Genomic DNA, 144179 nt, shown 5'->3' with positions numbered 1-144179 from the left:
GTTAAAAAGTAGTCATCTCCCCAGACTCCCTTGCAGCTATGGGCAAACCACCCATACAACAGAACCCAGTTCTGGCCAATAAGATGTAAACAAAAGTTCACTGAATAAGGATTTAAGGGAAACTATTGTTTTCCTGATAGAAAGGGTCAGATGGTTGGCAGATGTCTTTTCTTTCACTTCTCTTGGATCCCCCCATCTCTGGCCTGAAATCCAGGTGAAGTGGCTAGATGAGGTGTAGATACCTTGGACCATGAAGCTACTACACATGGGAGAGGAGGAAGAAAGAAAGAGGCTGTTTCATTGAGCTCCTGTCCTTGTCTTCAACTTTCTGTCATCTCTTTATTAAATGAAAAACAATCCCCTGTTGGGTTAAGCCACTGCAGTTGGGTTTCTTTTATATCCAGGCAAATCCAATTCTGTACTTTATATTTAAAATTTTCAACTTGATCAAAAACTAATGATGTAATGTATGGTGATTAACATAACATAATAAAATAAAATCTAAAAACAAATTTCCAACTTGAAAATATAAGTATCAGTGATCCATGATCACGGAAAAAATGTAAGTATGAGACCCAAGTGATGACATCTAAGTGTGATGATGGCACAAGTATGAGACCTGAGTGATGATTTTACTAGCCGATGAGCTCCTTGAGGACAGGGACCATGTCTAATTGTTGTTACACCTTTTCATGAGCCCAGCGCTGGAACACAGTGTATGTCTAATTTATATTTGCTGGATGGAATCTCCCTACAACCCTGAGCAAGGAGCCACATTTCAAGAGTACCCATCTCCCAGGTCCCCAAATTTGTTTTCTCTGTAGGAACCTGACCTGGTAGAGACAGACCTTATATTTAAGAATTTCCTTCAACCAAACATGAATTCTTCCTGAGATTATTCTATTCACTCTTTTCCCCCGGGTTTACTGAGATATAATTGACTTATAATACTGTATTAGTATTGGTCCAAGGCATACAATATAATGATTTGATAAATTTTTAATAATCTATATAATGCAAAATGATCATCTCCAGAAGTCTAGTTAACATCCCTCACCTTACATAGTCAAAATTTTTGTCTTATGATGAGAACCCTTAAGATCTATTCTGTCAGCAAGTTTCAATATGCAATACAGTATTGTTAACTGTAGTCACTATGTTGTACATTGCATCCGCAGGATTTATTTATCTTATAACTAGAAGTTTTTACCTTTTGACCACATTCCCTCTTGATCTTCCCTTATTCAAGGCAGAGATACTTCCATTTAGAAAATTACAAACTCTAACCCAGTGCAGATTCTGAAAACAGGTTATTTCCCTGATGGTACCACTGAGCTCACTGTAATGTTCTGGCCTTCCTGTATGAGAACCGCCCCCCCCCCCCCCCCCCCCGCCCCCGAGAGTGTGCATTTCCCATGCCTTTTTTTTTTTTTTGTGGTGGGGGCAAAATTTGAGCTTCTGTAGTGGTGTATTGGAGTTGCTTTGCAGTGGTAAGAGCTGATCTGTCCATCTTCCCCCAACTCTTGGTTCAGTGACTTCATGTTGTAGCTTGAACTCTGCCATCAGGGGAGTATTTATACCGTGGAAATAGGTAAATGCTATAAATCAGTACCCAATCTTTGTCCCAAGAGCTGGTTATTAAATTTTTACCAGCACACCACACCATGGTTCCTGTCTCAAGTAATCACTCTAATGCTGAGAATGACAGGGCCTTATATAGGTATCCCCACACTTTGCAAAAGTTTGCATTCAGCCACTTTGCCTATATTAGTCCTTGTTTTTGTTAACTGAAAGAAATCCGAAGAGGATTTTTGCATTTACTAAAAAAGGAGAAATGCAAAAATAGCATTCAGCATTTGTTTTTGCAGCAAGCTGTTAGGAAGACAGCACACCTGAGCAGGGAGAGGAGCCCAGGCCAAGCTCTTCCCCAGGAACTACACTCAGCATCCCAGCATCCAGCTGACACAACTTCGAACTGTGTCTGGGAGCATCTGTGCTTGATCTCCATTTATCTTGTCCATGCATTAGCAAGATGTGTCCTAAAGTATCAGAAAGACCTAAGAGAGAGTATCCGTGGGGTTCTGGGAACTCTCGAAAAATTTTGCATATAAATTAATGGTGATTGCTTCTTCCCTTTAGGCCACTTCATATTATGAAAGAATTCATAGGAAAAGTTCCAGTTATGGGTAGTGGGGAAACCTGTATTTGGATGGTGGGTTACAATATTTAAAGTGGCATCACATAAATGATTTCATTTGACTCTCACAGCAACCCTAAGAAGTAGACAAGGAAAGCATCACTTGCTCCTTATATTAGTTTCCCACTGCTACCATCACAGACAGAGCAGCTTAAAACACAATTTTATATACATATATATACAGTATCTGTACTGTATCTGCAGGTCAGAAGTCTGAAATGGGTCCTAAGGTACTAAAATCAAGGTGTCGGCAGGGCTGTGCATCTTCTGGAGGCTCGGAGGTGAGAACAGTTCCTTGTCTTTTCCAGTTTGCCTCCCTAGGCTGCCTGCATTCCCAGGCTAGTGGTCCCCTTCCGGCTTCAAAGCCAGCAACCCTATCACTCCAACCTCAGCTTCTGTGGTCGCATCTCTTCTAGTGCTGACTCCTCTGCCCCTCTTTCAGTTATAAGGACCCTTGTGATCACGTTGGGTTCACCTAGATAACATAGGATAATCTACCCATCTCAAGACCCTTAATCACATCTGAAAATCTCCTTTTGCCATTTGAGGTAGCATATTCACAGGTTCCAGGGATTATGATGTGGACGTTTGGGGGAGGTCATTGCTCTATTTACGACACACCCTTTTATCAACCAGGAAGCCAGCTCTGAAAGATAACAGTCCTGTTCAAGTTCATGAACGTGTCAGTGGCAAGAAGGGACTTGGGCCAAGGCCAGTGCTCTGTCCACTGCAGTGTGCTGCCTCTCTTTGTAAATATTTATCCAACAGCTGGCCCAGGACAGGGCACACTCTGGGACAATGGGTACAGCACAGCTAAGGATAGATGGAGCCTCCGGGGGGACCGATTTTAGGATTTATGAGCCCTCCTAGGCCCAATCTTCCACTAACCAAACATTCTTAATTTTCCTTCCCAGCATCCCGGGGAGACTTAGAGGTCAAAGTACAGTGACCTAAAGTCCCGAAGAGTTGGATTTTCTAAGTGTTGGTTGAGATATAACTGAGGACTTGCCAAGACACACGAAGATGTTTCCTTCCACCCACTCTAGCCATTCTCCAATTTGATTAACCCTTTCCTTTCTGGAGCTTTGCCTCCAGCCTCAGGATGCATCCATCACCCCCTACTCTCTCCTACATAGCAACCACCACCTCCCTGAGTCAGATGAAATAGTGGTTAAGTGGGGGAAACCATTAGAATATTAGAACAGCGTAAGGGCATCTGTGCCACTCACATGGATTAGAAGGTGACCGCCTTGGGAATCCAAATTGGAAGAGAGAGTAGAGGCCTTGCCTGCTCCTGGTGCTCTATGTCAAAAGAAGGTAGCCTACAAGTTGCTGGATTAGGAAGCCTGTGTCCTCATTCATGTTTGTCCTTCAATTCATTGCATGACTTTGAGCGAGGCACTTCTTGTCTTTATCTGGACTGATGCAAGGAGCTGTTCACTCTGGGAGGTCCTATGCCATCATGTGGACAATGGTGCCAGATCTAGCATCAGACCCCCTGAGTTCCTAACCCTGCTTCCACCACTGAGTGAAGTTGGACAAAAGACAACTTCTCTGTGTCTCATTTTTCTTACAAATAAAATGGAGATCCTAATAACATCACCATCCTTAGACTTATTGTAAGGATTAACTGCCATAATGTAATTAATGCACTTAGCACAGTGGCCTGGCACATAATAAGCCCTTGGTAAATGTTACTGTTGTAGCAGATTAGTGATTCTCAAAGTGTGGTCCCTGAACCAGCAACATCAGCCTCATCTGGGAACTTGTTAGAAACACACATTTTCAGTCCCATCCCAAACCTTGTGAACCAGAAACTCTGGGGGGCTGGGGCACAGCAATCGGTGTTTTAACAAACCCTCCAGAGGGTTCTAAAGCTCCATGTTAAAGCTTGAGAACCACTGATGCAGATGGCTCGAAGATGCCTTCCAATTCTGGAATTCTATTTTTTCCTGCAAATGTATACATTTACCCAAGGCCTAAGGAAATCATTAGTATTTACCCACATCATTCCACAAACATTTATTAAAACTTCTCTTCATACTGGAATCTAGGGATAAAAAGCAAAACAAGAAATCGCTTATGGGCTCAAGAAGGTGACAGTTCATCCCATTACCCTTAATTTATAGCTTCAAAAATATGATTTGGTAAATGTTTCTGCTTTTGTTCATGATACCTGAGTTTCACTATATGAAAATGGTATCTTTTTTTAAAAAAGTATTTTCTTCAGGTTACAATTAGAGCAAGATACTAGCTAAGTGACCTTGAGTCTCCGTGTCTTTATTTCTAGAACAAGATTAATAATACCTATCTCACTAGTTTGTCGTGAAGATTAATATGATTAAATGTGATGACATGTATGAAATGACAGTTTGTTATCGATGTCCAGTAATGCTTAGTTAGATCTTAGTTTAAATCCAGTTCATAATTAAGTATTGTTGATTAGTATCAAATTGGCTTTATGGTGTATAGTACTGATATACAGAATTTTTTAAAAAACAAATAAATCCATTATATGTTGAAATCCAAGTCCTGAGTGCTATAAGATGTGTTCATCACTTTCACTTTCTTTTTTCTGACATTCAGGCCGTGAAGACCCTGAAGTACAAACAGGCTCTTTGTATTGCAGAGGTAAGTCAGAGAAGTGGCTGGTGTTTATCCAAAGGCAGCCCTGAAGGCCAGGAGTCAAAGCAAAGTTCAGACTCAGTTAGTTACAGGCTCCTCAGCTGCTTCTAGTAAAAGCTTTGAAATCCCCTTGGAAACTTCCCTTTTAATTCTGTCTCAGAAGATTTTATCTGATCAACCAGGCAGTCCTCAGATTCCGGAAGAGTTTCATCCCTCTTTGTGTTAAAGCCAGTATCTGCCTTGAGCTTGACCTGGAAATGGGGCTCTTCGTGGTTCCCCAAATTTAATTCGACAAAGATTGAATTGCTGAAAGACCACAGGGGACTGCTTTCGAAGTCTGTGGCTTCTTCAAGCAAGAAGGCTTGTTCGGGGCTCAAAAACATTCTGCGCATGCGGAGAAGGTACCCTGCAGTGACCGGCACGTAGTGAGTGCTCAGCAATTTTCTCGGGATGAAAAAGAGTGAAAGTAGTACATGACAAGGGTGTTAAAGAGAAAACCACGGGCCCAAAATGGCTTCACTTAGGCCAAGTAACCATACTGGGGCTGAATATCTAACCTAATATCAGTTTCAACCTCCCCAAGGAATGTAATCTTAACTGGTCAGTCAGGAATTTTCTGATCAGCACCAATAGTCATCTGTCATATGGACCCTTCCAAAGAAAGAAAGATGAGGTAATCCACCTAATCAGGTTCCCTGCTTTTCCCCTTAAAAGAAGGTGACCTTGCCTAGAACATCCTTATTTTATTTTTTATTTTATTTTATTTTATTTTATTTTATTTTATTTTGGTAATAGCTTTTTGCCCTACCCTCCTACCTATAAAAACCTTCCATTTTGTACAACTCCTAGGTGTTCCCTCTACTTGCTGCCCAATTCATGAATCACTTAATAAAGCCAATTAGATCTTCAAGTTTACTCCATTGAATTTTTGTTCTTTAATAAATTATTATTAATTTAACAAATTATTAACAAATTAAGTTGTACAGAAAACAAGATAGAAGGAGCTACTAAAAAGTTTGAGAGGAGAAGATCATAGTGGGCTGGAGAACCCAGCATTCTCACGTTATGTAAGAGAAAACTGAGGCACAGAAAGGTTAAGTGAGGCACCCAAGGTCCACAGCTAGTAAGTAGTGGAGATAAGATTGGACGCAAGTTGTCGGGGGCCAGATCCCATGCTCTACCTGTATAAACAGTTTGTATTTTAAGTTATGTATTTCATTTGTAGTGTATAAAAATGTAAGTATGAACCAGTGATTTCATGGATATTATTGTTTAGAATGAGAATAAGAAAACAATGAGTCCATTTAAAGAAAATAATAGGAGGATGGTTCTCCAGAAAAATGAGAATCAGGAAGGTGGAATGCTGATGACTAAATATTATGTTTATGAAACATGTAATTAACTATGATAAAAGTTAACAGACCCATTATTACATACCTGGGCAGATAGCCAATGAGATGCACTATGATGTCAGGTTGACTTGACCCAATGGAAATTTATTGACTGGTTAAAACCTTGCTACTATAACCTTAGGAACTCTCATTCCATTGTCAATAAATTCCTTTACACTTTGGACCTTTGCCCTGAACACTTTCATCTTTTCCTCCTTCTTCCACTTCCTTCCATTACTGAAAACCTAACTCTCTCTTTAACCTGGCTTTTCACCCTCTTGAGTAGAGTTTACTTTTTTCCTCATTTCTCCTTTACCTCAAAGTCCTGAAGGGTGCACATTCTCATTGCCTTCTACCCGCCTCTGGCCTCCGGATCGTCTTTGCATTGCTTCTCATATTCTAAGCTCAACTATCTCCCTTCTTTTAAAACCCATATCAGATTATCACCTTCTCTCCATCATTGCTCTGCTATCTACCAACTTTCAAGTTATTTTTCCACATTCTGAAGATTCTGATCTCAACAATATTTGAATGTGACTACCTTCTCCTTTTTGAAAAACTCTTCCTTTGTTCTTTGCTGTCTTTGTGTCCCTCCACCAAAAAGGTGGGATTTCTTCAAGGTCCCACGTGCAACCCTTAACTCTTTTCCTTTTGTCTTCTCTCTCTGGTGAACTTCACAGCTTCAACCATTACCTCTTTTTAAATGTCTCTCCAATCCACATCTCTTGTCCAAAACTTCTCTGGACTATAGGCTGGAATTTCCAAATGTCTCTGCATTAGTCCCATGATATCCTACCAGGTCTGACAAACTATATCAACAATGAACTCACTCATCCTTCTTCTGGCTCTCCCTCTGCACCCCTGCTCTCAGTGAAGGGTAGTGATGTAGAAGAGAATGCTCGGAGTTACTTCCAATGCCTTTCTCTCTTTCATCATCCCAATATACCTTTGGTCACCATGCCTTGTCAATAAATCATTACCCTTCTGTTTTTACAGTTGCTCAACCAGACTCTCCTGTATGCTTCACCTCATGGGTTATACTACACCAGCTATCAAAACAGACTACTAGGCTAACGCTAGGTCATGTCATTTTCAGGCTCAGGGCTCTTCCAAGTATTTTGCCTATAAAATGGAGTTAAAACATTTTAGTTTAAAGTCCAAGATTCTCTCCCAACCTATGTTTCCCCTCATCTGTTCCTGTATACACCCTATTTTAACCAGCCCAAATTTCTGGATTGCCCCTGAATAAACCATTTATTCATTCAAGAAATATTTATTAAGCACTTGGTATTAGCCCAACACTGTCCTAAGTGTTGGAACTTTAATGGAGGACATGACTCTTGTGTTAAGATTTAGATGATACAATCAGTGAAAAGAATGTGTGGTAAGTACTAATCTAGGAGGACAGCTGGGTACTATGAGCAATCACCTGGTTGCTCCTAACTGCACAGGGACAAGATTTGGGGAATAGGGAGGTAGGGAAGGTTTCCTAAGGGAAGTAATAACTGAGCTGAGAACTGAAGCTAAATAAGAATTATTCAGATATAATATGGGGGGAAGGTTGTTATTAATACAGAAGGAAATGTATGCAAAAAGACTTGGAGCAAGAAAGGATGGCCAGAGAAAAGGGACACGAGAATAGAGATCAGAGGAAAAGGAGGAAAAACAAGGTGTTGCAGAAGCCACGGGATGAGTGAAAAGGCAAGAGCAGACCACGTTGTTGCCAAGAAGTCAAATTAGACGAGGACTAGAGTGTCCTTTGGATTTAGAGTGGAAAAGTCACTAATAACCTGTCCAGGAGCCATTTGAGCAAGTGATGTAGGCAAGGCCATATCACAGTGGAGAGAGAAATGTATGGAAGGTAAGGCATTGAAGACTCAAATTCTAGACAAATCTTTATGGAAATTTGAAACTCACTACATCTTTATGCCATTTGCTCATTCTGTACCAGTTTCCTCCTGTCATGCCTCTTTCCCTACTTTGTCTACGCTGTTATTCCCAATTCTCTTCCCATTGAAATGCTGGCTATCTTTCAAGACCAAATCAAATACTCTGATATCTTGAGCTTCCCTGCACTCCTGGCAGTTCGAATGGATTACTCGGTACTTGCCACATAAATCGTTGCTGCATTAGCAAAGTGTGTTCACTGATCACATGGAATTTCCCTTGTACATCTGTTATAACACTTGCTTCTTACTAACTTGTGGTCTATTTAGTTGCACACACCTGTTTTCCTGACTATATAACTTGATGGCGAGAGAGCTGTGTGTTGGTCATCTTTGAACTTCTCATAGTTTCCAACTAAGTGCACTGGGCACTGTTGTCATCTATATTGAACTCAACTGACTGTTCTCTCTCTTGCATTGATGTAAGAACATGCCATGTACGACATGGTCTTTGTCCTTGGAGACAGTGAGTTCTAATAGTATCTATAATGAGAATGGAAAATTGTAGGATTTGCTAGGGTTATCTTTAATCTCTCAAAGTATGTCCATTATTATTCACATGTTTTGCATATTCCAAATGCTATAAATCATTATCAGCTTGGTTCTCTGTATGAATGAATACTCTAACTTTCTGATTCAAGTGAAACAACCCACTCAACTTTTCAGCTCAGAGTACTCAAGTAGCCATTCATTAATGAGGTTGAGTTAATGTTCACACATCTCTCTCTTTTCAAAGAACAACCTAGGAAATTGTTAAACCAAGCCAAAATAGAAAAGTGACATTGAACTTTTGGGTTTCTAAGGACTGAAACCAAAAGAATAAGTCATATTCTTAAATTCTAAGTGCCTGATGATCATTCGGATACGCTAATTTGTGGAAGGCAAGGACAATAGTTAGAATGATAGGTGAATTTGTTATCTTATAGACAGAAAGACTTGACTTGCAAAATCTTTCAAAAATGTTAGTGTTTAGGGAAATTAAGATCCACTTACACTCTGTTTGATGAATACAATTGATAAACTCCATTAAAAATATTTTAGAATTTCTATTAAGCATATTTTATAATTCTTCTGCAACAGAATCTGGAACTTTAGTCACCTCCCTTCCTCTCAAAGCCCAACCTTTCACTGCATTTAGCAGCACAGAGATAACCAACTCATTCCTAAGTCACATCATAGAATTGGGATTAAGTACAAAGCTCCATTTCTTCGAAAAACAAAGTTCTGAAGCCACTATGGAAAAATATTAATATCTAACAAAACTAGATAGTTGATATCCAGGTTATTGCAATGTTACTCTCTATTCTTTTCTCTTGGTGTGAAATGATTCATGCCTTTAGAATGAGAGAAAAAATATCCATGTGGTCCAAAATGACTGGAGAACTCAATAACTGAAAGAATTTCTTATACCAATTTGTAACTATCCCATTTCTCTACTGCTCCATGAATACTTAGGTCAGAGCTATATCTTTCAATTTCTAGAGGAAGAAACAAATTTAGTTAAGAGAAATCAAGTGATTCTGGAGCATGAGCAGGTCCAAGCTCAAGTCAGAGTTAACAGTCCTGAGGTATCAAAGGACAGGAGGCTGCCTCCAAATACTGAGTGGCACCATAGACATTCAGTTAGTACTTACGTGATTGATTGGTTGCTTGTTTAATAGAAACAAGAGCTCAGCTCTTGGGAAAGATGGCACATGTCACCTTCCATTCATCACTGACCATGGCTGTGTTGGCCCAAACTCAGGAGACCCTTGTGTGACTTCAGTAGTGGCGACAGTTGAATGTGGAGCCAATCACACTCTCAGGGGTTCCTGCATTGAGAAAGTGGCTGGCCCAGGGTTATGGGTACTGGCAATAGCCTTGGTGTGAAGCAAAGTTCATTAATCCAAGACTAGGAAGAACCACAGAACCTAAGACAAGAAAGAGCAAAACTATCTCCAAAGACATTGGCTTCCAAGCTGCTCCCTCCTGTTGCCAGCATTTCTGTTGCGATGGGCATGACTGCATGGTGCTCACTTGGTTGGTGGAAGAGTCCACCAAACAAGAAAAGGAATATGGGGGTCCCAGGTCTTTAATTCTGCTGTATTCCTGAGTTCAACATAGCAGCATTTATTAAGCACTGACATTTACCGACCATCAGCAGTAAGACACTACACTGTCTTTTCTTTCCTCCCTTCTCAACCTCAATGTGTTATCTATCAGTCTCTCTCTGTCTCACACACACACACCGCACGTGCACGCGCACCTGATATTGCTAACAATTTGTCCTGCCCACAGGAAACCCATGTTCAGAGTCTGTGAGGCATCACTTTAAGCAATTGTAGTGACTGGAAGGGACAAAGGAAAGCCAACCTCATTCCAAGGCAAGAGAGTGGCTGAAAAAACAAACTGACCTCTTGTCAATGCTCATTTCCTCAAAGCTGTCTTAGGATTTCTTAGCAGTGCTAACTCATAACCAAGTCTCTGCAATTGACTGTCCCAATGAGAACCTCAGTAGCAACACACACACCTTTCCAGAGGCAGGCTGCTCAGCTCATCCCCAGTGTCCTTGACAGATGCCTCCTCTCTCTCCAGCATCATCTCCCACTACCCATGAAACTGCCCCAAACCGACAAGTCCAGGCTTGTCACGGACCTCCTCTTTCTGACATGCGCACTGGCTCCTGTTCTTCTGGAGCCCTGTGAATACTCCACTTAACAAATCTTCCCAGTGTAATTCACATTCATCCTTCCCAGAGAGAGGAATCAGAATCACAGGGAGCAAAGCTTGTGCGTGTGTCGGTCAGTGTGAACATGTATATGACTATTGCTAGTAGGAGTGGTTACTACATGGTAGTCACTTTCATGTACCCACACTGGGCAGCCACAGCCCCAGGTGGAGCCAGGGTTCTACCCAGCCAACATACTGAGAATGGGAAGGTGCTCAGGGAATCCTGAAGGCGGGGGATCCTGAAGCCCCCCTATAGCACCAATGAAGAACTGCACCGAGCTGGTGCAGACCTTGGATCAGGCTAGGGCTGAGCAAGAGCTGTAACTCAGACCCACTCCCGACCTGCCTTGGGGTGGGGCACAAATGCCTGCCAGGAGCCTTCTTTGTCACCCATAAACTACTGCCAGTGAGGGAGAGTGGGAGTGATGAGACTCACCTCTCATTAAGTCCCCATCCTAGGCTTGGCAGAACATCGTGTCTTTCTAAACCTTGCCGCTGGGGCTGGAAGCACAATTTCTCCTCAGAGCCTCCAGAGGGTTAGAGAAGGTGGAATAAGTGCAATGAATGAACAGGTGGGAGAAAGGGCCACACAAGAGGAGATGGGGATATGAGGTGAGCCAAAGAGAAGGCCAGGTCAGCTGTGGCCACGTGACGGCAAAGGCCCTGGGTCCAGCTGAGCAATGCGTTTTCTCCTCTCTGCAAGGGAGGAAGCCAGAGCAGGCAAGTTCAGGGAGTTGCCTCTGAAAACCCCAGCCTCTGAGTCCTCTGGTCTGCATCAGCTAGAAATGTCGGGTGAGGGATAGCTGGTGGGAGAATGAACGAGACCCAGAGACACACAGGGAGGTCCCTTAGATCATTCCAGCCTTCTTATGAAGACTGCCATCACCACAACTGGGAGACCAAAGCTGGGCTGAACCTCAGAATAGGGCAGTTCCTTTGTGACTTCTTGTCAACCCTTGGACTGAACCTGCCCAAGACCAAGTCATCTTGTGCCTCAGCCAGCCTAATCCTCCTGAAAATGCTTTCATCTCACCCCTCCCTGGATCAGAGCACTCCCCTGGCTCCATACTGCATTCTGCTTCAAGTCTAAACTGCTCTACCCCCAGTCCGGCCCTCCCTCCCTGCCCATCCTTGGCACCCCCATCACCTGCATGCCCACTTCGGTCAGAACCGCCCTATACTCCTCCCCAGGCTCTCTGTGTGCATTTCTCTCTTGCCTCTTTCCCTCCTCTCTTACCTAGGGAAATCCTGTCTTCTCCCCCTGTCTAGAAATGATCTGCCTATCCATCAACGTGTTGCTTAGGCTTACTTCCTCCAGGAATGCTTCTTCTTTACCAGTCAGCATTGATCTCTCCCTTCTCAAAATGTCCTTGCAAAATCCAGTGTACCCCAGACAATGTCAAATCTCTGTAGAAAGTTCAGGCTTATTCCTGGGGGGGATCAAGACTCGAAGCTCCGAATGCCAAGTCGGCTGGGCCCGGGTTCACACAGGGCTTCCACTAATCTGCACGGCACCTGTGTGCCCATCAGAAAGACCTGCACAAAGGTACCCATCAGCCACGGTGCAAACCCCTCCTCTGCTGCCCACTAGCTGCGTGACCTGAGGCAAGTGCTTAACTTCTATCAGCCTCAGCCCCTCGCTTGTAAAATGGAGAGCATTGTGCCTACCCCACTGGGTTGTTCTAAGAGCTATAAATGCTGTAAAGGGCGGGGCATTAGAATCTGTTGAGTGGTCACTAAATGTTGGCTGTTATTAGCCTCCTCTACCTCCTCAAGGAGCTCTCTCTTGAAAGAAGAAGGGGCATCGTAAGGTAGCAGCTGACACCTCATTCCTTCTCTTTGTCCTTTGCCGTCATAGCACCACATCTTGTAACGCAATTTCAAAGACCCTAGAACCAAAAATAATTTAGCTGTAGGGAAAAATTTTATCTGAGGGCTAGAGTAGTCATATTTAGCCTAAGGCAATCCAGGCATCAGGTATATGACAGAGAGAGAGAGAGAGAGAGAGAGAATTATCTCCTAAAGCAGGGGAAAGGGAGTGAGAAAGTTTTCCCTAAAGCTGGTATTTGAGAGTGGGAAGGTATGAGACCAAATTAAGTAGATATGGAAATCAGCACATGTAAGGATGGAAGGCTGACTTGGGCATTTCTTAGTGATTGGATGAATTGACTTTGGGGGTCCAACACCTTAAAGTTCAATTCGTCTATCTGCCCCTTACTTTCAGTGTGACATTGGACAAGTTACTTAACCTCTCTGTGTCTTAACTTCCTTATCTAAGAATAGTAGATGAATGAAACCACATAAGAGATATAGCATGGCAGTGGTAAGCGTCCCCATATTTTGTGGATATTTACTACGTCAGAGGCCCTCAGTGGCACCCAATGACAGGAGAAAACTATGCCCATTTCTCACCTATGAGGCCATTGATAAGCCTTACCATCTCCTCCAAAATCATCCCTGAACGGAGAGTCCGGGAAAGCCAGGATTCAGCTTGAGGAGGAAGCAGAAAACATAGGGACATTTGCATTTATCACAGTAAGTATCTTATACCTCATCACATATCTGACACATTTCACATGTGCTTGAGATTTTGTTGAAGTCATGCATAAACATCCAATTAGTATTTAATGTAGCCTGCTGAATTATTTAACTAGAGTAGAACTCATGGTTCCTGATGAGGATTTATTTTGAATTTTTTATTATGAATAATTTACACAAAACTAGAAAAGCTTAATAAGCCCCAGTGTACCTGTCACCCAGCTTCGAGAATAATCAACTCATAGTCAGGCATGTTCCATGTATGTCCCACTCTCTCCCTGCCCAAACCCAAATTATTTTGAAAGAAATCCCAAATACCATATCATTTCATGAGAATATTTTTAAGAGAGACGAAAGGGAGAAGGGACACATACTTTTTTTAAAAAAAGATTTTATTTATTTATTTGCCAGAGAGAGAGAGAGAGGGAGAGAGAGCACAAACAGGGGGAGTGGCAAACAGAAGCAGACTCCCCACTGAGCAGAGAGCCTGACAAGGGACTCGATCCCAGGGTCATGACCTGAGCTGAAGGCAGACACTTAACCGACTGAGCCACCCAGGCACCTGGGACACATACTTTTACAGTGAATTTTACTTTTCCTGAAACAAGGGATGGGGCATGGCAAAGAGGAAAGCAAGACACCCAGTTGCCAGGATGGGCAGAAAGTGACTAATTCCGCGCCATTTTAATTTTTTCCATTTATTCTTTATCATTGTTGTTATATAGGCTGCCCTGTAATTTGTAGCTTAAATAGTCTCACTTGGGTTTGCCTCGCCAACTGCAATTGAATTGGAAACACCTGCTAGCAAGAGCTACATTTTCTTCTCACTGAATTTAACGTTGTAGGCTCTGGTGGTCCATATGACATCTGGCCTACCTACCTCCTTTTCTTCTTAACATTCGGTCTTCCTCCTAACCTCCTAATGACTCCTAAACTTCCTCTTATTAATTCCATCAAATGGAATTTACTGGGCACAGCTCTTGCCATACAGCCGACAAAAATAAGGTGGGAACAGCTAGCAGACCACTGGAGGCTGAGAGGTAGCAGGACGAATTATTTAACTAGAATTATTTAAATTTAAATTATTTAAATTATTATTTAAATTATTTAACTTGCTGGGGAAGGATAAATTAGCCAACAAAGGGGGAGGTCGGAGGCAGTTGAGGGTGCAGGGAGGGCATTCTAGGCAGAGGAAGCAGCCCTGACAAGGGTCTATGAAGGAAATTTGGGGCCAATGTGGGGAACTGCAAAATATATCATTGGGCTGGACCAATAAATTTGAGTGGATAAAGAAGGGAGAAGAATGGGGGTTGAAAATGTAAAATTATGCACAGTCCAGTCTTTGGAGGACAGTACTGATTGGATCGGGATGGGAGCTGGTTGGAGTTGGGCTGGTGGGAGAGAGGAGTCCTAACAGGATGGAGACACAGGCACGACGCACTCTTTAAGCTCCTGGATTCACCATGGCACTTTTCACCTTCTGCAACATGTCCTGTGAGAACATGGCCTCCTGGGACTAGCATATCTCTTGGATAGTTTACTAAACACTGATGCCTCCCCCGAAGATGCTTCCTTGATATAGAACCTACGTGCCAGACTAGGCACGTTATTCAAGCATGCACATTTATTTAGTTTGCAAACATTTGTTTTCTCTGAAAGTGTTTTCAAAACAGAAAGCCAGACCAGACCTTATTATTTTCATATGTTTGTTTCACTTGGTGCAACAAAACAACTGCTAATTGGAATGAAAGTGTGGTAATGTAGATAAATTGTTTTTACTGCGCTTGTTATTAGGTTCACTGTATCTGCAATTGCACCTGTGAAAATATATTTGGAAATATTCACTTCACAGCACGAGCTATTTTCTCACGTAGCTGAGACTTTGAGCAAGATTCGTAGATCTCAAAATGAAATCCAGAGTTGCCATTTGGCAGCTGAATTGTAGCGTGTAGATAATCATTGCCATGGAATTATCTATTCTGGCTATCATCACTGCCCCAGTTTGCTCGGCAGTTGAAAATCCCACACTTTGCACTTGAGCGGTTGCACTTGACTGGTTTCAGAGCTCAAGGGCTTGGAGGGATGTTTGTAAGTTTCAGGGGTCATGAATCTGAATTGCAGTGAAGTATGCGATAGAGAGTTCTGGAGTGAGAAGTGTGATTAAGTGACCTCTAATGCTCCTTCCATTTACATAACCCCCTGTCCTTGGGCCGCAGATATCTGAGGCTACTACATTTATAATCATTTTCTTCTAAAATAAAGTTAACCAAACTTCAGGCAGATGAGTCAGTGACCATTTGGAATGATGGAGGGGAGAGTTGGACCATGTTGAGATCTAGTTTCATACTTTATGAGATTTAAGAACCTTGTTCCAGGGCAATGCCAGGTCCCCTGCATCCAGACATGACTTCACTTCCACTCACTTGTCCCCCATTTGAGTCAGGGGCTCACTTGCCTATTTTCCTCATTTGTGGCCCATGGTTTTCAATGCCCTGGCTGTGTTGTCTTGCTGGGCTTCTGTTCACCCATCTCTCACCCTCATCTTTAAGCTCAATTGTATCCCCCAGGGATAGATCTAGTCTTAGAGAAGAAGGGCTATGTGGGGGTACTTGGAGACTAAAAGCCTCTTTAATCCCCCACTCTCAGACCATCACTAGTGCGGATTTCATCCCTATTTCCCATCTTTGAGGGACTGCCAACCTGACACATGCTGCTCGCCTTCTAAATACTAATGCCCTGCTCTCTGGGCCTTGGCTGATCTCCCACCCTCCTCCTGCTCAAAGCCACCACTGGATTTTAAACCGTAAAGCCTTGAAAATTGTCCTTGTGACCTCTGAATTCTAGATGCCTGGGACACATCCTATCTAGAACCATGCCGCCATGTATCTCCCAGATGGGCTCCCATGTGGACCTTCAGGCCTGACTTGACATCTCAGCTTGGGCTCAGAACCCCACAGATCCCAAGTCTGTCTCAGCCACTCCAGGCCAGAGGTCCCACTTAGGATCCTGGACTTGGCTTCTGACCAAAGTGAAGGCAAAATCTCTGGTTCTGTCAAAGCCTTGTCTCAGTTATCAGCATCACATTATCGCTTTCTAGTTGGCTTTGCCTGGTATCGATTATTTTGCTTGCATGCCCGAATGCTGGTCTTTGACCCAGAGCTTGACCTGACCATGGTAACAGTGACCGTTTTTATGCCTCTTGCTTCCCTGGAACTCTTGGGGCCTCTTTAGCCACCAGGTTATTGCCTTACTCTGACAGCTGGCTCACGTGGGCTCAGACCTTCCCCGCCTTAACCAACACAACAGTGGGCCCAGATCTTCTGACCCTAAATCACTGTTCTTTCTATATGCCACAATGTTACGATCTATCGCAGCATCCTCTAGACTCTGCTCTGTAGAAAATTACTATTCTATGAGCCAATAGGCATTTGTAGAACAAGCAAATGAATTCACTAAAAAGCATTTATATGTGTGTGTATTTCATGGTCATGTGAATTTGGAAAATGCTGTGTTAAACAATGTTAAACAGGTTACTTCATTACAAGACTTTTAGGCCCCCTAAATGCTACTAATGGGCATTGTAATATTCAAGGGGTGGGAGGAGAGAAGCAGAGTATATAGCTTTTTCCAAATTTATTGGCCTATAGTTTTTTTTCTGTGGAACACTCTAAACATGTGACCAGACTTAAGCTCCATTCTTTGACACTGACCTGGGGTCACCTGAACAAATTTCTCTCAGAAGTAACGTAAATGGAGCAGGGGAGTCAAGACTTCCCTAAAAATTAGAATAAAACTGGACCCTTATGTTACACCATTCACAAAACCCAATTCAAAATGGAGTAAGACGTAAGCATATGACTTGAAACTGTAGAACTCCTAGAAGAAAACACAGGGGAAAACTTGACATTGGTCTTGGCAATGATTTCATGGGTAGGACACGAAAAGCACAAATAACAAAAGCAAAAATAGGCAAGTAGGGGCTCCCGGGTGGCTCAGCTGGTTAAGCGACTGACTCTTGATTTTGGTTTGGGTCATGATCTCAGGGTCGTGAAATTGAGCCCCGTTTAGGGCTCTTCATTGGGCGTGGAGCCTGCTTAGGATTCTCTCTCTTCCTCTCCCTCTGCCCTTCCCTCTGCTCATGCTTGCTCTCTCTCTTAAAAAGAAAAAATGGCATCAAACTAAAAAGTTTCTGCACAACAAAGCAAACAGTCAACAGTGCAAAGGAAGCAAATGGGATGGGAGGAAATATTTGCAAACCATTTATCTAATTAGGAGTTAACTTCCAAAATATATAAAGAACTCCTACAACTTGGTAGTAAAAAATAACCCTAAAATGGGCTAAAGACATGAATAGACATTTCTCCGAAGAAGACAATACAAATGGCCAAGAGGTATATAAAAAGATGCTCAATGTCACCCATCATCAGAGAAATGCAAATCAAAACCACAGTGAGATGCTCCCTCAAACCTGTTAGGATGGGTATTATCAAAAAGTCAAAAGAGATAAATATTAACTAGACTTATTGTGGTGATCAGTTTGCAATATATACAAATATCAAATCATTATGTCGTACACGAACTAACACAATGTTGTATGTCAATTATACCTCAATTTTAAAAAAAGGCAAAAGGTAACGTGTTGGTGAGGATGTGGAGAAAAGGGAATTTTTGTATAGTATTACTAAGAATGTAAATTGGTTATAGCCCTTATGGAAAACAGTATGGATAGTCCTCAAAAAATAAAAAATAGAATGACTAATATGATCCAGCAATCCCACCTCTGGGAATTTATCCAAAATAATTGAAATCAGGATCTCAAAGAGATACTAGCACCTTTGTACTCATTGCAGCCCTATTCACAATAGCCAAGATATGGAAACAGACTAAATTCCATCAAGAGATGAATGGATCAGGAAAATCTGGTATATACATACAATGGAATATTATTTAGACTTTAAGAAAGGAGGAAATTCTGTAATGTGTGACAACATGGATGAAACTTGAGTTCCTGCCTAAGTGAAATAAGCCAGTCACAGAAAGACATTGTATGATTTCATTTATGTGAAGCATCAAAAATACCCAAATTCATAGAATCAGAGAGCGGAATAGTGGTTGCCCCGGACTGGGAGTAGGGAGAAAATTGGGAGTTACTAATCAAGAGGCATAACTTTTAATTAAGCAAAATGAATAAGTTCTAGAGATCTACTGTATACTTTGTACCTGTGGTAAATGACACTGTACTGTACACTTAAAATTTTGTCATGAGGGTCGATCTCATGTTTAAGTATCCAATAAATGAAATTTTAAAAAGAATGAAATTATGGCAATTAAATAGAAGTGAGCATCTGAAAGGTAGCACTTTTTCATTTTAAATTCTTACTCATTTGCATATTTCCATAACTATAAATTGAGGTTTGTACTACTACACACATACTAGAATGACTACAATAAAAATACCGAAAATACTGAGGACTCACAAGGATGCAGAGCTATTGGATCTCTTATGTATCGTTCTGGGAATACACAATGGTCCCACCACTGTGAAAACAGTTGGTCGGTTTACTAATAAAGTTAAAAATACACTTAGCATTTTATCTAACAATCCTACACCTGAGTATTTATCCTAAGGAAATGAAATTTGTTTCCACATAAAGCCTGTATACCAATGGTGTTAGCAGCTTTACTGGTAATAGCCAAAAAATGGAAACAGTCCAAATGTTTTCCAATGCATGAATGGTTATATGCACTGTGGTACATCCCTACCATGGAATACTACTCAGCAATGAAAAGGAACAGAGTGTTCATATATTTAACAATTTGGTTAGATGGCAAGGGAATTACGCTGTGAAAATGAGCAGATCTCAGATTACATCCTGCATGATTCCATTTATATAACACTTCCTAAATGACAAACTCATGATGGAATACAGTGGTCAGGGCTTAGGGTAGAGGGGAAGGTATCGTTACAAAGAGGCAGCAGGAGGGATTTTCTTTGTTGTGATAAAGCAGTTCCTGGGGCACCTGGGGGCTCAGTTGGTTGAGATTCCGACTCTTGGTTTTGGCTCAGGTCATGATCTCGGTATTGTGAGATCCAGCCCTGGGACAGGTTTTACACTTGGCAGGGAGTCTGCTTGAGATTCTCTCTCTCCCTCAGCCCCTCACCTTCTCACACGTGCACTCTCTCTCTCTCTTTCTCAAATAAATAAATAAAATCTTAAAAAAAAAAGCAGTTCTGTATTCTGATTATGGTAGTGGTTTCATGAATCCACATATGTGATAAAATTGCATAGTACTATATACACAACAAAAAACAAAAACAAAAACAAAACAAAAAACAAAGTGCATGTAACACTGGTGTGAACCAAGTAAGATCTATAACTTAGTTAATAAAATTGTTTGAATGCCAGTTTCCTGGTTTGGGTAATACTATGGCTATTAAAGATGTTATCCTGGGGAAGGTAGGCAAAGGGTAGATAGGAACTCCCTATATTACTTCAGAACTTCTTGTGTATTTTAAATTATTTCAAAGTAAAAAAAAAAAAAAGCAATTCGACTTTGGTTGAGTGCAGATGAGAGGCTCTAGAAGGACAGGCATCCAGTCTACCTTCTTTGTCAGTTAGGACCATGCCTGGCTCACGCAGTTCTACAATAGCCTTCCTGTTTCCACCACTTACTAGCTGTGTGACGTGGGGGTAGTCACAATCTATCTGTTCATCAGTTTGCCCATCAGCAGAAGAGAAGTTCTAACAGGTCCCACATCATAAGATCCAGGTTAAGATTAGAGTGAATTATACTAAGTGCTTTGGATACTTTATAGGAGGAGTCCCATGAAGGGACACATAAGTTCTGTCCTCTGAATGAATAGGTGATACGTGCAAAGCAGTCACAAGACTAGCCTCATGTCTCATGATCAATGTAGAATGTAGAAATGTAGAAACAATATGAACTCTTTGTTTGCATAATAATGTCTGCAACACCTATGTTTTCCTTCTGGATTTTTTCCCCTTTTCAAACTATCTCATTCCCCAAAGCTTTGAAATATATGAAACTGCAACTGTCAGCCCTTTGTTTTTGGCACAGTTTGCTTTGAAATTAATAAGAAGGAAGACTGCTGGAGCGCCTGGGTGGCTCAGTCGGTTAAGCGGCTGCCTTCTGCTTAGGTCATGATCCCAGGGTCCTGCGACTGAGCCCCGCAACAGGCTCCCTGCTGAGCAGGGAGCCTGCTTCTCCCTCTCCCACTGCTGCTTCTCCCTCTCCCTCTGCTGTCCCCCCTGCTTGTGCTCTCTCTGTCAAAATCTTAAAAAAAAAAAAAAGAAGACTTCCCCTAAAAAACTTTGTGATCTTTTCCCTTAATTCATATTCATATTCGGTTTCTAACTCTCCTAATACCCTCTTTGCATTTCTATCATTTCATTTAGATACATTGGATTATAATGTCCATATGTCTGTTTCTCTTCTCAGATGTGAACTTGAGCTCCGGGCCTGCATGCTTTCATTTATTCAACATAGAGTAACAGAGCACCTACCATGTTCCAGGCACTGTTCTAGATGCCAAGGATACAGCAGTGAACAGACAAATGCCCTGGTATCGATGGCAGCTACTGTCTTGGATGGAATTCTTCTTTGTATTCTTAGCTTCTGGCATAGCGCCTGACCCACGGTGGGTGCTCAAATGTTTCGTGGATGGATAAGTGATAAAATGAACATTTCTGTTGGTGGGTACCCTATATTTGAACAAAATGAGCCAAACTCTAGTGTGAAATCAACCGTCTAATTTCTAAAGAGAATGAGAAACAATTGTCATAGGACTATTGGAAATGAGCTACGTTTTGCCTCGTCCATCTCCCTCATGAGATTTCCAGTTTGGCGTCCTGCTGTGGATACAGCAATTGGTGAGTGAAAACAAGACGAAGCCAGTGCAGAAGTACCTCCTCTGGAGAGATGAAGAACCATCCAAAGACTCTTAAGAAATATTTGACCTTGGACGCCTGGGTGGCTCAGTCAGTTAAGTGTCTGCCTTCGGCTCAGGTCATGAGCCCAGCGTCCTGGGATCGAGTCCCGCATCGGGCTCCCTGCTCCTCCCTCTGCCTCTGCCTCTCTCTCTCTCTCTGTCTCTCGTGAATAAATAAATAAAGTCTTTAAAAAAAAAAAAAAGAAATATTTGACCTTTGTCCTCTTAAAGCTATTAATTACAAGTGATTCTTATATTGAGAAATATAAGAAGATTGGCCAGAAAATTGCTACGATGTTCCACGTCTCTAAATTTCTAAGTCTGAAGTCTCTCCATTTCAATTTTGCATTAATTAGGTCTGTTTGGGAGCCAAGTCCAGGAAAAGAATCTAAAATCGCAGAGGTTGGGGTTGGTGGTGAGCAGAGCAGGATGCCATCTCCCTTTGCAGATTTTACCAAAATGCCCCTTACAAAACTATTGCTGACATTTTAAGTCTGGTTCATGTGACTCTTACCTTGGTCTTCATGAGCATACATTCCCTGGATGCCTCAGAAGTATTCTAAAAATAACTTTTATTTATAATTTTTTAAATTCCACAACATATGCACATGGTGCAAACCTCAAAAGGCTGCAAAGAGGGGCACCTGGGTGGCTCAGTTGTTAAGCGTCTGCCTTCAGCTCAGGTCATGGTCCCAGGGTCCTGGGATCGAGCCCCGCATCGGGCTCCCTGCTCAGCTTCTCCCTCTCCCACTCCCCCTGCCTGTGTTCCCTCTCTCGCTGTGTCTCTCTCTGTCAAATAAATAAAATCTTAAAAAAAAAAAAAAAGGCTGCAAAGAACAAATCATGAAAAGAACATGTCCTTCCTTTCCTCTTCCTGTCTCCTGGACGGCTGGTTCCTCTCCCTGGAGGTATCCACTGCCATGTTTTTAATATATCCTTGTAAGGTATTTTATGAATATCTGTATTTTGGAAATGATAAAGATGGTGGTATCCAACATGCTTCACATATTCAGCTACTTGAAGTCAACTAGAGTAAAAACCGTTTTGGATTTCTAATGCAAATAATTCTTGTTCAAATCATTAACTTCATGTTCTACTTCCTTTCAAGAAACGAAGCAAAATAAGCATCTTGGAATAGTGAAAGAGTGCTGGCAGGGACTAGGGTAACTGGACTCTACCATAACATAGCAGAAATGAGCCTAACTTCCCACCTGAAAACCACACGACTTCTACACAATGTCCAAGTTTCCTTACAAAGGTAAGGGCCACAATTTGCTAACCAAGAGATGGATCACATCTCCATTGCTCAAATCGAAGTTTAAGAGAGGTGCCTGATGCATCTACAGGACTGTACAATGAGATCTATGGTCCCAGAGCCCAGGGGCTACAACAGTCTGAGATTCTATGACATAGTCAGTGCAGTTTATGACTCATCAGATCTTACTTTATTTTTGAAAATTGGCAAACCTTCAATCCAATATATATAGAAACACAAATCAGAGTAACATCACATCCCAAACGTTCTTGGTTAATCATACCTTATACATAATGCTCAAAGCCATGAAGAATTGATCAGTTGCATCAATTAATTATTCATCAGTGCAATGAAGCTTTAAGATGTTGCCCCATCCATGCTTGGTAGTGTATCAATTCTTAACAGTTATATAGAATTTTACAGTAGGGTTATGGGTCCTAAAGCAAGTCTGCAGAGTTGAGTGGGACTATGTATAGCAAAATCACAATTGCAGATTTCCAGGTTAACTCCCTGTTAAGATTTATCCATCAGATCTGGGGTGAGGATTGAGAAGCACTCTCTTCACAAACTCTCAAATCAGTGGCTGTCCAAGCTGACTACACATTGGCATCTCCTGGGGAGCTTTAAAAAAATGCTCATACCTGGGTCCCAGGCGCTTACATTCTGGCATAAGTGGTATGGAGTTTAGCCTGGGCATTGGATTTCCCAAAGCTCCCCTGCTGATTTCAATGTGCAACCAGGATCAAGAACCACTGCTGTAGATCTTGACCAGTCCAGGACTGCCTGAGTCTGGAAATCTCCTCGGATTGTCAGAAATTGTTTACTTCTCTCATTGGGAATTGGTGTAGTCTTTTCCCATGTTGGCACTACTCTGCATGAAACCGAGGCACAGTCGTGGGCTCCTCAGTGTGATCTAGAGACCAGTAGCATCCACGTCACCTAAGTACCCACCCCCTAACAACTGAAACAGAATCTGCATTTTAACAAGATCCCCCAGTGTTTCATTTGCTCATTAAAGTTTAAGGAGCATAGCAAAGTGGCCTCAAATTATGCATTAACAAGCTCCCAAGTGCTGTGGCAGTCCACAGTGGCAAGGATCTCAAGCACTTAGCCCAACATGAATTTCCAGAAAAAATGGTGTGAGATGCTGGTTCTCTGCTTCACCACAAACCTTCTGAATCGAACTCTCTGGGAACCTGCCTTTATAGGACTGCTCATTCCCAGGTGATTATTTACATGCAAGGTTGAGAACCACTGAAGCATGTCCAACTTTTCCCCAGAGTAGGAGTCATTTTCTCCTTTGAAAAGCAGCCTGATCTAATTGTTTAAAAGCTCCTCTACATTTAACCTCAATTGGCCTATAGAGGAAACAGTATTACTCTCTAAAAAAAAAAAGGAATTGTCTCTGCCTTAGCCCTGCAAATAACTGAAGATAGTCTTTCTCCCACCCAAATGATCTTTGTCATCAGGTTTAGATTTCTCAACAATTGCTCCTGATTCTGTTTCTTACTCTTCTGGTTATCCCTCCAACCCCCACATTGGAAACCTTCTAGTTCAGCACAGCCCTCAAAGTCAGGCAGCTCAAACCAGAGAAAACCTCCAAAGTGAGCCACAAAATACATAAATCAGACTGTCATAAACTCTGACCCAAACATTATATATATATTTTTTTAATAATGCATTTTGGGGTTGCTTTTTTGGAGGGGGTAAGCTCTATATTATGTTAATTCTATATGAAACTTCTGTTTAACCACAACTTCTATGTCCCTTTCCCTTGGATCATCAAAAGATGCTACCCCATTCCTATAAGTTCATAATTATTTATTGAATTTAATTTATCAGGCTTTCCTTATAAGCCAAATAAATTTCATCACTGTGATCTCTGGGTCCACTGGTTCAGCCTGACAAAGTAGTTCTCGTCATCAGTCCTGAGTAAAGAGCCTTGGATTCAGATTCAAGTCTGATCTCTACAACTCTGTTGTAGAGCCTTAAGCAAGCACCTTAGCCTTTATAAGCCTATTTTTCATCTACAGAATGGGTACAATAATAGTACCTGTAAGATAGTTATGAAGTTTCAACAAGACAATGTAAAAAACACTTTGTAAAGTATAAAGCTGCATAAATGGTTAAGAAAATCATAATCCCCAAGCTATGAATAACTTACAAACGTAATAACCACAACACTGATTTGTTTTCAACCCCCAAAAAAGAAGTGACAGTCATGAAATCCTCTGAAAAACACACTCTGTCTCCTCCCCTACTATCTCTGACCCATTCTAGTTTGCTTTTCGTTTGTGAAGAGTTTCTGTCTTCTGTTGACAAAAGAGGAAGGGAAACCTGGCCTGAGAACCATAACCCAAATGCCAGAATGGTTCTCTAGAAACCAGCCACGTGGAAGTGGATGAAAGCAGAAAACCCCTTTAATGTCACTGACATAGGAGTCCAAGTGTTCAGACAGGCCATCTACTTCTACTTTCCCACTGAAAGAGGAACTTAAAATTGCTGAGGTCCTGGCCATTGGAATTCTATAGAGCCAGGGTTCCCAGGCTAAGGCGGTTATGTGACCAAATACAAGATACAATATAATATAAAACAATACATAGAATGTGATGTAATATATCCCATCCACATAAGACTTTACCTTGCCCTATTGCCAAGAAAGCCCCCCAAAGTTAGTCAGGGAGAAAGAAGTTTCACACAGAAGCCTGTGAACTGGTATAGACCCCCCACGAGTGGCAAACTTCCTCGATGGACACGAGTAAGAATATACTCCAGGGCCTGGTCATCATTTTCACCTCTCCACCTCCAAATCCTCCTTTCTAAAAATAGGGATGAACTCCAAAACAGGAGCCTTAGATTTACCCTCAAAAGACCAGGAAATGCTTGGTCGTCTTTAACGCTTGGCCATCCTTCTCTACATATCTCCAGATACTCTTCCAGACACAAAGCTTTGTTAATTTGCATGATTTACAGATCAGAAATGCTGAAATTTTTAGAATACACACATTCTTTTCCAAGAGACTCATCAAAGAGTTATAACTTCAGCACATGTATAAGGCAAGTAGTAAATACACTCAAACTACTCAAGTAACAAACACCTAATATTTATTAATAAATTAGTACACTTGAAGGCATTTTTCTGATATCAGTCCCTCACCACGACCCACAAACCCCGCCCACACAAAGGCAGTCCACGCCACCTTTGCATTCGAGTCTGCCAACTGAGCATTAGAGAGAGCGCAGGTTTATAAATGGGAGCAGAGTTGCAAATATGTCAGACGAGAGTTCTTATAGCTGCAGCCATTTTTAATTAAAGTGATTGAAGGACGAAGGAGACCCACCAAGACCAAGGCCTTGAGGCAGACTGGACCTACCGACTCTGTGTGTATAAAAAAACAAGACATCTTTTAAAGCAAAGCTGGGCAAATTCCCTATGGAAAAAGGTGCCCCTGGCACTCAGTTGTGACTTTCCAAAGTGCAGTAGTATGTTCCAGAACAGCTCAATTCCTAAAAGATGAAGTTCAAGTTCTTTGGTGGCCCAGTTGTCAAGCCACTTAAATAGCAAGTTCTGATGGCTTGAGGATTTCCTGTCTCCAGCCCAGAGCATATTAGCATAAGAGAAGCACAAGTAATGAAGCATTCTACACGGTGCTCAAGTGAAAAACCATACAATCAGCAACAGTGTGGTCAAGTTTCAGCCATGAATATGAACTCTACACCAAGGCATATTAAAAAGAGAACTCAAAATCTAATTGTATTACAGTAACTCAACGGGGTATTACATTTCTTCAACCCTTAGGAAAATTTGTAAATTACAAATAATAATAAAAATAGTAATCATTTAAAAAAAAAGCAGATGTGGATGTTGAGACATGAAAGACTGCTTAGAGAATTCACAAGATGCCATTATACTTTTAAGAAGAGCCTCACAATCCAGTGTGCAGGGAAAGTCACACTGCGTTTGTGGTACATTAAGTGAATTTAAAGTGCACAGAACAATTCTGAAAATACGTAAGAAGTCAAAACGGAGAAAATATGGAACCTAAAAAACTTTAGTGGTGGGTATTTTTCAACAGTTACACCTTGAGAAGGCTTATAAACTAACTTCCTAGAAGGGTTAAAAAAAGAAAGAAAGAACTCAAAACACTGGCCATATACTCTGTTAAACACACACACACACACACACACACACACACACATACGCCCCCAAAAAACTAGAAAAACAAAAACAAAACCAACGAAAAACCACCCTGCCACTACACTGAGTCATTTCCAGAGTGCAGTATCCCTCGGGTTCTACAATAGGTCGGGAAGATGGCTATACACAGAGTCCAAGAGGGTCTGACTGGCTTCCTGGCTCTTGACTCCGATAATCTCAAACAGTCGGTCCAGCTTGTCCTCAGCCTGAGGAATCTCTTCAATCACCCGCAGCTCCTCAGGATTCAGAATGTGGAGCATGTCGTCAAAAATAGGCTGCAAGTCACAGGGGTCCAGGCGTACCTGCCGCAACACTGTGTCCTTCTTTTCTGCAGGGAGGAGAGGGGAGGGGAGGCGGCAGAGGTAAGGGACTGTACTGGGGAAACAGGAGAGGAAGAGAGCTAGGAGGGACAGCTCCCCTCCCCACAGGCTGTTCCCACCCCCACCCTCAAGGTGAGCGTCCCCCCCCCACCCTTGCACTTAAGATAACAAACAAGATTTGACTCATGGAGGTCAGACAAGGAACTGCTTGAATGGGTTGCTGATTGTCATTAGCATGACTTTGCCTAGACTTACAAGACTTCTAGATTCTTCTAAAACTCAGGAGGATGCTGAAATACTTACAGAAACTTAAATAAAACAAAACAAACAAACAACAACAAAAAAAACCACTCTCCCCATCTGTAATGTGTTTACTAAACAAAGACATCAGTTCACCTTTGCCCCTCAAAAATTCCAAGTCAATGTAATCTGCTCATCTGACTTTCTAATTACACCGCCAAATTTTAAAAAACTAAACTGCTAAGAGCAAAAGCACATAAATAAGAAAATACTGCTTCTTGGGTCATACCTTACACAATGAGGTGAAGGAGTGTAACTTTTACTACTATTATAAAAAGCTTTCTCTAAAATATAACACGGAACATAAAATACAAACTAAAATATAAATCTTTCATTTAAATATAAAATAGATCATCTAAATAGATAAGGTATAGAAAATAGAACGTATCTTATAAACATAAACTATAACATAACATAAAATATAACCCTTTCACGAAAATATAATTGGAATTACCCAAACTGGGAAATTTCGAACAAAACTGTCATCAATACAGCGTGCATACCAATCCCTATCCTGCTATGAAAAACTGCAAGTGGCAAATTATTTACCAAATGTACTAATCCACAATGTTTAAAACATTGCTATTTTAATTCGTTTGCGTCACTGAAACCTACACTCTCACTCTCAAGATAGGTTACACTTTAAATCCTTGGATTCTACAAACCTGGTAAATAATTTTCAAAAAAACCTGCCAGACTACATTTTATCAGACCTTCCCGAAACACCTTCGATAGCATCATGAGGATAAAGGGCGACCAATGTGGACTCTCGGCCAGATAATCAGCGCTGGAAAGACCTTCTGGGTGGGTCCTGGCTGGCTAGTGACGTGGTTTCTCTGAGGCCAGCCTCATCCTGGGGTCTAGGATAGGTCTTCCCGAACAGGTCTCCCAAATGACTCAACTACCACTGGATTGTGTAACTGGCCAGGGAGAAACCCCAGAGGCTTCTCTGGGGGAGGCTTACAGAATGAATGGGCCTTGTAGCCATCCTGCCAATGTCCGTACCTTTGGTAATAAAGGAGCCCGTCCTGCTCAGCGCGGAGGAGCCGCTGGATGTGGAGTCACAACGAAGAAGGGGCTCCGACTCATCCACGAAGAAGCCCTTGTTCTTATCCAGCGGGGAAGGCTCCACCGTCAGCAGAGTGGAATTCTCAAGTTTTGTGTTGGGGCTGGGGATGGGGCTCGGGCTAAGGGGGCCGGGGCTCATGGGGAGAGCCAGCTTGTCAGTTTCCAGCTGGGGGAGGAAACAAACAAAAATGTTTTTTTATTATATAGTTCAAAAATTAAAGAGAAAAAAATGAAACTGAAACCCCCTCAGGTGTTCTTTTTGTCCCATTTAATGTTTTATAGATAAATTCTGCTGTTCTGACGGTCCATAACTTACATTATTGCTAAATACATACACACACACTTTTTTAAACCCTTCAAAAATATACGTGGAGCTATGTGTAAACATTAAAAATTAGGAAGCAGGGGCACCTGGGTGGCTTAGTCGGTTAAGCGTCTGCCTTCGGCTCAGGTCATGATCCCAGGGTCCTGGGATCGAGCCCCGCATCGGCTCCCTGCTCAGTGGGGAGCCTGCTTTTCTCTCTGGTCTTCCCCCCACTCGTGCTTGCTTTCTCTCTCTCAAATAAATAAAATTTTTTTTTTTTTTAAATTTTATTTATTTATTTGACAGAGAGAGACACAGTGAGAGAGGGAGCACAAGCAGGGGGAGTGGGAGAGGGAGAAGCGGGCTTCCCGCTGAGCAGGGAGCCCGATGCGGGGCTCGATCCCAGGACCCTGGGATCATGACCTGAGCCGAAGGCAGACGCCTAACGACTGAGCCACCCAGGTGCCCCTCAAAGAAATAAAATCTTACAAAAAAATTAGGAAGTTTATGCATGAAACTGTTACCTCACAGGAGTGGAGCAGGACAAGGGAGTGAAGAGGAAGACCTCCAACTTAAAATATAATTTCATAGAGCTGAAAAGGTCTTAGATAATATCTAGAACATTCCCCTCTGTATGGGTTGAATTATATATCCCCAAATTCATATGTTTAAGTCGAAACTTCCTGAGCCTCAGAATATGACTATACATGGAGACAGGGCCAACTAAATAACTTCAAAAAGAGGTGATTAAGGGATAGTTGGGTCCTACTCCAATATGACTGGTGTCCTTATAAGAAGCCATTAGGACACAGACACACACAGTGGGAAGACCATGTGAAGACAGAGGGTGAAGGCTACCATCTTCTACAAGCCAAGGAGAGAAGCCTGAGGACCCCTTTATCTCAAACTTCTAGCCTCCAGAATTGTGACAAAATAAGCTTCTGCTGCGAGGGTCAGAAAGACAGTAACAAGTAAGCAAACAAACAAGAAGGTTTCAGATGGAGATGGTGAGCTTCATGACCATTGGCTGGTACATGGAGAATGGATCTTAGGGGGGCAAGAAATAAGATAGACCAGTTAGGATGCTGCTACAGTGGCTGGGGAAGGTAAAAACCACGGCTTGCACCCGGCCGTGCAGTGGGGAAATGATAGGTGATATCACCCCATTTTACGTGAAATGACTAAGGCCCAGAGAGGGCACATAGCCATTGGGAGAAGGCCAGTGCTCAACTCAGGTCTGCTTGATACCTCTACTTGGCTTGTCATTTGCCACTAGTCTTTAGAACTCTGGCAGGCACTTGTGGCATCTTCCAAATCCATTGACCTTAATCTTTTTATTGGTTCTTCTGGCACAGATGCAAATCTGGGAGTCAGGTGGCCAGATCCCATGGGGCAGGGTTCAGGGAGTGTTCATCACCACTCATTAGAACCCTATTGACTTCACTTACACATGACAAGCAAAACATTTTCAAGTTCCTCAATCGAGAAGACATTGACCCTCATTTCAAAGTATTAGGTTGAAGAGTTGTAAAAAGCACAAAGCAAACACAGCTGCCTCTTGTACAACCTATAAGGCCTGAGAAATTCTTGCAACTGACTGCAGACTCCAAGACCATCGATTATTGCACGTGTCTACCGTTCCAACAGCATTTGTCCTCTGCACAACCACCCATACCCTGAGTTTAAGACTTGGGTAATGCATTCCCAGCTGCCCCCTTCCGATCCACAAAGTTTTATGTGTATGCTTTTAAATTTTTTAATTCAATAGGGCCCCAGCATGTGCCCCTCCGCCCTGAAAATGCACATGGCCATTCATGCCAATACACATTTTTTATTCACTCAATTAGACAAAGAGCACTTGTCTACACTTTGGTTCTCAGGGACAACATTACATTGGACAACACGGCCAGTCAATATAGTGCCCTGTTCTTGCTTAAAAAAAGAAATTCCTGCCCCCAAATCACATGCCAACAGACTAAGGAGTCCACCCACCCATTTCCTGAACTTAGTTCAAAACTTTAAATATTTAATTTTTTCTCCACTTTTGCCAAAGGATCCTATCCGTGGAAATTAAATGCATGATTTCCAACATCATTCAGAAAGACAGAATGCTGCAGAATGCTCTCTTATAATTAACAATGAGTCAAGAGAATATGAAAATGCCCCTAAAAATGGTTTTAGCATCGCCACAGTGGGGCTAACAACCATAGCCAAAGCCCAAGATCACGTGACAACCATCTTCCTAGAAAATCTATTCAGCTACTAAGTGTAGGTATCCCTTGCTTTATGCAGGATACACAGCAGCCAGTTGCATTCCAGATTTCTCTAAAGTTATTTGCATTTTTTTCCTATAAGAAAAGAAAACCTTGCTCATAGAAACTTAACTTCCTTCCTCCCTTGACCTTACTCTTTATAATACCCATCAAAATTGCATTGCAACACAGCAACTCAAGCATTGTATGACCTATGATAGCTCTAACTGGAAATGAAGTCATCAGGATATGTGGAATAAATTAATTCTTTATTGATTCAGAAAGTTCACTGTTGAGTTCACAGCAAATAAAGAATACCTCTAAAAAGACTTAGATACTAAAAGACAAATACTCTATTTTTTTTAAAGTTCTTTTTTTTTTTTAAAGATTGTATTTATTTATTTGAGAGAGAGAGAGCACAAGAGGGGGTAGGGTCAGAGGGAGAAGCAGACTCCCTGCCAAGCAGGGAGCCCGACGCAGGACTCGATCCCGGGAATCTGGGATCATGACCTGAGCCGAAGGCAGTCACTTAACCAACTGATCCACCCAGGTGCCCCAAAAGACAAATACTCTAAACAAGAAAGTCAGAAAAGGGTCTCATCCTCTTGCAAAAGCTGTAAACATAAACTTATCCAAATTTCACAAAATAGATTACGAGTGACTTAATTTATTCCTTATGCATCTTAGAGCCTTCCAAGTTCTCTACAGGGGCATATTAATATTAACTTTTATAATTATAAAAACAATACATGTTATCTTTTAAAAGCAGTTACCACTGATAAGTATGTTTTCCTTTTGCTAACTTGAAAATGTTATGGCTGCTGTGGATCCTATTTATATCGGTAGCCAAGGAACAGGAGAGTTGGAAGATCACCTACTTGTCCGAGCACCTCTCTAGACTTTTGTTAAGCGTTCCCAGGCCCAAAAGGGCAACACTGCCCCCCCCCCCCAACTTATTGCAGTGAGGTACATATTAAGCCTTAAGAGAAAGGCCTCTCGGGAAACTTGGCCAGTGAAGGCAATCTATCCACCAGATAATCGAAGTCCCTTTGCAGAAACTTAAAAAATACAATTCCTTTTGCCTCCCAGCCATGAGCTCATCATGCTCACTTGGAAGACTCACTGGGGAAATGAGGTAGAGACGGTAAGACACACAGAAAGGGGAGGAGGCAGGGATGATGAGGGGAGAGCTCCCCAAACAGTCAAAACCAGACCGGTGGTTCTATTGTGTGAACTTCAAGAGCATGCAATTTATTTTGGCCAAATGAGCCCCCAAATGTCCTCCTGATTAGTCTCCATGCAAGTACACTTAGTCCTTCCAGATACTGTATTTATTAGTCCCAAGTGATAGAGGAAGAGAGAGAAACGGTTCACCTCCAAGTCCACGGCTGAGTCACACCTAACTAAAGCTGCTCTGCTGACCTGTTTTCCTTTTGATTACCAGAACCACTGAGTCCAAGGAACCAGCCAAATGGATGAGGTAAACAAGGTATTGATTGAAATTTGGGGGCTTGAACACCCCCCGGGCTATAGAAGTTTGTAGCAGCGTTAGTGAGAACGGGGACTGAACCTGTATTTGGGCTACGCTGGAATGAGCCATTTCCAGCTGTGTCCGGACAACCCTCTGCTCCTACAGGTTCCAAAGTGAAGTGCCCACTCCGGGTGCTCAGCTGAATTACAACCTGAAACTGAAGCTCAAAAATAAGTCTTCTCTTTTAGTATCAAACCAAAAAGCACTTTCCCCGTCGACTGGCCCTTCTTAAGAGGATGGATACACTGTGGAGGCTGAAGAGTCTTCTAGTCCTTGGGGATGGTCCAGTAATGGGTGGTAAAGGAACATCCTTGCAAGTCTTGGTCATGGCAAAAGTGAAATGAAACAAGGTTCTAAGACTACCTTTCTTCCCTCCTATGATCTAGCAGCTTTCCTAAGTATACTCTCTGCCTCAGAAGCAGTCTTTCCAGCGTGCATTGTAATGTTCCTCATAGTCAACTCCTAAACATCAAAGTCATTAATATCCTGGGATTTCACTGCAAGGGGAGAGAGGAAACAGACCTCTAACTGGCTGTGTGGTCTTAGAAAAATCCCTTCCCTCCTTAGACCTGTTTCCTCATGTCTGAACAAAAATGATAGACCAGGTCATCTCTGTTCAACTTATGTTTTATTTATTGTCTGCCCTACTCTTGCTATGCCATTCTCCCCGCCCCCAACCCACCCGCCCCGACTCCCTTTCTCCTTTCAAGTTACCCCCCAACTGATTCACCCAACTAAGGTTTACCACTGCGTTATTTTCAATTACTACCCAATTACAATCTTCCTGTGGTTGCACAATCTGTTTTCATAAAACTAATTAACAACTTTGATGCATCAATGACCCCCTGAAATGAAGCATTAATTACCCAGCCTAGATGCTCCTTGCCAATCTGCTAAAGGGGTTCAACTTAACCCCTTGGCTCCAGGCACTACCTAGTTGGATTCCACATGGCCCCTTTTCCCCCATTCTATAGCCAGATATGCCTGATAGGTTCAAGAAGAAGCTTCCTTACAGTCAAAGGTTACCCTTTCCACTGAACTTTCCCTCCAGACCTCATTCAACACTTAGAAAGCGGGGAAAATCCTATGCACATTTGTGAAATTTTCCATCACTTCAATAATGGTTTTTAAAAGCCCATTTGCTAAATTCAATGAAAACTAATTGCTATTCCATCTGAGCTGACCAGCTTGTTGCTCAGATCCAGTAAACAACAGGGACTTTAAGAAATAAACCAATACCAGTACTGTGCAAAATGATTCAGCATGAAATATAAGTAATCCATTCGCTGTGAAGGTAGCTCTTATGAGCTTCATCTGACAGATGAGAAAACTGAGCCTCTAAGAGGTTTGCATAACTTGCCCAAGGTCACAAAGCAAGGATTCAAGATCAGGTCCGTCTAGTTTCTAAGTGATCCTCCTTGCTGAGCTATGTCACTTCTCTGTCTGGACCCACTAGACATTTACAGGAAATGTCAAACCCCCATACACGCAATACAAGCAATTACATGACCACAAGATGCTGCTCTGGCTTCTGAGCCAGAGGGAAGGGGCAAAAGGCAGGGTCCACAAGGATCTGTAACTCAATGGCAAGCTCACACTCTTGCTCTGAGATAAAGATGAGAGATTCTGTAAATATCAGACACTTCAACTGTGGCCCAATAACTTGGCTTTGTATTTGAAAATATTCCAGATCCCAACAGACCAGTGACTGTTTAAAAAAAACAAACACATTCAACTGCCACTAAAATTTCATCTCAAAGGAATTACAGTCACAAATAAATACATAACTAAAATTATTTAAGGATGATGATAGTATGTCAAGCTTGTTACCCCTGCTCTCCCAAGAGCTCATGTAATCGAAATCAAATTAGATTTCATGACCTCCTATAGGTCTAGTAAGTACATAAGAATGGGCTCTGATAGAAGCAAGGGCTATCTCCCTTGACATATGAGTATCTAGATACTGAGTCTATGTAGTTCCTGTGTTTAGAGAACAGGAATGCAGATAATAAGGAGAGCTTTGTTATCTAAATCTATGTAGTTCCAGGATTTCAGATATAAATGAGGGTTCAGATAATGACAGTTACCAACTGTCTCTCCAAAAATTGTCTGAATCTATTCAATTCCTAAGTTCAGATAGTGAATAATACCTGAGAAATACAATGATTTCTCCTTAAAAAAAAATGAAACAAATACAGCAGTGGTCCCCAACTTAATAAAAAGGAAAAATGAGTAGGAGACAATGACTTTATTCCTCTAGTGTGAATTCTTATTAAATTCAACTCAGAGTAAGAGGTCTTGGCAAGCATGATCCAAATTTACCCAGTAAAATTTTTTTTGCAAACAAAAAGAAAAAAAGGACATGGGAAGGTGCTGATTCCTTAGCCCTCAGAAGTAGTATCAGTTTTAAAGAAATTTGGAGGGAAGTCTTGGAAATGGAAATGTGAACTAGAAATATACATGCATGTATATAGACAAAGCAAAGATGTTAAAATGTGAATTAACTGTTAAATCTAGTTGGTAAGTTTATGGGTGTTTGCTGTACTGTATTTTCAACTTTTTTTTGTTTCGTAAGCCTTATTTTTTAGTTCAGAAAATAATTATACAAGAGGGCCAACAGCCAAATAACTATAAGACAAAAATTCCCCAAACTTTTCCTAGGCTTCTGACTCTTTAGTCTGTTGTTGTCTTTCCGTCTTTCTTCTCTTGCCCAGTCCCTGCCACAGGAAAGGGAGATAAGGAGGCGCTTCCATTGCATAAGCAGGGAACGGGGCTAACACTTAAATCAAAATCATCAGTTGCCAAGCAGACATTGCTGCTCTTATGTGGTCTAGATGCCCCCAAGGCCACTGGAGATCATGGGATGGAAGCTGCAACAGGAGTGCAACGCCAAGAAGCCCTGCTTAGCTTCCCTGGGAAGCCCTTTGTCAGACCACCACCGTAGCAGAGCTGAGTGGACACTGGGCCTCCGAGAGCTGGGAGCCCCAGCAGAGCCCGCAGAATGAAGGAACTCACCCTTGGGAGGCTCAGAGGATTACCTTGGCCAAAAAATGACAAAGCCACTGGGAAATTGTTTTAAAAGACACCTCACACCCACCCTAGATCTATCCAAGCAGAGCATAATGAAAGTATTTTGTATCAATTGCAACCTTCCTTAAGGTTATATTTAAACTTTATCCCAGGTTAGCTGGCCAGAGTGTGTTTCTCCTTGAACTACCCCAAGCCCAAGTCAAGGTAGTTGCCAGTCTTGCGTGTATATGTCATCCATCAATTCTGTTTATTTCTAAGAGTTAACTTCAAAACTGAATCCCAAAGCCTACGAATCCACCCACATTTAAGTCAAGGTGGCCAATCCTTGCCCTAAATAAGGGATCTGTTCCTCTCCTGGATGCAGAGGGGAAGAGCCAGAGGAAGCCCCAAGGAGTGCTGTAGGAAGCTGCTAGAGCTGGTAAGAACCAGCTGGCTCGGGAGGGTGAGCCCCGCCCAGCTGCGGGCGCATGTGTCTGCAAGCTGTCCCGGCGGCGGACATCAACAGTAACACTGCAGCCCTGAGCTGACTCACGGACTAGAAAGGAAGTGATTAGATAGAGTAAGTGGGCTCTCTTGGTTCAGAGCTGGAGCTCACTCACATTCAGACATACTGCTGAGCCTTACAAAAGCTCAGCCCCATGGACACATGAGGAGATCATGCTGCTGGAAATGACGTGGACTTCCTTAAATTTCACTCACTGAGAACCCATTAGGAAGCCTTTCCCACAAAACAGCCTTTGAACAATTCTAACCATGAAAAGAAGTTGCATGAATCTTACAAGCTTGCCTTAAGGCGCTGTGGAAGATAGAAAGGAACTTCATAGGAAACTCATGACCTTGAGATAAGAAGGCTCAAGCTCATCTCAGTGACTCAAAGTGTTTTGAACCTGCTCAATTTGATTAAATTAGTATTATTTAATAAAATTATTAGTTGGATGCATTCTTAGAATTAGAACTATACCTGGTACCTAATTCCAAAAGTATGAAACCATGAACAATACTTCTCCCTCAGCTACTCAGTTCCCCTGCTGGTGGTGACTCTTACCAGTTCCTCATGTCCTCTTCCACACAGTCGATATACCAATAAATAGGTAATATATAGTCTCCACCTGATCCCAGCTCTTCTGTATTTATTACATTTTTTTACTTTTACTTTTTTTTAACACAATATGGTGGCCGAGCGCACCCCCTGTTCTGCACTTTGCCTTTTTTCCATTTAAAAACAGTTCTTGAGGTTAGCACATAAACGGCTGACTAACTCCTTTCGACAAGTGCAGACTGTTCCACTGTGTGGATGTTCCACAACTTACACGACCAATTCTCTGTTGAAGGGCATTTATGCAGAGGAATACTTGGACTTGCAATTTCTACACACGTGGCGGAGGTAGGTGCGACTACATGTGGGACATATTCCTGGGAGTGCAAGGTCAGTAGTCAACTGCCATACACTTTGGTAGATAATACAGATGGTTCTCCATAAGGGTTGGGCTAATGTACACACACATTAGCAATGGATACTGTGCTTCTTTCCCTACACCCTCACAACACAAAAAAAATGGCGTCATACTTTTCCCTCCTTACCATCTAAGAGCTTAAAATTGTATCTCAGTGTAGGTTTCCATTTTAATTCTTCTTATTCTGAACAAGGCTAAAAAACCTATACCTTTAAGAATCTTCAGTATTTCCTTTTCTGTGAACTCTCTTGTTCACAGACTGCCCATTTTTCTTTTGGGTCATTGGTCTCTTAATTAATTTGTAAAAGCTCTTCATTTTTTTTTTTTTAAGGCTATTAACCCTATGTTGCAAACAACTTCTCCCAGTCATTATTCTGTCTTTTGATTTTGCCTATGATGCTTTCTGGCTTGTACATTTATTGTTAAGGAGTTGATTCTTTCCTGTATGACTTCAGTGTTTTCTATCATTGTCAGAAGAGACTTACCTACTGTTATGAGATTAAAAACAAAGAATTTCCCCGTGTTTTTTTCTAGTTCTTTTTTTGGTGACAAGTCATTTTAATGGTTGGTCATTCCATGTCCCCTGACAAAGCCCAACTGTGGATAAATCAAAGTTTCTCTGTGAAAAAAAAAATGTAATGGGAAAATCAGGAGTGACAGCTGACACTCCCAAAGAATATGAGGAATAAGTGTTTAAAATGTTGAAATCAACTGGTGTATCATAAAACCTACTGTTGACCATGATGCAATTTCTCATTAGCAAGTGCATCTGCTATTGGCACATGAGTTATAACAGATCAAGAGACAGTCTCGTAAACATAGGATGGAGAAGCTAGGCCCAAACTGGAAGCTATGAAGCTTTATCCAGATATGAGTTTTGGCTCCAAAAATAAGTAAAAATATGATATCCAGCACTGGTAGTTGATGGAGAAAATAAGCTTGTTTTCACAATATTGATTCTGATGTCCTCTCAGTGGATTCTTTGAGAAAGCCAGTAAGGGTGTGTATTAAGGGGTGGAAAGTGTCATCAACTAATAAATTCAGCCTTTTCTGAACATGGAGACACTGTGTCTCAAGAGAAAATTAAAAGGCCACTTCAAATCCACAGAATATCCTCTAAATTGTGGCTCATACCTATCCCTCCTATAAAACTGTCAGCATCTTCAGGGAGGATTCCCTGTTTTTGTGTTTTGTTTTGTATGCATGAGTTTTCATCTAGTATCTCCAGTGTCTGGCACAGGGCTCGAAACATAATGGGTCTTCCATTTGTGTTTACTAAATAAGTTGCTTATGTTAATCGATCTTATCCTTAAAGGCAATTTTAAAAAGGAAAAAAAAAAGCATGTGTGAATACATAAGAGAGAGAGTGTATCAATCTCAAGACCCCAAGAATCTGCTTCTAGACTTCTCCTTATAAACTGTACACTCAAGCTCAACTATCATATTTTATTAATTCTATGGTGTATATTTTTTCACATTTTAACATCTCTCAAATAGGGATATATCTTACAACTATAAATGGTAATGTTTTAATAGCTTCCTTAGTCGTGTGTATAATGGTGCATCATACACTGAACATGGCCTTCAACAAAATACAGAAATATGTCTGAATTCTAATACCAACCTATACCTCTCAGGACCATGAAAGCTTGCTAGGTAAGCTAGACAGATGTCAAGCACCCAGTGTTTGGGAAACAGTAGATACTCAGCAAATGTTGGTTCCCTTTCTCCTTAATGTGCAGAGTGGTATCATTTGCTCCTGAGTCAGAAAAGGAGAAAGCAGAATTCAAATTTCAACATGGAAGATAGCAGCAAACATGTATTGAGCCCCTACTCAATGAGCCCCTGCACTCAAAGTGCAGAACTGGGCATTTATCTTTATGATCTCTGGTATCTACACTTTCTCTAATCCTCCCCAGATCCTTACAGGCAGCTATGAACTTAAGAAGTCAAAAGTCAAATTGTTGGATGCAACGGTCCCTTCTATTAGTTCTTAGAGATTCAAAGTTCGAACTCCAGCCCTGCCATGAAGTGAGACATCGTACCTTTATTCCCGTACTTTTCACACTGCACAACAGTGAAAGCTTTCTGAAAAGCTTGCAACCGAGCAAAACACAACAAGATTCTCAGTAAAACAAGTGTTCTTTGCAGAGTCAAAGGCTTAAGAAGCCCTTGGTGTGATCAAGTAGGTAGGGCTCCGTAGGCAGAAACCAGATGGAAAATCTCAGGGATGAGGACCAAAATCCAGTCTTGAAAGAAACTACAGTCTGTTTTTTTTTTCTTTAAAAATGACTTTCAAATGGACAAATATATGTCTGCTATTGTTTTCTATGTGTTTTTTGGTGGGTCAGTACCCCTGCCTTCCTCTACAACCTTATAATTTCCTGTGTACCCTTCTGCTCTAACATCTGCTGATCACACTGAATTGTCATTATTTGCACAAGAGTCTCCATCTCGGTGACTGAGCAACAGAAAGGCCCGGAGACCACCTTCCTTTACATAGTACCAGAAACACAGCTGGTGCTCGACAAAAGGTTGTTGACTAACTAAATGAAGCCTTGGAATATAATAATAAGTAGAACGGCCTGAAACGACACTGAACACCTAATAGCTTATTCACAGATCTCGCTTCTTTGTACACGATGACCACCCTCCCCACAAGCACGGCTAAAAGGACCTGGGCCTCCTGTGTGGCAGCAATCCCTTTATAAAGTCCCCTTCTCACCACACAAGGGGTTCCCCAGAGCCCGCAGTCACACGCTGCAAAGAAAGTAACTTGACCTCAAATGCCCCTCAGCGCTGTGGTCACACGGCAGAGGGCAGGCGCAAGATCCAGGCGAGTTCAGCTAACAACTTAGGGCCTGGGGGTAGTAATCCTTATTTTCTCAGAGATGACCAACTAGCACATTAAAGAGAAAAACAAATTTGAACAGCCAAAAAGCCAGCAGTTAAACCTACAGCTGGTATTTGCCTCAACGCGCCCTCACTGTGTTAAATTTCTGAAAATAGCTGGTCTCAGTCAGACCATAGATAAGGACAGTTGCATCCTGCAGCTGGTAAACAAAAAAAATAAATCAGCAACTGTAATTCCCTCTGTGCAGAAGCAGTGGTGCTCTCCTTGCCAAAACAGAAAGCCCAGTGCTCCCGGCGCTGTTGAGATTCAAAGCCATCCAGTCTCCAAATGCTGTCTACTCTAGTTGGGGGGGGGGGGGGGGGGGGGGGGGGGGGGGGGGAAGGGTCTCTGGGACATAGGTCTCCTGCATGGTTTCTGGAAGGGATCAAGAATCTCATTCTACTACACAGCAGCCCACAACAACAAGGTTGGCTTCAGGTCCACTAGTGTAGTTTTACTCTATCTAATCTAATGGAAGGAGGGAAGGAATGATAAGATACTCCCCTGCCTGATGAGCCCCAATTCTTTTTTATTTTAAAGATTTTATTTATTTATTTATTTACTTATTTATTTATTTATTTATGGAGGGGAGGGTAGAGGGAGAGGGAGAGAGGATCTCAGGCAAACTCTGCACCGAGCACAGAGAGCTCAACGTGGGGCTGATCTCACAACCCTGAAATCATGACCTGAGCCCAAACCAAGAGTCCAACGCTTAACCAACTGAGCCACCCAGGTGCCGCCCCAGCACCAATTTTTTACATTTGTGAATCTCTGGTCAAAGCAGACAGCTGAAGTAACACTTCATATTATTTTAAATTCTTGTGGTTGTTTTTAAGATTAGCATTTTTTAATGTACATAAAATTCCTTTTTCCATCCCTTATCAAAATAAGACAAAAAAGGGATACTGAAATTCAAATCACAATTACTGCGGAACCTAGCCAGTAAGCATCGCTTTACTACCTCACTTTCTTTTATCCCACAGTTTAACAAAACAGCACTTCATTTAATTCTGATAACCACTTGATTTCCCATCTTAAATAGAAAAATCTGAGTCCGAGAAATCATTTACCCAAGGTTTCTTATAGAGAAAAAAAACAAGTCCACCCCCTCCAAGCAGCGGAAAAAAAGAAAAAGAGTGCACTGGTTAAGCTTATTTGAATACACCAAGTCCAGGAAAGAAAAGAAAAGAGCAAAAGAGGTGAGGGGAGCGGGGAGGGGGAAGGGGAGGGGGGAGGAGGGGGGAGGCGGGGAGAGGAAGGGGAAAGCAGAGGGGAGGGGAGGGGAGGGGAGGGGAGGCGAGAGTAAACCTAGAAATTCAGTTGCTCAATTTTGTTTCCCTTTTTCTGACAGCCAGTGAGAAAGCAGACCGTTATCTTCACACATACCATCACCTTTGTTTCTTCACTAGAGAAAACATCCCCAGCCTAGGAACATTTGCTCAGGCAGTAAGGAATAAATATTTACCATTAGCTGGAATTTCCAGTTCTTGGGCACTGAACCCAGATGGCAACCCTGATACTCAACCGTCCACTTTAAGCAGTGTTGGACCTGGAGGTGCCTCCCCACCCGACAGTCAGTAACGAACCCCTCAGTGTTCAGGATTTAAAGGATCCATTCTGTGAATGAGTTGGTGCTACTTAGGAGCCTTCTTCCATCTCGCTTGCCTCTAGAATCGGGAAATAATTGCAACTATGAATAGTAAACATTCACCAGGTACTTACTGTGGGACACACTCAACTAATCCTCACAACAGCTCACAGGACAGGCACTAACGGGGTTCCCATTTCCTCAAGAACAAACTGAGGCAGAGAGCCAGGTAACTTACCAGAATGTTCCCAAAGTGATATGCTGCCAGGGCAGGAATTTAACCTGGCACACATCTCCACACTCCTGTTCCCATTTGGGGCCGTAATGGCCGACTGATTAGCTATACATCCCGCAACTTCCCTCTTCCCACTCTTGTGGATTTATTCCCTTAAACCGTGTTAAGTATATATGTTTCTTCCATTCAACCGTAAGCTTCCTTGACAGCACTGACCCCGTTTTATACTCATCTTTGCGTTGCCCAAAGTGTCTGGTAAAATACTGTACACCTAATTTGTTATGTAATATAGATAGGAACATAAAATCACGACATCCCCTTTGCTCTTTAGCAGGGGAAACTTAAATCCAGATATGAAAGCATCAGGAGGAAATAACAGTCAAACTAAATTCTCTTTTCCAGCTATCCTTCAAAAACAAAGGGCACGGGTGCCCGGGTGGCTCAGTCAGAAGCATCTGCCTTCGGCTCACATCATGATCTCAGGGTCCTGGGATCGAGTCCCAAGTTGGGCTCCCTGCTCAGCAGGGAGCCTGCTTCTCTCCCTCTCCCTCTGCCTCTCCCCTTGCTTGTGCTCTCTCTCTTTCAGAGCTCTCTTTCTGTCAAGTAAATAAATAAAATCTTTTAAAAAGGAGGGGCAAATAATGCAATTTTTTTATTTAGTTGGCATTTTCCAGACACAGAAAAACAGAATTTATTGCTAGAAACCTGCACTAAGTATTCTTGAGGCCAAAGAAAAATGACTCACGTAGAAGTTGAAGCTGCAGAAAGGAATGAAGAACAACAGAAAAGATCAATATGCAGGTAAATCCGTGTGAATCCTGACTGTGTTAAACCATACTAATTATGCCTTTTGGGGGCTAAGAAATGTGTGGTGTTAAAATTCACGACAATAAAAAACATAATGCAAGAGAAGGATAAATAGAATTAAAGTCTCCTAAGGCTGTCGTGCTGTTTGGAAACAGTAAGAAGTACACACTTAGGAAACGTCCCCCATGATTTAAGTGTGCAAGTTGTAATCTCTATGAGAACCATTAAAAGTAAAGTAAAACATTTATAACAAGCCGCAAGAGGAGGAAAAGTGGAATAATAAAAAAAATACTTGATTAATCCAAAGAAGGCAAGAAAGAAGAGAGAAAAAAAAAAGAGAGAGAGAGGACAAATACAAAAAAAAAAAAAAATCAGATGGTAGATTTAAACCCAAATATATGAGGAATTACATGAGAAATGTAACCACACTGAAATTCTCTAATTCAATGACAAACACTGTCGGACTAGATTTTTTTTGAAACCTTAAATATATGCTGCTTACAAAAGACTTTCTTTAAATAAAGCCTCAGGAAAAAAACCAAAAAACAAAGTAAAAGGATGGAAAAAAAGAGATAGCATACATTTTGGAATGCTGTATTAGGGTTTTTAAATAGCTTTGGCAAAGTCCCAATAACTTCCAACTATTGTCCCACTGCTTTGCCGCGTCTACCAAATGCTGATGCCCTGGACGAGAGGAACACACAGGATTCTGGAAGGCTGCAGACGTTGAACTCGAAAAATACAACACATACCTCCGATAAAGAAAGAGTCAGGAAGGTGAATGGACAAATAAACTGGTACAATCAGACAATGGAATATTATTCGGAGCTAAAAAATGAGCCATCAAGTCATGCAAAGACGTGATGGAGCCTTAACTGCACGTTACTAAGTGAAAGAAGCCCATCTGAAAAGGCTGCACGATTCCCACCATATGACATTCTGGAAAAGGCAAAATCATGGAGACAGTAAAAAGATTAGTGGTTGTCAGGGGTGGGGTAGGAGGGAGAGCAGTCTCAATATTCTGTATGATAGTATAATGATGAATATATGTCATTATACATCTGTCCATACCTAAAGAATATACAACTTAGTGAGCTCTAAGGTATCGGCTTAGGGTGATTATTATATGTCAGTGTAGGTTCATCCTTGGTAAAAAATGTACCATTCCGGTAAGTGATATTGACAGTGGGGAAGGCTATGCAAATGTTGGAGCAGAAGGTATATGGGAAATCCCTGTACCTCCCTCTCAATTCTGTTTTAAACCTAAAACTGCTCTTAAAAACTTAATTTTTTTTAAAAAAAAAAAAGGACTCGGGGCACCTCAGTTGGTTAAGCAGCTGCCTTTGGCTCAGGTCATGATCTCAGGGTCCTGGGATGGAGCCCCGCATCGGGCTCCTTGCTCAGGGGGTAGCCTGCTTCTCCCTCTGCCTGCCGTTCCCCCTGCTTGTGTTTTCTCTCTCTCTTTCTCTCTCTCTCTCTCGTTCTCTCTGTGTCAAATAAATGAATTAAAAAAAATAAAAATTAAATAAATAAATAAAGGACTCAACAGTACACCAAAAAGTGAATATTATTATATAATATTTTTAGTACACAAAGAAATTTTTTAAAACAAGAAAAAGTCAGACTGGGATGCATTTAATTAAAAAATGGCTAATAGGCCACCATGGTTAATAATGGACCAGCTGTTCCTGACAGAGGTAACTAAAAGGCACACCAGGCTAATCCTTTGAGTAGAACATAAGGTGGGTGCTCTCAGGTTCATGAATAGGAAAAAACATTAACCATTTTCAAATAATACACACACAGTCATTTTTACACACGAAGCTTCCATTAACTCCTAGGGCCAAGTCTCAAGTCCCCAGCAGGACCACAATACACAAAGAATACAAATCCATCATCAAGTGGGAAGAATAAGTCTCGATTATGCCCCCTGCATTCTGTCTTGTTTGACTCAACTAATCTCAGAGATAACCTGCAGACAATTACATACTGTGTGATTAGTAAGAGCTGACCGGCAGAAATCCATGCTCCTTGGCTATTAAAATTAGAGTCAAGAGCTGGGTCCACAATGTGGCTAGACAATGATGGGCATTATGAAAACATGGACCGAGAAGCTTAATATTGGCTTCTTAGCCTCCGTCATCACACACAGAGAACACACACACTAGAACCACAGAGAAAGCTATAGGATGCACTGATGCCCCTCTCCCTTAAAAAATAAGTAACAAAATAGATATTAGAATCTTGGATATAGACGAGATAAGAGGAAAGAACTAAAGGGTACAAGAGTTTGGCACTTGGGGACTATGTATTTTGTTTTGTTTTCTTATTCACTGACACTGTGATTTTTGTTATGAATCACTCTCCTTGATATGCAGTCTTCTCCACAGAGACTTTGGGCCCACCTTTCCCAGCACCTATGACAGTGCCTGGAATAAAGCAGGTGCTCAGTAGGCATTCATGGACCTCAACAGAATCATCAGAGAAACATACAAGTAATTTGTTACAGTGAATACTCCACCACCATCACTAACCCCTCCAAAAGAGAAGTAACTCCAAACACTAGGACCAAATTCTAAATGCTGAGTGTACAACAGAAAAATGAGACAGACTTGCAGAATCCAAAAGCGAAGTAAGTTTTAACAATTTTTTTTGGCAAATCTGACCCAACGTTACAAACCTCAGTCAATGCTAACAAGGAAGAATGGGTTGTCACACAAACCACTGTCTGCTCTCCTGAAACCGAAATGAGGAGGACCTCCCTCTCAATTTAGCACAAACAAAGCCCTACCTATCCTTTCTCGGGTGCCCCTTCAGCTTAGTCATTTGATGAAATACTTTAAATCACAAAAGTAACGTGTTTTCACTGCAGAAAAAAAAAAAAATCACTTCTAATCGTACCACCTGGAATTAGTAATGTAACATTAACATTTGTGCTTTTTCATTTCCCCATGTTTATGTTTTCCCGTGGTTATATTTCTAATGAGAAACTTCCTTTTCCCTTAAAAATTCATCCTAATCATCTTCCCACTTTATCAAATATTCCGTTTAACCAAATCCTAACATTGCATCAACCACATTTTACCTTTCTTGTAAGTATCATCAAAAAGATCTAATGACTTATTCACCAGTATCTGGATCCTTCTTCAGGTCTGCTGCTCATCTTACCAGCTCCTAAAGTCAACATTCCAAGGAAGCCCATTCATGTTGGAGCCACACTTCTGATATCGTTCTCAGGAAGTGACAAGACATTGGTGTGTGCCTTTGAATGTTTACCATCCCTTCTATTCATAAATATTTTTTTCTGAAATTCCACATCTCGAAGAAGTTAAAAATATGCCAGGAGTTTAAAGACCACTTTCGGCATCAATTAGCACTATAAACTTTATCCAGTCACATAAATAAAAGATCCACCTGATAAATGTTTACTTTCATAGTGAAGAAATACTACACTGTTCATATAAAAAAGAATAAAAGCACTTGGACCTCTTAAATATATAAAACTGAGTCCCTTGATATACAAAACTTGGTACAGAATGGTCGTGAATTACAGTTGATGGGGGAAAGTCTCTCTCCAGCTCTTCAGATAATGAGTTTAGAGCACTGGAAAATAACAGCAACAGAATGGCCTTTTAAATTTTAAGTGGGTTTTATCAGGTCTCGGTGGCAACATTTCCTTTACTTTGGGAATACATTCGGAAACTTTAATTGAAGTCTGTGAGACATATAAGTCAATACCCAAATTTGTACTTAATTCATGGCCTTTCAGGGATGCATACTATGAGTAAGGAAAGGCTAAGTAAAATCAGTTACATTATGATCATAACTACCATTTGTAAAACACCTTCAATGCATCAGGCATCCCATGTACTTTACCTCTAATCTTAATTAGCCCATTAAGGCTGGCTTACACATGAGAAAACAGAAACAGAGAAAGCTGAAGTAACTTGTCCTTGGTCACCCAGCCTCATAAGTGTCAGAGCCAGGATTCAAATCCAAATGCCTGGCTCCAAAGTCAAAGCTCAGTGACCAGTGACTATTAGTAAATCACACTCCTGGGTCCCCTCAGTTCCCATCTGATGTGCAGACTGAACAAGCCCAAGAAGAAGGATTGATCAATCCTGTTACCCACTGCTATCAGCATGACCTGCATCCTCAGAAGGTAAGATCGAGCCTCCCTAAACTACATCACAAAAAAATATCCTGGGGGCAATGGGTGGGTAGAGAGAGAATAGGAAAAAAAAAAAATCTTCCTTCTTGGATTTGTTCCAAGTGTGTTATGCAAAATGAGACTTTACATGGGATAACAAGAAGCAGATCTAGCTGTATAGTCTGATGCTAGAACATACCCCAAATAGGATGATTCTCAACTTTGTACATTAGCATTATTTAGGGAACTTTTTAAAATACTGATTTGTGGTCCTCCCCCTAGAGATTCTGATCTCACTGGTCTACAGTGGGGTCCAACTATCAGAATTCTTTTAAAGTTTCTAGATGGGGGCGCCTGGGTGACTCAGTCAGTTAAGCATCTGCCTTCTGCTCGGGTCATGATCCCAGGGAACTGGGATCGAGCCCCACATCAGGAAAATCTGCTTCTCCCTCTCTCTCTCTGCCCCTCCCACCGCCTGTGCACCCTCTCTCTCTCTCTCTCTCAAATAAATAAGTAAAATCTTTAAACTAATACAAGTTAAAAAAAAAAATAAAGTTTCTAGATGATTGTAATGGACAACCACTGAGAACCACGGCCCTAGAAGGGGAATGTGTGTTAACCAAAACACCTAACATCTGTATTTTTCCTTATTATATATCCCTGGTTCAGGGAGCAAAAGGTTAGTTTTAAAGACCAACAACCCAGGTACATTACCTGGGCCGTATCTTCCATCAGTCCCCGAATCTTCTCCACGACATCATTGCGTCGGTGCTGACGCAGGGCGCTGATTAACTGGGCGAGGCTGGCCTCGGGCCCCCGGATGGTCCAGTGCTGCAGAGCGGCGTAGGCCCGCTCATGGTCGGCCGTGTACCCGTTGGAGAAAGCAGCCACTTCTCTCTCACTGGCATTGCACAGAAACTGGTAGATGTCCTTCCACTGGCTTCCAACTTGGGCTGCGACGAGTTTCAGGATGTCAATCCCTAAACCATAGGGAAAATAAAATTAAAGACAAATCCATGGGATTGGCATGGGAGGGAAGGTCTTTCTATATGGCTACTCTATTCTAATGAATTAAAAAAAGAATCACGCTCTCCCATTGTTACCTGTCAAAGGAATGGACTGCCTTCTCTAAGCACTCAGCATCTGCAGCCCCTCCTGGGGACGAATTAGGTGCCCTCCTGCAAATTTCACTTCCTGAATGTGGAGCGAGAAGAAGGAGCGAATCCTAGAAGGACAATAACTACCCCTCAAAAAGCTGTTTTGAAACGAGTGTAAACAAATAGAGGCCCCCCCAGACCAAAAAAAGTGGTGACTTCATGAAATTAAGAAAAAAGTAAACTACGGATTAAAACTGCCATGGAGATGATCCAACACTGTCTGGATAAAGGGTCTTCAGATTCTAGCAATAGTGTCCTTTATGTCAGCCGACAGTGTGCCCAGCCATTCCAGCCCCAGGGAGGCACTCCTGAAGGACTTCTGGTTCCTGGTGCTCGAATCCTATGCTCAACAAGCAATTTTCTGATCTATTATTCAGTCTTGTAAGTTGACCTGTACAGTTATGATGGAGACAACAACCAAAATGACAGTATAATAATAATCACTATAGTCTCCCGGGGTTTTATGTTAAGGTGTTGGCTCTTGGAACATCTTTATAAAGCATTAACATTCCAATTGCACAGATAAGGCAATAACACCTAGGAAAATTGTGATTTGCCCAATATCACAAAGGTAGCTGGGTGGGAACTGAACCCAACTCACTGGACAGTGTATTCTATTGTCATTCTGGCTTCTCAGTCACTTGTAAACTGGGTCGGTGTGGGTCTGCAGTATGCAGATCTGAGGGGAGCAGGGTGAAATGCCAAGTCAAATCTCAAAGCTGCAAGCTCAGGATGAGCCCTTGGCACCAACCCTCTGTGAGGTGTGGCTTTCCCTGAGCAGCACGCTCTGGCGTCTTCCTCTTCAAAGCACCTTCTCTCTGTATTTATACACTGGCTTTGTCCAAACTGCTACATGGGGTCATAGAGAACCTCACGGTATGGGATCCGGCAGTTTACCACACAGGGGGGTGAGTCCTCTCAGCCAATACCATGTCTTTGAATGAAGCCATACCCACATGACCAGATACCAGAGTTATAATAGTTAACAATGTCTTTAAAACACTAACAACTAAAAAAAAAAAAAAAGGAGTCAAGTTTCCAAGTGAAGTAGGAAAAAAAAGGGAAAGAGAATAAAGAAAAGCTTCCTATTACAGAGAATTGAATTTTTCAATTAACTAGAGGTTAACCAGGGGAAAACAATCTTTTTTTTGCTCCCATCAGTTGTTGGGGAAAATATCTATAAAATTAGCTCTCGATTTTTGCCTAAGAAAAGCACAATACTAATTCCAGAAGTTTCTTTGAAAATGGAGGACTTGGTGTTTCCTCGACATAAATCCTTACCCTGCCATGCCAGCCTGTAGAGGCAGCTGATCTGCAAGAGTGCATATGCATCCCGAATCAACCACCCACAAATGGCTTTTGAAAAGTAAGTTCCTAGTAGAAGGCTGCTTTCTTGTCGACTCTAAGAGTAGAATGCCACAGAATGAGGCATGACTGCACTTTTCACATGATTTTCCCTGGCAATGTGAAATACACTTGAACCAGCTGCTTTGCAATTTTCAGGGCAATGTTTTAGCCAGATACAGAGCTTTTGATTTCAAGCAACAGACGCAAAAAAAAAAAAAAAAAAATATTCCATGTCCTATTTAAAACCCTGCAGGTAACGTTAAGGAGCAAACCAGCTCTTTGTGATTGATGTGGTAGGTTCCTCCAAATACCAAAAGGCACGTTAGTCCCTGAATCTTAATTTAGGTTAATTTGACGAAGGCCCACAGTGTGCCTTACATGAAAACATGACTGCATTTTCTTGTACATGGGACCTTTGCTTAAATCTTCATAATGCCGATGACAGTGTGGCTTTGGGCAAACCACTAACTGTCATGTCCATTTCCTCATTTGTACAATAGACATACTCACTATGGTCCCTGGGGATGAGCTGATTAACATTTTCTATAGAGTTGATTTATTTTTGGAAGTACCCCATCATTATAAATGTTCCATATACTGAACACTAAAACTTAAGACTAAATGCATTTCTGATGCAAATACACGCCTTTATAGAGTAATTACAGAGTTTAAAAGGCTCAAACATAACAACAGTTCCCTCTTCCAAAACCCAGTATTTATACTTTCTTTTCAGCCACAAAATAAAGAAAAATGAGGAAAAAAAAAGAAAAACACGAAGAATGGACACAATGAGATTTTCCTTCAACCAACATTGACTGGAAGCTAAATTTAAGGCCCACAAATCAGGTCTCATCTCACTTTTTTTCCTAGGAAAACGTGGAGTCAGCGGGAGCTGCCCTGGGTCAGCAGTGTTCTTGGGCACAGCCCCCTCTCATGGCCCAGGTGATAAATCTAAAGATGCCAGAGAGAATGGCTGGTGACAGCAGCCTTCCAACATGGCGCGGGGTCCCGACCCCGCAGCAGGGGAGGGGCCCCTAAGCGCACTGCACCTTGTCCCCACCCCACCAAAGGGGAAAGAAAAGCTTGCAGGGTATTTCAAGAGTATTTGCTGAGCAGTCACTGCGGGTTCCTGGGTTTGCTGGACTGAGAACCCTTACAAAATTTTAATGCAGAAAGAATTTATCCCCAAGAAAATCAAGTAATGCCAATGAAACATAAAATTTGATGGACTTTGAAAGTGTTCTTTGTTCAGAAAAAAGTTTTAGGCAAAACAAAAGAATACAACTACAGAGCAAAGCAGGAAGATAATTAAACCAGATTAAGAGAGTTACCTGGGGGCTGGGGCCCGGAGGTGGAGGTTCCTGGGTAAAGAAACAGAAGGGACTTCCAAGGTAGTCACAAGGTTCTATTTGCTAAACTGGATGCTGGGGAAATGGGTCTTCCTTTTATCTTATTACTTTATTATTGGTTCAAGGTCAGCTAGCTAGTTAATGGTACCTCTGTTGCGGTTCATAGGGAGGGAACGTGGTATAGTAAGGAGCTTTATTATACGCTGGAATTATGAATGCACTCGAGGTTGGATATGATGTGTATGCTTTCTTCCTGACCTGTTATTACTGACCAAGCAGATGCTGGTAAAGTTTTCTCCGGGGCAAAAAAGTTTATTTCTTTTCTTTAAAATTTCTTTAAAATTATGGTATGGTACCCTTGGGGGTCGGGGGAGAGAGAGGGGTCAACAAACTTTTTCTGTAAAGGCCAACAGTAAACATACTAGGTTTTGAGTACAGGGAGGTCTCTTGCAATTCCTCCTGCAACATGAGATGGCCCATGGCTATAGAGTTCACCAACCCTTGAAACTGTTGCAATTTTAAGGGATCATACCTAAATTACCAAACGGAATAAAGATTTAGAAAAACATTTTGTTAAACACCCCTCCACACACACACATACACACAAGACGATGCAAATTCCCACCCCAATTATGAATGTGACATAAGGGTTAGGGAAATGGAGACCAACTCTCTGGCTGACAGAGTGCCCCAGTCCCCTGTCCCATCAGAGTTCCAAGTTTTCATCGAGACTGGAGACAGATGTGTTGAATTGATCTGACCCCTTTAGCTGAAAGTGATGCCAAGTCTCTTTTTTCCTAGGTTGAAAACAACACATCCCTCAACCCACCAAAGTTCTGACAGGGGTATGGAGCTTAACTTTGCTTTTCCTGTAATGTCAGGTCCTAGAGCTCCGAGAATGAAGCTTCTAAAGAAATCGTCACAGGAGTCAAGCAAGCCCTTATCCACCAGACGCTGTTCTCGCCAGGAGCTGTGTGCGAGAAGGTGGCCCTGGCCCCAGGACAGAGCTTTTGAATTGTAAGGGGCAGGTAGTGGAAAGATCATGAACTTGGCCATCACGAGCTATGGATTCAAATGCCATGACTTGTCAGTTGTGTGACTTTGAAAAACGAGCACCTCTACGATTTCAGTGTCCACATCAATAAAAGGACAACACCACCTCTCCTCTCATAGGGTAGGCGATTTATGGCATCACGTAGTAAAACCAGCAAGCCAAGAGTCTGAGCGCACATCAGTTTCGCTTCCTCCATCCCCACCATCTCTGCACCGACAAGTCATCAGGGCAATGGACCTAAAAGGTGGCGGGAGTTTTGCAGAGACATGGGTTTTAGCGCCAGGAGACTGTAGGTACTGAATGATGAAGGCAAGCGCCACAATCCTGGCTTCCTGTGCTTTCCTGCACCTTACTAGTACATGTCAAAAGGGGCACCACCACCCTGAAGATCTTATCGGGGTGACAACATTAATTTGAGGCTCAATTTTTTAAGCTCCATATCAGCTCCAGTATGCAAAAAAGAGTTCCACCTCTTTTCATAAAAACCTGAATTGACCTTTATCATCAGAGAAGGTATTAGAGCTCTTTCCTTTTAGAGATAAACACCTGAAATGAGTGCCATCCTTAAGAACCCACATTAAAGCCTCGCTGGATGAGGGATGAAGGACAGTGATGACGGAGCCCCAGTAAACAAAAGCCATTTGTAACGCACAACACAGCACCCCGTTTCACGCTCTGCACCCGGCTTCGCACAGAATGGGTTCATGGGAGACATGAGCAGGTTATAGACTTTGGTACCAAACTTATGGTACCACCATATGATGGTACCAAATTCTCATCATTTAAAAGATTCAAGTATTCCCACAGCATCTCCCAATGCTTGTGAAATGTAATGTCAGTTCTCATTATTCTTCTAGAAAGAGAGACAGAGGGACAAATAATGAGAAAATTCCCATCGAGGTAATGAATACACAACCTCCTCCCAGGACAGATGACTCCACAGTTATCCCCATACTGGTTTCTCTACACAAAGCAGTCTCCTGTGAGGCACACAAAAAACAGGAGACAATGAGCTCAAGGTTCTCTCCCTTCTACCATCACCCTAATTCCTGCCCCCCAGACATTGCTCTTTATTAGTACATGCGGTGACCTCAGGCTTCTAAACGGCAGGTACAGGGGCAGCACATCCAATGTATGTACAGAGCAATGTATGTCAAGTTCGAAATCTGAATACAATTGTGGCTTTAGCCTTCCTAGAATTGATGTTCTTCCCTATACAATGGTCATGTCCTCACTGATGCCTTTTCTGACCACCTTCTGCCCAAGCCCCATGTCAACTTTGACTGTCATTATCTCCATCACCTCCCAGAGCCTAGCACATACTAGGAATACAATGAATATCTTGAATGGATGAATGAACGAATGAATGAATGAATGAGAGCCTTTTTTGTCAGCTTCCCCTCTTGCCCCTACACACACCTTTTATCATCTCATTAATCTCTATGGCTGCAGCCATTGAGAACCTGGGGGGCCACATGCCAACACACCCTTTTCGTGAAGCCATGCCAGATCAATCTCATGTGGTCCCCGATGGGTGGAAGCTGGGCTTCCTGGCACAGGAACCCCATTCTTGTGCAGGAGCCTCTCCGTCTGGCGGTGCCCTCCTCCCCATCAGGGTGGTCCACCATGCCCATGTCAGGCACCAGAAGAAAAGTCTCCTGGGTTCTGCCCCTGCAGAGAGCAGCTGTCTAGACCAAGGTCTGTCTGGCCTGATTACACAGTAAGTGCTTCTAAAAGCAACAAACCCGAAACATGCGCATGTGTTTTGTAGTAACTAGTATATCATAGGATGATTTAAAAATGGGCTATCAACAGGGATCACTCCCAATCCATCCCACAGGAAACTGCTTTATCAGCGCTTGGGAGCTCAGAATGCCCCAAGTTAAAAATACCCCTTCCCTAGTTGAAGTACAAACGTTAGAGGAACTGCTTAGACTTCATTTTAACCCAAAAAATGACTTCTAAAGCAGAATTAATCACTATCTTATTGAAGGTTCAATGGACAATCATCGTAAGTTCAGATGAATTCCCTAAGCTACTGACAAACCTGTGCAAAGGTCTGTCTCATCAAGCTAATGATGGACTGTTTACCAATGACAAGTTCTATCAAAACAGACAATTTTCCAGATGGAAAAACCAGATGCCACTGATGCGATAAGGAAAACCAATAACCTTTTATTTCATTCCATGGAGAAAAACAAAAAGCACAAAGCCAAAAATCCCTCCTTCCTCCTGGTCTTAGTCTGTGTCTGAAGTTGTTCATTTATTTATCCAACAAAAATGTATGGAGCAGGGACTCCATCCCCTGGCACCATCCTAGGCTCTGGGGGCATGGTGGGACATAGAGCAAAACCAAAGCCTTTCCTCGTGAAGTCTGCATTCTCCTGGGGGACACGGGAAGTAATAAAATATTTAGTGATAGATAGTGAGGCCTGCTGAAGAGAAAAATAAAGCAGGGACCAGGGATGAGAGGGCAGGACTGCCATTTTAGATATGGGGCCTTCTTCCTCAAAGCTAAAAGGCGGCCTCACTGAGGTAACATTTGAATCAAGACCTAAAGGAGGTAAGATAGCAAGTCATGCAGGTATGTGAGGGAATGGACTCCTAGGCAGAAGGAACAGCACGTCTGGGGGATAGAAGGGCGCTAGCATGCACAAGGAGGAGCAGGGGGGCTGGTGTGGCGGAAGCCAGCAGGCAAAGGGGGAGGGTGATGGGGGTCACAGGCTGAGAGACAAATGGGGAGTACGGATTGCACTGGGTCTCGAGGCTGCTACTCTGCATGCAACAAAAAGTCCCTGGAGACTATTAAAAAAGTCTCAGTGTCTCAATCTTGAATGGCACTATGTGACTTCCATTTGGGGGGGATCATTCTGGCTGCTGTGTCAGGAATACATGGAAAGGTCACAGGCAGAGGAGGAGCCACCGGTCAGACCCACAGCCATCATCCAAGGGAGGGGACTGACTTCATTTGGGCCAGAGGAGCCAGAGTGGAAATGATAGGAAATGGTCAACTTCTGTATATATTCTGAAGGAAGAGCTGATGGGATTTGCTACCAGGTTTGCTAACTACGGGGTGCAAGAGAAGGGAAGGAGGCACTCTCGAATGTTCTGGCCTAAGCAACTGGAAGGCTGGAGGGGGCTCTTTCTGCAATGGGTGACTGACGTGGGGGTGTGCTTTGGGATTTGGTTTAGACATCTTAGGTGTCAAGCATCTAGACATCTGGGTCGTTCACGCAAAGGGAGAGGGTATTTGCATGTTGCATTCAGGTGCAAGAACCAGGCTGGATCTACGCACTTGGGAATCACCAGCAGATAGATGGTCTTTAAAGGTCTGGGTCACCACAGGAGGGAGCACGTGCAGGGAGAAAAGCCCTGGGGCTGTCCACTGTTCACAGGTCAAGTGAAAGAGGAGTAACCAGCCAAGGAGATGAAGAAGGAATAGCCAGAGAGGTGGGAGGAGGACCAGCAGAGAACAGTGTCCTGGAGGCCAAGGTAAGGAAGTGTTTCGCGGAGAAGGAAATCAAGAGTGTTCAATGCTGCCAAGAGGTCGAGCAGAGGAAACTAAACTGAACAGTGCAGTTAGAATCATGTGGTCAGACCCTATGGAAAAGACGCAAGATTGGCTAAGATACTGCCATAGTTCACGGATTCTAAGACATCTGAACCTGTATTTGAATCAACGCCTTTTCACAGATTGGTGACGGTGGGTTTTGTTCCTTAGTGGCATATAAGAAAACGATATATCACCATCAGTGGTGTCTTAGATTTGGTAAGACATAGTAAGAGTCACTATTTTTTAAACACGTAAACTTGAACCCACCTATTTTTTAAAAGTCGACATACCATCAACACACAATGTGTCAAATGCTGTGCATACCCTGCAATGTTAACAGCCAGTTACTCCTGAAGAACGATCAACAGAAATCTAGAAATTCCTCCTCCTCGGCAAAATCTGCTTACATAACACCTGACCAGGTTGATTCAAGGGCACTCATTTTTAAGGATTTTGTTTGTTTGTTTGTTTCCTTTTGTATTTTAGTCCTACGTGGGGGGAGAATGCTGATTTGTCGTTCAATATCCCAAATAGCTTAAATTCAAAAGCTGTTAGTTAGGTAAATTACAAAATAAAATACGCATTTAAAAATAAATACCTTTTATACCCTAAAGCCTAGAGGAAGACGTCATCAGTGGGCGAGCCTGGGGTGGGGGGACAGCCACCTGTGACACCCCAGGGCCAAAGCCCCTCTCTGGCCTCTTTGGGCATGAGATAATGCTATTTAGGCTACAGTGAGAACAGGCTTTTCTCCTGCAACAGTTCTGCCCGCTGTATAATCCCCAGACATCCTCAGCGGTTAAACGGAAAGGTGCGGTCTGCTGGAAGTGGCCTCACTGGATGCAAAGGTGAAGGCAGTAGGGTGAGGGGTTCTGGGGCAGGGGGAAGCCTCTTGCAGCCGCTGGAAAATCACTGCAGTAGGGCAGCCCCGGGGACGGGGCAAAGGACACAGCAACCTCTTCAGTGAAACAATCCGCTCCCTTCAGCCCAGCTTCCCGGTGGTTACACTTCCAGTCTACTTCCCATAGGAAATTTGGGCCGTCTGGAATTTTTAGTCAAGGAGGCTTCAGGCAAAGAAGGAATGTTTCTCTGCTCGCAGCTGTCCGCTGTCTGGGGCTGAGAAAACCCAAGTTCAACAGACGTGACTTCCGATTAGCAAAGCACCTCTGACTTACTGGTCACAGCCTTTATTTTTTCCAAGAACCCTCGGAGCCTTGAGCCCATTGGGTATCTGGCTTTCGAATTTTCCCCTTTCAAGCAATCGAAGAAAAAAAGCAAAAAGGAGGAAACCAGTGTGACTTCTACAAAGGACAACTCCTTACTGATGATAATTTTGTAGTTGTTTTACTTCAGAACAAGCTGAGCTTTGCTAAGGGAAATAACATTTTCTTAATGGAGCATGACTAAAAAAAAACAAATCAACCATAGAAACCTAGACATTTCCAGCCTCAGGTGATTCATGGGAAATCCAGACTGTAAGAATCACGGGGCAGTATAGAGTCAGACTGATGCCCAAGTTTAAAACCTGGCTTTGCCACTTCCTAGCTGTGTGACCTGGAGTGAGTTACTCCCTCGGCCTCAGTGTCCCCATCTGCAAAGTGGTGATGATAGTGGCCTACGTCCCAGGGTTATGGAAATTAGGTTAGTATTTAGAAAATACTTAGAGCAGGATATGGCGCTCGGTCAGCATAAGTCTTTGTTGGAGAAAAGTAAACAAGACTTAATGGCAGCAGAGACCTCTCTTATAAGGTTAGAAAAACAGATTTCATAATCACAGTGTAACAGGTCTTCTTTGCATCCCAGAATCACGTCGTGATCTTGCCTATGTCAATACTAAGAAACACCCCACAGTGTCACTTTAGGGAAAAAAAAAAAGAGTGGAGAAGTACTTATTATCAAATTCCTAACACACATTTGTTCTTCTTTGAATGCTGCATAGAGTAGTTTTCATAATTCAGTTGAAATGTTTTAAGTCATTCCTGAAACCTGATGGAAGAGAATACTGATACTGTTCAAATACATATGGGGCACAGCTTCCAGTTACTCAGCTTCTGTCCCCTAACCAGTCACTGCAACCTTGAGGAAAGATTAATGCCAGAAATACCATCCCACCTGGACTGCATCCCTGGAAAGAGGAGGAAGGTTGCAGAGCTGGGAATCCAAGAGAAGAGTTTCCTTCACAACCCCCACAAAGACCAATTCTCCCACACCTGACCCATCCTAAAGGAGGAACCACAATTTGGGAAGAAAGGAAACACATTTCCTAAGCCTATCGTTGGGATTCATAAGGACCCAGAACCAAGAATGCTGTTCCTGACTAAGACCTAAAGACAAGGCAGATGAGAAGGGAAAGGTTTTGCGTGTTTGCTAGGTAACGTGAGATGATGTCATGTATTGCCTCGCTTGAGCAGTGGGTTCTGGATAGGGGACAGGACGGAAGAAACAAAAAATATATTACCAGAAACTCTCCACACCTAAAATGCAGCTTGGTTCAAGGACTGGGTCTGAATTTTTTAAATAAGAACACAAGCAAATTATGTCCCAGTTCTGAAGCAGCACTGTTTCCCCAAAGAAAAGTTTTTACATACAGATTGGGATATCAGTCTTATACAAATAAAGTTATGCAATCAAGTTAATGCAAATAAGAGGTTTAACCACCAAGCCAGCTGGTCTGCACTTGAACTTCATCTTGGGGTTTCAAGCCTGAGATACAGAAGCGGTTTGGTTGTGGATTGTGTTTAACCTCACCATTCAGTTTCTGCAACACTGAAGGATAGGATTTTAGAATGGAAGACGTTAGAGATCTTGAATCCAAGACCTTCATCATCTTCATCATACCCGTGAGCACCATTCAGGCCCCACAAGCTCCGTCCCTTTGCACAGCTTCCCTCACAGCCAACGCTGCCCCACTGCACCTGCCCCTGGGCATGGCGTGCTCCCCCCTCCCATGGCCCCAGGCCACACTATCGCCTCAGAAGTGCTCCTCACACCACGGGAGCAGGCTGAGTGAGCAGAAGTCCTTTGTCTCACCCTCGAGAATGCTGAGAACCAGAGCCATATGCCACACCATCAGTTCCTTTTAAGCTGTTTTTGTACTGCTCAATCAGGCCTTGAGGCATGTTATGGCCAATGTTCTCGTATAGATGTTTTCTCTGCAGCCATTTCTCCTGGCGCCTATGACTCATTAAGTCTCACCCTTAATGGAGTTCTACTTGTGTAGATCGGATACAACTGTCCCTCCGCCCTGACCTCAGCTCTCCATGAATGCTGAGTACAGCTCAACTTCCTGACCTTCCCGTGAGGAAAGAGAGAAAGAAAAAGAAGCAGAGCTCACAGCCTGATCAATATTACATATGATCTCATTCGATCCTCAGAAACAACCCCATGAGACGGGAGTTATGTCCACATTCCAGATAGAAAAACTGAGGAGAGGTTCAGTAGCTTGGCACAGTTGCCTAGTAAGGGCTGACAGTCAAAACCCAGGCCAGTCCGACCCGTCGGCGCCTCATCCCTCACAGCACCATGCCGCCTCCTGGGACTAAGCACAGTGTTACCAACCCCATCTTTCCTGAGTCTTGCTTGCTTCTTTGAACGTAAATCTTCTGAATATGTCTTCCGCCAACCCTTACCCCCCTTCACGGTGTCATAGAAAAGGAGACAAATGGAAATAAAGGAGAAATCTGTTACAACGATATATATGCGATAATCTAGGTTTCAGCTGTCTGCCCACATTCCACCCTTCCTCCAAACAATGGAGAGACACGAGTGAGCAGCGGTGTTGCACACTAGTTCCCAGCTCAGAATCCAAGGCCGACTGCCTGAATGCTAGTCCTGGCTCACCACGGGCTTGAGGTGTGACCTTTGTTGGGTCACGTAACCCTTCTGCGCCTCTCTGTTCTTAATGTGTAAAATGGGCATGATCCTGACATTAGAAGGTTGTTCTAGGAATTAAATAAGAACGTACCTATAAATCCCATAGAAAAATGCCTGGCACACACTAATCATTCAATAACCATGAAGTATTATTTCTCTCTCTCCCCCCAAACCAGCGTGTCAATAGCAAGGCCTTACACAGGTTACCTTGGAGCAATTTGCTTACAGAATAATCCTGGACAAGGGCATCTTCAAGTAAAACTGAGTTCAAGTCAGAGAATGTCCAGATCAACCAGAAAGGTGATCAAGTGCCTGAGAGACAGGCTAAGAGGGTGTAAAGAAAGGATAAATGAAGAGGGGATGATTTTGCCTCTTCAAGGTCGAGGTCGGAAGGTTCCGTGTAGATGGTGAGAGTTTTAAGCATTTCTTTACTTTCACCTGCAGCCAAGATCTAATTCATCTCCAGCCATCAGCTCCTTCACCTCCCCCAGTCTGAAATCATCCAATGAAGATGCTTGGCCACCTCCGCTCCCCCCACACTGAATGACCACCTATGGACCATCACCACTCCCATGAAGCCAATCCAGGGAGAAACAAACCAGAGGATGTTCCCCTCCGAAACACGCCTTCATCTCTTTCTCCCTCATCCACTCCTGAATCCCTGAGGCCAAAGGGCTAAGTTCTTTTGCACCCCCAGCCGCAGCCTTCAGTAGCCTCACAGGTGAACAGCCTCTCCATTTTGTCATTCAAGAAACTGGAGTAATAGCTTCCAAACCACGACAGCCTCTGGTTCTGAGCAGTACCCTGTAGTCCCCTGAGTGGAGAGGCAATGTGAAATATAAACAGCACTGTGCCAGGAGTCAGGAGACTCAGCCCTAGTCTCTTCTCTCACCCTACTGGCCACATAACCTTGGGCAAGGCACTGTTCTTCCCTGGGACTCAGTTTCAGCTTCTGTAAAATGATGGATTAGACACAAACACACACAAAACACACACACACACACACAATTCTCCATGATCTCCAACTTGCTCTCCAACTTGAAGCTCTCTCCAAAGAAACCTAAAACAAATACCCTTTATGTCACTAAAGCCTAGTCCTAGGACAGTACCTTGAATTTCGTGTTCACATACATATAATTAAATGAAAAATAACAAGTTAAGCAGTTTAATAATAATAATAATAATAATTTTTTTTTTTTTTTTTGCCTTGGGATTCCTTAAAGGTGAACCTGGCTACAAACAGGAAAAGTTTACTTCAGATCTTATAGTCCCCTACTTCAGCCAAAGAATCAGGCAGATTGACCACTGAGTTTCTCTTTAGGAAAATAATTCAACATCTGGACAACAACTCTCAAACAGGAGATAATACAGCAAAAGACCAAAAAGAGAGGGAGAAACGTGTAACTAAAAGGGAGAATAGCTCCTCTCCAACCTGATATCCCTCATAGCATTTTTCCCTGAAGAAATTCATGGCTGTCCTGGCTAAAGACAAATCCTGTGGACAGTGAAATAAATTCTTTCTGTAACCCCAGCCTTCCGCTCTTAGGAAACATTTTTCCCCCACCTTCAAGGATTACTGTTAGATTATCTTATAAAAATTCAAGCACAAAGTCCCAACGAATTACAAAGATACATGATCTGTGGTAAATGTGTAATTTAAGAACTTCTTTTTAAAAAAAAAAATTATTTATTTGACACAGAGAGAGAGAGAGCACAAGCAGAGGGAGCAGCAGGCAGAGGGAGAGGGAGAAGCAGGCTCCCCGCTGAGCAGGGAGCCTGATGCGGGACTCGATCCCAGGACCCCAGGATCATGACCTGAGCCAATGGCAGACGCTTAACCAACTGAGCCACCCAGGTGCCCCTAAGAACTTCTTTATAGGGGACAGTAACGCTCACACTAATGAGGTAATAAGAACTAATAAGAATACATGAAAGTTAAAGAGGGTTTCAGTATAGCAAAAGTCTGAACTTCTTTACTGATAGTTAGACTGAGAGGAAGGTACGGCCTAAACACATGTATCCTAGGAGCTGCCCACCCTTGACAGGTGGATATGAGCTGCTGGCCTCCTGCCAGCCCGTACGAGTGGAGTAACTTGTCCAAAGCAGGAAAGCATTTACCAAGTGCAAAGCTGTTCTCAGGAACTCTGTTGTGGCTGGGGTTCCCTGGCCCATAGGAGGAGACCAAGGTCTCCCTCAGCATAAAAATTCAGAAATGCATGAGCGCCTTGGACACGGCTTCTCCACTGCAATCGAGGTGACACACTTGAAGGGACTGAAAGACCTAAAAGCAGTTCTCTAATAGCTGCTCAGTCGCTACCATGCCACCGAAATGTCTCACACTCTCCCTAAAAGCACGCGCAGTTACTGCACGTTCTCCTGGGCCTCCCCCCACCCCACCCCCCGGTGTCCTCACTTAAGTGGAAATTCTCACTGCCCTGACCTTACTCTACTGGAAGCACGAGGGAAAACTCTGCCGTGTGGCAGCGAGCACACAGTCCTTCCTCGGCATCTGTGTGGGGTGAAGCCTGGCCTCTTATCTCTGCCCGGCAGCCCCCGTACTCCACCCGCCAGCACCCCGCAGGATCAATCAGGACAATGTTTCCCGGGACAGGCATCAGCAGGGTGGCAATATGCTCGGTTACAGCAAAATGGTCACATAGATCGAAATCGGGTGTCCCTGTGGTGAGGGGTTCAAGTTTCCTCATTTTACAAACAAAGTTGAGATTCAAAGAGAGCTAGATTCAAAGAGAGGTAAAAACTAGTATTTTTCAGGAAGAGACGGAGCAGCCTTTTAGGAGAAGAACCAGATCCGGACTTCAGGTCTCATAAGCCAAAGTCATTTCTGCCACCACGGCTCCGCCTGTGGGCTGCAACCCAGACTCTGAAGAATAAACCCATGACTCGGCTCAACCAGCTCATACTTGTTAAAAGGACTGCATTTGGGATATCCTTACCCTGTGTAGCAGTCCAGCGTGCCTCCTTCCAACTCTCCTCCACAGCACTATTTGGGCACTGAATTAAGAAGGTATTCACAACCATTCACTCTCTGGGGTTCTCTCTGAGGACAGCTGGGGTGCGCTGGAGTCTACAGCTGGTGGCGTCTGTCTACTGTCCCTCTTGGCCCCTCTCTCCACTCAAAGTATATCGGTTCCCCGAGCAAACAGATGAAAGGTAGGCGAGCACATTGCACCCCAAGCTACTCTGTCTCCCTCTATGGCTCTGGTTCGCCTGACAGACAAATTGTAGCAAGTGAATGGCTGAGGTCTTGAGGTAAAAACTAGTATTTTTCAGGAGGAGACGGAGGAAGGATGGAGCAATTTGTAAGCAAATTCCAGGGTAACTGCCACCTTTTCCTCACTTCCACATGTATCTGACGGTCCTGTTTTATAACTCATCCCTTCAGCAGTCCACAGACTGGGCAACAGTTACTGCTAAATATAAGGCGGAACACTAGTGGCTGGAACTCAAGAAGCTCTCCAGGAAGAACCAGACTGCTTCCTTAAGTGCAGCTGCATGCATTATAAAGGAGACTACTTTGGCCTTTTTCAGGGTCATTCTTTCTGTGAGTGAATCAGGAAACTGAGAGATTACCAGAGAGGACGGAGGTGATGATGAGTCATCTCCACCATCATCACCACCCTCATCACTACTAGCACTTTGCAGACCACTGGCTGGGTGGCCAGCAACATACCACACCGAGTGGTTAACCAATTGGACCTTGATCACATAGCTAGTAAGTGGAACCAGATTCCAGAGTCTTTGCTCTTAAGCACATATGATAACACCTTTTTTCTAACCTTATAAACAGAGGCTCAGAGAAGTAAAAGGTCTTCACTGAAATGGACAGGGAATGGAAAATCTAGAATTTGAGAACCCAGCTTTATGGATGTCATTTCTAGTTTGTGATACTGCTTTCCTCCCAAAGCCTCCTTGTCTTCACCACCTCTGCTGCTCTCGCCTCTGCCCCAACCACAGGACTCCCATAGGCTTCTCTGCTTAAGGCCCCCCACCAGACTAAGCCATTTCCGTTCTGCTTAAACACAAGCATTGAAGCGTTCACAAGTTAGCGGTTTTCTCTCTCTTCACATCACCCAGCTCCCCAGTGTCCGTGGGCCAAAGCGTTCCATTCTGAAGAAGCAAATCAGATGGAGGAATATCAGCAGTTTTTTGTAGCTGTTTTTTGCATATTTTAAAGCACTGCTGTCATGGAAGCGTCCTTTAGCTCTGAATAAGAATTCTTGGTATCTATGGCAATGTCGTGTCAAGAACCCACCTTAATCCCTAACACCAAATATTATTATAAGTCAAAAGGAAAAAAAAATCCAATATTTAGTGGGTTGAAAACAATCCAACCTCGAAAAGGATTAAGTAGATGAATTAGTTCATGGTTGCTCTCGACTAGTGTTATCTAGAACTTTCTATGATGGAAATGTTTTCTATCCGTCCTGTCCAATATGGCAATTAGTAGCCACGTGTGGCTGTCGGGCCTTTGAACTGTGGCTGGTACAACTGAGGTACTGAATTTTTTATTTTAGCTCATTTTACCTTTAAATTACATAGCGCGGGTGGCTACCGTACGGGCCAGCCAGGCTCCAGACCACCCCTCCCAGGACCCCGTGCTATTGACCAGGCATGGGGTCACACAAATAAAAGCCAGAGTCTGCTCTCGAAGGACTTATAAGCAATGTGGGGAGATAAACCACATACACACAAGCAATTAGTGACAGACAATAAGAGCTACAGGAATTAAGAAAGAGCATCTTAGAACCTAGTTCTACAGAATGAGTCCTTTACCCTTTTGCTACTGGGGTTACAAAACAGTCTGCTTGAGAAAGAGTATGCCACCTGCCTGCATTATCGCTTCTGCGGTCCATTGAAAGGAGATGCCATTGTCCTTATACGTCATGTGCTTGAAGTAGCTACCCCCGAAGGGATTGCTGCCCCTGTCAAGTGCTTACTATCTCCCCAAGACATGGGACTAAGAATGTGCTAATCAGGAACTAAGCTCAGTGTAAACAAGATAAATCCAATTCCTGTTTCTCTCATTTTATCATCAGAGCCTGAAGTCAGAGAAAAAGGAAAAATGACCAGGGAGAAATACTGTCCATTTCTTGCTCCTTTTATCACCTTGCAGGGCCCTCCTCTCAGGAATTTCCTCTCATCTGTACAAGCATTTTCCAGGGGATTTCTACTCCTCGACCTGCTTTTCAAAACTTCCCCTCCAGAGCCCTAGGCCAACAGGTTGGCCGGGAAGCCAACTTCACACCTTTTGCAAATAGTTGAAGAGAAGGGGGAATAAAGGAAGGAAAAGAGAGACAAGTAGGGAAGGGAGAGAGAAGAGGGAGGAGGGAAGGGAAGGTAAATAGAAATGGCCCATAAAGGAACAGTGAAGAGAGAGCAGCAGCTGATGGCCGTCCTCAGCATCCCTGTTCTCAAGGGGGACTGGACCACAGTTCTCGACCTTCCATGGTTACCAGGAAGTGAATGGCACGACTATTTTGAGATCATATGAGCCTCTCGCCTTGCAACGTAGGGCCAGTTAGGTACAGACCAAGTTTCACTATCTTTACTTTTGTGCCTTTTGTGACAAAACAAACAAAACAAAAACTACTGTTTCCCGTGTAAGCTCCCAAGGAATGTGAACCCACACTCTTCTTAACTTTAAATGGACCATTTTGGACCTACCACTTGCCTCACTGTGTTGGGGTTATACTACGGAAAGAACTAAAGGTTTTCAAAAGTGACAAAAACATGGCAAATGGAGCATTAACAATAGACTTACATCTTGATGACACTCAGACCTGGTAATAAACTCTCACACAGACTTTTGTGTCTAAAAATTCTGAAGGGACTTCTAATTCTGTTGCTGCAGGAGACATATTACAGGGAACCACAGTACAGTCCCGACCTACCAGACGTAACATTGCTATGACTTCAGAAACGAAGGAAGAATACAAGGGACCACAGCACCTCCGCTCTTCGATCCTCCTGGCCACATAATGTCTCATCTGGTGTTTCCAACTCTAGCATTCCGTGAAAGTGGGATTGCAGTTTTGTAGAGTTCAACTTTAAAAACCCTAAGTCCATGGTAGGTAGAGAGGGGTGAGTGGGACCTAATAGAGAAGAGGCTCTTGTTGGTGACAAAGATGGGAACCAATAGCCCAGCTTCAGAGCACTGACAGTCTATAAGGCAATCAAGGTCATGGCCAGGTCTGCTAAAGGTAGGCAGGGGTAAGGGAGGTCCTGCACGACCTCTTATACAGCACGCCCCAGAGCTAGGTGATTGTATCCTCACTCTCATCCTCATGAACAATTCAGTGGGAAATGGATGAGGACCACAGAAAGATCTTATTATACAGGATCATCTGCTGCCCAGAACTCACTGCGATCAGATCAAACAGGTAGTGTTTCTAGGGGCTTCTCTGAGCCCCTGGGACAGTTTTTATGAAACAGAACCTCTCTTTGTAATGGGATCTTACCTGGTTGTACCTTTGAGAATAGCAATTTGGAAAGAAGAGACCTTCCTTAGTGGGGGGGGGGGGGGGGGGGGAGAAAAAACACCTTCAATATAAACATAGCAACGCAAAAACCTGGGGGAAAGGTTAAACTATGGGAAAAGGTGGTTACACCTGAAGGAGACTACCGTGATTTAGCTGGAAAAGCATATTGCCCAGCTACTGCTATCGCAGGAGGCATGGCCAGGCTCTGTTCGATTCGGCACTTCTTTTTATGAAACAGGATATTGTTTCAAGGACACAGGCACAGAAGTTTACAAGGTGACAGTGGCCATAAGAATGTCTCAGGTCACTCACTGCATTAGGCTGCTTTCTGCTGCTGGACCCAGTTTTACTTCTACAACTCCCAGTGTTCTCAAGAATTCTGACAACTAGGCTGCAAAAGAGCGTTTAGAAATACAGCTGTCCGAGATCTAATCCATAAGTGCAACCACTAGAGGAATGGAGTCACTTCTTTAATAAAGTGGGAGGACAGTTCCAGATATTTACAAATCCAGCAGGATGTTCTCTGCTAATTTTCTCCTAATTAGACAGATCAGAATGAGTGTTCTGACTGGCCACTTAAAGGGCAATTCAATGAAATATCTGATCCTAGGCTGATCCTAGACCAGGGGACGAAGGGATGTTATCAATCAAGGGCTTTACTGGGTCAATTGGCAACACTGGAATATGGACAGTGAATTAAAATATCGTATCCATGTTAAACTGATTGAGGTTGAAAATTACCTTTTTTTTTTTTTTAAAAGAGACTGTCCTTATTGTTAGGAAATACATACTGAAGTATCTAGGCATAAAGTGCCATGAGATGATTTAGAAAAATTACTGTACCTATGTACAATAGTGACTTATGATGGGTAACACCCTGATAAACCCAGTGCAGGCTGAAAATATCATTTAATAGAGTAAGTCGTAAATGCATGTAATACATCTAACCCATTATTCTCAATTAAAAAAAAAATACACCTCATCTACCAAACATCACACCTTAGCCTAGCCTACCTTAACCATGCTCAGAACACTCCTATTAGCCTACATCAGGCAAAATCATCTAACACAAAGCGTATTTTAAAATAAAGGGTTGGATATCTCATGCAATTTATTGAATGCTCTACTGAAAGTGAAAAACAGAACGGTTATTCGGGTACATAATGGTTATAAGTGTACTGGTTGTTCACCCTTGTGATCACGTGGCTGATTGGGAGCTGCTGTTGCCCAGCATCATGAAAGAGGCTCATACTGCATATCACGAGCCCAGGAAAAGATCAAAATTCATAATTTGAAGTATGATTTCTACTGAATGCATATCATTTTGGCATCATTGTAATGTTAACAAATCTTACGTTGAACTATCATTAAGTCAGGGACAGTCTGTATATATAAACTATATATTGTATATTACAAAACATTAGGGGCACCCGGGTAGCTCAGTCAGTTAAGCGTCTGACTTCGGCTCAGGTCATGATCCCTGGGTCCTGGGATCGAGCCCCGCATCGGGCTCCCTGCTCAGTGGGGAGTCTGCCTCTCCCTCTCCCTCTGCCCCTCCCTTCGCTCATGCTCTCTCTCAAATAAATAAATAAAATCTTTAAAAAAAAACATTATATTATACATACCATATAACATTATATGTAACAAACTAGTCTATATTATACATATGTCATAATATCAAGTCTGCATGTATTTTTATGTAAAAAGAGCAAATAATAAAGCAAAAGGGCAAAAGTCAACAATAGTTCAACCTGGGCACGGGTACATTGGTATTCTTTGTACTATTGCAAATTTTTCTGAAGTCTGAAATGACGTCCAATTAAAAATATGTTTTATTAAAAAGGAAGGGAGAAAGCCTTCCTTCCCCAGCTGGGTTGCCAGCAAAGAGATGTCTTATTCAAGTCTATACAGGCTCTATCCCAGGTAGGATGTTGGCTTCAGTCTGATTTTCACTTGGTTTGGTCGTTCATACAGACTAGCAAAAGGAAGCAAAATGAGGTGTTTTGGTTTTTTTTGTTTTGTTTTGTTTTTACTTTCTCTAAATATCTGATTATAAAAATTGCGTGTGCTTACTATAGAAAATTTGGGGAAAAGAACAGAAAATTAATAAAGAAGAAAAAGAAACATACATAAATTCCACCACATCCCGCCAAACTGGAAGAAACATTATTTTTATTTTGGCATACTTCTCTTCAGTCTTTTCCCAAAGTTTTGAGAATTGGGATTATATTGTATAAAGTGTGTAGCCTGGTTTGGTTTTGTTGTTTTTCCTTTAACCTAGTATTAATATTTTCCTATGTCATGGGTAAAAAGGAAAAAAAAAAACTCCATTAAATCTTCAATGTCAACACAGTATTCCACTATATGGATATGCCATAATTTACTTTTTCATTTCCCTAAAACTAGACCTTTAATTATTTCCAATTCTTATTTATTACACATAATGCTGAGTTAAAAGTTTAAGACCTTTGTGCTTAAATCTTTTTTAAAAAAAGTATTCCTGGTTTATACCTTTATGACAGATTCGCAAAAATTAAGTTATTGGGGCAAAGGGTATAAACATTTTTAAGACTCAATGCAAAAAAAGGTCAAATGACTTTTTTAGAAAATTAGGCTTATGCCTTTATCTTTAAAAAGGAGACACCTGAAGGAGATTATCAAAACTTTGGGCTGATATCTCATTGAGGATTTAAAGAAAGGGAAGTTACTGCCACAAGCTAAAAACTACAGTCTTCAGACCAAATTTCACTGCGGGGACAAGTTCTGTAAGCTATTGTTTGTCTTCAGAAAAGGAAAAACTGAAATATTCTAACCTGTATCAACACACACTGGCTGCTAGGTAGAAGATACAGGGTCCAGTCTCAGATGATAACCGGTATATTAAGCTTTGGGTGCCTAAAATCTAAAAGACCTTCCTATCCTCCTGATAGAAATGGGATCCTAAAAATACAAGGAGCCGAAAAGCACATGGGAGAAAGTGATAGGAATCTATAAGCAAGGTTCAGATTCAAAAAGGCAGACTTAATTAAGACAAGTTGGTTTTTTTGCCCTCTAATTTTTCAGTAGTCAATGGTCAGAGGAGACATAGAGTCAGTCCCGTCTGTCCTGCACAAACAACCAGCCCGGGTCAAGGACACAGCCAAACCTCCCCGAATGCTACCTCCTTGCTTGTTAAATGACATGGGTGAACAAGTCCCTAAAGGTCATTCTCAGGTCTCTGGTGTGTCAACATTCTCCTTTAAATGTGCCAGGGGAGAAAAGGGCAGAGTGGTGATTCTCTCTGAACGTACTAGATCCAATGCTGACCACCTCATTTTTCATAACACAACTAGACCAAATGGCACTTGGTAGACACAAGCTTCTAGAAGCTTTACATTTTCCCCTCTTTCAGGCAGTGAGGACTGAGAAAGGAAAGGCAGGGGGATATGTGAGCAAGGAGAAAAGAAGGCTCACCATGGCCATTGCAGTAGTAGATCCACTTCTCCCGGTTCTGGGTTGGGGTTATGGATTTCTTCAGCCCTGCCTTTTCCACAATGGCGCTGGGATCCTGCCGGGGCCCCTTTTTCAGAGTCCTTGAGCTTTTCCGGATACTGCATACCACTATCACCACAAGCACCAGCAGCAGGAAAAGCACAATCATCCAGGGCAAATGTTCATTGATGTCAAAATGCTTGTGTAAGTTCTGTCGGGGGTGACCCCTCTTGAGGCCTTTGATGGGCGTGCTGGATTTCTCACCCCCAGTGGCCTCCATGGATGGCAGCAGCTTCAGGATGTGTCTGTGGTGGGGGCCTTGCTGGTGGTTGACTACCTGGAGGCTTGGGAGGGTCTTGTTCATGCCTTCCTCACCCCTCGCTGAGCTTGTGTTGTCAGGGACTGTCCCTTCCTGGATGCCACTCGGTACCTTTGGTCTAACAGAGGCAGAAGAGTTGGATTCTGTTGAGTTCATGCCTAGAAAAAAGGAGGGGGGAGAGCTTTTCTATATTTGGGGATCTGCATATTCCTCCTCTTCCTGCTCATCTCCAAGCCAGGCCAGATAATAAAAGAAGAGATGGACTTTGGAGCTTAAGAATAAATTACACTGCACACTTTTGTAAAGACTCTTAACAGCACCTTTATGTGGAAAGTAAAAACTAAACTTCACAGCTAAACTCACTTCCTCATGGCAAAACCAACAGCATCCTCACGGATCCAACATCTGAGCTTCACAGCAGGTTCCCCCATGCTTCACATACACAACACACTCAAGTACGTTCAGGGTTCTAGTCAACTCTTAAAATTGTGTCGATTGTTCACAAAACTAGTTCAAATTTAATCCCTTTATCCCTCCTCTCCCACCTTTTGGCCATTTCAAGATACAATGGTAAAATTGAGAATACGACTAAGATAGGGAGAAGAGCTCAAACTCAAATCCAAATCTGACCAGTGAAAGCTTTGGTGAGACGAATCAGTGAATAAAACAAGGCAGGACTTTCTCAGGATCTATTATTAAGAGATAAGTTTTGGGCTGGCGGCTTAGTGGACTTCCTTCAAAGAAGCTTCCACAGCAGTCTTCACTAAGGAGTGTGAGAGCCAGGGATTTCAAGTCCCAAGAGACAGGACCTGGATTGCATCAGTTCCTGAGAAAACCTGGACAGGCCATTGGAGCTCTCTGAGCCTGTTTCTTCATTTCAAAATGGTGGTCATAAGGCCCTCCTTATAGAGTTATCATGAAGGTCCAGTGTAATCACACATGAAGAGTATATTAGAAAGCACAACTCAAGTTGGCTATCACCTCAAGAAAATTAATCAAAAAGGATCTGAAAATAAAGAATAAATTTTGTATTCTGCCTGAGGCCCCAAATCCTGAGGACAACTAGGATACTTGATGAAGGGAATAAAATTAAAATCGTTTGAAAAAGTTAAACTTACTATTTTCCAGATGGGAATGCCAGTTATCCTCAACAGGCTACAAACTTGTCCATTTCCCAAAGGTTCTAACTTTCTTTCCCCTTTTTTGCCCCACCTTGGTTCCAATATTTATCCCTCCCTTCTAGGCGATCATGGTATTTTCTCCTCTTTTCCTTCCTTCTTTCCTTCTGGCTGTGTCTATCCAGGATTGATTCCGTGTTGGAAAGCTTTGAATATGGAAGGAACTTTGAACATCTAAATCACTCATGTATTTGACAAATTTGAAACCAAGGCCTGAAGAAGTGACTTATATAAGGCCATGCACGTCCTTATTTCTCTCAGTCTTTCTTTTTAAGCTTGATGCGACCTAGTTTTTTAGATGTTTGATCCCCCCAATGGAAAATCTGAGTCTAAATGTTTCTAATATATCCAGAGAAGATAGATTAAACTAGCCACAAAAATGGAGGCCCCTTCTTCAAGGGGTGACTTTGGAATATACAAAATGGAGAAAACATCCTTGGTTCAAGCCCATTTTTGGTAGTTCCACTGGGCTCAAAGACTTTTTCAAATAAATAACACATGAGGTTAAGTTACCTTTGGGAACATAAGTGGAGGAAGGGACTTCATGGGACTCCATGTGCTCCGGGTGTGAAAAGATGGCTGTGCCAGGGGCAGGTGAGGTCGTGCTGGAGGACGGAAGTGTGCCACAGACATTGTCTGCTTCCTTGGTCCCCGGCTTGATCACCACCAGGTTCTGACTCAGACAGTCTGTGTATGCTTTGCATTTCATCACACTAGAAGGCACATCAGAGAAGGTACCGCGAGCACACTGCTTACACCGCACATCCTCGGTCTCTGTCCCTTTCTTCCGCACACCCCAACCCACGGGACACACCGTATGGGGGGCGCAGGTACCATTAAACTGGAACATGCCAGGTGGGCAAGCACATTCTCGGTCAGTCAAGGCAGCACAAGGTAATTTCTCAACCATTGGCCATGGGCATGGCTGACTACAGTCATGGCATTTCTCTATGCCATTCTCATGCCTGGTAAAGGTCCCCACAGGGCAACTGCTACAGACACGCAGGCTCGTGTTGGTACAGTGCTCAGACACATAGGTTCCTGCCGGACACTTGTCACAGGTTAGCACCTGGCCGGTGGCACGGTCAACATGGCGGTATTTGCCAACGAGATTTGGGGCCTTCGGTTCTGGCTGAGCAGTGGTGGTGCTAAGGAATCCGAGCTGAAAGAAATAAAAGGGGAGGGAAAAGGAACAAAAACCAAGAAGGGGTTACACAGGAACAGAGGAGAAGAAAAGATGGAACAATCCCAACACCACCACCATCATTCCCATTAAAGATCTGACCAGTACTGCATCCTCTTAACACTACTAGAGCAACACAGTAGAAAGAAAGACTCCGATTCCATCCTGGGGCCTGGCCTACTAGCTACAAAGCTTTGGTTTTGTTTCATGACCTTTGCCTCAACTTCCTTTTTTTCTGTCTATCAAATGAAGCTCAAATCGATTATAAAAATCAATTGAGAATATGAACATGTAAGCACTTTGTTGTTCATTTTCAAAATGCTATATAGAGGTGCCTGGCTGGATCAGTTGGTAGAGCATGTGATCCTTGATCTCAGGGTCATGGATTCAAGCCCCATGTTGGACGTAGAGCTTACTTAAAAAAAAATTTTTTTCTCAAATTTAAAAAAAAATTTTTTAAATGCTGTGTAGAAGTGAAAAATCCTAATGCAAGAAGAAAATAACTTGCTGAATAGCCTGTCTTCCTTCCCATGACACAAATGTTAAGTTGCCATTTCTTAGTACCAGGACATAGCTGAGAAATAGGATGGAATGTGTTCAAGCTGCTTCTGCTAGAGCACCAGATTACCCACATGGAGTTAACTGATAATGCTGGGGTTTTTCAAAGATTTTGTCTATGCAAAAAGCCAAACATCTTTTGGTTTTGGTTTTGTTTTATTTGCAAAACAGAGGCAGGCCCTTGGCATTCTTAATTTGCTTTAAACAACAGAGTTGATGCTTTTCGAGGTATATCCTGTTCGCTCAGCCTCTAAAGGCCATGGTCACTGGAGCGTGGACCTGCAGACACCTAGGAAGTCCAGGCACAAAGCTGGGCCCAGCAGGGACTCAACAGAAGTAAATTTAATTCATAGGACAGAAACCTCACCCAGCTAGACAGGATTTTATACTACCTTCCAGACTGGAAACTTGGGAGAAAGGAAATTATATTTGTGGTAGTAAATCCTGAGGTCCTTTTGGAGAGCAGTGGGAAAATGTTTAAGAATGAATACGGAGAGAGAGCTTTTCTGCATGAATGAAGATTGAGAGGTTCCAAGGATGAAGTTTCCACGGCCTTCCAGAAAATGGAGAACGGTTATGTGTAAAGAAAATAGTGGCCATCCCATACTACCAGCTACCCATCAGGGCAAGTTCCTTCTAAATTAGTACCAGGAACTAAGAGAATAAAACAAGAATTTCTTCAAAAATTGATCAGAGTTCCTGTCTCCTTAGCACCTTGAAAGTTAACCCAAGATTCAGTTCCCCTCCACCTCAAATCAACGATCTGAATCAAAAGTATCTCCCTTAAAGTCCCTTACCCTATCCTAGAGCTGCCTCCAGTTAAACAACAATACTAAAAACAAATTTCTGGCTTGTGAGAATCTATTCATCTTTTCCTTAATGTGAGACACACAAAAAAAGGCTAGCGGTGGATTTTTCTCAGTAAGAAACTTAATGGTATCTTGGACCGAAGAAAAAGAAATCTCCTGCTTGATAATGGTAAATTCTGCACTATCTCACCTTTTCACTTTCTGGCTTTCTTCCCTTATCTTGGTCCTTCTATTTGCAAAATGAGCCCAGCCACCCTCTTCTGCGCCTGGCAAGTGTATTAGATGGAGGGCAGAAAGCCACCCCCATCGCCTGGAGCCCAGGTTCCATTCGGCACGTCTCTGAGGACAAATCTCCTCCCCGTCTGCTTGACGCCAAGGAGCCACCCAAGAGGTCGCAAAAGCGCCTCTGCTCTGTATTTCTCCGAGTTCCTTTACGTCTAGTTTCTAAGTGCAAAAGCACTTTTAGATGGCCACGGGGTTCTAGAATTTGAAAGATGTATAAATAACCTCCATGGCAGATTATACTTGTGCAAACGAGTTAAAAGCAGAGAAGGCAACAGGAGATCTGGCCAGAATTAGAATTGAGATTACTGATGGGGAGAAACACAAGAGTGTTCCTCCTGTGAGGGGGAGGTTAGCAGGTGCTTCCCAGCTGAGGGACGTTACAGAAGTGTTTAGAGTCGTTCTCAAGGACAGAGAAGCGAATGTAATTCTGGGCAGGGGGAAGGGACGGCGGGTTAGGCAGAGGGAGCCCCACAGAAAAAATCTGAAGCAGAATGAAGCTCAGCTCAGGAACTAAAAAGCTTATGTGGCTCTCCCTCAAATGCAACACAGTGACCACATAGTTAAATTTGGAGAGGCTGCGCATTTTGATCCTAATCACAAATCCAAAATTTTGGAAATCCAAATCCAAAAGTCACTCTTCCTTTATATAGGGGGGTGGAGGAGAAGATATATAAACACAGTTGTGAATAAAAAAGTTAACTGGCAGCAGAGCAGAAGGTGAAAGTGGTTGGAGGGGAGGGGATGGAAAACGCCACTTAGAAGGTGAAAGTCAGGGGCAGCTTGGATGAAGGGGGTGGCCATGGAAAGAGAAGACAGCAACAGATTTGAGAGGTCAGGGCAGCTAGATTTGCTGAATGATTACCTATGGAAGGAGAAAGAGGAAAAAATCAATCATCTTCAAATTGGACTCAAGAGAGCACAGGACAGAACACCGTTCTCGAGGCTACCCCTCGAGCCGAGAGGGTGCACTTGTGGGCCCATGGCAGGGTCAAGAGGTAGGGCTCCGAACTCCCCATTTCTGCCTCAAACACAGCAGCTCCAATTTACCAATTTGCTAAGGGAGGGTGAGGGGGGCAAGTAAGAATTCATTTGAAGAAAGGATTACTCCTAAAACAAGTTTGAAAATCACTGCACTTGAGGGACCTACCTCTAAGGTCTACTCCAATTCCAAAGTTAATGGCAAAACCCATCTGAGCTACAAAGCTGGAGGACCTGCTCCTTGGGCTCTTCATCACCACCGAAACTCTCCTGAAGAGAAGAGGTGGCAACGTCCCTTTCTCTTAACAGACACACGGGTGGCACTTGAGAAGCTATTTTCCTAAAGGCTTTTAATTGCCTGAAGCCTGGTCTAAAACTAGAACTTTTCCTACTAGCCTGGTGGCAAGCCTCTGGTTTCTAAGAAAATTAAAATGATGTATACATCCTCCCCAAAGACAGTTCTGGGGGTGAAGCAATGGGCTGTTGGGGGGGGGGATCAAGTTCAAAAAACAATATTTAAGAATGTTCCCAGGCTCAGTCGGTTGAGTGTCCAACTCTTGATTTCAGCTCAGGTCATGATCTCAGAGTCGTGAGATCGAGCCCCACGTCGGGCTCCACGCTCAGCACAGAATCTGCTTGTCCCTCTCCCTCTGCTCCTCCCCCTGCTCTCTCTCTCAAATAAATAAAAATCTTTTTTTAAAAATGTTCCCTACAAAATGTGAAAACAAGTTTAGATGATACCTAAAAGCGAATGTTAGGAAGACACCTGAATCAGGAGACACAGTCACTGAAAACAGAGAGAGGGAAGCAGAGCACTTGAGGCTGGTTCCACCAGATCAAGATCTTTAATTCTCTCATTTGCACAGAGGCAGAAAAACTAAATCAGAGGTTCACCCCAAAGTCCCAGGCTTCAGCCACAGCATCAAAGCTGTTACCTGGGAAGCTTCTTAAAAAAAATCCATATCCCCAGTCCCATCATCTGAGACTACTGTGGGTCTGCAAGAGAGCCAGGAATGTATTTTGTTTTTAAGCTTTCCAAGTAATTCTGATGCCCTGGCCAAGTTTTGGCCCCCCTGAACTAAGGCAGGACCCCTCTGGCTCTAACCTTCCCTGATCCTGAGAACTCCTTTGGAGAACCCCTAGTTCCAATGTCAGAGTCCCTCCCTCTGCCTCCTACCCAACCTGCTACTTTTTATTGTTTTACAACAAAAAAATCAACCTTCTTATAACAATTCCAACAATTACAAAATAGAGTAAAATGTTTAGAGACTTAAAACCCACTTATCCTCAGAGAAACTCACAGGTGATTTTGGTGCGTATCTTCCCAGACCCTTTTCTGAGCTTTCACACGTAACACATACACATGAACTTCGAGTTGGCTGTTTCTGTTGCTTTTGGGTTTGTTTTGCCTCACATATCGAAAAGGGACAGGCCATACAAACTGTTCTGTGATTTGCTTTTGTCCATCACTGAAATCTTTCCCTATCAAAACACATAGACTACTTTATTCCTTATAATGGCCCAAGTTCTCTTCAATAGGATGGATACGTCTTAATGCAGAGATTTTTTTCCTACTGAGGACATGAGTAGCCTCCTTATCCATATGTCAGGGGATCCATGCATTCTTCTGCATTCCACATTCCCTTCCTTGCCTTCCCACTCCATACCCCAGTTTCCCTTTTCTGTCGTTCCCACCCCAAAAGACAGACACAACCATCCTGCTCTCAGTCTTTTTTTTTTTTTTTAAGATTTTGTTTATTTATTTGACAGAGAGGGAGACACAGAGAGAGAGGGAACACAAGCAGGGGGAGTGGGAGAGGGAGAAGCAGGCTTCCCACCGCCTGTTCTCTGTCTTTTGAGAACCACTTCCTTCAAGGACAAATATAACCCATTTGTGTATATATATATATATATATATATATATATATATAAAACCCAAATACATAACCCATAACTTGGAAGCTCTCACTCACACCCCTCCTCCCTATTAATATGAATCTACTATATAAGTATTCTCAGCCTGTGGGAGGACCAGACCTGAGTAAGAAAGAATACTTGGGCAAAGATTTAGAAAACAAAAGACGTGTTTTTGTCCAGTTTTGATCGGCCTTAAGATCAGTTGGACCCTGGGGGCACCTGGGTGGCTCAGTCGTTAAGCATCTGCCTTCGGCTCAGGTCATGATCCCAGGGTCCTGGGATCGAGCCCCGCATCGGGCTCCCTGCTCAGCGGGAAGCCTGCTTCTCCCTCTCCCACTGCCCCTGCTTGTGTTCCCTCTCTCGCTGTCTCTCTCTGTCAAATAAATAAATAAAATCTAAAAAAAAAAAAAAAGGATCAGTTGGACCTTGTCTTACTTGCGTGTAAAATTAGTATGTTGGACTAGGTCACACTGAACTCTACCCTTCAAGGTGTCTGCGACTATTGGTCCAGTTGCACCTTCTCCATGAAGGCTTTACAATTACTCCTAAGACACCCAGATTCCAAGCAGATGAGCAAACTCTTCATCACATTTCCTGTTTCTATTCTTCATTTCGGTGCCTAATTACATCTTGCTGGTAATGTTTGTTGATGGCCTCGTAGGTGCATATATTTATCTTCCCATAATGATTATAAGCAGCTCAAGGCCAGGGACAACCGCGTAGATTGCATTTCCTTCCTTGCTCAACCACCTCAATAATGAAGACCATGGAAATCATAAACAAAGCAGCCTCTGAGCCAGGGGTCAGCAAACGAAGTCCCGCATGCCACTTATTCTTGTAAATAAGTTTTATTGGATGCAGCCATTCATTTAGGTATTGCCTATAGCAGCTTTCACACTATAACAGCAGAGCTGGATAGTTGCAAAAGAGACCATATGGCCCACAGATATAAAATATTTACTATCTTGCCCTTTACAGAAAAAAAGCCAGCCAATACCTGCTCTGAGCAGTCCAAAGAAATGTCAAAAAAATGCCGGGACCAGGAGCCCATTCACAGGAACCCTCAGACCTCCTCTAGAGTCTAGCAATGAGTATTGAGTTCCTGGCTTCCCTTATTCACATTCCAACTCACACACCAAATCTGATCCTTTTATCCCCTCTTAAAACTCAATGGTTTCACAAAGGACTTAGGATGAAATGCAAACTCTTCCAGGGAAAGATACTCCCTGCCCTCCTCTTCCTAACTCAAAACAGGTTTCACATTCTCCCCTCCCTTGTCTTCCTATATGACTACCATAATTTTAGAGTTGTACATTTATTGGTGTGGTGTGTCTTCCCATCTGGACCGCAAGCTCCGTGAGGGCAAAGGAGAGAGTCTATTTTACATACTGATGCTATCCAAGTCCCCAAGGCCAGTACCCGACTCATGATATACCTCACAGGTGTCTGTTGACTGAATGAATGGATTTGCAGACCATAAATAATCAGAAGCAACAAATTAAAGGGTGATGGTAGAAGAGGTTGCTGGAGCACAAGTATTAGAGCAAGTGTGAGAAAAACCAAAAAGCCTCCACAGTGTAGCCGTAATAATTAAAGGGATAAAGCTGCCTGGCACCCTTCAGTAGAAGGCCAAACATGTGTTTCCCCTCCAAAGACCCTAAGGCCACATCACTGTTTTAACAGAACCATAACTGGTTTACAAGAATTATGCTCAGCAGGGTGCTTACGATGACAAGCACATGTAATGAAGAATTTAAAACAACCCCCTTCGGGGCACCTGGGTGGCTCAGTTGTTAATTGTCTGCCTTCGGCTCAGGCCATGATCCCAGGGTCCTGGGATCGAGCCCCACATCAGGATCCCTGCTCAGTGGGAAGCTTGCTTCTCCCGCTCCCGCTCCTCCTGCTTGTGTTCCCTCTCTCGCTGTGTCTCTCTCTGTCAAATAAATAAATAAAATCTTAAAAAAAAAGAGAAATCATTAAAATGAAAAAATAAAAAATAAAAAAATAAAATAAAACATCCCCCTTCATTTTATTAAAAATGACACTAACTTGATATTTGGAATTGTGAGAAGTATAATGAGATTATTCTTCAGAAGTCATTTATGTTCCGTCCTGGTTTAAACTTTAGTTATTTGGAAAATTTCATTTATCCAGGACACCGATTTCACCAACAGTAACAGATAAACCACCAAATATCAGTGTACCATCCCAAACTGTATAGGATGTAGGAGGGTTATAAATACTTGTTGAGTAACCAAAAGGTAAACCCCAGGACAAAGCAAATTTCAAAAGAAGGAAAAGGTAGCTCTAAAATGACCAACTATAAAGGCCTCCAAGTCTTCCACACGCACCGTGGTGGCCCATGTCACAGCGGTCCTGTTGTCATTTCTCCTCTAGGACATTGGGATGGGACTGAAGACAAGAAGCACCCAGATGTGCTAACACATGTCAGATTGCTGATGCCTATTTATCTGTAACGATTCTCATCCCATGACCTCATCCTTCAAACAAATGGGGAAAAAACTCCCTGCAGTTGATGAGTACAACACATTTGTGCCCTTCTTGTTCTGTATCGAATTCCAATAATTTTTCACGGAAAATGAGTAAACTCAAGGCAGTGATAAACTTTTGTCTATTCATAATGGGCAAGCAGGAAGACTGACTGTGACTTTGCTATAGAAAATGTTTAATGGTGCATAAAACTAATATTTTAAGAGGGATCTCAGTTACTGTGATATTATAACAAAGATAAGCCAAGCAAATTAGTCCCAGGACAGTGACCATAAAATATGCCAACCGATGATCAAAAGGCAAAAAAGCCAGGCAGGCAAGGCACCCCCAGAACTTCTGACCATTTATTCTGAGAATTACATTAAATTTACAATAACAAGACCCTGACTGCTGGGAGTTCTCCAGATTCCAAGGGAAAAAAAGAAGGGTATAAAAAGGAAAACTCCAACGGAACTGTTCCTACGTATGTTATATAAATTTGGTCAGCTCTTGCATTTCCTATCATCTTCCCTGACTTAAAAAAGGCTTCTGTTGCTAAGGCAAAAGCAGGGACTGCTGTTAATGCCGGAGAATATAAAGAACGCCAAGGCTAGAATGTGCTGACTCCAGGATGGGAAGGAGGCAAGCTCAGGGCACACTGGGAAAAGGAAAAAAACAGGCACAACTTAACCCGGATGCTGTCTTCCCTGGAACCTGCAATGCAGAGGAGCAGGGGGTGGGAATCAAACGAAGAATAAAATTTGGTGACACTTGGCACTGAGTCCTCGGACCTCGGACTTCATCGCCTTCTGTCCATGCCCACAGCTACTTCTGTAAGCTAGGACCCCCACCTACATGGAGAAACCACGTTATAAACTAGACAGTGATAAAGGTTTAGGGGGAAATACTCTTCTGTGCTCACTAAGAATTTATAGAATCTGCATATAAACCAAGGCAAAACTAACACCACCAGCCAGCACAGCAGTTCCGCCAAGAAAGCATCAACCAAACCTATTTTAGCCTGGCGTGTGCTCAGCAGGCTCTGCTCTACCAGGTCCTAGCTGGGCGATCTTGGCTAGTGACCCAACCCATGTCCTCCGTTTCCTCATCATTACAGTGTAGATAATAGTAATACCTACCCTCCTAAGATTGTTTTCAGAACTATTAAGACAGATTAAGCAGGTGGGACATGCGTGACCCAAGTCCCCCATATAGTTTAGTTATTTTAATGATCACTCCTTCTGCTTAGCATATTACTGTAGTTTAGCTTCATTCCCTTGGGATTAGGCAATCTTTTTTTTTAAGATTAGTTTTTTTATTTGAGAGAGAGTGAGGGAGAAGCAGACTCCCTACTGAACAGGGAGCCCAACTCCGGTCTCCATCCCAGGACCTGGAGATCATGAGCTGGGCGAAGGCAGACCCTTAACCCACTGAGCCACGCAGGCGCTGGGGATTAGACAATCTTTTAAAACACCCCAATTAAAATGCAAATATCCAGTTCCTGAGAAGTGTATCAGGAGACTCCAGATTTTAAAAAGCTGTCATCCTGGGCGCCTGGGTGGCTCAGTCGTTAAGCGTCTGCCTTTGGCTCAGGTCATGATCCCAGGGTCCTGGGATCGAGTCCCATATCGGGCTCCCTGCTCAGCAGGAAGCCTGCTTCTCCCACTCCCCCTGCTTGTGTTCCTGCTCTCGCTGTCTCTCTCTCTGTCAAATAAATAAAATCTTTAAAAAAAAATAAATAAAAATAAAAATAAAAAGCTGTCATCCTGAAACATCCCCTACTAGACTTGGAGCCTTCTACAAAACAAAAAATACAAACAAAATACAGACTGCATGGTTATGAGTTAAAAGACAAACAAGGGCCAACCAACACTTCAAAAAAGACTTAACAAGGGCGCCTGGGTGGCACAGTCAGCCGACTGACTCTTGATTTCGGCTCAGGTCATGATCTCAGGGTCATGGGATCAAGCCCTGCGCCTGGCTCTGCACTCAGCCTGGAGTCCGCTTGTGCTCCGCCCGCCACATCTCTCTCTCTCCCTCTCTCTCTCAAATAAATAAATAAATAAAATCTTCAAAAAAGGCTTAACATACAAACAACATGTAGCAAACGAGGAAGCACCAGAGAGGAGAAAGGATTTCTTATTAATAAAGTGCACTTTAGACAAATGGAGCAGAATCTCAGCAAGCACGTTCCGGAGTGAGTTTCCCTGACCGAGTGCCACAGGATGCTGAGGACCTCGGGTATGAAACACCTGCGAACAAACTCCCGCCAGTTGCCTGCTTTTTTACAGCCCTCAAGTGAAGAACGACTTTCACATTTTAAAAAAGTTGCAGCAGGGGGTGGGAACCAAACGAAGAATAAAATTTGGTGACACGTGGGAATCTGAAATTCAGATTTCAGTGTCCACAAATGCAGTGTTACTGCAACGCAGCCACGCCCCTTCTTTTAGGTACCCCGCCCAGAGCTGCATTTAAAGTACAAAGGCGGAGTTGAGTAGTTTCCACAGAGGTCATCAGGCCCACAAAGATGAAAATACTATCTAGCTCTTTTTTTTTTTTTAAGATTTTATTTACTTGACAGAGAGAGACACAGCGAGAGAGGGAACACAAGCAGGGGGAGTGGAAGAGGGAGAAGCAGACTTCCCGTTGAGCAGGGAGCCTGATGCGGGGCTCGATCCCAGGACTCTGGGATCATGACCTGAGCTGAAGGCAAACGCTTAACGACTGAGCCACCCAGGCGCCCCACTATCTAGCTCTTTACAGATAAACTTTACCAAGCCCTGGCCTATAAGTAGAGGAAATGCTCCTGATGGCAGCCCTCAAAGAGGCACAATTAATATTAGCCTGCTGATGGCTCCAGGAGGCCCAGCAGGGGGGCTGCAGAAAACAGTGACTTTGTTGAATCCGGCATCTCCCAAAAGTATTTGGCCATACAATCCTTTACTCATGCAAGATGTATGAACATCCTGCAGAACCCGCGGAAGCACTTTCCACCACCAACATGATGCTGATGTCCAGAAAAGTCAACAAACCCAACATTAAAAAGATCAGATAAAAAATTCCAAGTAACAGGAATTAGGCCATCGGTAAAGAGATCAATTTCTGATTATAAAACAGAACCGATGGCAACAGAGGATACTCTCAGACACAAAAAAGAAGAGGTTTAAGAATGTTAACCTAAATTTTTGATATTAAATGTGATATTAAAAGTAGAGTATAAAAATGTATGCCAGGGGCGCCTGGGTCGGTTAAGTGTCCGACTCTTGATTTCAGCTCAGGTCTCGATCTCAGGGTCGTTGAGTTTAAGCTCCATGTTGGGCTCCACGCTGGGCGTGGAACCAACTTTAAAAAAAAAATGTGTGTCCTACACAGCTAATAAAAGCTTATCACCAAAAATGTAAAGAATTTATGTAAATGAGGTTAACATAAATTCCACTCGATAGTTGAGCCAGAGGACAACATGAGTAATTACAAAGGTAATTATCACATGGATAAACTTATGACATCCCTAGCAACTCCTGAAACGTACGTGTGCACAACCAAGGACCCTTACCTATCTATATTAAAGCAGCACAAATAAATGAAAATGATAAACTCCAGTGTTGGCAGCCTTGTGGGGTAGAAGGCACATTTATAGTTCCTGGTGGCACTCTAAATTAATTCAGTCTTTCTAAAGACAAGCTGGCAATGTGCTGCTACACCCATAAAACCATTCATTCATTTCCTGTGACCCAGCAATCCACTTTGGGCAATATACCCCAAATATACCTCACTTCTGGGAACAACCCAAAAGGAAAAAGAGCAATTGATCTGTACAGAGACAACTTCATCAGTGCTGCCGGCTTGCAGAACAATGACAACAACCCAAGGGACCGACAACAGCAGGATGGCTGCACCCACGGCCACCCCGGGGAAGACGGGGGCATGGCAGGCCCGAAGCTTGAACTGCAGGAATCACAGGCACCTCAAACTTACTAACACGCACCCAAATTTTGGGGTCCCCAAGCCCGTCCACCCTTCCCCCAGCTTTGCCCTTCAAAGTAATGAGACCACCAAAGACTCAGCTCAGGAACCAGGGAGTCAGCCTTGATGACCGAGTGAAAGCGGTCATGCTTTCCTTCGACTTCTGCCCTCTCACGTCTCACCGGCAGTAGACCTTCAAAATCTTTAAAATCTATCTAGTCATCCCTGTCTTCCCAGCCACCCCCCCCCCCCACAGAACCATCATCTCCCCCACCCCACCCTGAGCTAACTACAAAAGAATCCAACTGGCCTCCTGCATCTCCACTTCCTCTTTCCAATCCATTCTCCACAGAACTGCCAGAGTGATCTTAAAAAAAAAAATCTCATTAAAACCATATTATAGGGGCGCCTAGGTGGCTCCATCATTAAGCGTCTGCCTTCGGCTCAGGTCATGATCCCAGGGTCGTGGGATTGAGTCCCGCATCGGGCTCCATGCTCCGCGGGGAACCTGCTTCTCCCTCTGCCTGACTGTCCCCCTGCTGCTCTCTCTGTGTGTCAAATAAATAAATAAAATCTTTAAAAAGAATAAAAATAAAAATAAAACCATATTATAACCTTGCCTACAACTGCATGGCCAGCAACATCCTGACGTGTTCAGACCTTTGAAGGGCTTGTCTTATCTGGCCCCTGCCTGGCTTCGCAACCTCAATCCACACACACTCCCTTTGCCCCTGTTCCCTGAGCACCAACCGCAATGGCCTTCCTTCTACTCTCTGAGCACATAGGCTCTTTCCTACCTCTGGCCCACTGTACATGCTGTCCCTTCTCACTGGTATACTCTTCCTTCGGCTCTTCCAGAACATCACCTTTTCTCTCATCCTCGATAAACTATTAACTCCAAAAGGGAAGGATCACGAGTGGCCTTTTACTATCATATACCCAAAGTCCAACATTTTGCAATGCCTGACATTTTGCAATATAATTTAGCAATGCACCAGAAATATTTGTTAAACTGAATGAAAAATGTAAATATATCTCTGTAAGATAAAAAAGCTACATAAAGAAAAGCAGAATACAAGCAAGTATGTACACATTAGTTTTAACTGTACACAAATGTTTGTATAATGTCAAAGAATAAAAATGAATTGGGAAGAGAAATTCATATCCACTAGGTTCTTCTAGTTGGCAATTAGCCTGAGTTTAAAATGTTCTTTGTTAATAACTCAAATACCCTTCAGTTGTAGCTCAAAGTATTGAGATGTAGCTCAAGATCCAACTACCCTTTAACCTGTCTAGAATGAATGAAGTTAGTTTAGAGCAAATCCTTCTGGAATTCATTCAACAATCATTTATTGCTTAACTACTATGTGTCAGGGCATCAAGCCAAAAGCACAAAGATGAATAGCACATTGTACGTTGTCTTTAAGAAGCTGAAGTGGGGATGACAACATTGGCCCTAGCATTCAAAATGAGGAATGAAGCACACTCAAACCTTGTCTAATTTGGTATTTTTTCCTGGACCAAATACAGAAGATTCAAACCAAAGAGGAGAGAGGGGCCATGGACTCCCAGAAGTAAAGGAAGAGCAAGGAGTGAATAATAACCAGTTAAATTATTCTGGAAACCTGTCACCATGTGCCTTTGAATCTTCTCCATCCCCTGCCCCCCATTTCTCTTAATCCTGGTTATGCCGACCTGGCCATACCTAGGATGAAGTCAAATAATGGTCTCGTCTCATGAGTTCTTTGGGAAAGCAGAATTCCATCCTCTTTCCCAGAACCAGTGATTAAATTTCTTCTCACTCTTTGCCTTTCTTTAGTCTACTCAGCATCTGCAATCTAGGAAGAGGCAAGTTTAAAAGCCTGCTTACGAGAATGTTAAAAAGTGAGTGGGATAAACCACACACAAAAACATGACTTAGGGGACCATGCAAATCGGGACGTTAGACCAGTTTCTATGAGACCCAAAAAGTTAACAAAGTAAAGACTAATAACAGATGAGGCAAACCTTTGCACTAATCCTATACAAATAATCAGGCTGGCAGCAAAGAAAACCCGACCCTGGTCCTCAAGTTCTCAGGAGAAGTGAGTGAAAACTCCTTGCTAAGCAGAACCCATGTCACACTGTTACTCACTAAGCAAATATTTTTCAGAATGACCCGACTAGCAGGAAAGCAAGCATCCATTCCCTATTTTTAACATTTCAATTTGCAAGAGTATCTTTCCATCTTAACCATGGCACCATCGCCCGTCAGAGGCACACCATAGGAAAGTGCTTGCCGGGGCCTCCACACCCTCGGCTTTCAATCCACACACACAGGTTGCTCTCACTTTATAATCGGCTCCTCTGGCTAAACTTCCAAGCGCCATCGTGGAGCCGACCTGCTTCCCAGGGAAAAAGGGAATGTTCAGCTCTCAGGTAGAACCATTCCCTTAACAAGAAACAAAATTCCAGGGGCGCCTGGGTGGCTCAGTCAGTTAAGCACCTGCCTTGGGCTCAGGTCATGATCCCTGAGCCCCGGGGATGGAGCCCCGCATCGGGCTCCCTGCGTCTGCTTCTCCCTCTCCCTCTGCTCCTCCCCCCGCTTGTCCTCGCTCTCTCTCTCTCACTCTCTCTCAAATACACAAATAAAATCTTAAAAAATAAATAAATAAAGAGAAACAAAATTCCAGTAAATTGAGGTTATCTGTCCCCTACCCCAACTTGGCAGAAAAAAAGCAGTGTGTATCAAGCCACTCGGACCTAGATGTGTGAATGAATCCTCTCTCTGGAAGCTGCCAAATGCTCGACCATAACTTCTCTTACACCTCAAACCCTCATCTATAAAATGGGGCGAAGGCTACTACACCACGGACTTGAAAGATTTACTGAGATCTTTTGTAGAAGGCATTCAACACAATGTCAGTGGTAAGTACTCAGTAAACAGGAGCTTAGTAATTCAATATAAATGATTAATATTAACAGCCATTAATATTCCTCCCCTCTGGGCTCTCAGTGCTGAAGCCCTCTTGAATCCACAGCGGCTCTCATGTGATGCCAGGACACACGGACTCACTCCTCTCCTCCCTCCTAAATCCATTAAACTCATGTTTCTTCTCCCAAAACAGACCTGCATACAGCTCCAAGCAGCTGATCCACCAAGCCCTTCTGGTGGCAGAAGAGCAACGGGAAAATTGTGTAAAGATCAGAGAATGAGCCTTTGCTAGGACTTCGCTTACGGAGCCCCCTCTCCTTTTTTGTTGTTTTGGTTTTGTTCTTTAGAACAAAGCCTTAGGCATAATTTTGCAATCTTCTAAAGAGGAGATGCGGCTACAGGTAGCTCAGTACCCTGACTCCTCGCCTCACCAGGCCCAGCCCCACCCCACCTGAGGTCCCTCTGAGCAAACTTTCCCACCACTGCAAGCATCTGTCTCTACAAGGCCATGTGCTGACATCTGTGGGGAAAAAAAATCCAGATAGCCAGAATCCAGGAAGAATGAACCATTCCTGGCGGACTTTCCACCTCTCGAGAAGAATGAGGTCAACAGCCTCAATATAAGCTTTGAATCAACAGCCTGAATATCACCGCACCCCACCTCTCTGCAGCCGAGGTGAGCACACACTCCCTGACATCTGCCAGGTGCCTCCCTGGTTATAACCTCTGCCCGGCCCCTGGACTAGGGCTGGAAATGGGAGCTGGTAGGAAAGCCAGATGGCAGCATACAAGCCAATTTAGGATTCTTGTTTATTTTTTGGTATTTGACAAATACAAACACTGGGACAAGGCCCGTATTTATTCATGATTTGCCCACCCCCATTCCTTAAAAAAGAAAAATCAAAGCTCAATAGCCACTATCCCAACATCAACAAAGCCCAGTGTCCTCACGCTAAACTGGGATTCAATTTAGGGGAACAAGCTGACTCCTATTAAGGCTTCTGTTTTCATTCCAACGAATACACGTATCTGCGCCTGATGGTCCAGACCGAATCAGCTTCAAACGGTCATCGGGCACATGCCCAAAGGCGATGACATACCCTGGGCTCCTCCTGTCACAGAAGAGCAAGCATCCGAGTTTTCCAGGAAGTCGCCGGTGACCCGACCTCCCCAGAATTTGCCAGGCCTGTTTGGGGGAAGAAGGCCAACAGCGTTTAGCGCTTACTGGAAAAGAGACACTGTCGCTTATGCAGTAAAAAGTCACTCGGTTCATACTGGCTCCTGAATAGCCGGCGATGCATCTGACCATTTCCCAGCACCAATCCGTCAATCAACCAATCAAGTTTCCTTAAGCCAAGTATGCTTTATAAACGGCCGGCGGAGTACTAAACCAATTTGCAGCTTGTCTACGGAGTCACCAAAGAAGTTTTACCCCTCATCTTCACAGATGGAGTCAAAGGTGCAGTTCAAGTGTGATGTCTCCACATTCTTTTTTTTTTTTTTTTTTAATTTTTTTTTTTAAATGTTTTATTTATTTATTCATGAAAGTCAGAGAGAGAGAGAGAGAGAGGCAGAGGCAGAGGCAGAGGAAGAAGCAGGCTCCCCGCCTAGCAGGGAGCCCGATGCGGGACTCGATCCCAGAACCCTGGGATCATGACCTGAGCCGAAGGCAGACGCTTAACCATCTGAGCCACCCAGGCGCCCCATGATGTCTCCACATTCTGATCTATGAATGGACAGAATACACAGACCACCTGTTACTTAGGCCACGCCTCCTCGCCTCTATCCAATCAGGCGCACCTGGAGAAGGCGCCTTCTGCAACCTGTCCTGGAAAATGGGGCATTAACTGTTGGAACCACATCCAGCTTGGTAGCCTTTGTGCAAATGTAGCCACACTAAAATATGTCGTTTAGCTGGTTGGTGGATCTACGTCTATTTAGTCTCGGGTTTTTTCCTCAATGTAAGGTAGTATAGTATACATTCCATTACAAGGAATTTTTTTTTTTTCTTGCTGATGTGGTTTGCTTGTGTATTTTATTTATACTGGAGGTCTGTCTGTCTGTTTGTTTTGGGCTGAACCTAAAGGCGGATTCAGCCATATGCCTTTAGAAACAGTTCAGATGGAGAAAGCTTGATCCTCTACTATACACTTGACAACAGGGATCGGAGATTCATGCGATAAGTCAGAAATCCTGCATTCCAGGACACGTCTGCCCTCCCGATTCTGAGTATAAGTGGCTTTCCCCACCAATGCTAATGCATGTTATTCTGAGACTCGGGAAGGTTTTTCTTCTGCTGGCTTTCAAACTGACTATACTAGCCCAAAGTTACCTTAAGTACTTTAAAGATTTTAACATCAACCACATTTTGTGTATTACTTTGAATACATTCATCCACTGATTCCATGTCTGCTCATGAAACCCAACCGTCACTACTGATAGCCAAGTACGTTTTACGTACCATCAAAACTGTGCCTGTGGGGCAAGATCGAAATCCTAATTCATCCCTGGGTTCCCACTGCCTAGTACAGTGCCCCTCTCAGAGCGGGTGCTCGGTGTAGGTTTGCGAACATGGAACCTTATCCATCATGGTTCCCTTCTCTTCTGACTGCCTCATTGCCACCACTCTATGGGTCCAGGCAAAGCAAGCTCCCTGAGGGCAAAAGACATCTCTGAGAGTGTCCTGTCGTGCTGGACAAGCCCTTCTAGGGCATTTCTTAACACTGGCACAAACTTAAAGGCTTCCCTTATCTTCCCTCCAGACTTTTGGCCTGGAACACATAACATTTTATCTTTCCGTTTGTGGTTTACTTCCCAGTATCATGCAGACACCCCAACTCATCAGAAACAGAAGTACAAGGAGCAAGAACACTTTCTTCCAAAGGCACGCATGTAATTCTAATATTCTGCAACAAACCAAACCACCAGTCTCAACTTTGCTCCAGTGAGCCTTCACTGTTGCTACATTTCATAGTCTAGCAATTTGGAGTTGTGAAATAGGTAATGTGGCACAGGAGGGAGCAAGGGCATGAGCTGAGGAGTCAGGCGCTCCCAGCTCCTGGCCCGAGCACCATCAGTGGCGAGCTGTGTGTCCGGGGATGAACCAATGAAGTTTGCCCAGCCTACATCTTCTCATCTGTAAAATGGAGATAACACCTTCCTGCTTCACAGAGTTGTTGGGAGTAAATGAGATACTGTATATAAAGCATCTGACACATAATAATTTATATATATATATAAATATATATGACATTATATGTTAGGTATCGTATTTTTTAAGCTTATTAAAGCCATATGAAAGTCGGTCATCATAAGGAAAAAAAGTGCCAAAAATGATGACAATAACAAATATTGTCACAAAAAGGAAGATACTAGAAAAATGAGAGTAACTGAGAGCCATAATAAACAGGACATTTTAATGAATTTATTCTTTTTTAATCTAACTGTAATATATGGGTGGGGCACTAACTTCCCCACTTCCCACCCCCCACCCGCCCCACCCGTAGTGTTCTGAGCACCTGCCATGCTTAGCTGGGCTCCAGTGCCTGGTGTCTGTCATTTTCACATGGCTAAGAATCCCAATGGGATAAATAATCCTTATACTAATATCATGAGAGCATCATTTTATACATGAGCAATGTCTATCCTGAGGACTGGAGCTTTCAACTGGGGATAGAAAAAAAGAAAAGACATTGTCTCCCCACCCTGGTTCGGGGTTACAGCAAAATCCCTGGTGATCCCTGGTACACCCTCTCCGTCACCCTTCAGGGCAACAGGGTCAACCCCAAGTCATTCCATGGACTGAAATAGAGCCTTTCTATTAGTTACCAGGAAAAGAAGGACTCTTATTTAGTTAACAACATGAGATTGCTTCTAAGCTCCATTACAAATTTCATTTTTTTAAAAGACAGCCAAACTTAAATTCTCAGGTCTTTAGTTGCAAATCTAGTGCACAATTTTTAGATAAACTGAGCTTAATGATTTAAAAAAAGGAACTGGGCTCTTTCTCAGTTGGTTAAAGCAACCTACACTTTCATTACAAGGAGACCTTACTTTGAAACACCTATCTCATGTTCAATTGTAAAATGAATGAAATATCACACCGACTTAAGATTTAATCTAGGAGTGGACTCTGTGGGGCATGTAATAATCAGATATGTTGGAGGGAGGGGACAGGCATGGGGTGGGGGGGGGGGGTAGAGTAGTAGATGGAAGGAGGAAACGCAAGGATTGATTTAACTCCACTGATGTTAGAGTCAGTGTTCCAGGGACTGAAATGGGTTTCTCTACACACCAACACTGTCAATCCAGGTTCACTACTGGAAGAGACCCCCTCCTTACTGCTCAGCAGCCCCCACACTTGTTTGGAGGATATAGATCATGATTTTGCCATTACTATAAATGGACAGAAAAGACTCTCTGAAAGGAGACTGGGACTTGCCTCATTATAAATGCTAACAGCACCAAAGTTTTCTTTAGTCTCTCTTTCCCCCTTAAAACACACTCACACAGGGAACCAGAGCGTCTGTAGGATGAATTCCCAGGCCATAGCAACTGCAATGCCCTGGGATCTAAGAGATCTTGGCTGACCAGGCATTAAGCCCTTTTTGGGAAGGAGACAGCAAGCCTGCCTTTCCCTTACACAGCCCTGCCGTGAAAATAGGCTCTTGTCTTTTGTTTTTGTTTGGGTTTCAGCTAAGAATCTCTGTCCTCCCTGAAGAGACAAAAAGATAGTCATGGGAAGCTTATGGTGGCTCAAGGGTTTGAGCTCAAATAAATTTTCTTCCACGTAACTCGGCCCCTCCCCTTTAACTTTTGGAAAGGGGAAGTGATCTGTGGGAAGTTGGGGATCAGTTTTGGGTCAAGGGTGGTTTCAGGCTTTGACCAGGTAAGGGGCGGAGTGGGGGGAGAGGTATAGGACACGCCTTGGAGCTGAATGCAGCTTGGGTGCTGAAGAAGGAACCTGCTCCACTTTGCAGGGTCACCTGCCTGGCCACAGGTAAACGAGAGATAGGAAAGACTGGAGAAATTCATCTTCCTTTATGTAGATCCCTCTCCCCCTCCCCCCACTCAAGTGCCAGCGTGCTGGCTGGCTGGGAGCCGGCGCTTTGGAGGCGCCTGAGAGTGGGTCTAACTAAGGGTTCTTTTTTTTGGCGTGCAGAAACTGGGACCCACCCGAGCCAAGGAGGCGAGGTGGGGGAGGAGCTTTGCGCCCCGCTCGGGAATGCACCGCGCGGACGCACCCGGGTCTCCAGCGGCCGGCGCGCACCGGTACCACTCTCCCACTGCGGTAGCATCCCGACATGACACTGCAGCTGCAACAAAGCGGCCGCCGCCGCCAGCCCTCGCCGCCCGGCACCGCAGCTCCGGCCCCACACCACGCGGAGTGGGCAGCAGCCGGTGGCTGGGGGGTGGGGGAGCGGGGGCGTGTGCGGAGAGGGCTCGGGGCACCAGGGGTCCGAGTAGGGGGGAAAGCCCTGAAATGCGCAGGAAGCCGGGTGGCCACCTCTAGCGCCTCCTCCAGCGCAGCCAGACTGCGAGGAAAACAGTTCGCCTTCGTTCCAGAGTCCCGGCTGAGCCTGGTGGCTCCCCCAAACGACCCGGTACCTTCCCCTGCTTGCAAGCCCCCCTCCCTCCCCACCCAGCCGGGTCGACCCCTCGCCTCCCCGCAGCCCCCGCCCGGGGACCAGCCCCGCTCCCGAAGAGCGGCGCCTTCGGCTCTGGCGCGGCCGCCGCCCCGGGTCCCCCAGCGCGCTCACCAGGAGAAGGGAGCCCGCGATCATCGTAGCTCCGGCGACGCGGCTGCAGGAGGCGAGGGCGGTGCTGCTGCTCGCGGAGGTCCCCATGGCTGAGCCCGGGGCTCGCAGGGGCGCCCGGGGCGCGTGGCCCCCCGGCAGCTGGAGTCGGCGGCTGCTTCTGCCCAGCGCCGCATCCACCGCCGCCTCCCGGGCCGGGAGCCCATCTACCTCCAACACCCCATGTGCACTGCGGCAGCCGGGCAGCCGGGCAAGGAGGGAGGCGGCGAGGGAGGCTCCGGGGGCGCTCAGCACCTGCCCAGCGGCGCGGCCGCCCGGGCGGGGAGAAGCAGCGGCCGCTGCAGCCCGCGCCTCCCTGTGCTCTCCTCCGACAGCGGCTGCGGAGAACCAGGGAGGAGGGCTGGGCGCGAGAGAGCAAAGGAACAACTTCCCATAGCGAAGCCTCCAGCCACTGCCAACCACCCTCCACCGCTGCCCAGACCGGCCGGCGAGGGACTGAGTCGGGTGGCCGCGGGGCGCGGGGACACACGTGGTGGCGCCGAAGGGGCGGGGGAATCGGCCTTTTGTGATGTCACCCGGGAGGAGGCCGGGCTCTTTGTGCGATCGGAACTGGGAAGGCGTTCCAAGTAGAGCGAGGAGGGAGAGGGTGCCCCTTGGCGTTGGCTGAAGAAATTGCAGCAGCTTATTGACCCAGAGGAACCGCTGCGGAGGTATGCACACCCCTGACCCAAATTTACTTACTTTTTTCTAAGATGATTCTAAGTAAATTATTTCTGCGACAGGCGCCGTTCTGCTGTTTTTGACGGCAGTGATTAAAAACAGCCGATGACCATGGAACACTTAGATCAACTGCGTGCCAAAAATATACCGGTGACTTGGTTCTCAAACCTAGAGAGTTGAAAACATATGCATGTATGAATGGTCCCACCCCAGAGATTCTGATTTAATCGAAAATGGAGTGTGGCCCGAGTATTGGGGTTTTAAAGGTTGTCCGGGTGATTTTTAACATGGAGCAAAGTTTGAAAACTTCTAGGCTAATGAATGCAGTTAAGGAAGTCCAGAGTAAGAGTTCCAAACTCAGAGTCCGTGGAGTTGGGTCCGTGGGTGGTCTTTGAGAGGCCTTGGAAATCCTTGAAATGTGTAGGCAGGTGCATCTTCCTAATTAAGGATCCAGTGTTTTGAATCCGATTATCACAGAGATTAAAAAAAAAAAAAAATTCTTTCCCCCAAAAAGCGTTAAAATTTTTGAGTTGAGTTTCAAATGTCTTTGTGGGTTGTAGGTGGGTAGAAAGGAAGTTAGCACGCTGCTTCAGAAGTAAGAACAACCAGAACATTATCTTGGCTGGTTGACATCTCTTACTTTTCTGAATGTGAGGTAGGACCTGGCATCCCTTTCCTTGTTTCACCTGCAGGGAGTCAGTCCCCTGACCATGACCACCATGTCTGGGACAGTGGTGTCCATCATCTAGCTACTGACAGTTCACAGTATGCTATATTGAAATTACCACTTTCACCATGTCAGCCCATCAGTCATTTGTGAGCCCGGGTGATACTGGGCTTAGTCTAACTTCCCAGGACCCTTCTATTTCCATATAAACACACTTTCTCAATTACCAGCTTCAAGACTCACTACTCCAGTACTCCTGAAGATAACCTTCTATAAAATACCAGCGTGAACTCTTCATTTTCTGATGAATATATTGTGCTTTGGCCTTTGTTCTGTGCATACCTCGAAGATGATAAAAAAATATGAAGATTCCTTCCAATCTCTTATTTCAAACATCTATTAGTAAAGAAAAGGATTATCCATAAATATTGGAGGCAGGAAAAGCCATAATATATAACCTCTGGTGAAATCCAAAGAAGTTCTAAAAAATATTATCTCTAAATATGTGGCTTTGGGGAGACCGTAATGTTTGGATTTGAATATCTCTAGCTACTTCCAGGATTTCAAAAGAGTGAGGGTTACCTATTGGGTCTCCATATATAACAGTTTCAATTATTTCTTTAAAAATTCAAATGACTGGTCAATATCATCATGTTTTTTAAAAAGAACTTACATAGGTGTAAAAAAAAGGGGGGGGTGGAGGGTGAAAACAGTGGTCTGTTAGCTGTGCATTTAACTCCTTACAACCAAACCTACTCGAAGTTGGATCTGATTGATGTGCTCCATGAAGTTAGCAAATTTCAAGTTTAGAATTTGGGTTACTATGCAGGCATGAGGAGTCCTTTCTTAACTATCTCTCTTCCTAATACCCAAAAGAAGTTTGAATTGTGCTTTCACCACTTGGGAATTTTATCATTTCCTGACGTAGTATTGATCACATCAAGTTGAAACTGAATATCCATTTTGTGGGATGAAAAATTCCCTCAATCCTGTTTACCACTAACACTTAAGCAAATGTCCCTCTATACGAGTCATAAATGGATTATGAATAATTTGAATCTATCAGGGTGTAAAACTTTATTACTTTGAATTAAAATATATAAATGCTTTTATTTCACTGTAAAAATTCTCCAACTAGAGATTAACTCATTGCCACATTTTCAATATGGTCACTTAGACATGTTTATTTTCTAGGAAAGGAGGGAAATCCAATAATCCATGAGGATTAGCTTTATCATATCTTTGCCATTATATCACTCTCCAGCCCCCATCTCCTTACACACATTCCAGCTTTGGGCTTTTTTAAAATTTCTGCCAGTGCTATACATTTCTCCTAGTCTTCTAGTTTCAAAATCATCGTTGATTCCTTTCTCTCCCTAATGTATTTCCAGACAATCTGCTTATTCAGTCTTCCAGTTTGTCCATTTCTTTGTCTTTCTTTGTCTTATGTAATAAGGATTTAGTTATCCTTATTACATATTTGGACACTGGAGAAATCACCAAAGTTACCATCTTGCCTTCAGTTTTGCCTTATACTTTTATTTATCCTGCACACTTTGGACAGTTCTAATAAATTTTCAATTTTCAACAATGTGAGTACTCAGTTTTTATAACGAAAATAGCATTGTCCACATTCTGAGCTGATCCTTGTGATGGAATGGCAGGAATTGACAGGAATAGATATGAGCACGCAGAAGGTAAAAGAATCAGCTGAAGCCAAGCTCAGAGGGCAGAAGAGCATGACACTTGTCTAAGCAACAGCAAGATTCTTTCAGTGCAACATGTACCAAGTATCTATTATGTGTCGGATACTGCACAAACAATAATAAGAAGTGATCCTGTTTTTGAGTTCACAGTCTCAGGGAGGGGAAATAGTATAGTGGGTGTGGGTAGTAAAGGTTGCTATTGTACCCCCATTACAGGTGCCCACCTCTTTCAACTCTCATGCAGCTGCCCAGAATAAAAGACTACCTTTCCCAGCCTCCAGTGCTCCTAAGCGTGCACCAGACTCCTGTTTCTGGCAAGCAGAATGGTCATGTGTGTCTTCTGAAAAACCTTCCCATTGACTAGATCTTAGCTATCCTTCACCCCTGCTATTCAAACTTTACTGAGACCTTCTAATTCTATCTCAATCAATTCTGATCTGATTCTATGTCAAATTTTTTCCCCTTGCTCCTCCTATATATCCCTTCCGCCTCTTACCTATACACAAACCTCATGATTGACATCCCTGCCTCTGGTTTTGCCTGGACCTCTCAGTTCTGCAATAAATCTCTTCTTCTCACCCTAAGGAAAATGAGCTTTTTACAACCCAAGTCTGATCATGTCATTCCCTTGCCAAAAGCCCAACAAGGAACCCTCATTATTCCCAATTTGAAGTTCAAAGTCCTAAAAAAACTTCACATTCCGAACTCTGCTTATGATTCAACCCTCGCCGCTGCCACAAGGTTGAGTAAACATCACAAATATGACACACAGAGCCTTTACTTCCTATACCCAGCTCAGCTTTCTATCCCCATTGTTGCCAAGCCCTACAGACCCCAAGGTCTACATAGTAACCCCATTAGATCACTGTGTTTCTTGACTACCTCGTCCCTGTGATTCTTCCACACCTTTGTTAGGTCTTGTTTTCTTTTTATTTTCCCTCCTCTGCTTTGGAATTCCTGTGAATCCACCCTTTAAGACCAACTTCAAGTGGTACTTCATCTAGGAAGCCTTCCGTGACGTCCTCCCTTCACCTTCTCTACCCTCATTTGGAAAGACTTAGTTGTTCCTGCCTCTCATTTTTTCCCAGATGGCTCTGTTACAACATGTATGACATGATACTATAGTTCGTTTACCTCTCCATGTCCCTAGACAAATTTTGAGCTCTTTGGAGCCAAAGTCTGTATCTTAATCCTCTTTATATCTCCATAGCCAAGAGTCAAGATATTTAACTAACTCAGTAAATATTGGTTGAGTGAAACAAACTTGGAAAATTTGACAAGCAGCAGAATAGTTAACACACCTGATTGTACATTTTCTTTTTCCAAGCCTTAATTTAAACATCCTGCATTGTGTGATGCAACAGTAGATTTAATCTTGTATATTACCAAAGTGCCACGTCCCACACTTGGGTTAAACATTTTGTCCGCAGCTCTGTTTCCTTCAAAAATTCATTTATGAGCTTGCCGTTCTTTGGCCTAAGAGGGAATATAAGCCATTCAGCAACAGATTGCAAGATTAAGTGCATGAGCATGAAGTTTGATCAAGTCTCCATGGTGACATTCTACAAAGAAGGCACTCTGGGATAAGATCAAATGGGAATAGACTCGCAAAGCAGGCACAGTTCCAGAAGCTTCCTTCTCTCTTGAATGATAAGAGAGGGATGATTTGAAAAAATAAGAGACAATCCTTTGAAGGTCTGACACCTTGGTCTCACTCCCAAGAATAGTGAGGTGATTAAATTAGTTCATTTCCCTGAAGGAGAGAACATGGGCACTGGGAAAAATGGGGCTCACCTTGAATTGCCCATCATCCATGCACTTTAAGAGTCCACGCCTAAAATATTTTCATTTTGCCATAAGTTTTCCACCCAGGGCCCTAAATAATTTTTCACTTCATGTGAGAGTTGATAAGAAAGTTTTATAGTTTTACATTTCATTTATATATTCATATATTTATAAATATATTATTATATAATTTTAGATATCATATATATTTATAAAATATATTTATATTTTTATATTTAACATTTAATAGTTTAATTGAAAAACAATGAGTCTGAGGAGTCACCAGATATGGGATCAAATCTCTGTTATACCATTTATTAATTGGGTGGGTATGAGAAAGTACCTTAATCTTTTTGAACTTCTCCATTTGTAAGACATAACTAGCTCACAGTGGTGATATGAGGAAATAAATGGATTAAGATATGTAAAATCCCTAGCACAGTGCTTATCCTTCAGTATGTACTCAGTAAATCAACTCCCCTTCTCCAGTCCCCTTTTGAGAGGATAATCTTTCATAAATTACTCTAATTACAGAAAGGTGGGAAAGTATAATATTTCTTCATAGACACATTAGAATTTGGGGTTAGAACAGATAAAAAAAAAAATGCTTACTCTGATATAATGCAATGTAGTGTCAAGAAAGTTACAACAGGCAATGTGACTCCTGATCTTGGTTCGGGCATTAGCCAGCTGTGCAAATTTGGACAAGATACTGCCCTGCTCTATGTCTGTTTGGGTTTGTTTAAGCTTCCTGATGTGCAAAATGATAAAGATGGACTAAGTGATCATTTGTTGTTCTTTCGACTACCGAAGTCCTAGGATTCTAATTGGCTCCAACAGCATACTTTCTCCTGGCCCAGAGGGGTTCAAGTTGTTTAAAGTCTGAAGGTGACAAGATTGAAGAAGAAAGTACTCGGGGAGGAGGAAGTCCGCTCAGATGCAGGGAGGTGTGGAGGGAGCACGATGGAGCACAATTCCCTTCTGTTCAGGAGTTGCTTTTCCATTTTGGGATTTATCAGGTCATTGGCTCCTCACCTTTCCTCACCTGCTCTCTCTGCCTGACTTTCCTATCCACTCAATGACTAAGTAGTTACGGTGAGCATGCTCTGTGGTGGCAATTGGGCTTTTTTCTTACACTTCTCTTTCCCTCAAATCCTCTCCCCCCACCTTGGCCCCTTCACCCTTGTCAGACCATCTTGCTGATCACGGTTCTGCAATGTAAGCTTCTCCATGAGCCTGAGTAGTTCTCTGACTTCGCCTCCTTTTCTTTCGTTGTTACTTCGTTTCAGTCCTTGAAGCACCTGTCCTTGCCAAGGCTGATGCTTTCTTTTATGGTCTTGAGTTCACCACTCCTGCCTCTAAAATCATGACTCTTTCTCCCCCTGCATCTCAAAAATCTCTCTTTTCTGGTTTTCCCCATCCCTATAATATCCAAGGACCTTCATCCTTAAATACATAAATAAATTAAGTAAATGTATAAACAAAGAAACCCTTACATTTCTCCATTTCTTTCCTAAATAAACCAATGCCTCTCTTTGCAATCACTGGTTTTGTTAATGGCACCACATTTTTCTCATCCACAGGCCTGGATTCCCAAACCATCCCTGACTCCTCCTTGTCTTTGCCTTCTCTCTCCCACCTCCCAGCCTTCACATCTACTTTCGTGCTAAGACCTGTACTTTACCAAAGTCTCCTCTGTCTTTGTATCTATTTCCATTTCTCTCTACAATCTAATCGAAGTTTTTAACATCTTTGCTTAGACTAACTAATTAGTGTGATTCTTGGCCTACTTCTCTTTAGCTCACCTGCCCTAACACTCTTACACACCGTGGCCAAAGTCTGCTTCCTAAATCATGGGTTTAGTTATTCCTCACGTTTGCTGAAGAACAATTGATGGCTCCCCATTGATTGAAAAATTAAGTATAAAATATTTGTTTTGGCCTTTACGGCTCTCTCCAGCATGGCCTCAACCTCCCTTTTCTGCATCATCCTCCCTTTTCTGCATCATCCTCCACCACTCCCTTAGCTACAGAGAATAAGAACTTCTCACTATTGCTAGCACATACCACGCATTTTCCTAAGTGATTTTGTGGAGTCCATTATCTCTGCCTGGAATCTCTACCAGTTGAAATCATCAATCAAGACTCATCTAAATATTTCACCTCTCTTATTTAATTCCATTCAATTCAGCAAACATCTGTTGAGGACTGACTATGTTCAATGCATTATACTAGGCAATGTAAGTCATACAATGGTGAATAATGGTGACTTCTGCCTTCAGGGGCTGGCAATACTATTGAAAGACATGTTATTGGAAACAAAGAAATACATTCAGATTTTAACACTCTGCCTTAAATAACTGGCTAGAGCCTGGCACACAGATTATGCAATGCATGTTCACTGAATGACTAAATAATTGTTACATGAGATGCAAATATAGTGCAGTAGTAGAGTATAGGAAGTAAAGATTCATTTCAAGTGGGACCCCATCTGGGAAGACCTGAAGAAAGAGATTTCCAGCAGAGGGAGGCCCTGCAGTGTAGTGGTTACGATCAGGAGCACAACACAAAGTTAGATGAAGTCCATTTGCCTGTTAAAGGGAGTCTGAGCGAAGCAGCCTTCTCTCTCCTGAAGATTCCCACCTTGCTTCTTGGGCCAGCCCTCTCTACGAGTCCTTTATAGCATCTTTCCTCTTCCCAGCCTCCCTGCACTTCTCCAAACCTTTCTAAGGTCTATCCAAGAGAACCCCAAATTATTTTGCATGGAAAACTCTATACATCCTCGGGAAGAAATACTTTACTTTTTATGTACAGCCCTTTAGCTTCCTTCGTCTTGACACTGAGAACCTTGCCTTTCAATTAGGCATTTTGCAAAACAAAGGAGCGGTCTTCTCCTTTTGCCAACCTCAAATGGAGAAACCTGATTCCATTTATGATGGGAGCAGGGGCAGGGTTTGGACCACTGTAATCAGAGTGACACTAAGAGTCAGCAACATGTATTGGACACTTCCTATGGACCAGGAGCCACAGAAGCCCTTCACATGCATTATTTCATTTGATCCACACAGGAGACCTCTGGGGTATGAATTATTAAAATCATCATACCCCTTGCTTTTTTTTTAAAGATTTTATTTATCTATTTGATAGAGAGAGAGAGAGCAAAGTGAGAGAGAGAGAGAACACAAGCAGCAGGGAGGGGCAGAGGGAGAGGGAGAAGCAGGCTCCCAGGACCCTGGGATCATGACCTGAGCTGAAGGCAGACACTTAACCAACTGAGCCACCCAGGCGTCCCTCATCATCCCCTTTGTACCAGTGGGCAAACTGAGTCTTATAGAGGTTTTGTAACTTGCTTATGGTCACATACCCAGACATAGGTGGAGACAGGATTTGAGCCCAAGTCTTATGGCTTCATAGCTCACCCGCTTAGCCAATACGTAGATTATCTCACAAGAGTAGGTTATTGGTTGTAGAAGATCCCTCGGATAGATACTGCAGCACCTCTTGTGAACCATTCTTTCAGCTTTTATAAATGATAAGGGCAGCATTAAAAGCCTCTGACAAATGGATGGAGAAACAACTTCATCAGCAAGAGAAAACTGGATCCAGAGTCATTTAAGTGATGGAAATGTCAGTAATATAATCTCATATCCCAATTCCCCACGCGACACACACCCTGCCTCACCCCTTCAAAGGCCTTTATGGTTTCCTAGATGATTGGTCTTTGGTCCCCTGCCTGCAGCAGCTGAGCTGAGGAACAGGGGGTTTTTTTTCTTGAGAGGAAATTTTCCCTTCTGATTAAATCTTTTTCACTTTTATTCCTCACAGCACTTACTGTACAGAGTGTTTTCCAAGGGGTGCCCCAGAGGTCTTAAGGCAGTTTCAAACATCAGTACTTGCAGAAGTATACATGTTACAAACTTACCAAAAACCATTTGAAAGTTTAATTTTTAAACTTTTTGGGTACAGTTCTGACATTTTTTGGTTTTTAGAATAATACACATCTAATTTTAATTTTTGTCCCCCTAACTGAAGATGGCAAACATTGACCAAAACAAAAAAGAAAATTAAAAAAAAACATGGATTATTCAAAATTCATAAGGGTAAAATAATTGAAATAATAACATTTTCAAATGATTTGTTATTGTTGTTTGCAACATATACACTTTTCCAGTAATTAAAGCTTAAAACTGCATTAAGATTTTAGGATATCCTATACATATTATGCCTTAAGCTCAACTGAAGTAATTTGCTTGAATCTGAAGTCTGTTCTCAAGCAAAATGGACAACCAGAGTTGGCTTGGAAAAGAATCATTTCACTGAAATATTTAAAATATTTGAAAGGCTTAGTTTAACCAAAAATGTTGTTTCAGCCCTTCCTCTTCACAGCACTAAAACTCATGCTACATAAAGAATTCATAATGATGAGCACAATAGATATTTTATCTTAAAGCAGTCATTTCTAGAAATGACTTATGAACAGTGTTGTTTGAAAACCCATCCTACTTATATGTCTAACGCCACAAATCAGTTAAACTCTGTCTTTAATGTAGAGCTGTTTACTATTTTAAAAAGCAAAGGTTGTACAAGATTTTATTGGTTGCTAAAGTGGTATTTTATGCAATTTTTCTCTTCGAAGTAATTATAAAAATGAGTTTCATTTTAGGGCATTAAATTACTGTTTCCCTAATATAATAATTTATCTATTTACTAACCATGAAAAAAAACCACACACACACCCTCATTTCTATTGCTTCTTTTTCAAATTCTTCTGTCAGTGGGCTGAGACGGAAGGATTTGGAAGGCAGAGAACAGACCTTAAGGATGGGGAAGCAGGGTTAAGAGCTGGAGTGTTATCTCTGTAGAGCTCTGAGAAGGGTAGAACTTGAAATTTCATGGGTCAGAAGCTTTAGCTTGAGTGAATACCAGTGAATACCAGTGAATGTCAGACATTTTCACAGATATCTCATATTCCTGTGAGGCAAGAATCCTTAACCATATTTCGCAGATGAAGAAACAGATTTTCAGAGAGGCAAGCAACTGGTCCAAGCTCACATGGCCAAGTGATAAAGCTACAATCTTTCCTAGCCCCTTGGGGAGGACACCTGTTGGTGGCAGGAACAAAGACACAGTTGGAGAAATGCAGCACTACCCAGCTAAGAATCAGCTAAGATCAGAGAAGAAGCTAAGATCTCTCTCTTCCTGACCAGTTGACCCTCACTGAAGACAGCTTTCTAAATTTGCAATGTGCATTGCCCCCAGCCATGACATATCCAAACTACTGAAAGATCCCTTTTGCTTTCTTGTCTATTCCTTTACTACCTATTCATTTCAAGTGTTGATTAATCATCCATGATGGGTCAGCCATTTTTCCGAGTTCTGGGTACATGGCAACAAATAAAACAGACAATAACCCCTCCCATCTTGGAACTTACTAAGAAACAGATAAAAACAAATACTTAGGGAATTTTTATGGGCTGAATTGTGTCCCCCCCACCCAAATTTATACGTTAAAGTCCGCCCCCCAATACCCCAGAACGTGACTGTATTTGGAGATGGGTCTTTAAAGAGGTATTGAAGGTAAAATGAGGGCATTGAGTTGAAACCGACTCCAACATGACTCTTCATAAGAAGAGGAGATGAGGACACAGACACAGAGGGAAGACCAAGTGAAGACACAGGGAGACAGCAGCCATCTAAAGCCAAGGAGAGAGACCTCAGAAGAAACCAATCCTGCACACACCTTGCTCTCTTACTTCCAGCCTCTAGGACTGCGAGAAAATAAATTTCTGTTGGTAAGCCCCCCAGTCTGTGGTCCTTTGTTATGGCAGCTCCAGCAAACTGGTAGAGTTCTACGTATGATAGTGACAAGGCAAAGCAGAGAGAGAGAGATTGCAGTTTCTAAATAAGGTGATCAAGGAAGACCATATTTGCATAAAGATCTGAGGAAAGGGAGGGAAGGAGCCAAGCAGATGGCTGGGAGAAACAACACCTGCCGAAGCCCTGGCAGAAGTACTCCTGTTATTTTGGAGGAACCCTAAGAACGCCAAGTGCTGGGGCACCTGGGTGGCTCAGTGCGTTGAGCCTCTGCCTTCAGCTCAGGTCATGAACCCAGAGTCCTGGGATTGAGTCCCACGCTGGGCTCCCTGCTCAGTGGGGAGTCTGCTTCTCCCTCTGACCCTCCCCCCATCTCATGCTCTCACTGTCTTTCTCAAATTAATAAATAAAATCTTAGAAAGAAGGAAAGGAAAGAAAGAAAGAAGAAAGAAGAAAGAAAGAAAGAAAGAAAGAAGAAAGAAAGAAAGAAAGAAAGAAAGAAAGAAAGAAAGAAAGAAAGAAAAAGAAAGAAAGAAAGAGAAAGCCAAGTGCTAGAGAGTGGCAGGAGAGAGGACAGAGTGACAACAGGGACAGGATCCTGGAGGGCCTTGTGGACCATGGATAAGACATTGGCTTTTCCCCAGTGAATCAGGAAGCCATTGGGCAGAGTTTCATGATCTGATGTGTGTTGGTCTGGATCAGTCTGGCTGTTGTGTTGAAGATAGACTGTGGGGGAGTTGGCATGCCAGTTAAGAGGTTACTGAAATAACCCAGACTAGAGAGGGTGGTGTCTTGGACCAAGGCTGGTGTCAAGACTGCCAACTTTGCTCCACATCCTCATACCCTCTGTAGATATAAAAACCTCCAGCACATGTAGAAAGGACAATTAGGTTATTTGGTTCTAACACATGCTCTTTTTATGCATGGCTGTCTGCACTGCATCATAGTTACTGTACTTCCATAAGCTTATATGTGAATATAGCTAGAGTATTAGCCCCTTGAAAGGAAAAACCTTTCTTATTCATGTTTGTATCACCTCACAGTACCTGGAACAATGCTGTCCATACAGAGGCTTGAAAAACTTTTGTTTACTTAACTAATTCAAGATTAGCTGTAAATCTAATTTTTTTTCTGGAATACATAACTTGTGTTGATATAAAAATATGTTTGGAGGGCGCCTGGGTGGCTCAGTTGGTTAAGCGACTGCCTTCGGCTCAGGTCATGATCCTGGAGTTCCGGGATCGAGTCCCGCATCGGGCTCCCTGCTCGGCGGGGAGTCTGCTTCTCCTCTGACCCTCCCCCCTCTCATGTGCTTTCTCTCTCATTCTCTCTCTGTCAAATAAAAAAAAAAAAAAAAAAAAAAATGTTTGGAAAACTTACCCTCTGGGAATTTATATTCTGAGAGAAAGAGACAGACAGAGGGAGAGACAGAGTTGGGGGGGGAGGAAATTATGTAGGCTTTTCCTTCCTTCTCTTCTCCTCCCTCTCCTTATCATTGCTTCAAGTTTCATATGACACCTGCTATAAACACTGACACACTTCCTTAGGAAAATATCCACATTTTTATTAAAATTCTTTTCGGACATTTTCACTTTATAAATATCTTTGGAATGCCATACAGCTCTTTAAACAATCAGAAGGAAGAGGGGGAGAGAGGAAGGGAGGAAGGACAGTTAAGAAGAAGGGAGTGGGCCTTCCGTACAGGTTAAGCAACTGGCTCGATATATCCCATTAGTTAATCCACGCGTTTATAAGCGGGTGTTTCTATCCACACTTACACACAAGAAAAACTCTGGTATGAAGAAATGTAACCATATGCCCAAAGTTATACAGTTGTTAAGTATCAGAATTAGGACTTGACCCCAGGCCTGCCCAGCAAGCCTACTCTTTGCACTCTTTTTAAGTGATGAGATCTGTCAAAAACAAAAAAGTTACATTTTGTTTTCATTATACTTGTTATTGTTAATACTGGGTTTTATCATTAAGCCTTCAATTTTGACCAGCGTAATGGCCAAATTTAAAACCGGAGACCCAAATATACAGACATCTTGTTGCATTTCTGTAACAAACTATCAAAGAGAAATTAAGGGGGAAAATCCCATTTATAATCATATCAAAAAGAATAAAATACCTAGGAATAAATCTAACCAGGAGATGAAAGTCTTGTACACTGGAAACCATAAGTCATTGATGAAAGAAATCGAAGACACAAAGATATTCATGCTCATGGATTGGAAGAATTAGTATTACTAAAATGTCTATACTACCCAAAGCAATCTATAGATTCAATGAAATTCCTATCAAAATTCCAACAACATTTTCATAAAAATACAACAAACAACCCTACAATTTGTATGGAACCACAAAAGAAACTGAATAGCCAAAGTAATGTTGAGAAGAACAAAGCTGGGAGCATCACACTCCCTGATTTCAAACTATATTACACAGATATAGTAATCAAAATAAAAACCGTAGAGTGTTGGCATTAAAACAGATACATAGATCAACGGAACAGAATAGAGTCCAGAAATAAACCCACACATATATAGTCAATTAATTGACAATAAAGAAGACAAAAATGTACAATAGGGAAAGGACAGTATTTTTCAGTAAATGGTGTTGGGAAAACTGGGCAGCAACATGCAAAAGAATGAAGCCGGACCACTATCTTACACGTACACAAAAATGAACTCAAAATGAATTAAAGACTTAAAGGTAAGACATGAAACCATAAAATGTCTAGAACAAAAAAGGCAGGAAGCTCCTTGACATTGGTTTTGGTGATGATTTTTTGGATTTGACACCAACAACAAAGGCAAGAAGAGCAAAAATAAGCAAGTGGGACTACATCAAACTGAAAATCTTCTCCACAGGAAAGAAAACCATCAACAAAATGAAAAGGCAACCTACCAAATGGGGGAAAATATTTGCAAATGATATACCTGATAAGGGGTTAATATCCAAAATATATAAAGAACTCATACAACTCAATACTAAAAACAAAAGCAAAAACAATCCAATAAAAAAAAAAATGGGCAGAGGATTTGAACAGATATTTTTCCAAAGAAGATCTACAAATGGCCAACAGGTACGTGAAAAAATGCTCAACATCACTCGTCATTAGGGAAATGCAAATCAAAACCACAATGAGGTATCACTTCACACCTGTTAAAATGGCTAGTATCAAAAAGATAAGAGACAACAAGAGTTGGCGAGGATGTGGAGAAAAGGGAAACTTCGTGCACTGTTGGTGGGAATGTAAATTGGTGCTGTCACTGTGGAAAAGCCAGTATGGAGGTTCCTCAAAAAATTAAAAATAGATCTATGCACAAGGCACCAAAGGTGTCAGGAAGACATAAGGGACAAGGTCATGGTGTCAAACACTTGTTGCCCCCTCATCATTTGTGGATTATTTTAATATTGGAAGAGATTTGAAACTAGATCAGGAGTTTAAAATATTCCTTTGACAGTTCTCCATTCAGCTCAGAGCCCAACATGGGGCTCAATCCCACAACCCCAAGATCATGACCTGAGCTGAATCAAGAGTCAGACGCTCAACTGACTGAGTCACCCAGGAGCCCCCAGAATGTCTGTCTTTATAGAGCTATGGTCCTAATTCCTGTGATCACCTTCAGAACAACATAAAATCAATAAAACCTTGAAGATTGTTCAAGCAAACAAGCAAAAAGCAAAACACCAAGGCCCATTTCTCATCCTCCACATCCTCAAAGATAAACTCCCCAGCCCTTTGACATTTTAGCTGCAGGAGGCATGCCAGGCTGAGCCTCCCCTGGTGGGGACAGCCAAGGACATCCACTCCAGCCCCTGGATCAGGAAGAAGGCATTAGCAGTAATGGTGTGAAAAAGTTGATTTCTCAGGGGTGATCAGACTCCTCCTTTGCTCTATTTTGTTTCTTTACCCTTGCTTTAGTCATATGCTCTCACTTGTCCTTCCAAGATCCAACCTCTCCTCTCACCTCTCCCTAGCACCTTCTACGCTTTTGAGTCTGTCTTCATCCCAGAGGCCAAAAATGCGAATCATGTAACAAAGGAAAAAATATGAGAAGTAAACAAAACTGGACAATGGAGAAGACAGCAAAATTTCTTTTCAAATATAACAGAAAGAAGCAAATCCTCTAAAAAGTCTGACATGTGCTGGTGACTCATATCTTGGGGCTTGGGAAGAGATGTGTCATTTTGACTCTCACAGAAAGGTAGACCTGGTCCAATGCAGATGCTGAGATCTTGAGAAGCAATGACTTGCCCGAAGGGAGATAACTCCAGAACGATGGAGAATGCAGGAGGCTGTGATCAAGTATGGCTCCAGGGCATCCAAGGGAGCTTCCCAGCAGACGGGACAGAGAACTGGGCATGACTCCAAGGCAGCATGCTCTCTGGTTGAGAGGAGGAGAGGGGCATCTGATTCCCTGACCAGAGGAGCAGCCAGACAAAGACCTCCAAGAAGACCTTCCCTGGAGACCCCTCCAACTTCACCACTCCCTCCCTGCCACACTCACTTCCATGCTATTCCTCAACCTCACCAAGCAAATCCTGCCTCAGGGGTTTTTACAGTCCCTTTTCTCCTTGCCTGCCAATCTCTTTGTGAACTCCCTCACTGCATCCTGGGCTCACATGCCACCTCCTCAGAGAAGTCCTCTCTAAATCCTCTTTCTAAAATAGCAATCCCTGCTATGGCCCATCCTCTTCCTTGTTTTATTTTTTTCAGCATTTTTCTCCAACTGGCATTATTTTTTATCTTTATGTGTTTATCTTATTTTCTATCTCCCCCATAAGAATGTAAGTCCTGTACTTACATGACCTCTTCCACAAGCTTCTCGGCAGACCCAGAAAGATTCCCTTGTTCTGAGTTGGTCACAAAACTTTCTCTGTGCTATAGAATTCCATCACTAACAGGACTTCACATAAAAACTCTTCACAGTCAGGACAAATGTTCCTCACGATTAATTTTTAATCCACATGGATTGTCTTATCCCCTTTAAACTGTCCTACCTTTTTTTTCTTCTATTTTATTAATTATCTCAAAGTGAATGATTCTACCTCTCCCTTGTCTATCTATGCCCTGTTCTATGTCAAGAGCTCTGCCATAATGCTGAGGGCCCACTTCAGGTCTGGGGTAAAAAAAAAAAAAAGTAAGGTGGGACCTGCTGGCACAACTGCATTTTTCTCCAGACTCATTGAGCTGCTTGGATGCAGGCACATAGCCGGTGAAGGGTTGGGTTGCCCAGGGATGAGGCTTACAACTGAAATAAGAACAAGGGTGTTGAGCATGTTTACAATGGAGGCCTCACAGAATCTACACTGGGAAAGTGGAAATGGGGAAATGGGGAAATGGGGACATGATGCGTGGTTGTGATAGGCTGAATAATCTCCCCCCAAAATATCCACATCCTACTTCCCAGAACCTGTGAATGTTACCTTATATTGTAAAAGAGACTCTGCAGACATAAGATAAGGATCTTGAGTTGGGGATATTATCCCGGGTTATCCAATGGGACATAAATATAATCACCAGCATTCTTATAAGAGGGAAGCAAGAGGTCAAAGGAATAGGAAGGCAGTGTGATGACAGAAGCAGATTGGAGTGATGAAGTTTGAAGATGGAACAACACCATGAGCCCAGGAATGAAGATTGCTTCTAAAAGCTGAAAAAACCAAGGAAACAGATTGTCCCCATACAGCGTTTAAGAGGAACCAGTCCTGCTGACACCTTGACTTTTAGCTCAATGAGACTGATTGCAAAATTCAATTTGTGTTGCTTGAACCTCACCCCCACCAAAAAAAAAAATAATAATAATTCCACCTTAAAGCTGCTTTAAGCTTTATGAGCACTGTTAACTCCAAGGGTGTTCCCTGAGTTCAACCAGGAAGCCAGTCTTCTTAAATCATCATCTTCATCATCACCACGCTCATCATTAGCATCTTCAGGCTCACCAATGCAACACCACATGGCCACAGTGCTCCGGTTTACCAAGCACTTACCTTATACCAGGTTCCTTGAAAGTAAGTATTTTATATGCATTATCTAATTCCATATTTAGAATAACCTTGTATGGCAGGTACTCTAATTACCCTTCTCTTAAAGATGAAGAAACTGAGGGGCACTTGGGTGGCTCAGTCTGTTAAGTGTCTGACTCTTGACTTCAGCTCAGGTCATGATCTCAGGGTTGTGAGATCAAGTTCCACATCGGGCTCCCTACTCAGTGCAGAGTCTGTTTGAGATTCTCTCTCTCCCTCTGCCCCTCCCCCCCCACTCTCTCTCTTGCTTTCCTTCTCTCTCAAATAAATAAATAAATCTTTTTTAAAAGAAAAGATGAAGAAAATGAGATTGAAAGTTAACTTTCTGCACAGAAGTTTTATGGGCTTTCTGCCAGGTAGAGAAATACACGTTTCCTATTTCATGGTTTGCCAAATTGGGCTAAACAAGATTTGAGGTTGGGAGTAGGTAGGGGAAGGGTGGGGAAATGGATTTGATCCCTTAGCATATCTCTTTCTTATATCCACCTGCCTTTTTGAGATTGGGGGTGGGAGAGCAGACACCCCATCTATCAGAACTGACCTAGGACAGAACCTTAGCTCCTGATTCATGGCTCTGGAAATGGCTCCCTAGTAGAGACCCCAGGAAAAATAATAATGGCCATTTTGCAAGCCTACTATGTATCAGACATACTAAGTGGACTTTCTGATCTCTACAACTATCCTACATTGTAGGTGTTATTACTGACATTTTACAGATGATAAAACTAAATCTCAGCTAAATTAAAGGACTTGTTCAAGTCTACCTAGCTAGTTTATAAATAGCTAATCTCAGATTCAGACCAAAGCCTAATGGCACAGCCCATGTTGTTTTAATTACACTAGGCCACTTTCTGATACTCAACTCCCACAAACAGAGGCACATCGTCAGGTCCATTCAGGCTTACAGCCAACTTTGACGTCAGTATCTGGTCTTGTTTTCATTTTATTTGGGCTTCAGTGGGTGCTGTGACTATTGCAGTTCAGATTTCTGCTGAGCTGGGTACTTAACAGAATCCTGGCCTTGAATCTAGATCACAGTTACCCCAGCCTTGGGATGGGTTGGTTGGCTATTTGGCCAAGCAAACAGTATTTCATTCTGAGATACTCGGTTTCCAGGGATGAAGACATGGACATCTTTGGGAGACATTATTCAACCACCACATCAGGAAATGCAGATCAACCCAACCTTGGATGGGTAAGCCGAGTCCCTCCCTTCAAAATCTGGCTTTAGATTCCACATCTCATCTTACTGTACACTTTGTCCTACTGCCACAACTGGCCAAATTCATCAGAAATTCAGCAATAAATAGTTAAGCAATGCCTACTACATGCCAGTCATTGTGTTAAGCTCCAGGGATTCCAGATTCTATGTGGTATGCCCAGAATATGCTCTCCCATCATGCATGGGAAGCAGAGGGAAAAAAAACAAGTAACAGTAACAGAGAAATAAATAAAATAGTTGCACATTTTAGTAAGTTCTAAAAAATAGACAAAAATTGAGTGCCATGGTCAGGCAAGAAACCTCTGAGGAGGAATGCTTACTCTGAATCCTAAAGGAAAAGAGAGAGCTAGGTCACGTAAACAGTGTGGGGAAGAATCTTCCAGACAGAGAGAAAAGGCTGAACTAAGGTTTTTTGGAGAGCTTGGCATGTTCAAGCCACTGAAGGAAGCTAAGGAAGGGAAAAGTGTCACAAGATGGCAGTTAAGGCAGTCAGACGCCAGGTGGTGTGGATGTTGTGGGCCTTGGATGCTATTCTAAGATGAGTCAGAAGGCCATTGAAGGGAGAGTATGGTTTAAGCAGAGAATGGGAGGTAGCCAATGATGTTAGAGGACTGACTTGTTCTCCAAACTCTGGTCACACATTTCTCCAACAAAAAGGTGGACAAAATGGAAGTCACACCTCAAGTGGGCTCCCTTCCCATGATAGAGGAAATGGAGTGTTGGCCTGTAAAGTTTTCTCCATACTTGAGACGAGGGTCCTGGCATTGCTCCTAGATCAGCCCCTGCATCTTCTTTACAACTCAGCCTCAAAGATAAATTTTTTTTTAAGATTTTATTTATTCACTTGTCAGAGAGGGAAAGAGAGAGAGCACAAGCAGAGGGAGAAGCAGGCTCCCCTATAAGCAAGGAGCCCGATGCGGGGCTGGATCCCAGGACCCTGGGATCATGACCTGAGCCGAAGGCAGACGCTTAACCGACTGAGCCACCCAGGCATGCCAAAGATAACTTTTTTTTTGCTTGAAAAATCATCATGCTCTTTGGCTCACTATTTCTAGATCTGAGAATCTATCTTAAGGAATAATAATCAATGCAAATAAGGATTTATGTAAAAGGATATTTACAGCATCATTGCAATAGTCAAAATTTGAAAACAACCTAAATAGGGGTGCCTGGGTGGCTCAGTCGTTAAGCGTCTGCCTTCGGCTCAGGTCATGATCCCCGGGGTCCTGGGATTGAGCCCCGCATTGGGCTCCCTGCTCGGTGGGAGGCCTGCTTCTCCCTCTCTCACTCCCCCTGCTTGTGTCCCCTCTCTCGCTGTGTCTCTCTCTGTCAAATAAATAAAGAAAATCTTCACAAAAAAAAATGACCTAAATATCCACCAAGAGGGAAATATTTATACAATGTATCGAAGTGATGAAATATTATGTAGTTTATTAGGATAGCATCTTTTGAGAATAACATCTTTCCACATGTTCAGTTACATAAAAATTCCTATAATATAACATGAAATTAAAGAAATAGAATATTAATACATATATATGCATACACATACATGTTCTCAATTTTATTTGAAACATGTATGAAATAAATGTAAAAATAAAAATATTTACAGTGGATATCTCCATGGGGACTACTCACTCAGTACTGGGCACCTAAATCTTACCCAGTCTATAGTAGGCATGAGGATAATATTGTTGATTAATAACTCTATCCAGGAATACAAGACAACTAATTCCAGGTCTGTGAATGACAATGTACCTCTGCCTTGTAGGAGAGTGCAATGGGTAATAGAAAGTTTGAGAATTCTTTAAATTAGAAAAATTTTCCCTTATACAGGGATTTTTCATCCTTCACCTAGTGTTGCATAAGCTCCTTTTGGAGCATAAAAAGTGGTTATATGTGCCAGTCTCAACATTCTTAATCTGGGTTGTGCCCAGAAAATTTATTAACTTCTTAATCTTCATCAGTGAAATAAAGGTGGTGGTGACAGACGAGATGATGTATGTAGAAGAGGCAGGAAGGTCTATTTATTGGCATACAGAATAAATTGCTGTTTGTATGGTAATTGGAGCAGCCCTGGACAGTTTGCTCCCTCCCAAATTCTTCTTTCCTTCTTGAACAGTCTGAAATGCCACATTAGAGGTAATTTGCTCAGCTTAAGGCATCATTAAAATGTAAATACCCAAGGAAAGAGACCAAGCCATTCTTAGTTGTAATTACTTTATGGGGCCCTTTTCAATCATTCCAAGATCTAAGCGTGGGCCTTGCTCAATGGGAGAGTGAATGCAATAGGATGCCATGCACAGCTTGAGAAGCTAAGGGGTAGGCAGGTGGTGAGGAAGAAATACACAGAACCATCGAGAACGCAGGCAAGTCTGAACCTGGACTCAAGCCCTATTTTAGTCACTAATAGTTATGGAGAATCTACTTGGAGAGGAGGTTCAACACTGTCACCTGTGTAGTCTCATCTTACGAAAGCAAACTCCTGCCACCCTGGTCACAGGTGAAGGGCCAAGGACAGTGGATCCACAGGCCAGGTGGTCATCTCCAAGGAGGGCTGGCACAAGAATTTTGTCCACAAAGAATAACTATGAGACTAAATGAACCAATCAGTCCCTCTCTCTTAAGGAGTTTGAAGGCTAGACGGAAGGAGAGAGAGTTAACAATGGGCATGAGCTGAATAATCCACAGAGAGAACCAACAAGCAGAAACCACACTCTTGGAGAAGCCAAGAGTCAGCATAAGCCATAAAGAAGACAGATGAGGTTTTTCTCAAGTCATTATCCTGAGATAGAAGAAGCAGCTGGAACAGTAGAAGCAGAGATCAAGAGGAAAGGGGATATCACAAAGTATAACCCTTAAGTAGGAACTAAGAGTTCCTGATGCTGAGGGCATGGCCAGATGGCCTAGATTTGGTGCTCATTGGACTCCTGCAGACCCTAAAGGCTGGCTGTATAGCTGTTGGGATTCTGTCTTACCTTCCCACTTTCCCACATAGCGCCGGGGCTTCCTACCACACACTCCTCTTCAACACACACACACACACACACACACTCATACACACTCACACGTATCCCCCTTGATTAAGAAACCAGAAAGTGCTTGTGTTGCTTTCAACTCCAGAGTCTTCTTAACTTTAGATAAATTTCTCTGAGACTCTATTTTTTTCTAAAATGAAGGAGGTGGATTTCACTAGATAGTCTCTAAGATCCTGTCCACATCTTGCCTTTACAATTTCATGAATCTAATAAAGATGTGAGGAGACACTCAAGTGTCCATCTAATATTCGTGACTGAGTAGCTATGTTGGGCAGGTTCCATACACTCCCGGAGCCTCATACTTTGATTCGGTTGGTATGAGGATGGGATGCAAGTCTGTTTTCAAATCCTATTTTATTCTAGTACCTTCCCCTACATCAAGGGAGATAGGTCCTTTGAATTTACCCCTTCCCTGCCCTGACAAGAATTAAGACAACAGGAGAGAGACGGAGTTAGGTGAAGTGTGTGTGTGTGTGCGTGTGCGTGTGTGTGTGTGTGTGTGTGTGTGTGTGTAGGGGAAAGGGGGATGAGGGGTGGGGAGATAGGGAAGTAGAAATTTGGTAGGGAGACAGACTGAGCAGCAGAGTGGGCTGAACCAATCAGGACTGAATTAGGAAGGCCTGAGGTTTGCTGCTTTCAAACTAGTCCTAATCACGTTATTTGAGTGTGTGTAATGGGTCTGGTGCCTTTTCTCCAAATGATGTTGACACATGTCTGCTCCAATAAATTAATGCTCCCATCTCCACTGACTCATTTGGTGGGAATGACAAGCATGCATGCTGACTGGGATACAGAGGAGGAGAGGGCACAGCAGCAGGGAAAAAGGAAGGCAGAGACATTGCACAATTAATTAACCCTTTCCCTCACCACAGGATAATACCCAAGCTCCCAGCTCTGTGCCTGATTGGCCCTGCCTCAACTCCTTCCATCTTTGCCATCCCGCTGAACATCCTACGAGCCAACCATATTAAGTTTCTTAGGGGTTTAATAATATTTCATGCTACTGTTTGCCTTTGTGCCTTTGTATGTCCTATCCTCTGTACTGGAAAAGTCTTGACTTCCTTACCTACACAGTGAACCCCTATCCTTCCTGCAAGGCATGAATCAAAATTCATATCCCCCTACTAGAATATAGACCCTGGTAAGTTACAACCCTTGCTGTCTTGTTCATGACTATATGCCCAATGGCTAGACCAGTGTCTGGCACATTGCTGGCTCTCAGTCGGTGTTGGATGGATGGATGGATGGATGGACAGATGAATGATTACTCATACCCTTTCCCACTATAAGTCCTCCTGCCCAGGAGAGAGCACATAGAAGGACTTAGTAACTAACTGCAGGTTTACGGTGCACATATTCTCCACCATCTCCCCCTACCTTCCCTTCCCCACATGCACAGCCCAAATTTAGGACCCCAGGGTCTCCCATCTTATTATCTGGCTGCTATCATAATTTCCCGACTAGACTAACAATTTATCTCCTCTCAACTGATTTCCATCCTACTATCAATGAATCTTAAAATACCATTTTGATTCTGCTTTCACCTGTGCCCTATTATCTGAAGAATTAAGAATAGACTCTGCACTCGGCATGTCTCCTGGGCTTTTTCTCAAGTCTCAACTACTTTGGGCAGAGTTTAGTCCTTTCTGTTCTCTAGACAGAGTGCTTTGTAGACTTTCCTACTGTTAGAATTAATTGCTTCTGTGTCTGCTTCCACACAAGATTGTGATTTCCCCCCAGGACACAGCCATGCCTTAGTCCTGTGCAGCTCTGTGGCTCTGGTCCACTGCATGCACGCCATGACTACTTGTTGAGTGAAGAATGGGCATGAAATAAATATTTTTTAAGTGATTTGGAAGCTACAGTATTCAAAGCTCCCAAAGCTCCCTGGAGTGAAACAATTGTGAGGTAGTGGAAAAATCAAGATTTGGGAATAGACAAACTCAAGTGTCCATCTAATATTCGTGACTGAGTAGCTATGTTGGGCAGGTTCCATACACTCCCGGAGCCTCATACTTTGATTCGGTTGGTATGAGGATGGGATGCAAGTCTGTTTTCAAATCCTGGCTTGACTACTTGCCAGCTACGAGGTCTTATACAAGTTACTCCACCTCTTTGCCCTTGAGTTTTTTCATCTATAAATGTGAAAACAATGGTACCTATCTCACAAAGTGGTTTGAGAAGATTAAATAAGGTGATATATGTAATATGCTTAGGACAGTGCCTGTCAATGTAAAATAACATTAGCTTTTGTTACTACCATACCCAGGCACACCCCCTACATTTAAGCCTCTTACCTTTGGTTATACTATTCCCTCCTTACTAGATCTATTGAAATCCTACACATTTTCCTAATTTTCCAAGCCAGAATATTTAGCTAGCTCATTTTTTATTTAACCCTTATTTAGTATTTATGAGAAGCACCGTAACAACCATCCCCAAACTTGGATGATCATAGAAATCATTTGTGGCACATGCAGAAAATAGAGTCACAAAACTTCTGAATCTGCAGATGTGCATTTTTAATGATGTACCAGGTGGCTCTTCTGATGAGCAGTTTAAGAAGCACTGTCACATAGCATAGCTCACAAATACTCTGGCTTTCAAGTCAGACCCATCTGCTTCTTGAACCTCCCTCTTTACCAAACTCCAAGACCTCGGTAAGTTCATCAACTTAGACCCTAAGTTTCAGCTTAAAGACGTATCCAGATCTGTAAACTGGGGATGATCATTATACATAATTAATAAGACTGTAGTAAAGGTGAAATGTGATATTACGTAATGCATTTACCATAATGCCTCGCAGAGTAAAGGCCCAATTAATGTAAGTCTCTATCAAGTGCCCGCTGTGTGCAAATTCTTGGCGCCCAACCTCTACACTTCTGCCAAGGTAGCATTATCTTCATTTTGTAGACAATAATAAGCTACATATATCCTGAATGGTTACTATGGAAAATATGTTCATAAAATTTGGCTACCTTATCCAAGATCATAAAGCCTGGCAGAGCCAGGAAATCGGTCTAAACATTTGTTGCTTGAAAGCCCACCATCTTGACACTGTACCACACTGAGGCACACAGGAGATCTTTTCTTCTTTAAACTGCTACAGCATTGTTTTTGTATCTCTCACGGTATTACTATGTTTCTGTCAAGTTTTCAACTTATTTCTAGTCATGTCTTGTTGCCTTTGTAGACCATTGGTTCTCAGCTGGGGCTAATTTCCCCCCTGAGGCTATTTGGCAACGTCTGGAGGTATTTTTGGTGGTTACAGTTTGGGAGTAGAGGCAGACAGTGTTACTAGTATGCAGAGGCCAATGATGCTCCTAAACACCATATGCACAAGAGAGCCCTTCACAAGAAAGAATTATCCAGCTCAAAATGTCGCTAGTGCCGAGGTTGGGATGGCTGTAGACTATAAGTTCCATAAGAGCGGGAAATAGGAACGACCTGTCTTTGAATCCTCTGCAGCAGTCCTTTTCAACATGCTGCATTCTACAACCACTTAGGAAGCTGCCTAAATCACCCCAAAAAGTCTGACTACATGTATCTGGGTGGCCTGGGCATCAGAAATTTTTTAAGGCTCCTGACATGATGGAAATGTTCCAAAATTGGGTTGTGACAATGTTCATACAATTCTGCAAATGTCCTATAAATCATTGAATCGTACCTTTAAAAATGGGTAAATTTTATGAATATGTAAATTAAACCTCAACAAAACTGTTTAAAAAAAAGGAAAAGAAAAGCTCTTCAGGTCTTCTTCTATTCCCTCCATGAGTGAGAGCTGCTGTTCTTAAGCATTTACATAATGCTTTGTTCACAGTAACCACTCCGCAAATACTAATAGTGTAAATTGAAATAAAACTTGATTGATGTAAATGTGTGGAACAAATGGCCTCTATATTAAAGCCAAAATAGAATTATTTTAAGTTCCTTTGAGGGCTATAAGCTCTTCATGGAAATTTGTATTACATGAGGAGGGGTAACAATCTTGACCGGAGAGCCTTGGCAATTGGACACCATGGAGCTGGCTGAGTGACTGGCTCTCTAGGAACCACTATGGCATGGAAACTGAAAGGGCACCCCATGTGCATTCCCACCAAGCAGGGCACCGGGCTCTCTGCACCCAGAAAAATAGGGAGCATCTCTTTTCCCAGTGAATCTTAAGGATTCATGGAAAGCCATGAAATCATCCATATGGCTTAAAGATTTTGTTTTAAGATGTATTTATTTATTTGAGAGAGAAAGGGTGCATGCATGTGAACAAGTAGAGAAAGGAGCAGAAGGAGAGAGAATCCCAAGCAAACCCCCCTGAGCGTGGAGCCCAACACAGGCTTGACCTCACTACGCTGATATCATGACCTGAGCCACCCAGGCAGCCCTGGCTTAAAGATTTTATAAGAAATTTAGCTATCACTACCCCCCCCTTATCAATTAAACTCTATTTTTCTGATTGAGAGTAGTAGGATGAAACTGACCTATTTTTGTGGTTTGGTATATCATAGGCCCAGGGGAAATTATGAGTTTAAATGAACTAGAGAAAGAGAACCCTTTTGACTGCAAGTGTTGCCTTATTATCTGGAGACAAGAGTGATTATCTACTTTAGATTTATCACAGAAGAAATAAATTGTCCACTTCCCTTTGTGGCAGCAGGATGAGGAGAAGTTGGGGTCATTAGGGAGGAGAAAAGAGAAACCAATTGGAAAAGGCCTCTGGTTGCCTGATGTTGGTGCTATAAGGACTAAGGTGGCTCTGGGTACACACAGAAATACTTTGCACCACCCTCTGCATTGAGATTGTCTGTCCAACAGTGAACATTTTGCTTTGAGCTTTTCCTGCACACCCATCCAGACATTTTGCACCTGACTGAGATGTTTTCCTGGAGGCCTCTGGGAAGGCCGAGAGCATGCTTATCATGATGCCCACAAGGATTTCATAAGTACCAGGTCTGCTAAGCACAGGAGGGGGGAAATGGGGAGAGGAGGCAGGGGGTAAGGTGAAAAGAAGGGAAAGAAAGTTCATGCCAAGCTCTTCCTGGTGAGATAAGACTTACACCATGAAATGAGATTACAATCAAGATAGGAAGTTATTGAGGGCCACTTGGGTGGCTTAGTCAGTTAAGCGTCTGCCTTTGGCTCAAGTCATAATCTCAGGGTCCTGGGATCAAGCCCCACATCAGGCTCCCTGCTCAGCAGGGACCCTGCTTCTCTCTCTCTCTCCTTCTGCCACTCCCCCTGTTTGTACTCTCTCGCTCTCTTTGTCAAATAAATAAATAAAATCTTTAAAAAAAAAAAAAAAGATGGGAAGTTATTGAGTTGCACCTACATGTGTTGGGGAAGTTCCAAAAAGGGAGAGATGGAGAGGGACAAGAGTAGTCAAGGCAGGTGAAGAGGAAATAATGTGTAAATATCTGCTCTGATTTTTTCATTCTCACAACAACTTGAAAGTTAGGTATTCCCTCCACCTCTGCCCTTTTACTCAGGACATCACAGCACAGTGAAATTTAAAACTATGCCTGAGTGGGACACCTGATTGGCATAGTCTATTAAGTGTCTGACTCTTGATTTCAGCTCAGGTCATGATCTCAGGGTTGTGAGATTGAGCCCTGTGTCAGGCTCTGCACTGGGTGTGAAGCCTGCTTGAGATTCTCTCTCTCCCTCTCCCTCTGCAACCTCTCCCACCCCCTCTTAAAAAACCCCAAAAACAAAAACAAACAAAAAACCCTCAGAAAATAAAATAAAATTATGCCCCAAGTTCATGCAGCCAGTAAGTTGATCTAGATTTGAACCCAAGTTTGTCTGTATCCAATGCCCTTGCTCGTTCCACTCTCTCTTGGACTTGAGATGAAATCTGAAGACTGATTATGAATTGGATGGGTGGTGGTAATCGAGTAGGGACACTCCTAGATTTAGTTCAGTAAAAGTAAGTTTAGTTTGGGCTGGTGTTTATGAGGGAAAATCCTCATTTTCTTTACTTTTGGAATTGCTGTGCTGAAACAAGGCAAGAAGAGTGAAAGCCTCCCAGTGGCCTTCTCCCTTTGGAAATGCTCCTGATGATCTGGTGCCACAGAATTTTGTGGAGACAGTCCAGCCCAGTGCTGGAAAGTTCCAACAGCCTCTCCATGATTTTATGAGCAGATGGCACCATTTGGACCATATTTCCAGACTTACAGATTTTGTCCAGGAATTTTTTGTTTTCGTTTCCTGTGAATAATTCATATGTGCCTTGACCGCTTTCCTTGTTGAAATATTTTCTCTTTTGGGGCGCCTGGGTGGCTCAGTCGTTAAGCATCTGCCTTCGGCTCAGGTCACGGTCCCGGGGTCCTGGGATCGAGCCCCGCATCGGGCTCCCTGCTCCATGGGAAGCCTGCTTCTCCCTCTCCCACTCCCCCTGCTTGTGTTCCCTCTCTCGCTGTGTCTCTCCCTGTCAAATAAATAAAATCTTAAAAAAAAAAAAATTTTCTCTTTAAACTCTGTCCTCCCAGTTGGTCTCTATCGACTCAACCGCTGGCCAATTTAAAGGAATGAATAGTCACTTTTATAATAGTAATTCATGCCTAATTTTTACAAAGGTAATTCAAGCTATAATTTTTGCAGGAATCTGCAAAGTCCATCTTGAATGTTTATCTCCCTGACTCTGCTGCTATACCTGTGAGGTTTTCAGAAAGGGAGAACTAGCAAAGATGGTAGCACTGCTAGTCACTTATACATACATTACCTCACTTTATTGTCATCAAAAACAGTATTGGACTCATGGGCACACAGAATTGCATTAATGGCACCAATCATACTCCTTAGTTCGGGACATATTACTGACAGCACTACCCACATAGTCTTTTTTTTTTCTTTTCTGTGCCCTTGCACAGTCCATTTTTAACTTAATTTTTATGCATTTACTTTTTTGTCATCTTCACTTCCTCTACCCCCTGTCATTCGCCATCTGATCTCCCACCACGCGTACTCATGCTCCCACATTTCAGGAATATTATTCCACCATCCATATCTTTACTCAGAAATTTGTGTAACAAAGAACAACATAAAGTATTATTTTGTGTTCCACATCAATTGTATTATGCTAAGCATTTCATTTTGCTTTGCTTTCACTCTTTATACTCCATATCGCATCTGTAAACTATCCTTATTGATGTATCTAGTTCATTCTTTTTGATTGATACACTGTATTTGATAATAAGCATATACCACACGTGTTCATCCATTCTCTGTTGATGCACTTTCAGGCAGATTTCAGATCTTCACTCTGACAAACATTAATAACAATGCTGTCGTGAATCACCTTCCCCTAGTTTCTTTGTGAAGATTTTCTAAAGTATTTGCCGAAGCAAGAAATTTCCTGGATCATAGGCTAAATGCATAGTCAATTGTATTAAATGCCACCAAATTGCTCTCCAAAAACTTAAAATCTCACCAATAGTATGTGAGGTTCTTGTTCCCCATTTTTCATCAGTATTTGATAGAAAATAACTTAATTTGCCCAATGTTGGGATTAAAGTAGAATCTTATTTTAACTGCATTTTTGGGCGACTGGGTGGCTCAGTCAGTCAAGCATCTGCCTTCGGCTCAGATGTGATCCCAGAGTCCCAGAATCGAGTCCCACACTCACCAGGAATTTAACTTCAGCTCCCTTCTCAGTGGGGAGTCTGCTTCTCCCTCTGACCCTCCCCCATCTCATTCTCTCTCACTCTCTCAAATAAATAAAATCTTAAAAAAAAAAAAAATAACTGCACTTTTATGACTACTCATGAGGCTAAGTCTCTCCTCATGAACTTATTTCCTCCTGTGAACTGCTTATTCCCATCCATTGCCCATTTTTCTATGAGCTTCCCCATCATTTCCTTGCAGATTTACAGGAATCCCTATATATTCTGTATATTCCATTTAAAATATGCTATATTTTACTTATCGATGCCTTCTGTAAATATTTTATCACAGTCTGCCACCCGGTAGTGACCACTTAACTTCTTATATGCCACCCATTCTTGAACAAAAACCTTTTATTCTAATATAGTAAAAAGCAATAAATTGTTCCCTTTATGGTTTTGGAGTTTTGTTTAAAGAAGTTATTACTACGTCCACTTCCAGAATGGCAGCATGAGGAGTGCTGTGGACTCACTCCACAGGAAACAACTATGATTTGGTAAAAATTATATAAAAACAACCATTTAGGTTTTCTGAGAGTTGTCCTAATGGCATACAACAAATGAAGAAACATTTATTCAAGAAAATCTGCTACATCTCAGAAATAACACCAAGGATCTGTGGCACTTGAGCCAACACTGCTCCTTTCTTCCCTCATCTGTATCTCGGTGCCATGACAGGAACTCCAATCCGGATGGGTGTGGCCAAGAACATAAGCCTCCCTTTCCTCTTGTATTCCAAGCAAGGAAAACAGTAGTTTACTAGAAGGGGCAAAGCGTCGGCATTTCTCATCCTCTCCATCTCCAAGTTGCTGAAGTTAAATTCCTGGTGAGTGTGACCAAAAGATAGGGGCCTCCCTTCCTCCATCCATCTCACACTTACAGGGCCACAGGCATGGCCCCGGATGTAGCAGGTGGAAAACATTGGGGCCTGACCAGCCTTGCCCTGGCTCACTCATAGGGCAGAGGTTCCATGCTGGGAGAGGCCAAGTGAAAAGACCAGAAGCTGTTACCCTCGTCCGGTGCCCTGCTTGGTTTTTTGTTGTGTTTTGTTTTTTTTCATTGCCCTGCTTGTTAAGCAGCAGTATCACTACGGAAGAAGTGAGCCACTGTTTTTACATCCAGAGCAGAAGCTCAGAGATTTTGGCCAGGGGGACAGGCAGTCCATAAGAACAGAAAGTTCCAAAGCTATTCCCGGTAGAACTGACTTTATTTGAAATAGAATATGGGGAAGCTCAAGCCTAAGGTCACTCTTAAAAACATTGAAGATTTGGGAGGTAGCAATTAAGAGGAGGCTGGTAGTTCCATTAGAGTAACAAATTAAACCATCCATCAGCTAGTTTATCAAAAAGAACCAGGAAAACATACAGCTAAGGAGAGCCCTCCAGGGGTCAAAACGAACCTCAAAGACTTGCCTCAAAAACTACCTCTGTAAAGGACTCAAATTTAGCTGGATCCAAGGGAGAGCAAGGTGACAACCAGGGCATTGTCTAAGCAATAGAGCAATCAGCCAGCAATTTGAGGAGCAGGGAAGCCAGGTGTGAAACTCCCCGAGGCAGAGAGCTTAACAGGGAGATCAGCGGAAGGGGTCAAAGCCAGTCCCGATGAAATCACTATCATCCCAGTGTGACAATTCCATTTACACCAGTATAAAATAAATAAAAATTCTTAGAAAAAGATTTAACCAAGTTTTTGTGTACATTGAAAGCTACAAAACATTGCAGAATGAAGTCAAAGAAGACCTAAATAAATCTTCATGGATTGAAAGACTTAATATTGTTAAGATAGCAATATTGCCCAATATTCTAATCTACAGATTCAGTGTTGATCCCCATAAGGATTTCAACTGCCTTTTTTGCAGAAATGGACAAGCTGGTCTTAAAATTCACATGGAAATGCAAGGGACCCAGAATAACCAAAACAATCTTGAAAAGGAGACTTGGGGCGCCTGCATGGCGTAGTCAGTTAAACGTCCAACTGATTCCATCTCAGGTCATGATCTCAGGGTTATGAGATTGAGCCCCTGAGTAGGGCTCCACGCTCAGCAGAGAGCCTGCCAAAGGCACAGAGAAAATATTTTCAAATCACTTATCTGATAAGAGTCTAGTACCCAGAACAATAAAGAATACTTATGATTTAGCAACGAAAAGAGAGACAACCCAATTTAAACATGGGCAGACAATTTGAATAAACATTTTTCCAAAGATATACGAATGGCCAATAAAAATATACTGTGAGCACAGATGCAATTTTAAATTTCCTAGCAGTGGCATTATAAAAGGTAAAAAGAAACTAGTGAGATTCATTTTAATAATGTATTTCATTTAACTCAATATGTCCAAAATATTAATATTTTGACATGTCATTAATATAATAAAATTATTCATGAGTTAGCTTACTTTTTTTTTTACTAAGTCTTCAAAATTTGGTGTATGTTACATTTACAGCACATCTCAATTGGGATAACCACAATTCAAATACTCAATAACCACGTATGGCTAGTGGCCGCTGCATTATCTCGCACAGTTAGTTCGAGAGCAACCTGTGCTCACCCTGTCAGAACCCTTACCACATGGATTGTTACTCTGCTTTACTAGTCTATCTCCCCTTAGACTATAAGTGCCCTGAAGGCAGAGACTATCTTCACCACTGTTACATCCTTGGCATTTGGTATAGGGTTTATATGTTTGTTGAGCGTATTTGGTTAGAAAGTAAGTATGCCAACTTTATTCTACTTGAGATTTTCACCCTTGTGGTCCTTCTACCTCCTCAAGGTACTCAGAAAAACTCATACTTGAGAGCCCTTCCCTGGAGGAAATGCCATTAGTACCTTCTCTGGCCAACGTTAATATTAATCATTACTACTCTCAGTCATTTTCGGGTTTTCATTGTTATTTGACACAAAATCCCTGTGAGATGGGTAGAATGTGTTTATTCTCCTTCACCTAAAGGTGAAGGAACTGAGACTCAGAGATATCAAGTTACCTGGTCAGTACCTAGTGGTGTGCTGATAAATATCTACTAACAAGCTTTCTAGGGAAGGGGGTGGATAAGAAAGCCCTGACTGATGGCATTTGCCAGTTTCCATGGTGTAAATAATCCCACCACAGCAAGTTTTGAGCTACCAACATGATGTCCCTGAAATTCATACAATTGGCCCTAGTTCTAGTGTGAGCCAACTCCAACACATTACCATATAAGAAAGAAGATCTGTGGAAAAGATGTGACAGTTGGGGGGGCAGAAATTCATACAATTGGCCCTAGTTCTAGTGTGAGCCAACTCCAACACATTACCATATAAGAAAGAAGATCTGTGGAAAAGATGTGACAGTTGATATTTTTTAGTGCCTGTTAAGTACTGGGTAATCTACAGGGCACTTCACCAACATTATCTTACTTAATCATGGTAATAAACATTTGAGATAGATATTCATTATCCCCATATCAAAGCTGTGGAAAATAAGACTTGGGTTAGGTAACATGCCCAAGGTTGCTTGCCAATATATGGGATGATATCTTGGCTAAACCAATGGTAAACTGCTCCCTTCTCCTTTACTTTTCAACTCTCCCCTTACATATTTGGGTTTTCCATTCCTGACCTTTGTAAAAGTCTCCTTTCTACCTGGACTTCATGTCTATGTTAGCTCCCTCGAGGCTCTGTCCAAGACCAGGGTAACACCTGTTTGTCTCACAAAAGATTCTGATAGCTGCATTTCTTGCCCCAGGAAACTTCATGGGTTCTTCTAAAATATTTTAGGGTTTCCACAGAGCAAAAGGTTCACAGACACTGGGGTGAGGAGCTCTTAAGACAGGCAAATAGAAGTGCTTGTGTGGTCGCTCTGGCTCTAGAACATCCTTCTGCAGGCTTGAGTCCATGGTTAGTGTCTGTGTGAGCAGGGACATACAGAATAAGCCAACATCACCAAGGTGCTTGAGATGGGAGAAGAAACCCATCAGGATGAGACAAGTTTACATTCCATTGTTCATTCCTGCCCAGTGACTTCAGCCACAATCGAGGGTGAGTTTATAAGAGAGATGTTTCAGGAGAAAAGCAAAACTAAACAAAACTGATGGGTAAGGGAGGCAAGGGACAATTTTTGAAGCAAAATTTCATCTTCAAACTCTATCTACCAGTAACTAGTAGATAATAGTTTCTCCTAGCATGTAAGAGAACAATTGGCTACTTTCTTCCACCTGAAGGTACAAGGGGAGTTATCAAACCTTACCTTCTCTCTCCCCAGAGTGTCAGAAACAGTATCAGCTAGTAGTTATTGAATGCTACGATGAAGCATTAGGTTTACATACACATCACTGATTCTTGTGACAACCCCAGAATGTTCACATGACGATCTCCATTTTAGTCTTGGAAATAGCGCTCAGACTTTTAAGTAACTTACAGAAAGTTCCTCATCTGGGATTTGAATCTGAGCCTGCCTAACCTCTAAACACATGATGTCTCAATCACAGCATCCTGAGACACAGGACCCAGACCAAAGCTCTGTTACTCAGCAGCCTCTCTTGGGCTCCTTTTTCTGCTTTTTGTTTCTATTGTTCTATGTTTCTTTCCTTGGCTGGTCTATTTGATGCCAATCTCTGTCTGAAAGCTGGATGAGTGGCATCTGGCATGTAAGCAGATGGATAATTAAAAAACACTTTCCACCTCTCCTATGTTCTCTTTGGTTAGGCAAACAGCAGCTAATGAAGCTTGCTGACGTCAAAGTTATAGTCCTTTGGGAAGGTGTGGTGTTTACACACCCATTTCACAGATCAGGCAAACAGAGGACTAGGGAAAGAACCAGACACACTCAAAACAAACAGGTGGGGAAAAGCCTAACACTTTTTCCCATTGCCTCATCATTACATTAGTACCTGTTCACATAGATTACCTTTGAGATAATGTCATTATTCTAAAGCTTGATATCTAGAGGTACATTTCAGAACTTTTCCCAAAGGATAAATTATCTCGGTTAGATGAATGCTTTTTGCCCAGACTGTCCAAGACCTCACTAATATGATTCGGTGCTCCCTTTCATGGCAGAGAATGGTTTATTTATCCATGAAGAAGACTTCAGATATGTATTTTTGCAAAGAAACCTGAAGATAAGCAGTGGCACTGGAAAACTTATAAAAGCAAATGAGAAAAACCCTTCCCAGGGAAAAAGAAAAACATTCACAAAACACCCTGGGATCCATGAGGATGCACAGCACAGTTTCCATGATGTAGTGGTGACAAAGCCTTTGACATAAAGAATGGCGTGACATCAGAGCATGAGCTGTTCTCTGACGTCTGTGTCGAGAGCAGTCCTGTACTTCTGTGTATGTTTTCACCCATCTCTGGTGACTCTGAACCATTTTTACTTCAACCTCCTTGGGAATATGAAATGATACATGTTTCATTTATTCACTGAAACAAGTGTTTGTTGAGTCTCTGCTGTGTGCAACACACTACATTAATCTGAGGATTCAAGAGAGAACAGGGCAGACAGCGTCTGTCCTTGTGGAGCTTACAGTCCAAGGGAGAAGACAGATACTATTGAAGCCATCACAGGAATACTAAGTTTCCTTGAGAGCCATGCCTGATCTCATCGGGAGAGGGAGAGGAATCATTTTAGAGACTGAAAAATCAAGACTCAAAAAAGTTCTGAGTCACAAATCTAGAAAATCAAATTGACCAGGACCTGACCTAGCTTTTTGGACTTTTGCATCCAATGCTATGTCCAAATGTGAGGGAAATTGGGTCCAATTTATATCAACTTAATTGATAGGCTATACTAGGAATGTACCTACAAAAGAAATGAAAGGGCTGCACTATTAATTTGTTATGCTGGGTCAGGATCGACTATTACAGTCGATCACTCAGGGTAGCAGAGCACAGCTGAAATCAGTAGGTGGAGAGAACAGAATATGCCACTTAGCCTGACTGCAGATCAAAACTGGGTTTGTCCTTCTCACTTCCTTTCTGGGAAGGTAATTAAGTGGCGCCCATCTGCCACCCTCCAGATGTTCAGAAAGAGATTGGTAAACAGAGTGAAAACGTAGGCTGGAAACTCCACCCAGACCTGCTTCTTCTGCTTTTGATTCTGTCTGTATAACCAAAGCCCCAAGTGAGCCTCCTAACCTCAGACATAGCTTGATTGAGTAAGGCATTTTATGGCAACCTACCGAGTAAAGTTGGCGGGGGACACGGCTCAGATCATAAACCACCTAAGGCTTAGAATGCCCTTTTTCAATGCCTCCTCTCCCTAATCCAACCCCTGGTCCATCATTTAGGACACAGGCCAAGTATTTCTTGATAGACTTTTCCGACTATTCTATGGAGCCCACATTAATCTCTTTGAATTAATTTTCCTTACAATGAGTTCAGGCAAGTCCTTTATTCTGAGTCTCCATTTATGAGTTGAGCCAGGGCAGCAAAAGAGGTTTGGCAGTACTTACTGAAGACTGGATTGTTATATAAATGGAAATCGTTATATAAAATTAATCTTCACCTAATCACCCCACCTCGCTGATAGGAAACTGCTCACATCCCAAGCAAAAGCCCTTGGTGAACAGGATCTGGCAGAGCACACTTCTGGTTTACAATGGAAGAAAAAAAAATCAATACTAATGACAGGATCAGCCTGTCAAAAGAGATTGATCAGAATGCCTAAGGATTGGAAAGGCTCTTAGGAAAATTGATGGCAACTCAACTGTTTTAAAAAGAGCCTCTGGTGCATGCATTCGTTTCCAAGGGCTGCTGTAACCAATCTTCACAAGTGAGGTGCCTTAAAACTACAGAAATGTATTTTCCTACAGTTCTATGGGCAAAAGTCCAAAATCAAGGTGTCAGCGGGGCCACACTCCCTCCAGTGGCTCCAGGAGACAATTCCTTCTTTGCCTTCTTTGCCCTTCTTTGCCTCTAGTTTTGAGTAGCTGCCGGCATTTCATGACTTGTGGTCCTGCCACTCGTTGTCTCCTCCTCTCCTGGGTGCCCCCTCCTCTGGGTTTCTCTCTTATGAGGAGTGCATGTGAGTGTATTTAGAGTGCACTCGCATAATGCATAATAAGCATTAACTTAATCACATCTTTTGCCATAAAAAGTAATAGTCACAGGTTCTAGGAATTAGGACGGAGAAATATATCTTGGGGTCTCCCATTCAACCTATTACAGTGATCATGCTGCAAAAGTCGATCACATAGTCAGGAATACTTTTATGGTTCTAGCACAAAATCTTGTGAGGAAAGAATTTTAAAAGCAACACTTGAAGACTTCATCCCCTCTTATTCTGAGATGATGATTGATACTGTTAACTAAGTTTTTCCAAAATTAAGATAAAATATATCAGTGAATCTAAGAATGTGACAATAGGGCTCTGAATAATTCTGCTGATAATAGAAGTGTGAAAGAAAGGCATATGCATAAGAAATACTACCCATATTGGGGCGCCTGGGTGGCTCAGTTGGTTAAGCGTCTGACTCTCGATGTCAGCTCAGGTCTTGATTTCAGGGTCGTAAGTTCAAGCCCCGTGTTGGGCTCCACACTGGCTGTAGAGCCTACTTTAAAAAAAAAAAAAAAAAAACATATTACCAGTATTACTTTCCAGAATATCCTCTTGCCCCATCCCCAATGGCAGTATTCCTTCTTTCATTCAGTGATTTATTCAAAACATCTATTGAACCCCAGCTATATACTAGACACTGTTCTAGGTCCTGAATACACAGAAGTGAGCAAGAGAGACAAGATCTCTACCCCCTTGGACTTATAGTCTACAGTCTAATTACCAGTAATTACACTATGATAACTAGTAACCACTGTTTTTCCCAGTACAGCATAAAAAGTAAACAATTCAGGGAGTCCACGTTCACATCATCTGCTGTAAATCCCCTTACAATATTCTATTAATCTTGCCCATGTTCAACGGTCTCTGGTTGTAAAATTTACATAATGAATTAGCTAGAGGCCTTCAAAACCTAGCTTACCTCTATAGCCAAATTTCTAACTAGTTCTTTAAGCCATGACAAACAAATTGGTTGAATGGAAATAAAAGCTGATCAGACAAAACTATTTATTAATTATCAAAAGGAAATCCATGAAATAAAACAAAAATGAAAAGCAAATCTCTTGCCCCTAGAGAAGAGTATCATTTAAATCACAAAGAAAACATGCAGAAGGGACATATGAATAAGTATCAACCTGGAATTCTAGATCTGGTAAATAATATAAATTAAGAAAGGGTGAACAAATATTTAGTGGGAGCTCACTATATGCCATTCTGTTCTAGGCATGAAGGATAAAGCAATGAAGTGGGCAATGTCCCTGCCCTTATGTGTCTTCCATTCCAGTGGGAGACAAGAGCAATAAACAAATTATCAAACAAATGTGTAATAACATGTCAGGTGTTAAGATGAAAAATAAAGTAAGGTAAAGGAATACGATTGGTTGGGAGTGCTATTTTATATAAAGAAAACAGAAGAGAGGGATACATGACATATAAAATATGGGGCATGAGAAAATATCTGGGAGAAGAGAGTTCCAAGGGGAGACACAGGCCATAAACCATGGTTGACCTTTCAAGAAGCAGGACAAAGACACTGAGGACAGAGGGGAGTGCGTGGGGAGATTATGGCAGGAAGCCAGATTTGGTAGAGTCTTTTAGGCCGTGGTAGAGATTCCATTTGAAGGCCACCCATCCACCAGGAGCTGCATCTTTCAGGCCTTGGGTTCCCTGGCATTCCTTTTCCAATTCTTTCAAAAGATATTGTACACTCAATCTGAGAGTAGGAGAACAGATGTTAAAAACATACGTCATAGTCTACCATTAATGGAGTTAATTATAGGAGTGCCACTGGAGAGTTTGGTTTTGAACATGGATTATTATACTCCCCCACTTTCTTATCTTCAAATGCCTGCACTGGTAGGCTGTGGGACAGAGAAAGGCATCAGCCTTGATGAGCTTCCTTCTGTTCAGAGGGCTCCTAACTCTCAGTATCTCATTAGTATTTAAGTACATCCTCATCACTTATTTGGGGATAATTTCGTTAATCAGATTAATCTTTAGACAACAATCACTTGATGTATGACATTTCTACATGAAAGATAATAAAATTAAGTGTCAGAGAGGCTGGTCACCATGTTCCACGGCCACTCAACAGGACTGCAGATGAGGTCTCGCTACCAAGTACTCCGCTTCCCATTCCAGGAGCTCTAAATTGTTTTCAAGACGCTGCCACAAACTGTGCTTGGATCCAAGTATGCATCACTCAAGGAGAAGCTGACAGTTGTAATTACTTTAGGAAATGCTAATAAAATACTCCCAACTAGAAAATTCACTTAAAAAATTTGAGAACACCACCTTAGGGGGATTTTTTTTTTCCTGTAAGTGACTTTCAACCCTATTAGACCCAATAACTCCCTTTTACAATAAATATTTTTTAATGCCCCTTTCACTACTCTGAAATCAAATTCACAGATGATCTAACCTCCTTGTTGTTCATAAGATGGAGTTATGTGCTCGACCCAGATGATGATAAACAGGTTTTTCACCTACATCAGTGACCTAGGGGACATATGCAAGTTGGGTAGGATTTTGAAAAGTTGTATAGAACATAGGTCAGTCCTTCTTTATGCCAGAGGGTCCCATACGTGGCAAGGCAGTGAGCATGCCAAACCCTTGCCACTGGACCAGTAACACCCCAATCGTTGTCACTCTCAAATTTTCAAAACTGACCCCCGAGGTGACATTACATTTCACATCAAAGTTCTTTCCTTTTGAAAATTAGCATATTTGATCTATGTAAGAAAGCTGGAACATTTACCTTTAACCCCTTGTAAGGGGTTAATGATGGCTCCCCAAAATGTTCTAGCCTCTGGAACCTGTGAATGTGAACTTATTTGGAAAGGAGTTAAGATGGCATAGGAGTAGGGGACCCTAATTTCTTCTGGTCCCTGGAATTCAGCTAGATAGTTAGCAAATCATTCTGAACACCGGTGAAATTAACCAGAGATCTGAGAAAAGAACTGCTGCAATTCTACAAATAGAAAAGCGACCACTTTTTGCAAGCTATTTTCTTATTTTATCAATTCTTTTTTTAAGTCTTTTTAAATTTTTATTTTTACATTTACATTATATATTTTTTTTCATTTTGGGTTCCTTTCATTATATTCAATTTTATTTTTGTATGTATATAAATTTTTCTTTCCTATTCTGGAATCTAGTTTCTTCTAGAACAAACAGACCAAAATAACACCCAGGACCTAGTTTATTGTTGTGTTCTGTTCTACTTCTGGTTTCATTTCTCTCTCTCTCTCTCTTTTTTTTTTTTTTTTTTTTTTGTCTCTGTTAACTTCTGATTTGTTTAGTGTGTATTTTTCTGGTGTTGTTGTGAGCTTATTTGGACAAAGGATCTTTGTAAGTGCAATTAAGTTAAAGAATTTGAGCTGAGATCACTCTGGATCATAAAAGTGGGACCCTAAATCCAATGATGAATATCCTTATAAGAGACAGAAGAGAAGACACAAATCAGAGAAAGGCCATGTAATAACAGGCAGAGACTGGAGTTATGCTGCCCAAGCCAAGGAATCCGCAGAGCCACCAGAAGCCTGGAAGGGGCAAAGAAGGATTCAGCCTTAGAGCTTTTAGAGGAAACGGAGCCTTGCTGACACACTGATTTTGGACTTCTGGTCCCCAGAACCATGAAAACCCACAAAGAGCCCTCACCTCTCCTCTGCTGAAAAGAGCTACCTCAACCCCGCTCGCGGCATTTCTACAGTCTACACCCAAGGACAGATTGGCATAGGATATAAGGTCTGGCTCTCTTGCTCCAGCTTGGGACAACTCTGAGGGGCCATCTGAATTTTGGAGCCCCCTGTGGAATTGGCTCTGGCCTTTCTTGAGTCTGAACCACACTCTGCCAACTTCTCCCTCTGTTTAATCCTACTTTCTTCCTTTCCCTCAACAAATCCCCAAGGCACTCCCTAAGTAAAAAAAAAAAAAAAAAAAACCCACAGACATACACAAAAATGTACAGCATCTTCCTCAGATCTGCATTTCAGAGAATGTCAACTGCAACACAGACATAAAGGATACACAAAGGTTAATGGGTAGAACCAGAATTGAAAAAATAACAAATGAACCAATTTCTCGAGTTTTTTGTTTGTTTGCTGAAAAAGTAATGGATTTTAGACTGAGATCTCCCTACTGCAACAAACGAAACAATCATAATGCTGAACAAATAAACTTAGGTTTACTGAACATACATTTACAATATATTAGACATTGTAATGATTTTCAGTCAAAGGTTGTATCATCCTTATGAGGAGCCTCGGAAATTTGTAAGAGCATTTTTGTGGTCACCATGTCTTACAGATGCTACTAGTATTTAGTGTTGAGGCTCAGGGATGCTAAACGTCCGGGAATGATCAAAGGAGTCCCAACAGTGGACAAATCTTCTTTGCTGAAGAGGACATAAAGTGATATAAGATAAAATCTTTTCTATATTCCCTTATGGAGCCTATTTTTTTCATCATGGAAACAGGAAAAATATGATAATATGATAAGTATACCAACAGTATGTATATCATGTGATGATTAATTTTATGGTCAATTCGACTGGATCACAAGGAGGCCAGATATTTGGCTACACGTTATTTCTGGGCATGTCTGTGAGGGTATTTCCAGATCAAATTAGTATCTGAATCAGTAGAATCAATAAGTTGGTACCCTCCCCAGGGTGGGTGGGCGTCGCACAATCTGTTGAGAACCTGAACAGAACGAAAAGGCAGAGAAAGGAAGAATCCGGCTTTTCCTGCCGGATTGCTTGAGCGACAACATCAGTTTTCTTCTGCCCTTGGTTCCCCTGGTTTTCAGGCCTTGGTACTCAAACTAAATTTTGCCACTGGCTTTCCTGGGTCTCTGGCTTGCAGACTGCAGACTGTGGAACTTCTCAGCCAATTTCCTTATAATAAATCTCTTCCTATATATATCGGGTTGGCTCTGCCTCTCTAGAGAGTCCTTACTAATCTATATTAAGAGCCAAATGGTTTGTGTCGAAGCTAAATACAAAAATGATTTAAAGGTTGAAAATATTAACAATGGGTTGGGGGGTACAGGAAGAGCTGAGACATTTTAGAAATTGACAGAAGAGTGAATTTTTAGGGATTTCGCTCAGTGAAAATTTGGGGTCTCAAATTTGTGTCTCATAATTTTGTGACAAATTATATATGACTCCACTAGTTACTGGGGAAGCCTAGATTTTAGCTCAGGCCTGTCTGATTCCAAAGCCCATTCATGCCCTCTCTACTCCACTCTGCTGCCTTTATTTGTGATATTCTAGTCTTGAAAATGCCCACATTCACTTAACAGTGAACCTGTCCCCCCTCCCAGTTGAGAAGTAAGTGTTCTTCAGAGTTGACCCCATTCGTTTCTGTTGGCCACTGCAGAACATGTCGGAGGCCAGCTCTCCCTAGAATGCACTGGCAGGAAGTGTCCAGCTGTCAGCTTGGATGCTCGCCAGGTCCTGTCTCCCTGATCTCTGTAGTTGTCTCCTGCTCCCATAGATATCAGGGCGCTGGAGGAATGGCCACTTGGGCCTGTTCTTCCTCACAGCTAGAAATCAAAGTCACTATGGTTATCCTAGACTCCAGCTTCCCACACTGCTATCCCCCTGAATTTAAGAAAAAGAAGTTGCTAGAATAACAGGAAGAGCAAAGATGTCTGAGAGTGGGAGTATGGCATACCATTATGCCGTATTTTTAGGTTGTTCACTTAATGCCAGAAAGGTTATTTCCTCTTGAGCTATGTTGCTTACTGAAGGTCTCTAGACACCAGGAAAACAGCCATGGGTTTGGTTAAGGTCCTGGAGAAATAGGAATCCTTTGCCATGGACGTGGTTTGCTCGAGTTGGAAATTTTGGCATAAATAAAATAAAAACAGAACCACATATAAAAATAGCTAACTCCATCAAGTATTACTAAACTATACTAAGTCTGTCAACAAGGGATTAAGAATAGAAACAAACATTTTGTCTTTTCTTCACTCATTCTTATTAAATTCTTAGGATCCTAAATCATTTTGCTTTGGTCCACTTTCTTCCTTAGGTTCCAAAGAGAAACAGTTAACCCTTTGTTCTCACTAATTTGACTTGATTCTCAGAATTTTTCTCAGTTACTTACTCAACTCTGTGGAATTCTGGGGAGTAAAGACCCAGATTCTCCAGAGCCTTTGCAACGAGCTAACCCTCGGTTTCTCCCTCCCTTCCTGGCAGTAGATTTGCTGGGATAAAGACATTGCCTCTCCTCTGTGACTCTCTCTTAGCCCTGTCTTAGTTTTCCTTTACATGACAGAAGCTAAAAGGCTAATAGACACGTGGTGCCCAGAAGCCCAATACACAAAGGCACAGAAGATAATAGGTTATCTTCCCTTTCTGCGGGTTTCCTGACAGTGTGTCACCTTGGAAAGAATCAAACGACTTCTCTTGTCTTAGGTTTCTAGATGCCATTAAGAATTTATTGGTCATGGGGGCACTGGGTGGCTCAGTGGGTTAAGCATCTGACTCTTGATGTCGGCTCAGGACATGATCTCAGCGTCATGAGATCGAGCCCCACATCAGGCTCCACGCTCAGTGTGGAGTCTGCTTGTTCCTCTCCCTCTGCTCCGCCCCACTCAGACTCTCTCTCTCTTTTTTAAAAAAAGAGTTTATTGGTCATGTAAATACTGTACCTTTCTCTGCTGACAAGATTAGGCCTAGCAACCTGTTTTCACATATTAACAGATACAGTTACTGTTTGAGGCAGCTTGTTCTTGGGAACAAATTCAAGCACACAGCAGGACACAGCCTTTTACAAGATTATTAAAGTAAAGTTTAACAAAGTGTCCTTTTTTTTTTTTTGACAGATGTCTGGGGTTTCTCATACTTTGCTGCCAAGCAGTTATCTTGTTAATTTATTTTAAATCCTTAATCTGCATACTTATGCAAGTACCACCTAATATTTCTGCCAATTCCCTGAGTTAATTCTATCCACCACCATCCACCCAAGTGTGCTGCCAGGTTACAGAATGTCTAGTCCTTTAGAAGTTCCACATGGGGGCACCTGGGTGGCTCAGTTGGTTAAGTGTCAAACCCTTGATCTCAGCTCAGATCTTGATCTCAGGGTCGTGAATTCAAGCCCCACACTGGGCTCCATGAAACCTACTTTTAAAAAAACTTCCACACAAATGTCATTCACACCTAAGCATTTAGTGGCTCCAGAACCTACAGGTGACACCTGGTCATGAACTGGCCAACTTCTATTATGGCATAGGCCATTCCTGAGTACCCCCACCACCGTTCTCCCTCGCTCTTCTGCCTTGGAGCGATAGGCACACTTTCCTCAGGGAGTGGCTTTAATCGGGCATCTTCTCAACAATGGCAGATCTCACCTTGTAAGGAAACCTGTACCACCTACTATAAAGCTGCTATAAAAATAAAGATCCTCCTACGCACTGTAAAAAGTAGAGAGGTTCCATGATGGGAGTGTCTGGATATCTCTCTTTGAAGTAGAACCATAAGGCTCCTTTGTGTAACACTGGGTAACACAAAGGTAGGGTGTGTCCTCTTTGGGGGTGCAAAACGTTTCTTCCACTGGTCTGCCACAGCACCTGTAGATCCCAACTTTCTGTTAAAATATATATATTATAATATATATAAATACATATAACATATAATGTATGAAATAAATGTATATTATATAAAATATATCTTAATATATTTATTATACACATAAAATATATGTATATGTGTATAAACATGTTACTGGAAAAGACCAAGCTGTGGGTGTGGATGATGCTGGAAAGAGGAGAGACGAGCCCAGGAAAAGGCACCAGTAGAGACCGCATCCTTTGTGGAAGGACTGGAAGAGAGTAATAGAGAACTATGTGCAAACTGGACTCTTCACCAGAGGACAGGCAATGATGGGGCAGCTGAGTGAGGCTCTTTAGGTCACAAAAGCAAGGCATCCCACTCAAACTAGTTTAAAAGGGGATATAAAAAGGAAAGGTGTTGGCTGACTCCTCTGGGAAGGATACTAGGGCAATTCACGTGCCTCAAGAGCGAGCTGCAGAAACCAAGCCTCAGGAGAGAGGGACTCCCTAACACCCGGACTCATTCTCTCTTCCTCCATCACCCATCAGGCACCCTGCCTGTTTATCCACACAGGCTCGTTCCGCCTTGTAGACTAAGACCACTTCGGGGAGCCCTGGCCGCAGGTCCACACACACCAAAGACTTTTTTTTTCCACCTCCCTTCGAGGAATTTCAGATAAGGCCCTGATTGGTCCTGCTTTGGGTCACGTGACTGCAGGGGGCGGGGAGAGGAGCCTCATCAGGATCACAGGGGGAATAAAGGGAACAATTACCCCAATGAGAGGAGAGCTATACCCTGCAGAAGGAAGATGAGAAAGTATGAGGCAGACAAAACAATCGCTAGCTATCGCCGACCCCCCAGGAGTTGAGATTAGGCTCAAGAGCAGGAGGCAGCCAGGAGGAGGGTGTGCTGAAAGAGGGTGATGCTAGGAGCAATGCGCCAAAATCTTTGAAGAAGCCACAGCTCTCCTTGGCCGGACGGATGGCGACGGCAGGAAATCTGAAGACGTGGCTTAGCTTCTTTCGTGTTGCCCACGCAGATGCGCCCTGGGGCAGTGCACCGACAAAGTCCTGAGCAGCCGAAGCTGGAGTGGAAATTTCACAGTGGGAAACAAGTCCTGACTAGAAGCTGGAGCCTCAGTCTGGAAACCACCGTCCAAAGTCCGGGGGCTTTGACAACTCCCTCCACCCTTGCTGCGCAGCCAGGAACAGCTCTGAGTTCAGAGGCAGGAAGAGCATGCTGTCATGATTTTGTTGTGCGTCCTTCCTTTTCTATTTACTACCCTTGTGCATCTATGAACCAGACGCTCTTAAGTGAACTGAAGGTACCGTCCTGCCGCTTACTATTTTCATTCAGCACTCTGCTTTTAAGATCTACCCATGATGACCTAAACAGTTCCATCCCACTTCTTTTCATGGTTCTATCGTCTTCCATCACGTGAATATACCACCGTTTATTATCCACTCCCTTATTGATGGCCATTTTGGTTAGTTGCAATTTTTTTACTGTTTTACTATTTTTACTGTTTTTGTTTTAAGGACGGCTAAACTGAGCATCTTTGAATGTTTTTCTCTTTGTGCACGTTTCTCTTAAGCATACATTTTCCCCAGGTACTCCCAGTTGGCTTCCAAAATGTCTGCACTTTATGTTCTTACACTTAGTCCCTGAGAACTCCAGAGAAAACTGTAAAACATTTACATTAGACTTTCTAAAGAGACTCTCGTTCAAGTAGTACTAGGATGCCAACCCCCAGACTCTTTGAAGGTAGAAAATGAGGCTTAAGTTAGCCCAGGAGGTTTCTAGGTTTGCTGTGTGAGGCCAAGAATGAATACAGCCATTAAAATTCAATTTCCAAACACTATTTGAAGGATAGAAAATGGTAATAACATGTTTAGTTTTAAAAAAGGACAAAACTGCCTTACATTATGTCCCAACTTTGTGAATGCATGTGTATCTGAAAAATGGTAGAAGAACTAATAACAGTGATAACAATGATAATAGTCTTTCTTTCCGGGTGATTTTTTTTTTCTTCTCCATTATTCAGCCTCAGCTGGGAACATGTGCTTCAGGTGACTCAAATTTTTCACCCTCTATGCACGTCTGTAAATGACTACAAAAGCACTGAGAATATTGATTTGGGGGTTACAAATAAATTTTAGCAAATAAGCAAATTTGCAAATACAGAATCCATGAATAATGAAGATGAACTATATATACTTATGAAAATCAGTGACACAAATTATAAATGGCAACAGTATCTAAACAAGACCCTATAATTAAAACCCAATAATTTGGGGTATCCATTCAAGTGACAGAGATCAACTGCCTTCAGTCCTGCTGAAACTTGTTCTCCTCGTGGCATTTAACTTGATCATGTCACTCAAAGCCCCATCCACTTAGCAGGTAGAGATTTTGTACCTCTGTCTAGAACACCCCAAGCCTCATGGGTCTCCGTTTTCCCTTTCAACATAAAATACTGCTAGGATATTTTGTTTTCAGGAATCTTTTCCTACTTAGAGAAACCAGGGCTGTATAGGTTAGTCTTTGCATTGGTTATTAAAATTCCACTCTACTTGGGGTGCCTGGGTGGCTCAGTCATTGAGCGTCTGCCTTCGGCTCAGGTCATGGTCCTAGGGTCCTGGGATCGAGTCCTGCATCAGGCTCCCTGCTCCACGGGAGGCCTGCTTCTCCCTCTCCCACTCCCCCCTGTTGTGTTCCCTCTCTCACTGTGTCTCTCTCTGTCAAATAAATAAATAAAAATCTTAAAAAAATAAAATAAAATTCCACTCTACTTATTTTTTGTTGCAAGCAATCTCTGAATTTTAAAGTCCAGAAAGGATCCCATGTGTACACTTTTAATTGGTTTAATTCATCCCTGTGTAAGGGAGAGTAAATTTTAAGAGAGGCATTTTTAAAATGAAACGTTGAAGAAAGGAGTTAGCACACCAAAATCAAACCCACTAGTTTAAAAGCTTTAGGACCTCATATTTACTATTTTCAGGTGTAGCCCTCAAAGATGGATTACTGCAAACACTCTGCCAAGAATGTGAACTAAGAGATGTGATTTGGAAAAATCTGATCATTGTCTTCACAGCAGACCTTTGTCTACCTGCCAAACTAAAAACAAAACCTCAAACACTATACTTTCTGAAATTTTTTAAAATTACAAATTCTTGATGAAAATTATCTTGTAAAGCCAGCCTCATTTTTTTAAATTTTATTTTATTATGTTAATCACCATGCATTACATCATTAGTTTTTGATGTAGTGTTCCATGATTCATTGTTTGCGTATAACACCCAGTGCTCCATGCAGTACGTGCCCTCCTTAATACTCATCACCAGGCTAACCCATCCCCCCACCCCCCTCGCCTCTAAAACCCTCAGTTTGTTTCTCAGAGTCCATAGTCTCTCATGGTTCATCTCCCCCTCCGATCTCCCCCCGCCTTCATTTTTCCCTTCCTACTATCTTTTTTTTTTTTTAACATATAATGTATTATTTGTTTTTAATGATTTTAATCATATCCTAGATGGGTAGCTCTTCTTTCTTTCTTTCTTTTTCTTCTTATGATTATTCTCAAGTCCTAAATCATTCCAAGATAAAATTGCAGGAAAATGCACTGGCTCCAAGAAACTTGTGGGAAGTCTCCTAGAAACTCGTTGATATGGAAAGGATGAATATTGAACGCGATGAAAGCAATCACTCTGGTGGAGTCCCAGAAGATTTAAATGCATAAACATAAGCCTTGTGAGGTTTGGGAACTACAATAGGCAATATAAATAAATCATCAGTAAAACAGTAACCTGAAGGGATAAAATGCGAAAAGAGATAGGAAAATGAAAGAAATTACTTTTGCCAGTGTGTTTCTCAAATAATGGGAGAGAGGATGAGGAAATAAATAATAGATTGGGTGTTTCTAAGAAGTCTTACTAACAGTTTAGCACAGTGTTTTAAATTTCTGAAATTTTTACCACAGAGAGTAAGAGCTTATACAATCCGTGTTGATGAGTTGCCTGCCATTTGAATTCACACACACACACACACACAAACACACACACATGTGCATTTTTCAAGCCAGGTCTTTTAAAATCTCCCCTTAAGAAGACCTAGGAAATGGAAAACAACATCAGTTATTGGCTTACTTTACCCAAGCAATGAAAACCATGCAAAATGCTTAACTTTTTGGTGCAGATATTTTTCTGGTGTCAGACCCTCATCTTTAGATTCAATGACATCAACGCAGTTCTGTCTACAAAATCTCACATGGGACATGGGCAATAGAATTAAAGGAATGGGCTGCCTTTGACAGCAACATCAAAAACTGAAAAACACAATGACAATCTCGTTTTTAAATAGGTATAAGGGCGCCTGGGTGGCTCAGTCTGTTAAGCATCGCCCTCTTGATTTCTGCTCAGGTCATGATCTCGGGGTCCTGGGATGGAGCCCCGCATCAGGCTCTGTGCTCAGTAGGGAGGCTGCTTCTCGCTCCTCCTGCCCACCCCTCCCCCACTCTCTCTAGCTCATAAATAAGTAAATAAATAAATAAATAAATAAATTTTTTTTAAATAAATAAATAGATACAATTTTATTTAAAAGTGAGACCACAGCCATGTTTTTTGAGTTTGGGAGAGAAGTAGTAAGGTAGGAATCTGAATGTAGGAAAATGAGTATTCAAAGAAACTAAGATCATATGAACTTTGAAAGAGTACAGGTCAAATGAGGGCCAACAATTATAGTGTCGAGTTGCAGGGTCAGATCTGGTTTGTAAAAGATGTAATCCTGAAGAATCAATGCAGAAGAACCAGAAGCTGAAGCATCAGAAAGGTCAGACAATGTCTGGGATGCTCCGCTGTCAAATTGTTCTCCTTTCCCTGCGATTCCCTTAGCTCTGAAAATTGGTTTTATTAACCCAGTTTCAGTCCAATTACCTTTTTAATTCTTTAAATTTACTCTTGGCTTAGGTACCCAAAAGCTTTAATGTCTTTCTAAAATTACCTCATTTTTTAAAAGTGTCTTTAAAAGCTCAGTGTCTTTACTTTTAAAGATGTTCTGTGTGAACATCAAAATGTTTCTCTTTTGCAAATCTACTAACAATGAGTCTTGGGAAATAGCCCCAAGTTTATAACCATCAGTGTGACCAGCCTAAGCAAAGCACAAGTGCTTGGCCAAGTGCTCCTAATGACATGAAAGGCCACAGGACAGCCAGTCAGCCTATACCTTGAAGTGATGATCATACTTTGCATTTGGAAAGTATGCTTAGTATCTTTAGTGTCTACTTTGATTGACTAGATTTTAACTTACAATGTATGCTCATTTTAACAAATAAAAGCCTACAAAAGTATGCTATAAAAGTATAGGGATGTTAATAATCTTTCTCCTCATCACCTCCATTTCAACCCCCCACCCCCACCCAACACACCCCACTCCCACTTTCATGTCAACACTTTGAATGCCAACCAATCCAAGTGCTCTTGAGCACCTGCAAGTATCATTTAGTGCAAGGTGGAACTCAGGACAGAAAGGAAGCAATTATAAGGGCCCCTTCTTCTCTTCCGTGGACCAATAAACTTGGGCTGGGTACAACTAGACACCCCCTGGGGCTGTCTAGAGGATCCCACCCTCTGTAACTCTTCCTTTTTATGTGGCAAGTATTGGGATGTGCTTGCAAGTAGGGAAAAAATAGCCTTGAGCCTGGGGACCCAAAGGATGAGTGTGGGTTCCCGCTCCGTTACAAGATTCTAGCAACCGATAGTCTTGGGGGAAATTAAGTTGGAGTGCAGATTCACCATCCCTCCCTGGGGAAAGGAGCAATCCCTGGCCCAGCCAGCTTAGTGCCAGTAATGAAAAGAGAGACTCAGGAGCCAAAGAGCCAAGCATTCGGTGAACAGCTTTCTTTGTGTTTATCCATGTATGTACATCTATATCTTTATGTAGATCTAGACACATATGTATAAATCTGTGTGTTACATCCTCCATATATCTATATAGTGTATGTTTGTGACACAACATAAATACAAAAGGTTTGTTTTTTATATTATCAGGGCAAATAAGGAAAAGGGATCCTACTAGAAACATTATTTTGCAACTCGTTTTTTCACTAAATGTATCATGCCTTTCCCTGATCAAAGTTGAGGAAATTAAGGACCAGAGAGATAAAATGACTACCGCATAACTAGGAATCATTTAGTGACTGAGCAGAACTGAAATCTTTATGCGTTCATCCACCCCACTGCCTGGTCTAGACTCTACCTCACAGCAGCGCAGACCCTGCCCCCAAGATGAGATTGGTCTCTGTGAGACCCTCTTCCGGGCAAAGCTCCACAACTTCTGGTCTCCTGCAGAAACGCAATTTCATTCCAGATCCTGCAGAGCTGAAGGGTCTGACAAGGCAAGCCGTCCTTTGTGTTCCTATTTAGCAAAAGGAAGACAAGTCCCAGGGAGGGTCCTTAGGCCTAAAAGTATCAGAAGCCCCAGAGGCAGAACAAATAAGTGGTACTGAGGAGTTGACTCTAAAATTTCTGTCCGCTGGGGCGCCTGGGTGGCTCGGTCGTTAAGCATCTGCCTTCGGCTCAGGTCATGATCCCAGGGTCCTGGGATCAAGCCCCGCATCAGGCTCCCTGCTCCTTGGGAAGCCTGCTTCTCTCTCTCCCACTCCCCCTGCTTGTGTTCCCTCTCTTGCTGTCTCTCTCTGTCAAATAAATGAATAGAATCTTAAAAAAATAAATAAATAAATAAATAAAAATTCTGTCCTCTCTAATCCTTGTCACAAAAGGCTGTATGTATCTAATACAGATATCTATTTACCATAGTGGAAGATGGCAGCTTTTTTTCGTGAACCTCAAAGATGACAATACAATAAATTTGTCTCTTCTTAGCCCAGTGCTATGGCTCAGTTAGGGGGCTGTTTTCTCCGTGTCTTTTCTTGTTCTGTATAATTTAAACAAAAAAATTCAGAGGACGATTGTCAGATAGTACATTATATTTCTCAGGATTGTTTAAGAATAGAGAATGTGTATGCCCATAATGAACTCCTGGCGCCTATTGTTAAATAAGGTAATGATGTTAACATGTGTATAAGATCTTCTAAATGAACTGTGAACTATTATATTGCAACCATTGAGAAACAACATTCTATCAATAACTAGTCTCCTTGCTTCTTTGTTCACATCCTTTCAATATATTCTCAACATAGTAGCCAGAATGATGCTGTTAAAATAGAAGACAAGCTGACCCATTGACTCCCAACTATGCTCTAATGACGGCAATGCTAAGTGCTTTGAAGAAAAATAAAGCAGGATAAGGGACTAGAGAGGGAGAGGTGCCATTTCAGATGAAGTAGTCGGAGAAGGCCTCACTGACTAGGCGCCATTGGAACAGAGTCTGAACTAAGTGAGGGAGCAAGATGTGGATAGAAAAGGGGCTGAAAGAAAGACAAGATTTGAGTCCATAGCAGACAAACACCACCATCTCAACACCCTACTTAAAGAAATGTACGTCTGCGTAAATGGGCACTCATTACTTTCCTTTCCTACACAGCCACACCATTGCATCCTTCATATCTGGTCACCAAAAATGGTATTAAATGAAAAATTCCTATATAACTGCAGCCATTGACTCTCAAAGTTCTTTCAATGGCCTAAAGGTCCTCTCTCTCTGTCCTGCCTCCAACCCTCTCACCTCAACCCCTTGCGCAATTCCCTCTCTGACCCTAGTTCCTCCTACCCTCCCCCTTGTCAATCAACTCAGCCTCTCTGGCCTCCTTACTGTTCCTGGAACTTCCTAGCTTCAGGATCTTTGCACCATGTTGTCATTGGTCCAGAATGCCCTTCCCCCACTTGGTTTTTATGACTTGCTCCCTCACCTCTTTCTGGTCTTGACTCAAACGTTGCCTTCTCAGGAGTCTTTCCCTTTTTCTTTCTAAAATTGCTGCCCCTCCCCACCACACACACTCAATTCCTTATCTCTCTCCCTTGCCTTATTTTTCTCCTTATGGCTTCACATCATCCATCCAGCACACTATAGACTATCATAGTCTTATCTAATTTTCTTATCTCTCCATGAGGTCAGGGATTTCTTTTTTGTGGGGGGATGGTTGGGTTTGGTTTTGGTTTTTTGGTTGTTTGTTTTGGTTTTTTGGTTGTTTGTTTTGTTTTTGTTTTTTTTCTCACTGCTTTATCACCAGCACCTAGGACAGTACCAAGCAACAGGTAAGGCACTCAATAAATACTGGTTGGTTGAATGAATGAATGAATGAATGACAACCATACTCAACAAAATGATCAGCTTTTTTTTTTAAGATTTGATTTATTTATTTGTCAGAGAGAGAGAGAGCACAAGCAGGGGGAGCGTCAGGCAGAGGGAGAAGCAGGCTCCCCACTGAGCAGAGAGCCCGATGTGGGACTCGATCCCAGGACGCTGGGACCTGAGCCGAAGGCAGACGCTTAACAACTGAGCCACCCAGGCACTGAAAATGATCAGCTTTTTGACACTACTTAGCATTCCAGTGAGTCACATCATAGTCATGGAGACTTGAAGCCAGTTTTTCCAACTGAAAGCCCACAGGCCACAGAAGAGTTAACCCAGGTTTAGTTTAGGACAGGTCAAATACACTGTGAATATCCTATATCAGAGATTGCCAGGATCCAGGAAAGTTACCAGGTTGGGATGTTAAGGCAACCAAATATTCTGAGGGGAGCCAAACTACAAATAGAGCTCGTGTACGGAGTAGCTCCAGCTGGAGGGTTGTGTGACTCACTAGGGGGAAAGGCCTCCAGCTCCTCAGGAGGGACTTGCTGGAGAGCGGGCTGGACATGGTTATGTTGGCTTCCAACAGAGCTGCTCTTCCAGGCTTCCATCCAAGAACTCCCACTGTAGTGGGTTCACATCTGGCCTTTGCCCTCCTCCTCCTCTGTGCTTTACAACCAGAGTCGAGCTCTCAACTCTGCTCCCTTTCAGGGACTTGCTGTTGCCCTCCAGTGGAAGGGGAGAAAAGACCTGTTTGTCTTTATTGCAATGTGAGCAGAGCAAGCCCTGGTCACCCTATGGCTTCCCCATAACCAGATGGGAAACGCAGCCACTGGGAGACTCCTTTGAAGATCTTCACCCCCTTGTTACCATCCTGTGGCATATCTAACACTCTTTGGTTTCAATAAATGCTGGTTCATGCATTAATGATCTATTATTTACGACTCTGGTCAATATAGAGCACTTATTCCAGAGTTCTCTGCAAGACTGTGGGACATTATACCTTCTAGATTATGCTCTAGGGATCTGTGGATAAAAATAAGCCTGTCTCGGGGCATCTGGGTGGCTCAGTCATTAAGCGTCTGCCTTCGGCTCAGGTCATGATCCCAGGGTCCAGAGATCGAGCCCCGCATCGGGCTCCCTGCTCAGTGGGAAGTCTGCTTCTCCCTCTCCCACTCCCCCTGCTTGTGTTCCCTCTCTCACTGTGTCTCTGTCAAATAAATAAATAAAATATATTTTTTTTAAATGTAAGCCTGTCTCAGATGTCATGTTTCAGAATCCTAAGTATCAAAATCCATAATT

At 42.6% G+C, this 144179-nt stretch overlaps 1 protein-coding gene across 1 annotated transcript; it reads right to left on the bottom strand.

The window, feature by feature from the left end:
* Positions 1-25695: 25695 nt before the first annotated feature.
* Positions 25696-91938, bottom strand: TNFRSF21 (TNF receptor superfamily member 21). The gene is made up of 6 exons (XM_032409687.1): positions 91400-91938; positions 71057-71705; positions 69029-69523; positions 47457-47722; positions 28436-28664; positions 25696-27138 (listed from the first exon to the last, which is right to left on the bottom strand). The coding sequence occupies exons 1-6, from the start codon at positions 91484-91486 to the stop codon at positions 26909-26911; spliced, it is 1956 nt and encodes a 651-aa protein (XP_032265578.1). The 5' UTR covers positions 91487-91938; the 3' UTR covers positions 25696-26908.
* Positions 91939-144179: the final 52241 nt, after the last annotated feature.

Source organism: Phoca vitulina, unplaced genomic scaffold (assembly GCF_004348235.1).
Source record: "Phoca vitulina isolate PV1807 unplaced genomic scaffold, GSC_HSeal_1.0 scaffold11, whole genome shotgun sequence".
NCBI classification, from domain to species: Eukaryota; Metazoa; Chordata; class Mammalia; order Carnivora; family Phocidae; genus Phoca; species Phoca vitulina.
The sequence above is the reverse complement of the archived record's forward strand: the minus strand, read 5'-3'. Positions and strand labels throughout refer to the sequence as shown.

Excerpts from the sequence above, each read along its gene's own strand:
- TNFRSF21 (XM_032409687.1), bottom strand. The coding sequence starts at position 91,486 with ATGGGGACCTCCGCGAGCAGCAGCACCGCCCTCGCCTCCTGCAGCCGC. Across the intron at positions 71,706-91,399 it reads TCGCGGGCTCCCTTCTCCTG|CTCGGATTCCTTAGCACCAC; the intron begins GTGAGCGCGCTG and ends TATTTCTTTCAG. Across the intron at positions 28,665-47,456 it reads TGATGGAAGATACGGCCCAG|CTGGAAACTGACAAGCTGGC; the intron begins GTAATGTACCTG and ends TTCCTCCCCCAG.